The sequence below is a fragment of the Barbus barbus genome (genome assembly GCF_936440315.1).
Source record: "Barbus barbus genome assembly, chromosome: 40".
In the NCBI taxonomy this organism is placed as follows: Eukaryota; Metazoa; Chordata; class Actinopteri; order Cypriniformes; family Cyprinidae; genus Barbus; species Barbus barbus.
Window position 1 is genome coordinate 13183025 of NC_136718.1, and position 121789 is coordinate 13304813.

General features: G+C 36.0%; 3 protein-coding genes across 6 annotated transcripts; 2 read left to right on the forward strand and 1 right to left on the reverse strand.

Annotated features, from left to right (window-relative positions):
• Nucleotides 1-5074: 5074 nt before the first annotated feature.
• On the reverse strand, nucleotides 5075-64553 carry LOC306859548 (ephrin type-B receptor 2-like; the record flags this gene model as incomplete). Its single annotated transcript, XM_079400616.1, has 16 exons — nucleotides 5075-5183; nucleotides 5379-5534; nucleotides 7720-7913; nucleotides 8124-8273; nucleotides 8375-8590; nucleotides 10128-10375; nucleotides 10686-10808; nucleotides 11782-11846; nucleotides 11998-12106; nucleotides 13078-13240; nucleotides 13768-13892; nucleotides 18754-19089; nucleotides 21353-21508; nucleotides 44830-45514; nucleotides 45825-45889; nucleotides 64454-64553. 16 exons carry the CDS (start codon nucleotides 64551-64553, stop codon nucleotides 5075-5077), a joined length of 3000 nt encoding a protein of 999 aa, XP_079256742.1.
• Nucleotides 64554-70025: 5472 nt separating this feature from the next.
• LOC306859109 (putative beta-lactamase-like 1) lies at nucleotides 70026-76249 on the forward strand. Its single transcript, XM_079399954.1, has 8 exons — nucleotides 70026-70053; nucleotides 70146-70231; nucleotides 70521-70648; nucleotides 71137-71246; nucleotides 71356-71513; nucleotides 72159-72394; nucleotides 73542-73647; nucleotides 73804-76249. Exons 3-8 carry the CDS (start codon nucleotides 70543-70545, stop codon nucleotides 74780-74782), a joined length of 1695 nt encoding a protein of 564 aa, XP_079256080.1. The 5' UTR covers nucleotides 70026-70053; nucleotides 70146-70231; nucleotides 70521-70542; the 3' UTR covers nucleotides 74783-76249.
• Nucleotides 76250-78381: 2132 nt separating this feature from the next.
• Nucleotides 78382-120071, forward strand: LOC306859110 (eukaryotic translation initiation factor 4 gamma 3-like). 4 transcript variants are annotated; one of them, XM_079399956.1, is made up of 34 exons: nucleotides 78382-79025; nucleotides 85914-85974; nucleotides 87467-87625; nucleotides 92685-92777; nucleotides 93068-93100; nucleotides 98262-98441; nucleotides 98635-98746; nucleotides 99674-99777; nucleotides 99914-100039; nucleotides 102813-102903; nucleotides 104206-104964; nucleotides 105047-105126; nucleotides 105784-106003; nucleotides 106092-106216; nucleotides 106377-106496; nucleotides 106593-106748; nucleotides 106960-107157; nucleotides 107345-107491; nucleotides 109254-109490; nucleotides 110040-110144; nucleotides 110956-111094; nucleotides 111228-111316; nucleotides 112198-112294; nucleotides 112451-112568; nucleotides 112986-113200; nucleotides 113303-113421; nucleotides 113517-113689; nucleotides 115165-115290; nucleotides 115376-115457; nucleotides 115559-115657; nucleotides 115759-115905; nucleotides 115989-116070; nucleotides 118684-118830; nucleotides 118965-120071. In XM_079399956.1, the coding sequence occupies exons 1-34, from the start codon at nucleotides 78883-78885 to the stop codon at nucleotides 119144-119146; spliced, it is 5064 nt and encodes a 1687-aa protein (XP_079256082.1). In that variant the 5' UTR covers nucleotides 78382-78882; the 3' UTR covers nucleotides 119147-120071. The 4 variants fall into 4 exon arrangements, with proteins under 4 accessions (XP_079256082.1, XP_079256081.1, XP_079256083.1 ...); XM_079399955.1 differs by having other exon boundaries at nucleotides 78437-79025; nucleotides 85890-85974; XM_079399957.1 differs by having other exon boundaries at nucleotides 78437-79025; nucleotides 87467-87556.
• Nucleotides 120072-121789: the final 1718 nt, after the last annotated feature.

Sequence of the window (121789 nt, forward strand, 5' to 3'; positions counted from 1 at the left end):
AAGTTTTAGAGCACTTCATGCTTCCTGCTGCTGACCAACTTTATGGAGATGCAGATTTCATTTTCCAACAGGACTTGGCACCTGCACAGACTGCCAAAGCTACCAATACCTGGTTTAAGGACCATGGTATCCCTGTTCTTGATTGGCCAGCAAACTCGCCTGACCTTAACCCCATAGAAAACCTATGGGGTATTGTGAAGAGGAAGATGCAATACGCCAGACCCAACAATTCAGAAGAGCTGAAGGCCACTATCAGAGCAACATGGGCTCTCATAACACCTGAGCAGTGCCACAGACTGATCGACTCCATGCCACGCCGCATTGCTGCAGTAATCCAGGCCAAAGGAGCCCCAACTAAATATTGAGTGCTGTACATGCTCATACTTGTCATGTTCATACTTTTCAGTTGGCCAACATTTCTACAAATCTTTTTTTTTGCATTGGTCTTAATTGATATTCTAATTTTCTGAGATACTGAATTTGGGACTTTCATTAGTTGTCAGTTATAATCATCAAAATGAAAGGAAATAAACATTTGAAATATATCAGTCTGTGTGTAATGAATGAATCTAATATACAAGTTTCACTTTTTGAATGGTATTACTGAAATAAATCAACTTTTTCATGATATTCTAATTTTATGACCAGCACCTGTACATGGCCACATATTCAGTACAGATTACAGGATTTATTGTACTTTTGGTGTGGTTTGTTGTGGTGGCTAATTCCACTGGAGTTAAATAAACACCAGCTAATGAAGTGATACTACAGTTATCAGATGGGCATGACACAGTTTGATCATGTTTCAAAGATTAGCAACTTTACTTGGCCCCTATTTGTCAAGACCGTGAGTGCAAAACTGGTGTCCAGCAAGCTACCTAAAACATTTAGCACCACCAAATTAGTTGAAAAGTGTTTCCAGAACACTCCCCATGTCTGCCATTGGTGGGATAGTCACAAATCACCTGCAAAATTGAATTTATGAATGACAATTTAGAAGGAACAACCACTGGCAAAGAACAGATGGTCTGAATTCAGGCTCCACACAGAAGCATCCAGATCACAGCCCAAGGTTTTCTAATCTTTTTAATACTACAGCTTGAGAAGTTTATTCCCTCTCTCTCTTTTTCTCTCACACACACACACACACACACACAGAGTATTGACTGCTCAGTAATTTGTTTGCTCTCTGGGTGACCATAGAGGATGCCATCAAACCAAGACTGGGCTGGATGACAGGAAGCGCAAGGCTTTAGTTCAACTGGCAGACCAGGTCAAATGCCAATGGCTTTTGAGGGATGAGTTTACATGCCTGCAGAAAACACTTTCCAAATGAACTACAGGAGAATAAAAGGTATAAGGGAAAAAAACTTACCAAATTAGTGGCATTTTAAAAAAAACTGAAATCTGGGAGCAGATCAAGTATGGGTAATATTTGCAAAATATTGAGAGGCCTGTGACAAACTTGTTTAAAGATAATACAGCAGCATGCCATAGCAGAAGCACATTAATCCAAGAAGAACATGGAAACATTACTTTGGACAAAAAAAAGTAATTAACAAAGTTAAGAAATAAATACAAAAACATTAATCATAGAAAGCATAAAATCAAACATTCAGAAATGATGTATTCTGTTAAAAATAAAATACTAATAACATATAACTTTTTGACATTTTGTGGTTTCTCCAGTAGTTGTGCTGCTACAGTAGATATGCTTCTAACAGCATGTTAACAGACCTCATTTTGCAGCCTACAACGCCCCCTGGTGGTCTGGAGCAATGCAACAACACAAAATAACCATTCAGACTTTAGAATCATGCTGCAAAAAATAAAATACTTATCACATGACCCATGACACTGACCCTTGCTCCATATTTTATTGAAGAAAAACATAACGGGCCACAAATGTTCTTTCATAGAAAATAAACCAATAGCAATACTACAAATTATTTAACCGTAACATCATACACAGGGTTACAGTAAATGTACATTTATACAAAATCCAGAGCCTCCTGCTTCACTCACAGTGGTCATGGTGGACAGTACAGTGTGTGTGTGTGTGTGTGTGTGTATGATGGGTCAATACCAATGAAAGTGAGTGCATACTATTGTATGCATGTGCATGGCCTAATCCACAGTCATTTTTACCACAAAGAAATGGATCTTTTATCAAATAGAGAGTAAAATGGAAAAAATTGCCACATTACAATTAAAAATGGTAAAAAAAAATTACAAAGTTATACATAAAGGTATTTTCTAATATATTAACATATGTACATTCTTTTCATACAACTTTATGTTCTGTCATTATGGTAATGACATATTAAAAAAAAAAAAAAATCACGACAGTCCACTGAGCCTTAAATTTTTTTATTCCCTTTATAAAGTTGATTCCTGGTGCTTTCGTGAATTGTTAAAATTTCAATTAAAAGGGAAAGAAGAAATGGTTTTGCAATAATAATGATGTTGCTAACACAACATTGCACTTTCAGTTTACATTTTACTATAGAAATTTGGCCAACACTCTGAAAAAATGCAGTTTAATGTAAAATGAAAGCATGGAATATATTTACCTAAATATTGCAGCACATAACTATTAGCAGTTATGAGTTTGTCAGGCAAAGCAGCCTGTCTCACATTAAAAGTCAGTACGCCTACGGAGGAAAACAAGGTCGGTAAAAAAGGTGTTAGTGCTGAGAGAGAGAGAGCGAGTGAAACAAAAATATGTGAGATTCAGACCTATTAAGAAAGTGAACAAGAGTATTTCTATACAAGTGTAAAGTGTTTAGACGTGGAAGACCAGTCAACAAGTTGATAGGAAGCACATTCACTTTAGAGAGACGGTGTCACAGTGTCAAAAGTGTCAACTCAACAACTATTTTGGGTTAAAAATGTGCTGTGCTCCAGGAAGAGCAACAGACTAGAACTGCTTATCAACCAACACTGTATATACTGAAAACAACAAACAAGCAAGCATGTATTCTGCAAAGTACTTTACAATAATGATGAATATGTCATGAAGTTTAATGTATCAAACATGTCAAAGATATATAAGAAAACATATATGGTCAGTGAAGCCTTTTCACTTAGTCCAAGCTCATACTGTCAAAATGACCTTTGCCACAGCACTATAATTCAGATAAACTGCACACATCTATACAAATAAGAGAGCATATTGATGTTAAAATTCACAAAACTGACAGACTTTTTTTATGTGTCTTTAGGTCTCCCTCTTTTGATCTCGTTCTTTAATTTCGTAAGCTGCATTTTGCGTGTGCAGTGCTTCAATTGTGGCAAGAACGTAATACTATTTCATGTGGACAGCAAAACTTCTACAAATAGGGTTCAAAACAAGGCCCAAAAATGAAGTTGGACAGGCCAAATCCAAATTTCAAGGGAGAGACAGGGACATTTAAAGTGTTCAAAACTTGCTATTTTTATGTTAATCTTATGTTAGATAATAGCTTTTCAAACATCTAATAATTCTTACAACAAAAAACATGGGATTAGCGCCTCTAATGCTTTCAAAAAAGTAACTGGGCAACAAATTGTACCCTATTTGCGAAGTGCCAGTATGCATATATACACACACATAATTATATATGTATACATATACATAAATTGTTGAAATATCGAAAGAAAAATGTGGGGGGAAAACTTTTTCAAAACATGACATTTGATGAAAAATTAACACTTAGGAACACTTACTATTGGGCTAAAAAATAAACATCAAATTAAATCCGGCATGCACCTCTATTATATTCTGTCGGCAGGCTCTGTAAAGAAATCAGCACATGAAGTGCTTTCGATATGTGACAAGAACATCTGTAGTACAACACTGGTGCATGATTATATGGTTAATTGGAAAGTATTGGTGTTAAAAAGTATAAAACAAATAAATAAAACTCATGAAGAAAATAAAACATATCACATTACTTTGTACAAAAAAAAAAAAAAAAAATACTGAACCAGTACTGGCTGCTTTGCCAACTATTCACATAGTTCTATAATAGTCCTCATATTGGCAAATTCTGCCAGCACAAGATCCATCACATGGATCATTCCTCATCATACATGAGCATCACACATGTATACTTGTTTCTTCTTTATTTCTTGCTATTAGTCCATTGTCCATTTCAGATGCACACCAAAACAAAATTTGACATTTTAAATGATCTTGTCAATACATTTCTGGTGAATATGGTTGAGAACCAAATCATTTCAAAGAGTAAAGGGGCTACAGTATATATAATCAAAATCTGATTTAATCTCATTTAATGAGACTGCAGATTTACCCAAAAAACAGCCAAAATAATGTGTAAGTGGCTACATTTACATGCATGAACAACCTTTCCAACACTTTTATTCTGCATATGGAAATGCCATGAATAAATTTATACCCAATATAACACTATCATAAAATGGTGACTGCATTTTATTCTTATTCTGTGAACTGACATCTAATATTTAAATTTTAATGGGTGCACTTTATAAATGCTTTTTTAAATGGACCCAGAAAGTGCTCAGAAATATTTTCATTTGTTGATTTTAGAACGAATGCAAGAATAGTTACTCGGCAGGTGATTTGCAGGTAATCGATAGCACATTTCATAATGTAACAATAGAGAAAGCTGCTTAGAGCAAGGAATTTACATACAAAAGGCGATTATTTTTATGCAAAGGGTATATTTAACGAGGCCGCCACCTTAAATTAGAAATGTATTTTTAAATGTCTATTAAATAATAGATATATCAACATGAGAGTCTTTTATGTGGTTTATTAGAAATACTGCAAAGTCAGAGATAATACTGGAACATAAATGTGCATGTAAATGCAGCCAGAATGACATTTATGGATAATTTTGGCCATTGCAAAGACTACAGCTTGCCTTCAGTGTGCTGGTGCTGTATCAAGACCATAGCGGTCTTACGGGGATCTGTTCTTGATCATCCCCAGAGAAAGTGACTACTGCTGGTCTCTGGACACAGGGCTCGCTGAGGGGGACGTCTTTCTGTGAGAAGATCCACAGGGGTCTGGTGTGCACAGGCTGGTCCCATCCTCCACTCTTACGAATCAAACCTCCACTGACTGGATCTGGTTCATTTGGGCTCGCATCATCTGCACACTGTTGAGAATCTTCTTCTGGTGGCCTGCTAGTATGACTCCCACCCTCAGAATGTCACTGTGAGGACAGATAGAGGGTGTCAGAGAAGCGACTGCATAATGTCACAGTCAAAGAATGATCTAAGCAGACAAGACTATCAATCAAATTTCTAGTTATAGGTTTCTGGTGGCTATAGCATCTGGTTCTGTAACTTAGTCATGAAAATGATCGATTTGAATCTGCTGAGCTGTATGGAAGATAGCGAAAACATACTCCATATTCAACTGAGACACGGCTTCAAAGGTAGTGAGGTCTTCATTGGCAAAGTTCTCTTTGTACTGGCCCATTTTGATGGCGTCCAGCCATTCATCCACTGTGCTGAAGCTGGAGAAGTCTGGTGTGCTGCGGTCCAGCAGAGGTAGATGTACGCTGTAAAACACTTACAGAATCAACATCACATATGGGACTTAAATCATGAGTATTCAAAAATGGATTCTGTTTAATTATAAGAAATATTGCTAACACCACCTGACCCAGTTGAGCAAATTAAAAATGACAAACTACATCTGTAACATGCACTCAAAACAGCAATACTGTTAAATATTAATACAATTTAAAATAACTGTTTTCTATTTTAATATATTTTACAAATTTATTCCCGTGAAGCAAAGCTGAATTTTCAGCAGTCATTACTCCAGTCCTCAGTGCCACAGAATCCTTCAGAAATCATTCTAATATTGATTTGCTAATCAAGAAACTTTAATGATTTTTTTTAAATAGAAAGTTTAAAAGAACACTTATTTGAAATGCAATTTTAACATTATACATATCTTTACTGTCACTTCTGAACAACTTAATGCATCCTTGAATAAAATATTAATTTACAAATTAAAAGAAAACTAATCTTACTGACCCCCCAAACTTGTGGATGGTAGTGTACATTAAAAAGTGTGACAAAAATAAAGCATAAAGCAAATAAAGCATAAAACATTGGTGAAATGGGAGTCTTTTATGGACAAATCATGACCTATTTTTGAAACCTGTGTATTCTTATAAAACAATATAACTTTGTTTGCCCATTAACATTAGTTGTTACTTTTCAGTCTTTATATTTGTTATACTTCTTTGTGTATTATATACTATTATGTATTATAATATTATGTAATGTATATTATGTATAATATTATATAATATTGTGTTTCTACCCGCCTTTTAAAAACTTGTGCGGTAGAACTTACTCTGGTTTGGTGCACACTTTTCCAACGTTCACTGGATTTACACAGAGTTCCTGCACTTTGGAAAAATTCTGTGATTACCCCAATCCCTAAGAAACCACACCCATCTGAGAATAAGGATTATAGACCTGTAGCAATAACTTTGATCATTATGAAATGTTTTGAGAAATACATGGTCACCTTACTGAAAAATGAAGTGACACCACAGCTAGATCCATGGCAGTTTGCCTATAAGCAGGGAAGGAGCATGGAGGATGCAGTTGGAGGTATCACTCATTTAGTTTTGAAGCATCTGGAGGACACTAAGGCATATGCACGCCTCCTTTTTATTGATTTTAGTTCAGCTTTTAATTCACTACAGCCTTATTTACTGTTGGATAAATTAAAGAAGATGCAGGTAAATCCATTAATTATTAAGTGGTACTTTTCCTTTTTAACAAATAGAACACAACAGGTAAAGGTTAATAGGACAATATCGTATTCCAACTGTATTAGTACAGGAGCCCCACAGGGATGTGTGAGCTCCCCAGTCCTCTTCACATTGTACACAAACTGTTGTGTGAGGAAAACCACCAATAATTATGTTGTAAAATTCAGTGATGACACAGCCATACTTAGTTTGTTATACAAAAACCAAGATATATCATCTTATCATGATGAAATTAAACAGTTTGTGGAGTGGTGTGATGCACACCATCTCGTTGTCAATGTGAAGAAAACCAAGGAGATGATTTTTGATCCCAAGTTAATTGGAGATCACAGTCCAGTTTTTATTCATAATGTTCCTATTATGCAGGTGTCCTCTTACAAATACCTCGGTATTCATATTGAGTGTTCATTGACATGGAATGTCCACGTTGAAAGCTTACAACCGAGACTGTATTTCTTGAGAAGGCTGAGACTCTTTGGTGTTAACAGTAAGATCATGTGGTTGTTCTATCAAGCTGAACTGGAGAATGTGATTCGTTATGGTATTCATCTTTGGTATGGTAACTTGACAGCGCAGTTAAAGACTAAGCTTACACAGCTTATTCGAATAGCCATGAAGATTGTGGTCATGAAGGAGCATTCTTATCTCAAGACCCTGTATGAAACATCAGTGCTTAGGGAGGCATACAAGATCTTAAATGACAATGCACATTTTGAATCCAGAATTTGAACCGTTACCATCAGGAAGGAGATTTAGAATGCCAAGGTGTAGACTTAATAGGTTTAAGAATTCATTCATTCCTTCGGCAACTAAGGCACTAAACAGTAGCATGTGATTTTTAATTTTTTTTTTTAATTAATGTTTTATTGAGATAGTTGTTTATTTATGTGTGTTATGTATTGTTTAAATATGGTGATGCAGTGGCTGTTTTTGGAATAAAATCTCTTACCCTGAAGAGAGAGGGGTGGTGGCCTTCAGGCTGCCAGGATTACGGATCATCTTATCCAGAGTGTTTACAGTCTGACTGAATTTCGGACGGTTGTTTCGGTCCTTCTGCCAGCAGTCCAACATTAGTTGGTGCAGTGCATTTGGACAGTCCATAGGAGGGGGTAACCTATAATCCTGTTCAATAGCATTTATTACCTGGATTGATGGGAAGATAAATTACTTATTAAGCAATACATCAATATAACAATACAATAAACATTTTAAACATGTTCTTGTATGCACTTTCATATGGTGTTTAATGACATTGCTTGTCCACTAGGGGACATCCTTATCCAGGCCTTCATGAAAAAAGCTAGATGAAAACCATCATCTATAATCATCAACATATAAGAATTGATTTCATACATCTTGATTGCTCAGGTCCCAGTAAGGTCGCTCTCCATAGGACATGACCTCCCACATTACGATCCCATAGCTCCACACATCACTCGAGGATGTGAACTTCCTGTATTGAATGGCCTCAGGAGCAGTCCATCGTATTGGAATTTTCCCTCCCTGTGTGGACATTGAATTTAGTTAGGAATATTTCATTAGCATGAAGTATTAGGTGCTGCCACATAGCATTAGGCCACATGACCCATTAAACACACACTCACCAGACCGCTTGTGTATGTAGGATCTGACGTGTCATCTTCCAAAAAGCGTGAAAGCCCAAAATCGGATACTTTGCAGACTAGATTGCTATTAACCAGGATGTTGCGGGCGGCCAGATCACGATGTACGTAGTTCATGTCACAGAGGTACTTCATGCCAGCTGCAATGCCACGCAGCATGCCAACCAACTGGATGACAGTGAACTGGCCATCGTTTTGCTGAGATGTCATACAGAGAATACAGAAATATGAAATATATTAAAATATAATCAAATTATGCGTTTAAGACAGAGGATACACGTGTTTCTTCTCTGGATTAAGTAAAAAAAAGCATTTCTAACGTTTTTAAATCAGCCTTTCTAACAAAACATCTTTGTTCTGTGAGCTTGTGTCACAATCTTGTGGCGAAACATCTGGACTTCAGTCCAGCTGTGCCTCTCGGCAGACACATCTGGGCCCTGCCCAATGGGATCATGAGTCAGTTAAAAGCAGCACAAGGACAAGTACCATCACACACTGTGAAATAAAAAGCTTAAATAAATTGGTTTTAGGACAATGTGTGGGCAAAAAAATAGTTATTTTTTAATTAGGTGCCAAAAATCTAAATTTACAAAGTTAAAACCCGATGTAGCATGAAATCACGATTAAATCGCAGGTGCAGCCTAATTAAAGGTGCACTCAATTTTTTGACCTTAAAAAAAAGAAGAAAATCACTACAGTTCAAAAGTTTGGGTTCAATTGATTTCTTGGGTTTTAGAAATAATGCTTTTTTTTCAGCAAGGATGCATTAAACTGATCAAAAGCGATAGTAAAGATATTTATAATGTAACAAAAGATTTCTCTTTCAATATCTTTTAAACTTTCCATTCAGTTTCATGTTTTTGACAGAAATTTTAAGAACAGTTTTCAACATTTATAACAATAAGAAATGTTTGTTGAGCAGCAAATTCGCATATTCGAATCATTTTCGAAGGATCATGTGACACTAAAGACAGGAGTAATAATGCTGAAAATTCAGCTTTGCCATCACATGAATAAATTAAATAGTAAAATATATCAAAATAGAAAAACAATTATTGTAAATAATAAAAATATTTCATAACGTTTCTACTGTAATTGTGATCCAATAAATGTAGCCTTGGTAAATACTGTATAAAAGTGTATTGTAGTGTTAATGAATGAATTGTGTTAATATTGCTTTAGAATAATGTTTACAATCATGTATACTTAAATAAAACAGCCATATCATAAAATTTGTTATATTCTACATAGAGCGGGTCACCTCTTGGTGGCAGGTGTGTTGAGATTACATAAACAGCCGAATTTGACTGCCACTGGACAATTTTAGTGTGAAACCAATTAAAGATGGTTAACTGTGAAAACAGCATTTGAAGAGTTTATTTGCAAAAACAGACAACTTCGTTTTAAAAAAAAATCTGAATTTTTTTTACTGTTTTATTCTGTTAGCTGTGTTTTTTTAAAGTTATTTATTCACCTAATCAAAATACCCCAATTGCAGTTTGAGTGAGATTAATTGGAATGCACAATGGAAAACCCTGATTTCTGAAAACTGTTAAAAACGGAGTAATCTGTTTTCGCAGATTAACTCTTCATTTCTAAAATGGCATCGGTAGCTGAAAACATTTTTTGCATGATACTGCTTCCACACCACTAGGTGTCAGTAAGTCCAAGACAACTTATAAAATTTAAGCGCATGTTGCTGTTGTTATTTTCTTGCAGCAACACTGAAACTTACCCGAAGGAAGGAGTCCAGTGATCCGTTTTCCATGAATTCAGTGATGATCATTACTGGAGTGCTCTTGGTCACCACTCCTTCCAGGTGGATGATGTTGGGATGGTCAAACTGCCCCATGATGCTGGCTTCGCTCAGGAAGTCCCGCCGCTGCTTCTCCGTGTAGCCTGATTTCAGAGTCTTAATGGCCACCAGAATCTCCCTCTTCCCAGGAAGCCTGAGATTACCGCTGCATACCTCTCCAAACTCACCTAAAAAGTTCAATCATTAAGACCAGTTGATTGCACCTCAGGAAAAATAATTTATAATTCAATTAGATGAAAATAATTAAATTAGCAGCCTGGTTTACTAAAACTGTGTTGCTCCTTTAACAATAATTAAAGGTATGAACACATTAAAAGCTCCAGGCTTTTGCTAGATTGCACCTGCTTTCTAATTAATGCTTGATTTGCTTATATGCACTCGACTAACTAGATGAGATGCAAAGATGTTGGTTAGACTGCAAATCAGCACTCTATGCATATTGAAGTATTCCTAATTTATGTGAAAAGTGACATTCACCTGCACCAATGACTTGCTCGATTTTCACACAGGTCACATCTATTTCTTTGGCGAACTCGCGCACTGCCTCATTGGGATCCTCATATGTGAAAGGATCAATGTAGATCTTCATTCCTGGAGACACTTGGAAAAAGAAACAGGAGCTGCAGCGTATAGAAATATATTGCCTATACTCTAAAAAATTACATATTAATTATTCTTAAAAGATGGGATGGGAAAAAAACTTGACATTTCACTTGAAAATCAGATCACAAACTTAACACAAATGTCATTTTATTGTATTATTTTAGCATAATTATATTCTTATATATATATATATATATATATATATATATATATATAATTTATCCCAAATAAAAGTTTTTGTTTACATTATGTGTGTGTGTTGTGTCTACTTATGTATATATAAATACACAGAAATGCATGTATATATTTAAGAAAAATTATGTTATGTTTTTATATTAAATATATTTATATATAATATAAATTATACGAATATAAATATATACTTGTAAATACATGTAAATATTTTCCAAATATATACTGTATGTGTGTGTCTTTACATACATAATAAATATACACAGTACACACACACATATTATGAAAACAAAAACTTTTATTTTGGATGCGATTATAATCGTGATTAATCATTTGAAAGCACTAGTTTTTTTAAGGTTTTGTCCCATATCTCAAGAATCAGTGATGTATATTTATCTAATTAAATTGTCTATCAATATTATAATACCCATCAATGATACAGAATCATATAGCAAACAAAATAAATATTAAAGTTGGAGTATTCTGAGCATGTAAGCGCTTTTGGGAGAGGAAATTAAGTAAAAACATGCTGAGTCAACTAGCACATTTTATCAATGCCATATGAACCATTTCAATACACTGCAGTTCATAGTGTGGTATTGTGTGGTGAAATCTTCAAATTGTAAGTAAAGTTGTGCCGTGGTTGAAATGTTATGTTTATATGTGCTGTGCAGCAGTCCGCTGTTTTCATTTATTGACTTGAGCCTTGTTTAAAAAGATCAAGTAAATATTATAAGCACAAATGAAATATTATAAAGTCGCTGAATGGTTTACTCACTGTGGCCGCTGGTGTAATGCTGAAGCTTGTCCGTGTATTCAGATTCTGTCCTGTCACTGCCTCTCCTGATGAGACCCCAACAGGAAAAGAAGAAAAAGTCAGAAAAAAGGGGGCTACATTGCAACACTATTTCTTAGTTTATAAGAAAAAGAGGACATGAAACATCTGTTCAGTTTTGTGTATTCTATTCCAGATCATGGTAAACAACAGACTCACCGATTACAGACGATAATGAGCACAACCACAGCGATGAGAAAAACAACACCAGCAGCGGCAGAGCCGATTATGAGGGGCAGTTTCTCCTGCAGGCTGGAGTTGTACTCCTCTTCAGATGTACACATGGTGAACACAAAATCAGATCAGTTCTTGTGCCTTTGGGATTTTTAATTATAACATTTATTTTGGGGGGACAAAAACATCCTTTTGCATACTGTCTGTACTAAAACATTTCCTGCTTTAGCCAAAGACATTTCAGGTTTTGCAATAGAACAGCACACTTTAAATATGAAAATGATCATTTCAAATTCACAGAGGCATTTTTATCTAAATGTTGGAAGAAAGACAAGATACACACACAATATATTGCCATTCAAATATTTAAAGGTCGTTCAAAAGAATCAAAAGAACACCATTTATTGGAAATATAATTTTTTTTTTTACATTATAAATGTCTTTGATCACTTTGTGATCCATGTAATGCATCCTTCCTGAATAAAATATTTTTTTCAAAAACTTTCTTACTGACCCCAAACTTCTGAATGGTAGTTTACACAGAAATTTGACTCAATTTGTCTCAAATATTATATTACAGTATTATTGAAGTCTTGGTTCTGATTGGCTGACAAACCTTCTTAAGCTGTTGATTCATCTTCAGCAATTGACTGTCAACACTTTGTACATGCGTGACACCTTAATAATAATTAGTCAACAGTCACTTTCTGGATTTTGTCAGACATGCCACAGAATATTCTAATGCCAGCTCAACACAAATAAATGTGTTTCCAAGTAGCAAAGTGCTCCTTGCTGTCAAATGTTTCCATTTTCATCAAAGTGAACGTGGCTACATGTCTCAGATTAGTATTGAGAACAAGCAGCATGCTGTGATGGCTTGGCCACTGGCTCATGTTTCTGGCTTTGCCCTTGGCACATAGATCTAAAATTGTGGTTAAAGCGATTTAAGAGACCAGAAAGCAGTTTTTGCCAGATTGTAGCACCTGAAACATTTGACTATTAATTAGGAAAGTAGAAGAGCAAAATCAATGTGTCTAGTGCTAAATGTCTGTTAAAGTCCAATACCTTCAGTCATTGTTTGGAAGTACATCTTCCCACTTAAACGTCCAAAGCCCGCCACTGTTCTGGCCCGCACCTGGAACACATAGATGGTCCCCGGCTTCAGCCCCCGGATAACTGCTGTATTAGTCTGACTCCGCAGTAGAGAGGAGTTTGACTCTGCTGAATTCTGGATTTGAACCAAAGATCACATAGAATAAAATCCATACAGAAGCAATTAAAGTCATGTTTAGAATTATAAAATGGTCCATATTTTTGAATAAATCTCAGTGATTCAGTTTCATTTGCTTTTGCTGCTTGACCCATTTAGTTAATTTAAATAAGCAAAATGGAAGTCTACTAAATGCATTTTGTTGGGACTGCATTATCAATTTCATTAGCAAAACAAGATATACAGAAGTTCACAGACACACTGGAAATTGATTTGAGTGTTGTGTGTTAAACTAATATCATCTATTCATGTAATATATTTAATTTAGTTCTTTATTAAATTAAAATCACAGGCACTTCATGTGGCCTGAGCTCTAATTCCACCCTTAATTAATCTTAATTTAAGTTTGTATAAGAACATAACTAATTTATCCCCAAAAAAGGGATTTTTTAAAGTTCACCTCAACTGAATTTCATTGAATGTTTCTATTTTTTGAGAGAACAGCTGGACATTTCTGAGTGTGTTCGTATTTGATGACTTATTACCTTCTCATAATATTGCAGCTCATAGTCCAAAATGACTCCATTGGGCTGGTCTGGTTGGGACCAGGACAATGTGATACTGTCCACAGTTCGACTGACCTGATGCATGATTGACACAGCAGATGGAGCTGTAGAGAGGGTGATAAAAAAGGAAACAATTAAATGAGAAATAAATATTGCAGGATACATTAAGTGTGGAAGTTCATCTGAGAGTCTTTTCATGAAAACTAAGTTCATAATAAGGATTGCATTAGAGAGGTTTAGATCACCAAGCCAAGGCCCCTCAGTATGAGAAAAATGGTTTTCAGTAAGAACATTAAAATTCATATTGCATAATCCTTAATAGATCAAAAGTTAAAGTTAAAAATTATTCATTAAAACTTTTATTCAGCAAAGATGCCTTTAATTGGTCAAAAGTGAGAGTAAAGACTTATATTACAAAAGATGACTATTTCAAATGAATCTAGTTCTTTTGAACTTTATTCATCAATTAGTCCTGAAAAAGTATCAGTTTTCACAAAAATATTAATCAGCACAATGGTTTTCAACAGTGGTAATAGTAAGAAAAGTTTACTGAGCATCAACTCAGCATATTACAATGATTTCTGAAGGATCATGTGACACTGAAGACTGGAGTAATAATGCTGAAAATTCTGTTTTTCCATCCCAGGAATAAACTGCATTTTAAAATATATTAAAATAGAAAAATAAAAAAAGAGTAATTTTAAACTTTAATGATATTTTATAATATTACAGTTTTTATTGTATTTTCTGATGAAGTAAATGTTGCCTTGGTGCACATACAAGGGAATTTTTTCCAAAAATATTTAAATAAAAAAAATCTTACAGACCCTAAACTTTTGAATGGTAGTGTATAGGGACCTCTGGTTGAAAACTCTTGGTTTAGATAATGACTCTGGAGAGTTCACTGTTTTTGACATTTGGAAAGTACTGAAACAGCATATAAATTTCTTCCTAAGCACAACAGCATTTCCAAAAAAGATCAGCTATAACGTCGACAGTTCTGGAGCTCCCATGCTAACTGGCCACTGCGTTGCACTCACAGTCCTCTGGCATCCGTGCAGTTTTGGATATAGAGGAGCCATTATATCAACTGCAGCTCCAGGCTGACTACTAAAAGAAAGACTCTGGAAGCCCATGTAACACTTCATTATCATTTACAAGCTTAAAGAAGCAAAAGACAAGCGTGAAAGCTGGCAAACACTATGGCTGCTGGTAAAACTGCACTTGTGGTTTAAAGATCAAACAAATGACGGTGCCTTAAAGCCAATCGATGCCTTGAACAGGGTTCAGATGTAGCAGCGGGGTGGCGGAGTATATGAGGTTTGCTCCTGGCATGCTTGCTTGGGCTTGTAGGGAGGAAAGTGATTCTGTTTATATGCCAAATACTGATTCCCTAGACATGCGTGATAAAATATAATAGGTAAGACAATATCTGAGCATTTTAAGGCCATTTTAATTTTTTTTCAAAATAAATTGGTCAAATAAACGACACTGATACTCTTTCACGTGTGCCATCTCTGTATAATTATGGCTGTTAAGCCCAAAGAAAGACGTTTTATACATTGTATTTATAGTTGGCATAATGTTGATGGTTGATCGCTCAGAGAGTTCGAGGCCTCAGGTTGTTATGCTTTCTCTGTTGCCCATCAGAGCTCAGAAATATTAAGCACACAATGTTGTGTAAAAAATATGTCTTGTGCTATTTAGTTTCTCTGTAAACTTCAATCCTGAGCTTTGATTAAGTGTTTTTCCATGTGTTAGTTTCAATAGGCAGAACAGGCTCTGTGTCTTGATTTATTGCACTGAATGATGGGATGGTGTGTGAGGAGGATGGGATTGTTGAGAAGTTGAGCGTGCCATTGTGTATGTTGGAGAGATTCATCCAAACAACAATAGGAAAGACTGATGTGATTAGACTAACACTCCAAATAGGAAGACGAACCATTTTAAACAATCACGAATTTCAATTCCTCAGGCACATGTAACTTTTTGACCCCCATAATTTGTTGTTGATGACAGGACTACACCCTGGGAAAATATTAAAGACAAGTCAATGTCACTTTCATCCATCATTTATTCACACTTGTGTCTTTTGGAACCTGTATGACTTACTTTCTTCAGCGAAACAAAAACCAGAAGTTTCATGGAATGTTGAAGCTGCTCTTTTCTCAATGCAAAATTAATGGTGACCAGCAAGATTTTCAACTTAAATTTCAGTCTTTACCTCACACAAACTATTATATGGTTTAAGAAGACTTGGCATGTAGTTCACAAGTTGTATGGACCACTTATAATTTGATCCTCCAGAAACCATTCTAATATGCTGATTTTCTGCTCAAGAAACATTTATTATTATCAATGTTTAAAAGAGTTGTGCGGCCTAATATTTTTGTGAAAACCGCAAATAAATTCTTCAAAATAACAGCATTTATTTGAAGCAGAAATCTATTGTAACAAATGTCTTTACATAACTTGATCAATTTGATGTGTCCCTGCTGAATAACAGTATTAATTTCTTACAAAAAAATTTTGAAATGGTAGTGCATATAAAACTCACTGGAATGGCAACAACAAAAATGCTATTAGCCTTTGAATCTTGTTTATTCTAAGCAGCCATGGTTCTTTAATAGACCACAACGTTTTCAAGGAAATGCAGTTTTCTAAAGTTCAAGAAACTCCAGAATGTCTGGAGAGAATGCACCACAGGTATGCGTCTATAAAATAGAGCAAGTCATTATATATGAAAATGAGTTCTCTTGGTTTGATGAGGTGATTGGTTTTCCAAAGAGTCTGCAGTAAGTGGTACTTGATCATTCCGCTGCTCTCTTTGACTGCAATTTATGAGAAATACAAGTAGTACTCCCTCAGTGAAAAACATAAATTCATATGTCCTTGTGGTATTCTGGAGGAGAATAAGAGGAACAGATTACGAGCATTTCCATCTGAAATGGATCTCAGAATCATTCTTTCCTCCACAAGAATTTCCACTGCGGCAAATGACAAAGTAATTTCCTAGTTGATCGCAGCTTAAAACAAAGTATTAAAGACTTGAAAACATTAATGGGAATACCTATAGGCCTAATGTTTTTGAAATGTTTTTTTTTTTTTTCATCCTGTATTTTATAAAAACCATTAGCTTGTAAGTTTCTTAGAGCAACATTATTAATAAATCCCTGAGTGTGGGAGGACGTTTATTGTTCCTGAGTGCTGTGTAAAGCTGTAGCTGTTGAGCTCACGCTTGGGCTCTGGCTGAGCAGCCGGTCCTGGCATTGTCCCTCTCTCTCTGTGTTTGGGGGGATGCGGGTGGTGTGAGGTGGATTTTTGTCTTTTAATGGCAGCAGTGAAGCGGTAATGTGGACTGACAGGCACACCGGTGGAGCCCCAGCCTCCAGTGATAGGGCCAGCGAGTTCACTGCAGCACAGCCGGGGGCACGGCTCTCATTAAAATGCTCTATTAAACACTATTATGTTCCTTTTGAACTGGCTCTTTTTGACTGGCATTTAAAATCTCTGTACAGAGCAATATGATGAGTGTTGTGGACTAGATTTCAGTTCTCAGATAAAAATTGAGGGAACATTAGAAATCTGATCAGGTGAAGATAAAAAGATGCAAACACATCGCTTTCATGATGGTGTCCTATAAAACTGAAGACACTGAAAGCAGCTTTCGGTCAGGGGAAAAAAAAAAAAAAAACTTGGCAATGTGAACAGTGAGACTCACAGGGATACTAGAGTGTAACTACAGTCTGGTGATGTGATATTTTCAAAACCAGGCCGGCAGGTTGCCTGAATAGACAGCTAGACATCTAATCGTTTTAAAAAGGCTCTAAATAGTTACGCTGGTTTTGGCATCAAGTGACTACAATTAGACACACTTCTTAGATGGTGCTGCTTCATAAAAATGTAAATAAATGAATAAATAAAAAAAAAAAAATGATAGTATTACCATTTTATTCTAAATACTAATTGGAAATGATTATGTAAGAATATAATTAGAATTGCATAGTTTCCATATACACATATATTATTATTATTATTATTATATAATATATAATGTATATTATTACATATATATAATTATAAAAATTAATTTGAAGTTATATATATATATATATATATATATATATGTGTGTGTGTGTGTGTGTGTGTGTGTGTGTACATATATATACACACATATATATATATACACACATACATACACACACACACACACACACACACACACACACATACATATACACACACATACATACACACACACATACATATAACTTCAAATTAATTTTAATATATATTTTTTAAATGTATAATATATGTAAAATACAGTACAATATCATAGCAATATAATATAAAATTAATTTAAATATTATATAATTACATTATACTAATATAATTAAATAATACAAAATTTAAAAAAGTTAAAAAGGTAATTGTGACTTTTTATCTCACAATTCTGACTTTTTTCTCATAATTGTGAGATATAAACTCGCAATTCTGAGAACATATCAGTCTCTAGCCCCCTCCCCCCCTTAACTCACAATCGCAAGTTTATATCACGCAATTGTGGGATTTAGTTCTCGCAATTGCGAGTTTATCTCTCAAAATTCTGACTTTATAACTTGCAATTGTGAGTTTATATCATGCAATTCTGAGAAAAAAAAAGTCAGAATTGTGAGTTTATATCTTGAAATTCTGACTTTATATCTTGTAACTCTGATTCTGTCAGAATTGTGAGATAAGTCGCAATAACCTTTTTTTTATTCAGTGGCGGAAAACGGCTTCCATACAACTAGTCTCATACTAAATATAATATATCCTTATACTAAATTCTAGAAAAGTTTCCCCGCAACACAAAAGCTTGTGTAATTCAAGGTCGAATCCAGCCCCCAGCAAGTTAAAAATATTTTGAGTATGAACATCATCTGCGATGTCTCAAACTGTTACCTGTGTTTACTGCTGTCTTACCGGCCTGGTTTGTGGTGATGTTGACAGCGGTGAACTGAGGTGAGAAGGGACTCTGGTCAGACACTCCATTCACAGCCTGGATCTCAAAGGTGTACTGCGTGTGAGCCAGCAGGTCACTGATGTGGACCCGAGGATCAGTCAGGCCCAGTTGGCGGGGCACGAACTGCACATTGTCACCGCAGCGAGTGCAGGCCCCTCGGCCCGAACCGCAGCTCTTGCAGATAATGTTATAGACCACGTCCTCCCGGCCTCCGCTCTCTTTCGCCGGATCCCACTCCAGCCGCAGGGAAGTCTCGTTCACGCTAGAAATCACTCTCTTGGGTGCAGACGGAACCGCTGTGGAAAGTCAAACCACACTGCCTCATCAGCAAGTCCACGTCTTATCGGGACAGGAGTTTAATTAAAACCAGCCTAGGAATAGATTCTTGGATTAGATGGTGTAAGGTTGCAAGAAAAAGTATGTGACCCTCTTTGAATTAGTCATAAAATTTAATCTCATCAAGTCACAACAATAGCCCACCTAAATTGTCCCTAAATTAGGCCTATGTGATGTAAAGTAACTTTACACATCCAGTCTTTTTTCCCCTCATAGTCTGCTGGGCTGCTGACTCGAGCGCATTCTAACTGCTCCCTCTTGTGTCTTTATGATCTGATTTTCACTAATTCATTAGCCTATTATCACTGCTCTTTTAAAAAAGAAACTGGCTCAAAGTAATCTCTGCTTTCTAACAAGCCACATTAAAGTAATAATTTCATAATGGGTAATGACAAGAGATGAAAAGAGAAGTGGTTCATTGTAATGTAAAACAAGAGTGAAAGGGAAGAATGTCCTCCTCCCTCTATTCTGGACACAGTGCAGCAGTTCAGATTACTGACAGCGTAGAGCACTACTCCAGCATTCACACAGGCCCAGCCTCCCCAAAAGAACAGAGCATTATGCAAATCCCGTCGGGCCAATCTCGCTGCTCACTGAGTTACAGCACTGAATGAATGTTCAGTGAGTTGCACACTCGTTTTCTTTTTGCTGCACTTAACTGAAGCTCTAAAAAGGGCAACCTAATGGAAAAATGAAAAGACAAAAGATTCAAGAATGTGTACAATTCGAGTCTCCAGTGCTGACGCAAATGAGGTTTCTAAGTAGGGATGTCAAAATTATGGGTACTTTGTGACTGAAACTGATACTAAATTACAGCTGTTTACTGCAACAGCAGTTTTTTACAGTATCAACTCAATTCTAAAACTTCTTTTAATTGTTATTCTTATATTTGAACTGGTGCATTACAGAATGTCTTGCAGTGTAAATTGTAAAATATTGTAAAATAATTGTAAATATTCACTGCTCTTACTTTTTTCATTACTACAAGTGCACCAAGTGCATCATTATTTTAATTGCTATACTATATTCAATACACCTTGGATATTTAAACTATATTATTATGTAAAAAAAAACTATTTAAATGTTACAGTGGAATCACAACAAACCATATGAAAAAAAATATCAAAACAATGCCAGAATATCTTGCAGTGTAAATTGTAGCTTATTAAACTGCTGAATTCTAATACATCATGATATATTATTATTAAAGAATTTGGCAATAGTAAAGAATAACAGCTTTAATAAAATCAAATGTTCTGCTCTTTCTTTTTTATTATTAGAAATCACCAATAATAAACTTATGTCTGATAAGTTAATGATTATTTTCATTTTGTATACTATAATCCATACATTTTGGATATAAAATTTCTGGGGGGAAGTCGTGGCCTAATGGTTAGAGAGTCGGACTCGTAATCGAAAGGTTGCGAGTTCGAGCCCCCCGGCCGGCAGGAATTGTAGGTGGGGGGAGTGAATGTCCAGCGCTCTCTCCACCCTCAATACCACGACTGAGGTGCCCTTGAGCAAGGCACCGAACCCCCAATTGCATGGCTGCCCACTGCTCCGGGTGTGTGTGTGTGTGTGTGTGTGTGTGTGTGTGTGTGTGTGTGTGTGTGTGTGTGTGTGTGTGTGTGTGTGTGTGTGTGTGTGTGGATTTGTTCACTACTCACTGCTGTGTGTGTGCACTTGGATGGGTTAAAGGCAGAGCACCAATTTCGAGTATGGGTCACCATACTTGACAATACGTCACGACTTTACTTTACTATATTATGTAAAAATTAAAATTAATCAATTTAATGCTACAGCTGAACCACAAGAAACCATATGAAAGAAAATTATAATCATTTTGAGATTTACAATTAAATTACAATTTTTTCTCTTTTTTTAAAGATTAACTTTAAATGTTAGATGATGGCAAAGGTAAACTAAATGTATAATTACAGTAAATGAACAGCACAATTAAATATTAATGGAGAAATAATAAAACTTATTATAAGTACTCAATTAAAAAAAAAAAAAAAAAAAAACTAATATCAGCCGATAACCAAAATGGAACATCATGCATCCTTATTTCTTACCATCTGTACTGAGAAAGTCCTATTTCTGAGTGCTTTGAAGATAATCAAAATTGACTAGATGTTTGTGTGGACCACATCAAAGCCTGTCTGATTTAAAAAAAAAAAAAACACCACAAATGACATAAAATAGCATAAGAGAATGACATACTGGTACAGGGCATCTGTAGAGGGTCAGAGTCCGCACGGTAGTATCCGCTGCGGCACACACAGTTGGTTGCACCCTCACTGGTGGTGCGGCTGTTGATGGGACACTGGAGACACTGCTGGTCCCCTTGAGATGCTTTGAAGGACCCAAATGGACATGCTGCATAAATAGAAACAATAGTGAATGGTAAATCAGAATCATTCATTTAGGAATTGATTTGATAAGCATGTTATAAAATGCATCACACATACATAAATGTCTGGAGCTCATTATTATCACTCTCATTAATGTCTCCCCACATTAAGCACATTTTCTTATAAAACAGCCATCTTTATATTTCTGTTTGGAATCAAAGAGAAACGCAGGAAGTGAAAGCCCTCATAATGCTTTCTGATGGGCCTCCTGTGCAGATTTGAAGCTTGGTCTTGTACTGATAATCTTTTGTTTGGCATACAAAGAGCCGAATGGCACTCAGATATATCTGTGGAATAAACTAACAAAGTCCTTGTTAAATCACAGCACAGTTTTTTCCCTTCTGCCTAGTTTTACTGAAAACAAAATGCAAATGTCCTTGTGCTATTCATAATTCTCTCTTAAATGAAGAATTTAATTACTTTTTGTAAGCTTCAGTGGTAATAAGGCCCGAACTGGATATTTAGGAATTGATTATGATTTTTCATCTGCTTCACAAAGAATCTGTCATGGCAAAAAAAAAAGATTTATAAAATCAACCAACTTTTTAACTTTCAAATCCGGAAATACAGGGCGAGGAAAAACACCCACCCCTTGAAATGAAAAAAAAAGCAGCAGTAGAGGAATGACAGCAGTTTTAAAAGATGTTCTCAAAATGTGAGTAAATGCCTTAAATGTATTATATATTAGATTAGTTCATGCCTAGAGTTTTAGACATCTTCTGGAGCCGGTCACATTTTTTTCAGTTTCCCACTTTCTGAACAGAATCAAAATATAATTATTATATTCTATATATTATATTCTGTAATTTCTATATTTTTCTGATTTTAATGTTCACAACAACTCATAGCAACAACTTAACAAATTTCATTGAATATTTGATTTTTACAAATATTTGAATAATACAAATTAATAAAAAGTCATAAAATGTTATTCCATTGGGCATTACTCCAGCTTGCTAGCTAACATGACAATCTGCCTGCATTGAGAGTATGATTGGGAGAAGCAGCCAGCAACCGTTCTGATTTGCTGAAAGTATTAAAATAGGAAACACTGTCAATTATTTTTAAAGCAACTTTGAATAAAACGATGAAAAGCGATTTTAAATAAAACATAATAGCAAAAAACAACAACAAAAAACCCCCCCAGCTCTTTCTCCCTTCAGTGTCATCTGGTAGAGAACCATAACCAGTCACAGCTGAAACGTGATCCAATCATTTGGATCACGTTTCAGCTGTTTTTGTCCATATTTAGAAAGTGAATAGAGTCCCATACTTTCAAGCTCTAAAAAGGACATCAAGGATTTATGAAATAAATCCATATAACTGACATATCAAAAAGCATCTAATGTCTGGCCTCATTGGTTCTCACGTGTTACATGCCCAAGAACATGATACTATCATCACCATATTTAATGGTCTATGACACTATACCATTCAAAGTCAGTAAGATTTAAAAATGTAATGCATCCCTGTGCTAGCATTAATCCAGTCTTCATATCAACGTCATATGATCCTTCAGAAATAATTTGAATATGCCGATTTGCTGCTCAAGAAACATTTATTATTAATGTTCAACAGTTGTGCTGCTTAATATTTTTTTAAAACTGTGATACCTGTACAGTTTTTTCAGCGTAATAATGTAAATGACAGACGTTACAATTTTGGGTGAACTATCCCTGTAATTTTAAGTTATTGATTCTAAAAATGTGACATATTTACATTTTAGTAAATAGTCAGGACATACGTCATGAAACCGGGACTCTCTCTGGTAAACCGGGACGTTACCATATTTATAATTTAGAATATACTTCAAAATGAAGACTACACCTTCCAGTCATGCGGCTGCAGAATGATGTTAAATTCAAGCAACATTTTAACAAAACCCAAACTCGCATCATTTCCCAGCCATCCTTTATTTGCTCACACCAAATCGGTCAACAGCTGCCATGTCTGCCCGTCGGCCAAAATAACCTCAGCGCTCATAATAATACAAACGTTTGTACCACACAGAAATAGCCCACTGACTCCGACTGGGAATAAATCAAAGATTGAGGGTAAATGTAATACATGTCACATATCATCTGCAGGTGCAAAGCAATCAACACTTACCAAGAGCAAAGTGTGTTCTAGGAAGTACAATGAAACTCATTCTATTAGCCTAATACCCCAAATGGCTTTGACAGTAAAACATTACTCTTGGCTGGCGCTCTCAGCCTATGATTGATGACAGAACATTCTCTTTCTGCCAGAAGGAATATAAGGCTTTCACGCTCATGCATCAGAGTTAGAGCAGTGGACGCGGTGAATGAGGTGTTGGTTACAGTTGAATGAGGCAGAGTGGGTGTGAGTGACAGTGTACAGGAGTGGAATTAAATCTGTGGTACCACAGGGCTCCACAATAGAGACCGTGCCGTGTGAGAGGGAGAACGACAGCAGAACAATATCCCGCCGACATATTAGATGTGTGCGCCATGTACTGTACATAACTGGAGTATTTAAGTAGGTGCTAATGGAATTCTGGGAGAAATTGATTAAAGACCTTTGTGGCACCGCACATTTTTTATAATCTTTCAGATCTGTTTATCTTCATTCCTGTGAGCAGCTGTGCTTTTTTATGAGGCACATTTTACAACAGGGAAATCACAGTAAACACTTTATTGCCTCAGTATAACAGTTTATCCTTTGGTGAAAGACAATTTCTTGCCTCTTAAACACCAACTCACTAATTTAAAGGTGTGTCATTTACTCAATGTTAAAGTAATATCTTCCTTATCGTCTTAAAATGCGGAGACAATTTTAAGTAAGACATTTGTAGGCTGATTCTCACAAAAAGTGTAAAAACTGTGGCTCTGTTTGTTTGAGAATCTAGACCAGCCCAATATACCTCATCCAATGGCATGAGTTTGGGGCGGGGCTATCTATTTGGCTAACCAATGGAAGATGAGGAGAGTGTTTGGGAAACCTGTTCGAAAACCAGTCATTTTTGCAATTCCGTCTGGAGATGTCATGACTCAGTGGTTGTGATTTTGATTCACTGAACAAATCGTTGTAATATAATGAACCAAACAATTAAATGAATCAAAAGAATCATTTCACTTGTGCGTTTAGTGAGTCTTAAGGTGCATTCACATTTTTAGCAGCTTGGTGAAATCGTTTTCAATAGGTACCTGCAAAATCACGAAAGTGATTTCTGGGTGAAAAGTGCTTCATACATTTATTGACAGTGGGAATTTTATGCAGAAATTTGTGACCGCTCCTTTCCATTACATTATTACCAGTGGGTGGTGACTTATTGAGTCTTACTGACTCATTAAATAACTGACTCAACAGAATCGTTCAAAAACAGAATCATTCACACAAGAGTGTCTTATCCTTTATTAAAAGGATGGTTATATGGATTTATCTATAGAAAACTACAAAAATAGCCTAAATAAATGAATTGGGTTTTAAAAACAATCGTCATGAATCATTTTTACACATTAAATAACTAGGATAATTCTTCCACCCAAGATTGATTCATATTTCGCACTGAATGAACAACATGCCCCCTTTCATTCAGCAGATTCTCATTCACGAACGACATGTCCCAAATCGATTTTTGTTTAAACTCGAAAACGCCAACTCATTCACGAACAACAAGTCCTAATTTGTTCGTTCCGCTTACTAATAAGATGTCCCAGTTTCTTCAGTGTTTCCGCTCAAGAATCTCGTTCAGACTCGAAACACGGACTCATTTAGTGCATTCGTTCAGTAGGTCCAACCAATGAAATGGTCCTTCACAGTCCACACTCGAATGCTACTCGCTCATGCTACAGTCAGTCTTTTAGGGCAGGAAAATCCACCAAAGTGGTCACAAGTTTAAAAAGGAGAGCCTTATGAGTCAGAGCATGGTGACTAAATGAGAAAGATTCGTTTACTTAAAATGATTCATTCAAAACACACAGAAGCATCAATAGTTCTGTAACTCAATACATGTCTTCAAAACATGACAGCTAAGCCACAGCACAGTTGCAATGACTAAACTGAAAATAAGATGTATTTTGAAGCTTTCATGGTAAAAGCTTTTTGCATCTCCATCAATCAGTATTAAGCGTACACCATACGACTCCATCTTCACATACTTTGTCGCTTCATAAACAAGCTGCTCAGCTCAAAAACCACAGTGGTTGACAGTGAGGAAATTAAATCCGCAGGAAAGAAAAAGGCCCATTCTTCCTCAGACAAGGCAGAGACTGACATCACAGGCCTTTTTCATTGACATACATAATTTCATGCAGTATAAGATATGGATGCAGTCTTTTGTAAGCCCTCTCCAACAATTTTCTTGGCCAACTTGAGGCCACAGATGTGTCTGTAACCCTCCTTGGCAAAGCAGGTGGTTGGAGAGACATTAATATCCATTAGAGGTGCCGCGTCAACCTGCTGAACTCATCTCAGGATTCACACAGGGGAGTTCACTTGTTTAATGGGGGTGAAGGACTGAACTCATCTGTGCTATACTGCCCATCATCTCAATATCAAGGTGAATGAAGAATTTGAGGAGTTACTAAGATTATGAGCTTTTTCCTTGAGCATCAATGTTTCATGAAGCCTTCAGAGAAGTAGCATAATTTGTGTTTGAGGAGTTTACTCTCCAATGAAACACAAATTTTGCTATTATATACAATAAACAGACAAATCAGTCCTGTACTTTAATTTGTTTAGGATTTCAAACTTGCTAAGGACCCACAAATATGATCTACCCCTTGCATGGGACCCTCTTTCTGCACTGTAAAAAAAAAAAGAAAGAAAGTTGTTTCAACTTAAAGTAATTTGTTACCCCGCTGACTTAAAATTTTTAGTTTAGTCAACTAAAATATTCCAGTTGTCCCTTAAATTAACATTGGTTAAATTAACCTCCCACAGCAACCTCCAAACTACAGGAACCTGAAATATCAGCCCAGCGAAGGTACAGTCACGAGCAGTCAGACAGCACGTGATGCGCCGGAACAGAACAGCCACCCAGAGCAAAACCGTCAGTAAACACAACTAAGAGCTCATCTCAAGAATGTATAAACAATCTCCACAGTGAGCCTCCACTAATGCTTCTAGAAGCTTGTTAACACTTAGCATAGCAGGAAGTCTACCAAAAATCAATTACACCCACTAAAATAATCTTTTATTTGCACATGCTGTTTGTGTTGTTGCACCCTATACAGTAAATGAATTATGAAAAAATAACATGGCAAACATGCCCCAAAACGATGTTTTCTATGTCAAAATACCACATTTTGCAGACAGTCTTGAGTGCTGAGTTGCAGAAATACCTCAGCTGGCTCTTAAAACATCAAAATGTGCTAGGTCTACACTTCACACCTGGATATATGCCCAGTTATGATGCTCTTCTAATGATCATCATTTGATCAATTAATGCTGTCGAGATGAATAGGAGCTGCACAAACATGTATTTTAAACTAAATTCTGTGGGCAGCAATATTGAAGCACTAATTTAGCCAGGCAAATTATTTTCTGTTTGTGGATTACTGTGATGTTTTTATCAGCTGTTTGGACTCTCATTCTGACGGCACCTATTCACTGTAGAGGATACACTGGTGATCAAGTGATGCAATGCTAAATTTTCCAAATTCTCCAATGAAGAAACACCCTCAGGTCTTCCAAGATGTAGATGAGTTTGAGTAAAATTTCAGCACATTTTTGGTGGACTGATCCTTTAAAGTTAAGATGCTTTTTTAATCTTATTTTTTCACTAAAAATATCAAAGCCACTTTAAAACAAAATATTTATAATGTTAAATACATCTTTTTTTTTGTCACATCATTGCAAAGGGGTCTTAATATTTTGTTCTCTTTGTTTTAAAGACGTTTAAATATTTCACAAAAAAAAACACGGATCAAGAAAATGTTTTCATAGCGTGATCTGCGATGTTTGGTCTAGAAATTGGCAAATGCATATGTCAAACATATGTTCAACAGCATATGTCTTCATAAAATGTCAAGACACAACAGCTTGAGCAAGTTGAACACTAATGCACTTAGAGCTCCTTATTACACTGAAGTCAATGAAGTCTAGTACAGTACATTCTTACAGAACAATGACAACAGCTGTAGCATGTATTAGCTCACACCAACATCTTGTTTTCATCCTCAGTCAAGGTCATTAATTCCCACCAACATGTGAGGGAACTCTCCCAGACTTTCATCACCATGGCTGAGTGCAACAGAAGATTCAGATTAATCTTGAATTCTTATGAGATGGCCGGGATTACCCAGAAGGACAGGACGGAGCCTGGGAGGCACTAAAACAGGAATCCAGCCCCGCCGTACCCAGAGAGCCAACATGGCCAAGCAGCGCCCAAACTAGTCGTGTAATCCGAAGGGCGACTGGCCAAGACACATGCTTGAGAGATCTGAACATAAACCACAAGAATAAAGCAGCGGAAGCTCTAGAGAGTAAAGTCATTAACAGTCTCTTTCATGCCTTTATTATCACTAATGTCTGGAATCTGAATAATTATGGGCCACAGCCAGACTGAGTTGAAGGACATTTAGGGTGTACAGTCCAGAGGGAAGAAAACAAATCCTTAAAATACTGACAGGCTCATTTAAATAACAAAAACTCATCTTTTTTGTTGTGTCTATGGAAAATGTGTTCTGGCCACAACATTAAACACTCACTAGTCTCTGTTGGATTTAAATGAGAAGGGGCCTTACTCTTTATTTTTTTTTTTTAGGAGTGACAAATATCAAAATAGTCATATTAGTAATCATAAGTATCTGCTGTTTTAGAACATTTACATTTTTGGACTTTTGTATAAACACTGAAATGAACATTAAGAATGTACCGATCTAAAATGTAACAAGTTTACGTATATAAATTAATGTAATATGTTTACAGGTAAATACATAAAAAGATAAACAGCTTTGAAAGTCTCTTATACTCACCAATGATGTTTATTTGATCAAAAATACAGTACAGCTGTAATATTGTTGAATTTAAAATGACCGTTTTAAATGTAATTTATGATGACAAAGCTGAATTACAGCAGAATTCAGTGTCACAAGATCCTTTAGAAATCTTTAATATGCTGACTTGCTGCTCAAGAAACATTTCTTATTCTTATGAATGTTGAAAACACTACCATTGAAAAGTTTGGGGTAAATTAAAATAAGAAAGAAAGAAATTACTGCAAAGATGCATCAAATTGAATTGAAGGTAACAGTGTAGACTTTTTTATGATGTTTTTATAAGATTGTGATTTCATATAAATGCAGTTGTTTTGAACTTTCTACTTGTGTAATTGAGCATCAAATCAGCATTAGAGTGATTTCTAACATGCTAAAAATTCAGCTGTCTCACAGGAATAATTTACAATAAACAGAAAAAAGTCATTTTAAACCTTAATATTATTATTATAACCCTAACCTTACAGTTTTACTGTATTTTTAATCAAATAAATGCAACCTTGGTGAGCATAAGCCTTTTTTTAAAAATACACACATGCAAACCAAAAATTATTCCAAATTATAAATGACTATTGATCAGGTATATTTAATATAAATGATACTTTAGATGCGGTCAGTACTCTTTAGTGTCGATACATTCATATTGCACATTTTCACCTTCAAACATATAATTTTAGCTATATGAACACCATGCTGGAAATCTTCAAATATGGCAGCAAATGTATGACAGCAAAAAGCAAACAACCATATTCTCTTAAATAAAGCATTTTCTGTCAGTGCTTTTCTAAGCATCATGACAGGACTCTCCCAACTAGCACCTGATACCCACAGACAAAAACACCTCAAATTGCTTCATTTTGACTGCAATATAGAAGCAGTCAGAAGTGCCAGCGTGGACTGATTTTGAGCTTTATTTTTTGATCCAATTTACGCAATTTTGTGCACATCAGCTCTTTGCATGTGTCACTGATAAATGCAGGAAGTAGAGAGACACAAAAAGGCTCCAAGGTTTGTTACCTCCCCGAATATTGATTTTAGTCACACTATTCATGTACAGAGCTCTACTATACTACAAATGCAAAAACATATTTACATTTTCAAGGCTCAGTGCGTTAACACTACCGAAAAGGGCAAAAAAATTTTTACCTGAAAATCTATTTCCCTCAGAGAGTGATTTTATTTTATTCATTCATAGTATTTGGTGTTAATATTTCAGTGCTCACAGACGCCTCAGCCTCGGCTCTCCAGGGAGCTTTTTTCTGGTGACTGCCTTCATTGTGCCGTGACTGACAGTTCAAATGTATTCATTTCATTTAGAGTTGTAAATATTAATGGTGTCAACTCCATCTGCTAACCTCTACCTGAGACAAAGACCCCCATATTCATAGAACAAGCTCTTTTATGTGACGTTATGACACCCGGACCAGATCTTACTGTGTGGTGTCAACATCATGCATCTAAGATGCTCTATGTTCCTTTTGTGAGGTTGTCAACCGTATCTGAATGTGTCACTCAGCGGCACTGCTGGGGACAGAGCTAGCAGAAATCGCACGGCAGCAGCGAACAATGACGCTGATCCGACAGTGATGAGTGTTTCAGATGGGCATTTCAATCGCAGATCGTCAGTATGGATTGGGTAAGCATTCTGATGATGATCCAGAGGCTTCATAAATAACTCACTCGAATGACAAAGGTAAATATGCCTCACAAGTAAACAGCTTTATCTAAACAAAGGTTCAGAGTAATAAATCAAATCAGGGTGGCTGCTCGCTAAACCTCTTAATTGTTTGCAACAAGTCAATAATGCTAATCTTGTCTTTGTCTATACAAAAAGACATAAGCAGTTAAATATACATTAATCAAAGCACTGTTTCTCCCCTTGGGTCAGAATGCAAAGTCAAAGCTGATGCGTCTTGTGTCAAACTAGGTAATAGGAAATTGATCAAATGCTAACTTAATACACTGATGGAGAGCTAATGCTATTATGGAGATGGCAAAGAGAGAAGATTAGCAGTATTGTGTAGAAAAATGCATTTAAAATGGCTGCTAATGAAACATGTGTTTTGTGTTAGCCTTACCAGCACACTAAATTAAAGAGATAGTTCACCCAAAAATTAAAGGTCTCCAAACATGATATTTTTCTTTATACTTCATAGCAGAAAAAGGGGTCCAAATAACACTAACCCCCCCGACTTTTATTATTTAGACAATAAATAAATAAATAGTTATTATTGTTTATCATATTTTGCAATTAAATTATGTAATTTAAATATAATATCATAATATTTTAAACATTTAATTCTAAATAATAATAATAATAAATACCAAATATTTAATTCTAAAACAAAAACAATTAATAATAATAATAATAATAATAATAATTATTATTATTATTATTATAAATATTACTATTACTATTATTATTATTGTTGTTGTTGTTGGTGTTAATAATATTTAACAATTAAATACGGAGCAACTTAAATTTAATAATTCTAATAATAAAAATAATATTTTAATTACAAAATATTTAAATACAATATTTTAATTTTTTTAATCAATTAAAATAAATAAATTACAAATGATTAATAATAATAATAATAATAATAATGAATTAATTTATGTATAGAAACATACCATGAATAACCATACTATGAATAAAATGACTGATTTCGACTGAATGTATACCTTGAATGCAATGCAAATTGCTTTGGATAAAATCATTTGTAAAGGCATAGAAATATTTAGGATTATGCATAGTATGTGTTAGGTTAAAATGATTTAACCCAAAAAATACCAAATAAAATGTGGTGACACCATATTTTTGTAATCAGTGTAGATTTCTTTTTATGTGGAAGCCGTCCTTGCTCAGCCAGGAAGAACAGATAACATCTCTGAAGGACGCTGGAAGCGAGGAGGAGACTTTTGCCTTGTAACTTTTTCATGACATGGTCTATTTTTAGAGCTACAGATCTATGGTCAGTCTTCACGCACGAACATGCATTAATGTTTTTGGTCAACGTTATATTAAAAGCGCTGCTGCTGTGTGTCATTGAGTATGCTACATGTACTGTATGCTAGGTATGTTAACTGTAGGTATGCTAACACCTGTAGCAATATGTCTTCTGGTGTATGTCAATTATTAGGGCCATAACCACCACAGACACTTAGGATACTGAGATTGATGGAAAACTAATATGGGTTTTAAATAGTTGCTTCCTACATTTTGTAAGTCATTATGATCTTAAAGCAGACTTTAGAACACGGACATTAAAACAGATCCCAACAATAGGCTTTATTAGTGGTTTCTTTCTGTATGTCCTTCAAAAAGTTAGTTGCTACTAATGTCCTGCTGTTAAAACAAGCTATGTTAGTTTAAAAAATGAAAAAGTCCAATTATCACACTTTTCTAAGTAGCCGCGGGTATGTTCAAACTATATAATTTTCTTGTCTTGTTCTCTACATTCTCTCCCTAAATAATCATCCCTAAATGTCAACCACCCACATACAAATGACAACTACATAAGGCTCATTTGCTAACGTTTTTACTAAATAGGTTCAGTAAGCTGATGTTTGAATTTACAATAAATCCTTTTTTTGGAATTTGCTGCTTGAGAAGACATACGAAAAAGAAAGAAGAAAAATGGATAAAATCCCATTTCAACAGCAGCCCTTTCCAATCAGACGGCCGTTGGCTGAGTTTGGGATTCAGCCCCATTTCACAGCTGCACAACAGAGACCTCACATGCCCTATTTCTCTGTGCCCCCCGCATGGGCCTTTTGTCACTCATTTAAGCAGGTGTGCCAATGTGTGAACAGAAACGATGAAGGCCAGCCTGCTTTAAGCACCATTTATGTCCCCATGTAGGTCAATTAGCTGTGGTTTGATACGCTGGAGGCCTTTGACTTTTCCAAATTACGTCTCCTACACCGTGCAGCACGTCCTAATCCTGCCCACATGTATAATCACTGTTCTTAGAGCACAATTTAGAGCAAAACTGACAGTGTGTTATTTTGATTTTCTTTAATATACCGCAATATGAAAAATACAGGAATTTTCACCATATGACTTGAATAACTTTGTCTGGAAATAGTGGGATAGTTTTGGTGGGGAGTGTATGTGAATTTTTTTTTTTTTTATTAAAAATAAAAATAATGAGGAAAAACTTAAATTTGGGTTTTCATATGACACAAACCTATTTCAGAATTTTAAAAAAGCCACATTTTATAAGCCACATTCCACTGGTTTTTACCAATTCAATATGACTTTCAATGAAATAGAAATGTTAGTTGGCGCTGATAGCCTTGTGGGCAGCGTACCAACATACAGCATCATGGTGCTACAGACGTCACGAGATCAAATCCCGGCTCGTGGACCTTTCCCCAATCCCGTCCACTCTCTCTCTCCCACTTCGTTTCCTGTCATTACACTGTCCCATCTAAAAAAAAAAGTAACTAAATAAATAAGGAAACTGAAATACTAAAATCATAAATATATTGTAATGATACTATAAGAAAAAAGTTAAAAAAAATCTAAAGTTATTTTACTATAAAATGATACTAATATTCACATCTTAATTTCTACATTTTCAATCAGTAAACTGTCAAGCATTTATTTTTGTAGGTTGCAAGCAAATCAAAATATGTGCTTCTGGTTTTAGAGTGAAGCTCGACACTGTTCATTTACACGCATGCAACATACGATATTTGTGTCTCAGAATGGCTTGATTCACAGTAAATTACACTGAAAATGCTGGAATATGGAATTTATTTCATATATCGTGCAACCCTAACTATACGAGTTGCATACTGTGCTAAAAGAAATGAGATCTGTGTATGGCCCTACGTAAAAAGAAAACAAAAAAAGCCCTCCTAGTTTACTTTTTTGCCTGGCCAGTGAAGCGTTTTCTTTCATGGTGATGTGCGAGGAGGAGAGGCACTGACAGTCCTCGTTTCCGTGACATTGCATGGCTGCTGGAGTCTGATGGATGAGCACTGGACTCCTGAAGGGCCTTTGATCAATGAGCCCCTCATCGATGACAACAGGACACCTGCTTCCCATCAAAGAGACGAGGGCCAGGCAGCTCCGGTGTGGACATCCACCTCTCAGCATTGATTAACCCCGTGCTCCACTGAAGCCTCATCTTTTATCTCCATGCAGGTTTTCATGTCTCTCAGAAGGAACAGGAACGGATTGTGGACAATTTGTACTTGCTTTTAATGGTAAGTTTAGTATTTGTACCGAATGGTACACACCATAAAAAAAGCTGCTGTCAAAAAATTACATTTTTTATGACAACGTTTTGACTTTAATTCAACAAGTAACACACTCGGAAAGCTAAAACTCTGACTTGCCCTTATCATAAGCCTAACATCTTTAGACACAAAGGTCAGCTGAAAAACAGTGGGCTTCAAAGCACAGTCCAATACATGCAAAGCACTGCCTTGAAAGCCTTTAAACAAACCACGCTGAAAGCTGACATAAGCTAATGACGAACAATCAATGTTCGTCATTAGCTGGCAAGACAAAGCATTTTCAGTCTGTTGCATCATAAAAATCATACAACATTTATAAACCCAATAAGCCCAGATATATTTGGAATGATTGTGTTATAAATTATGATACATTATTCAAGACAACGCTGTTGATTTCCACATGTCTGGGCAAAGGTTTAACAATAAATAATAATAAATGAACATAATAAATATGTACACTGCAATGTCCCATGATATAAAAAAAATAAATAAATAAATATGGATACAAATACATGGATTTGATTTTTGTGACCTATTAGATGTTTGAAAAACTACTATCCAATTTAATTTACCTTAAAATTAAGCATTAAAAATATTAAACATCTCCACTTGAAATCATGACTTTGGCTTGCTCCATCTTAGTGCAACAGATTCAATTTTTGTACTAATTTCAAATCCCTGTTACTATTATTATTGTTATTAGTATTATTTTTGTTGTTGTTGCTTATAAAAAAAATAAAAATAATACTTATAATTTTTATCATTATAATGCATGGACATAATATTAGTATTATTACTATTATTTAAACAATATTAATCCCCACAAATAAGGGTTTTAAACAGAATTTAGACAAGTTTTTTTGGTACCAGGATAGATTTTTTTTTTTTGCAAAAATTACAAATACAATTAAAAACACAATCAGCTCCTATGTTACTCAATTTGACCTCCTGAGGTTGATTTAACTTCCATTTGCTGAAATAAAAGAAGAAAATGTTTTGTTTAACCATTTCGTACTATATTTTATGGTAAGTGCCATATACTAGGTAGGAGGCCTTCCCACAGGTTGTGAAGTCATGGAAATTACACTTCAGTATTACCTGCAAGCACAGATAATTGTAGCACTTTCAGAGCGAACATAACAGTGTAAGCATTACTTATACATAGTCAGAATGCATGTGTCAAGCCTTGAAATCCATGGTTTACATACATTTGACAAACCTGGAACCTGAAAGTTGTAAGGTGTGCAATTATGTTCAGGGAAATGCACAGCTAAAGTAGTTCTAGGCAGGTCTTCACCTTATTACATGTCCATATCACTTCGCCAAATGATTTCAGTTATTTCAAAGGTCATTACAGCTTACAACAGTAAAAGAACCAAAACCAACAATGACCAAGCAAATAAATATAGTAAACAATATGATAAAAATTACAAAATATTTCCATGTTTTCACAACAAAATTAAGTTTTACTATGTACGGAAAGCACATACTCTCTTTCTCCCTCTCTCTCTCCCATACAAACACACATAGTTCAAACTCACAAGCTCAGAAATGTGTTGTCAGTGCTGCTCTGATGATTTTATCAGGAAATATTTTATGCTACATGTCATTTCTCACTAGCTAGGTAATAAATGGCACTGTTCTTGAAGCATATGAACTTAAAATTTCGCTATTAGTAGAAATGCTGCTGCCGAACTCTGTTGAGAAACAAACAGATTCAGGTGATTCACACATGCTTAATCTCTCTCTCTCTCTCTCTCATAACTCCATTAATAACGGCATTAGCCTGCTATCAATGGTTCAAGCTTCCGTTACTATGTCTAAAATGTTGTTTTGGAATTAGCAACGGAAGCATGGGATGAGATGTGTAAGAAATTAATCCTACACAAGAACATTTAAGGACAGAAACTGCCAAATGTCTTGAAATACAACATCTGAACAATGTCTTAAGGTGTGGTGATGGTAGTATAAGTGGAATAATTGACTCCGGTCCATTGAATTATTAGAATATAATGCGCACCTGAGGTGTGCTGGTCACGACACCTCAGGTGTGCATTATATTCTAATAATTCAATGGCCCGTCGGCAACCATTGCTTACATACACTGTAAAAAATAAATCTGTAAAATAACAGAAAAAGTACTGGCAGCTCATTACACACGACATTATCCATTAATTTTATGGACATTTCTGTTAACCCTAAAACACAATGCAATGAAGCGTTAAATTAAAAATACTGGTAAAACACCTGTAACAAATAAATATGGAAAAAATTCAAATTATACAGTATGTTATGCTCTATTTTTACAGATTTTGTTTTAGAGTGAGTGTATAAACACTGTATAATGAATTGAATATTAGAGTGGATCGTGACACATGGAGGTTTTTCCACAGTAAGGAGAAAGATCAAAGAGCTGCTACAAGTCTGGCCTAGTACAACAATCAATAACAATCATCATAATTTGAATAACTATTCATCCAACTCTAGTTACAACTCAGTTGCTAGTGAAACTTCTGCATCTCAGCAGCTGCACTGTCTATCACAGCAAGCCAAAATGGCATGAAAATATCTCACCACACAATAAAAACTTATTAATAACCTATTATCATCATCTGCATTCACAGCTAAACAAAAAATGTCAGTGAAGAAATGGTCAGTCAACTCAGTAATATCCATGTTTTGTGAGATACAGAATGAGGAAGCAATCCAAAGAAATCTTCAATAATCCACTACTGTACATGACAGAAAACAAAAGATGTGGATTAATGGCCTGGCCTTGCATGATCACTTACCCTTCTTCAGAAGTATGACATATATTTTCTTAAGGCTAAGGCTTTTGATTTAATATCTAGGGACTGTAACATAACCCTGCAACCCAAGGGCAAGAGACACATCTGTAGCATCTGTCAGTGTGCATATAAAATATGCAGATATTGTATGCGTGTGGTTTTCCTCTGCATGGACAATTACCAATCTGATTTGGTTTCCTTACAGCTCGACTGCAGTCTCTTTACGTCCAGTGCTGCGGTGAAACAAATTGAAATACATCCTGTGTCACAGGAACAAATAAGGTAGCAGACGACCTCCCTGCAGCAATGTGCTGCTGAGATTGGATTAGAGAGCTGTACCTGATAAAGTCAGTTCAGGAGACAAGCTCCAGCACCCTTCTTTACTGCCATGCCAAATAACACGGTTCATCTTGGGACTTTCCAGACCCCACATCCACAGTGCACTCTCACTGCCATATCTAATTACATCCAGACATATACAATACCCTGTGCCACGGTGAATGTGTCATAAGCCTGATATTCTAGAACCATTTCCAATGTGATGACATCGAGGAAGCCCAAGTTATCTACATACAGGGCTGAGTATCCATAATGATATCCTTATTTCGATTCACTCTTGCTAAAACATTTAAATATATTTTTAAGTGAAAATAATAATTGAAATAAAACAAAAATATTAGATGAAAAAAATTTAACGCAAATTAGAAATGTTGCCTTGGCAACTAACTAAAATAAAATATGTTTAAGTTGTTAAAGTACTAAAATTATTAGGGGAGGGAATCAAAGGGTACCTCATGTTACAATACACGGCTCATGATACCGATAATATCACAGTACAGCAATCCTGCGATAGTTGATATGTGGGCTAGACAATCCTATAATGATTGATACATCGCGATATCTAACTATGAAAACAAAATGACCATGAAAAGTCCCCAAGTGACTTCCATAGTAATATTTTTCCCCTTCTATCAAAGTTAATGGGGAATTCTAATTTTTGGGTGAACCACAAAAATAAGATTACATTTCCTCATATATTTAATTATTTACATTATCAAAGAACATCACTGACCTCACTGACTCTAGTATAAGTTTATGCACTTTAAAAAAGGCTCCCATTATAATCAGTGAAGCTATCTCTTATACTTACTTTGCAAGTGCATTTGCACTTTGTTGTAGGGCTGTGCAATTAATCGAATCCAAACTAGTTTCTTGATTAGCAGTAAATCGCCATTACCTGCTTTCAGATGGAACAGTAATTAGCCTAGTACACAGAACTGTAGTTCAGTGCTGGGGTTAATGCATTACAAGTAACGCGAGTTACGTAATAATATTACTTTTTTCAATTAACTAGTAAAGTAACGCATTACTTTTTAATTTACAAGAAGATATCTGAGTTACTTTTTCAAAAACGTAATGCCAGTTAGGGATGGGCGATATCTTATTGGTTGCGATATACCGGTAAAAATTCTCCCCACGATAAGAATTATTCTTCCCACGATAATAACGATAAAGTCTAGTTGTTGAAATATTTCTGTGCACGACAGTGCGGAGCGACGGGTGGACGTGAAATTGAGGAGGAGTAAATCGCTAAATGAGGAGCTCGAGCTCCTTTTACAATCTGTAACTGTTTGGTTAGGGCTGTACAGTGCACAAAAATTGTTCTGAATAAATGTAGTACAGTAGCACGTGTGTTGCATGTGTATGAGCCTGTTTACAAACCTATTGTCCAACAAAGATATAATTTATCGATGTGCTTTTTCTCCAAATTAACTTAACATAGTCGAGTGTTTGAAATTGTCGAGTTTTATTCAGCGATAACTGGATGCCTTCATGGAGCGTTGTCAGTAGTATTACTTCTACTATGGATGTGTGGAGTTTCTGCGCAAGGGCGCCCTCTGGCTTCCAGTATGAATTAAACAGTGTGTACTCAGCAATGCTCCCAACAACCTATTTTGGGTAAAAATAGGAAAGATAATACTTTTCTCTAACGAAACAGGATTCCCTGAATTATCGTCATTGATATCGTTATTGCAATAAATACCAGAAATATTGTGATATATTTTTAAGCCCATATCGCCCATCCCTAACGCCAGTTACTTTTTTCCCATTTATTGACTGACAGTGCGCTGTGTAAACATGCTGTTACTGTACTCCTATACTAAATGTGAATGTTAATTCATCCCACTCGCAAAAAACAGATTTAGTATTTATCAAAATTAAAAAAACCTGCAATAATTAAATATGTTAAACAACACAAATGCATCTAATCCCATTTTATTAACCAATGTCTTTGCTGCTGACCTTTGATGATCCAATTCAACCATACTAATAAGCCAAAATGACTTTAGATAAACTAACAATTGTGCTTCATTGTTTTTTTTATTGCCGAAGAGTGTTGAACCTTCTTCTCCTGCGTTCTACTTCACAGACGTGAATTTACTTTTCCTTCAGCCTGAGGTGTATTTATTACACTTTTTGGTGTGAAAGGGCTTTTACATTTGCTATAATTAGAACTTCTTGTATTAAAAACAATCAAGCCCTGCTCATATTTAAAAAGTAACGCAAAAGTAACGCAACGCATTACTTTCCATAAAAAGAAGCTAAGTAACGTAATTAGTTACTTTTTAGGGAGTAACGCAATACTGTAATGCATTACTTTTAAAAGTAACTTTCCCCAACACTGCTGTAGTTCACTGACACGCTAGGCAATATTGTGTTCATAATCGCAGACGAATTGCCTTTGATTATGAACGAGATATTGCCTAGCTTGTCAGTGAACAACAGCTCTGTGTAGTAATTGCCGATCCATCTGAAAGTAGATGATGGCGATTTATTGCTAATCAAGAAACCGTTTTACTGACGAGATGCGCATGATAATCGAATTCGATTAATTGCACAGCCCTACTTTGTTGTTTATCATGACAGAATTCGCAAGAGAGCAGAAATTCAGTCACCAAGACGCACTCAACAACAAAACTCATGCGTTTCATCGATGAATTATCTGAACGCCTCTGATTGGTCATTGCATTCAGAAAGTCAATGGTATCATGTGTGATTGGTTAGAATGCGCAACACTATAAAAACATGTTAAAAGGAATGGAACAAATAAGCCCTAATATTAATAAGATGGTTATCTCTGACAATCGTCGATACACAATATTGTCTATCGGCACAACCCTAACTTATTCCAGTAATCAGGCAATGTTTGACAGGCTTCCTAATGAATCAGATCACACCAGTAATGCAGATCATTGCTCAAATAAAGATTACTCGATGTACACTGCTGATTCTCTACAAAGAACCTGATTCTTTACCCCGAACTGTCACATGAGAGCCAACACTGCTCCCAGTATGTTTTTAATTCATTAGAAAGAACTAGCTCATTTGTGTCCAAGTCAGAATACTCATGAAGATCACAATAAGTAAAAAAATATATGTTTATACCCTATGTCAGGAAAAATATCTACAGTCATGAAGGTTGAAGTAAAATTGAGGAACAGACAGACATTGTGACCCCACCGTGCTGAAAACAGAGAGTGTTGGTACATTATGATCTATAGTGCCCATCTGAACACATTATCCAGCGTAAATGCATCAAACTTGAGCTTTTAAACAGCAGGAGCATAGCACAAAGGTCACTGAGTGGCCCTCAGCAGTGACTGTGAAAGATTAAAAGATAGATACAACATTCCAGCGGACACTTATTACTGGAGTTAGCAAATGCAACACAGATACATTGCATTTACATAATTAGGAATACACAGCCTTGATTTACTGTAAGCTTTTAGCTTTGAGCTTACTCTAACAAATCAAAAACTGAGGTTTAGGCCTAAGGTACTCCCTAGATAATAAAATATCATATTCAAAGATAACAAGATAACAAAACCATTACTTCTAATTGAAAGGTCAACACACTAAAACAAATGCACATTGCAGCTGTCCGTGGAGGAATGTATTGATTGGCCATAACACAATATAAGCAAAATCAGCTAACATTCATCTTGTTTGGAGACCCAGGCGGGCTTGGCTTGAGGGATTGGCCACAGTCCAGCTCTATACAGTAGAGGTAATTCATCTGCGGCCAACACCGTCCGGCTGAATTTAGCTATTTATAATCATTAAACGTTAAAACAAGCAGAGACTGTACTTTAAGGTCTATGTAATTACTTATGAAATGCAATCTAGAAGGCCAGTCAATAATATCCAGCACAAACCACATCTGAATGATGGCAAGAGGACTGAAGAAGATCTCCAGAGAAGAACAGATAGGGTCAGAATGTCAGCTGGATTAACTGAATTAGTGCTACGACTATAATTACTTTAGGTGTGGGTGAGTTTCAGCTCTTCGCTATGGAGAGGAGAGGCGTTCCTGGCACAAGACATATAAATGCTATTTCACAAGCTGTTCCCATACTTCCTTTCATAAGGATGGTTAGTCACGTTTCAGTAGGCTAAATATTTGACAAGGTTCAACAATAGGAACGGCCTGATGGCCAGGGGCCAGTATGAGAGTTTTGGATCAGTATAATTTATAGATTCCTGCATGAAAACCTAATAAACTATCAAATGATGTTGCTTTTATAGTTAGAGAAAACTTCATTTATTAATTTTTATGTGTCAAAATATATTTATTTAAATAAATACATTAAACAAGAATGTAATAAAATTATGTAAAAAATTATAATTATACTTTAAGAAATGTCATTTAAATATATTTTTAAAAATTATATTTCATACAAATTTACTTCATTTATTTAAATAGAATGTGTTAATTTATTTTATTTTAATGTGCACATTAAATAAAACAAAAAAAACATAAAACAAAATAAAATAAATAATTTTAGCATTACCCAGCATTAGATACAAGTCATTTTATATATTGGGACCAGTATTAGATGACAAAAGAAAACAAACAAAACCAAATTTACTATTGCAAATTTATTTTCTAATAAAAAAAAAAAATGAATTGCAAATAAAAGTCCTTATTTTTCAGCAAATTTAATAAAAAAAAATATTTATTTATTTATTTAGGAATAAAACAAAGCCAATTTTTAAAAAATATAAGTACAATTTGTGAGGTGGAGCCATTAAAAATATTGGCAAGGCAAGTACAAAAATACTAGCCTGAGTCTAACTAAGCCAGCTGACAAAATCCTTATTGTTGAGCACTGGAAGGCTTAAAAAAACACAGCCTTGAGATGAAACCACTCATGTAGGGCTTTTAAAGTTGCATTGACCTGAAGCATGCAGTGCTGTGCCATTGTTCCAATAACATTACAGTATAAGAGAATTACACTATCAATTAGACCATTATGTCTCTACTTGGCTTTAATGAGTACTGCTACTGCATATTTCTTTTAGAGACAGAAAATGGAACTCATAAATCCATTTGTCTACATGCAGCCCTTGGTTAACAACCACAGGGGGATTCATTAGTTGTGCTTGATTTCTGAATGGACTCGCCAGGGAGAGCAGCGTCAAAGCGTCCACCCAGCTCCCCCTGTTCACTCCAAATTAGTCAATTAGGAGTGTCATTAAAGTGGTGGCAGCGAGGAGGATTAACACCAGGGGAAATAAAAGAGACGGTCTGCCTTGTGCTCGCCCAGGATATTGCCGATTTCCATCCATCAGCTGCTCCAGATGGGGGGATATTAGTAATTTAGATTCTGTCAACAGTACCCAGGAGAACCCTGCCAAAATCGTTCCCTCATCGCCGCCCTGCTCTCCTTGAATGTAATCATATCTGCCGAGTGCTGAGCGAGGGCGAAAAAAAAAAAACACCTTTTTCTACCCAAATCCCTCTATTCATTCCAACCTATCAATGCAGCGTTACAACTGACTGGAGGATTTCTATTCATTACGGCTCCCTTGTTCTCAGACACAGAGAGCTACTTCCTTGTTGAGTAATGCAAGAATAACAGCAAAATCTCATGTTATAAAAACAGTATTAAGGGTCAGTGCTTGTGTGCATGCGCGTGTGCACATTTAATTTGAAATAACACTGTAAGAAAACCGCTGCACATGGACAGACGCAGGTTATAGGACACAATGGCCCGATGTCTTTCAACTGGCTTTCATAAGGATAAGAACGGTGAAGGTTTTGTGCCTGCAGGGCAGCTCTCAATAGTAAGACTCTATAACGTACATGTGTGTGCATTCAGGGAGGACATTAAGTCTGACTGTAAATCTGCATGCAGGCTTTTTCTTAATTTGGCAATGTGTCTCTTTTTCGTTGTGCAGAAATCTGAGGCTGAAGCTGAGGTTATTCATTATTTATTTATCATTGCTGGCATCCAGCACTGTAAAAAAATGTTTTGTCAGGCAACCTAAAAAAGTGCTTTGTGTGGTAACGTCTAAATCAATCTGACAACATCCAGTTACACCTATGAATGTCCTTTCGTAGGGTCAGATCTGCTGGAAATTGCTCCCTAAGTAACAACAACAGTTTCATTTTTTAGTGTGTCATTAAAACCAGACCAGACAAGGATGAGATTGGCAGACTTTAAAGAAGCTCATCCAAAAATGAAATTGATATTCAATTATTACTTACTCGCCTTAATGTGGTTTCAGACTCTCATTTTGATACTATCTTCATTAGACATAAAAATAGCTTTTAAAGTTAGAGATCATGTGCTGCTGTCTAGCTCCAAAAAGGATGTAAAAGTACTATAGAGCACTATAAAGTCTATGACTCAATATTTCATATCTTCTGAGAAGGATTAACAGATCTACTAACCGAATCAACTTTTTCATTTTCTGGTAAGAATGAGTTAGCAGAAATTAAAACTAAGTTAGGAACATTATATTTTTAAAAGAATGTTTTCTTTTTCCTTATTATCTTTATTAAAACTTATTAAAACTTAAAGGGATAGTTCACCCAAAATTGAAACTTCTGTCATTAATTACTCAACCTCATGTCTTTCCAAAGCTGTAAGACCTTTGTTCATCTTCAGAACAGAAATTCATATATTTTTGATGAAATCCAAGAGCTTTCTGACCCTCCACAGACAGCAAGGGTACTACCACGGTCAAGGCACAGAAATGTAGTGAGGACATTAGGCCCTTTCGCACCGCAGGAACCTTTTCATAGTACCCAAACTTATTGAGGAACTACCCACTTTTTTTTGCACTGCTGGAACTAGGAACTGTTTTAGTTCCCGGAACTCCGTTTGGAGGAACTAAATTAGCTCCTACTTCAGAGTAGGGTCTAAAACAGTTCCATAGGAACTATCGTGACGTAAGTGTATGTGTGTATATGTAAACATATACTGTGTAAACATTCCATGTCCATTATTGTGAAACCCGCGAGACACAACAAAAATACAGCTCCGATCACAGCATCCACCATACTCCTGTTGTTAACGTTGTTCTTATTTGTTTGTAATTTGTTGAACGCCACGTGCAAATGACGTCACTGTCGACCAGCTTACGTTACTTCTTAGTACCCACTGTCGGTGTGAATGCAACCCTTTAAATGGTACTGGGAAATAGTTTGCGCAAAATCGTCCCAGTACTTTAGTACTGTACTTTCAGTTCTAGAACTAAAGCGGTGCGAAAGAGGCTATTGTTTCGCTTGAACAAGGCCTTATGGGTTAGGAATGGCAAGAGGGTGAGTAATTAATGACAGAATTTTCATTTTTGGGTGAACTATCCCTTTTAGTTTTAATAAGAATTCCTGAAAATAAGATAAAAAATGCAAAACCAAGTGCTGAACTTCCATCATGCCAGTTAATCAGAATTATAACAATATTTTCTGTCATCAAGAATTTTGTTTTTATTTTAGTGACATTCTTATGAACTTATTTGAATTTAAGACATTTCTTAACTATTTCTTTCAGAAGATTTTTGTGCACTCTGCCCCTGAAGCCACACAATACAAACTTTATACATTGTCTTTATATACACTTTTGATCTTTAACCGCAGCTCTCAAATAGGACGCCTATGGTACAGGTTTGAAGTCACAATGAATTCTGATGTTATTGACATCCAAAATGCATCATAGGGGCCATATTTGCTTTGAGAAGGAAAAAGAATGACTAAATAATGATTCATACTGTGGTCTACCAGAAATCATACAGCTTCAGAAGACATGGAATACAGTGCATAAGTATATGAAGTACTTTCATGATACGTTTTGTCCTTTTTGGAGTTTGACAGCCTGTTGATCTTAAAAAAAAAAAAACCTAAAAAATAATGGAATATGGGTTTGGAATATCATGAGGGCGAACAAATAAGACAAATACTCAGGAAGCAGCGTTGAATAAGAAACAAAACTCACCTCTACACACAGTCCCGTTGTCCACAGACTCATACCCGGCCTTGCACACACAGCGTCCGATGGGTACCAACCACTCCCCATCTCCATTACAGTACAGTTTAATGGGAACATCCACTTCCTCTCCATTAGGTACACAACTGCCCCGGGCCGACACCAGAGAGGTGCTCTCCGCACCTGACAAGGTCTCCTCAAAGATGGCCCCATTCCGAATAACTCGGGAGCATTTGCGATAGAAAACCTTCACAGCGATGAGCGACATGCATGCTCCATAATCCTGAAAGGCCAAGTAGAAGCCTTTATGGGACACCGGGCCAAAGCTGCGCACTTCCGTGTTGATCTTCATTACACGGCCGCCCAGGTCCACCTGGGAGAAACTCTCATCGGCCGCAATGGTGTCCACCTTGATCCAAGGGTTCTCCATCCAGGCGGGATACACCTTGGAGGCTACGTCCTTGTCAGACTCAAAGTAGTACAGATTAAAAGTTTCCTTGCAAGAGCCGGTGACGTTCGGGATGCTGCTGCAGTCTCGCACGGAGAACTTCATCTCCACGTGGATCCGTTGAGCTCCTCGCCGCTGGATATATTTGGTGCGTACCCAGTTGTTCTGGTTGGCGTTGAAGACGTTGCACACCTGGTAGGTGCGGATGGTGTTCATCTTCTCGTCGTAGCCACTCACCTCTTCCCACTGGGACCGAAGCACAGATAATAACATTTGAATAAGCAATGTGTGCTTCTAATAGTAAAAGCATGTTTTTCATGCTATTTGCATATTTATGGAACATTCGTTCCTGGTTTCGCACCATTACAGACACATTATGACATCTAAGGTAAAAATGTGCAGAAATGAGACAAACGGCATGGATTGCATTAAAAATAATCTAATTTGGAATTCATTCAAATTTTATTTCTGCACCACATGAGTCACGCTGAATTTTTGCCTTGAATTATTCATTTATGCTAGGTCTGATCATCTAAATTATTTCAATGAGGCTCACCCCCAGTGATGGATATATCGTCCAGCCCAGCTCTGCCGTTGCCGTTGTGGAGTCCATCAACACATCTGAAAAGAAATGCATGTCAAAAACCTGTAAGTTTAAAATGCTGCCGCTAAGAGCCTTTTACTGCACGTTTGAGCATTTGTGAGGTCATTGTTCTTCAAGTCTCTTAACAGTAATTATGATGCATAATGGATAGCTTTTCTGAATGTTAAATGAAGGATGACTCACACCGAGATGCAGAATAACAGTTGCCCATTTCACAGCGGTAATAGCTCGCTATTTTTGACTCTTATTGTTAATCAAATGTTACAAATGGCCATTACTAGATTGGAAGTGTTATCCATCACAGATGATAGATCACACCATGTTCTAACATCTGCTTCCCTTCACATCTAGTTCGTAATTGCCCCAGATGACAGAGGGTGCCTTTCTATTCAATATAGCAAATTGGACAAAATAGTTCAGAAGCATGACTCTGATCTGACATTTTCAATTATTTAGCCAGGTACAACTGGTTCTTGCATACAGCCAAAATCAGCATAATGAGACTCTAGAGAGGTTTTAAGTGCAAAAGATTTGTTGCTTTGAAGCTGGCCTAAGGAAGCAAAATACAAATGAACAAATTAGGAATGCATTGATATTAAAAGTCTGTCTGAAATCACAAAGCAGATGATTTTTTTTTCACCTTGCGGCCAAAACACAATTCTAAAATAGTTTGTCAAAATAAATAAATATGAAAAACTAGGTGAATTTAGGCATCTTAACATTATAATGTACAGTTTGAAATCTAATATTAATTTTAAAATTGGCAGAATACTCCATTTAAGTGTTATTTAATTATGAGTGTTTTTAAAGATTAACTTTATCTTCTTATCTTAGTCTAAACATAAAAATAAGGGATATGAAAATACACAATTAAATATCCAATATCCACCAATATATACCCAATATTAAAGGAAAAATAATACCATCTTCTTGAAAAGCAAAGTTTTCTCAATGTTGGTGCATTTTATCCCAAAGATTTAAAATGATAGTTCTCCCAAAAAATTTAAATGACCCCATTATTTACCACACTCAAGCCATCCTAGGTGTATACGACTTTATTCTTTCAGATGAATCCAATCAGAGTTATATTTAAAAAGGTCCTGTCTCTTCCAGACTTTATAATGGCAGTGGGTGGGTGTTATTTTTTAACAGTCCAATAAATAAGTCCAATAAAAAAAAAAAAGTCAAATAAAGCACATCCATCTATAATAAAAAGTGCCTCACACGGCTCCAGGGGGTGAATAAAGGCATCCTGTAGCGAATCAATGCGTTTTTGTAAGAAAAATATCCATATTTAAAATTTTATAAACAGTAATCTGAGCTAATCTCTAATTTTCACTAACTGTCATACGTATGTTCACAAGAGAACACCGTTCTGGGCGGATGATGTAGGATGTGGGGGTAGTCACAAAATAACACCCACCCATTGCCTTTATAAAGCTTGGACGAGCCAGGACGTTTTAAAATATAACTCTGATTGGATTTGTCTTAAAAAAGAAAGTCATATACACCTAAGATGGCTTGAGGGAAAGTAATTTATGGGCTATTTTTAATTTTGGGTGAACTATCCCTTTAATGAATTTACAAAAAAAAATCTCATTACAAATTTGGAAAGATGGTTGATGTGCGTTGCGTTTTTATATGCACATTATATGTGTCCCAAACTCACAGCACTTACAGAGACGGAGTTCATGTTGAGAGGCATTTACTCTGAACTGAGCCATTCTGAGACACTGAAAACAGTGAATCATGAGCTGCTTGAGTGAAAAAGAACACTGTGCCACACTGAGCTATGCAACTCGCAGCGAATCAGATATTTATCATATCACAGGCATCAGACATACATCAGACATCATATCCTGTGTGATTTGATAAGCCATAATGGGTTTTCACAACCATGACTTGTTAAAATTCATAAAAAGTAAATGCCCAACTGGCGTATTAACACTGTTTCACATAGGCACTTGCCAATGACTGTGATTTTTAATCAGATTTGGCACTTGATGAATGAAAATCCTGGACCGTGACTGAGCAGCTAAGGGTGTCCGGTATTTGTTTAATAATTGTTTAAGGCCATTTCAAAAATCCCGCCACGTAAATGACATACTATAAATAAATGCATACTATATGCTAGTTGGAGGCAGGTTGTGGGACAAAAAAAATAAAAAAATCGATGCAGTGCAGGATGATTCTTCCGTATTTATGGTCTGTTTACACAGAAACTTTAAATCTGTAGTTATGTCTGCCAATTTGTTTTTTTTCCAGTGTTAAGGAGTACACGTATAGACAGTCTCAAAGTGAACAAACTTAAAAAGTCACAAAACCTCCCAAATTTAGATTTTTATATGGTCTTAATCTGAAAATCCCATAAGCCAATAGCGTGAAACATTCAGAATGGACACGGGAAACTTTTTTCCCAAATATTTAGAAAAATTAGAGTACTACCATCTGTCCAAAGCTGTAGTACGGTGTATAGCTGTTTATTTTCATGTATATAAGAAACGTGACTGAGCATTTTTCATGTCTTGAGGGATGATCTCATATGGAGTCCTGCCAGGGCATACGGGCCTCAGTCAAGGCAACATAAACACATCCAGTGTGACACACAGACTCCCCATGGCATTTATGAATCGGGATTTGGCAAGTGGCAAGAGGACTTCCTGAGATCGAAGCCAGAAGCCCGTGACACACAATCCCGGGATCCCTGTAAACACTGGCTCGATACAGCCTCAGCCATTAAGTGTCTCATTTATATTTCAGCAGCTTCTGCAGCTCAGGGGCAACCAAATATATTTCTCTCAGGAACAGCACCATCGCTGTGTATTTAGTGCTGTAAATGTGAGAATATGATGAGGCCGGGAGGAAAATACAAGAGGAAACAAACAATCCTCTTAGACTTTATAAGCCCACGGGTCAAACAAAAAAGCACAAAACACGATTACTATTACTAGATAAAACATCCATGCAACAATATAATGAAAACCAGTACATTTACAACTGTCTGTGCGTTGAAAGAGAAAGTTGTAGCATTTCCCAGTACTTGGTGCACTGTTTAATCAAACCCCCACTCCATCTGTCCAAGCATTCATGCAATCCCTCTCTCCCTCTCTCTCTCTATATTTTAATGAAAAGTAGGGCAGCGGGAGCCCAAGTCCAGTACATATAATCCTTACAGCCTGCGCTACACTCTGTATGCCACACTGGATTAATCCCACGGGAAACATGGCGAGTCTTCACTGGATTTTAGGTCAGCGTGCCAAGGCACAACTTTCAGTCCCACATTTTTTATTTATTAATTTCATTGCCCAGTTTGCACAAGCTGAGCCGTACCAGTGCGATGAACACAGGCACACACCCTGAATCCACAGAGCCTCATCATCCTCATACCAAATCACTCTGGTTGGGACATATCTATGCTTTGTGTAATTTTATATGTACCATAGCATGGCATTTAAATGCAGATGAATAAATCTCAAAATACCCATACATAATGGCACAACATCATAGCAAGCAGGGAGGATTAAGGAATGTTGACTTTTCTGTCAAATGCACTAACATGATAAACATAGAATCCTCCCTCTAGACATGACTACGAGAGAAAATATCAACAGTGAAAGTGGAAAAACTGGTAAACACTATTGGTAACAAATCTAAACTGGCTCAGTAAACACCACTTTGTGGATGAGAAGCTGAATACTTGAAGTCTAATTTGCTCTTGTGATGGTGCTCTTAAGAATCTACTGTATGAGCTACACTTAATGTTTTTTTATGGCCGCACTGCTCCTTTCCAGGCTACGGGACATATGAGATTGGACAAAAAGACCTGGATGAGACACATCTAGAACTTAATTATATGCAGGGCTTGAGATTGCAACTAAAAAAAAAAGACAACTAAAAAAAGACTTGGAAATAATAATTTAAAAAAATAGCCTAATAATAAAAAACTACATAAAATTTTAAGGCAACACACTTCAGTAGATTTTTGAGTTCTCAACTTATTGTTTTAAGTTTATACAACAAAAATTTGAGAATCTCCTACAAAAATAAGTTGAGAGAACTCAAAACTCTGCAAAAAGCTGGTTGCTTTAATATTTTAAGTTGGCTCAACTTTCTTTTCTTTTTTTTTACAGTGTAGGCAGGAAGGCTTTGTGTGCATCAGTATGTGGTTTCGTGAAATATATAATCTGGTTATACTAGTATGCACCAAAGTTTTCTGCTATGTAACGGCGAACAAAGAATGAGCAATTATGTCTGATTCAATCCAGTTAAAGTCAAAAGGTTTCACAAAGATTCACAGTTAAGCTGCAACCACATTATTGTCATTTTGGCAATTTTATGGTCCACTGTCCATTGTCAATAAAGTCATGATGGATGAAGCAGCATTCACACAGAAGTCACTTCCAAAAACAAGCAAAGTGTCCTCACCTTTAGCAATTTGAATCAGACTCACTCAGCCAGCGAATCAAACAAATCTCTCACTGAATCAAGAATAATCTTTTGTTTATCTCCAATTTAAAATAAACCAGGAACTGAATGTGATGTAGACTATATTTAAGATAGATGGAGACATCAGTGTATTTACTAAAGTCTAAATAAACACATTGGGCCTCATTCATGAAACATTCGTAAATATATACGAGTAAAATCTGCGTAAAACGGACCTTTCTGAAAACTCTCCTCCGAATTCACAAGCACTTCGTACAGATCAGATTTGATAGTTAAGCATGTGTATGTTAATGAAATCCAATCATTCGTAAATAGGGCGCTTGTGCACGCTCAGCATAATCCCCCCCTATGAATTGTCCAGGAACACAGTGGAATATTCTGGTCTACCTTATTTTAGCCAGCTGAAAAAATGTCAGGTGCTCTTCTTAAAACGACCAGTTGGTGGCACTTGAGAATGCTTTGATGGCACAACGTTTTTCCAGCTGAGACGCTTTGGTTTCTATGATTTGAAATATCAACGGCAGTAAAGTATTACTACTATCACCTCATTTTGAAGAATATTACTGAATTTAAAAATGCAGTAACCAGCAATATTAACTTCTCTATTGTTGTTCAGTTGTTTAACAATAACGTTAGGATGATTGGTCGGTGTAGTATTTGTCCTGCCCCTCCTCCATTGATTGGACGGCTGGATAAAAAGTGAAAGTGACGAGCGCTGCATTTGACCCTTTACCCAAAGCTAAACAGTTCATCAACTCTCAGCTACAAAAAAAAAAAAAAAAAAAAAAGAGCAAATGAACTTGTAAAATATTATAATGGCAGTGCATCAAATTCAGTATCATGAGTTTGCCAAAATGAACACAGAACATTTTACGCACCATTTACACGTGTAGGGAGCAGGTGTAAATTTCTTTCGTACCAACTAAAATTTTGAAAATACGAACATTTTCATGAATTCAAATGTTTACGTTAGAATGGCTTTGCGAACAATTTACACAAAAATTCATTCTGCTCGTGTTTCATAAATGAGGCCCATTTAACATAAATGCTATGAATCTGAATTTATCCATGAATCGTGATATTCTAATACAACAAAGACACAATTGGTTATTATTTGCAATATGTAACCCTGGACCACAAAACCATAAGTAAATATTTAAATAAATAAGCTTTCCATTGATGCATTGTTTGTTAGGATAGGACAATATTTGGCTGAGATACAACTGTTTGAAAATCTGGAATCTGAGAGTGCAAAAGAAATCTAAAATATTGAGAAAATCACTTTTCAAGTTGTCCAAATGAAGTTCTTAGCAATGCATATTACTAATCAAAAAATATTTTTATATATTTACAGTAGGAAATTTACAAATTATCTTCATGGAACATGATCTTTACTTCTTATCCAAATGATTTTTGGCATAAAAGAAAAATCGATAATTTTGACCCATACAATGTATTTTTGGCTATTGCTACAAATATACCCGTGCGACTTGCGAATGGTTTTGTGGTCCAGAGTCACATATGAGGTCCATTTATAAAGATGAATCAACTGTGATTTATTTTGGTTACTTTCTTAACACAATCAACAGAACATTTCAATCTTTTCCCCTCAAACAGGCAGAAAAATATTCTTAAACTTCTTTTCTTATTCTTATTCTTGAGCCTTGGTATACAGTACATTGTCATTTCATAATGCTTTTTATTATCCTGATCTCCAATGCTGGTCTTCTTGTCTGTTTAATTCAGATGGAAGAAGCACAAACATTGCCCTTGAAACATACTGAAAAATTAATGTGGAGTTAATTAAATCAAGCTTTGATCATACACGACACACAAACCCTCACAAACTATGCAGATCCTTACAGTCTTACATTCCATTATATCAAATATTGCCAACACACACACACACACATAAACACATGCAAAACATATATTATATACTCCTTATGTTACTGACATACATTAGGATCCAAAAGTCTGATAATCTGGGATTCAAAATCATATTTTATCCCGGAGATAAAAGAAATGAATACACTTCTAGCTTGATCACTAATCAAATAAATGTGATATTGATCATGTGAATCCTTTGCACAAATGGTATCTCATTAAACCAAGAACTTCTGACCAAACTCATCTAGTTCATGTTCATAGCTTGAGTGCTGTTGCTGTAATGTAAAAAGGGAATGTAACCGTAAACATGATTATGCAACTGAAACAGCATCTCTCCAGTACATGATGGATTCAAACAGCGCTGATTGTAATAGATATTCTAAACTGATCAATAGCTTCCATGTCCAACAGTGAGCAGCTATGACACATCATGAACGTGTGAACTAGTGTGAGGACATGCTCAGAATTCCGCATCCAAAACCAGGACAGAGTGCATTGATCCTCTGTGCTCCAGATCTGTCAGTCAACCTGTGGGTGGGATGCTAAAACATTCACTAGACCACGGGGACTGCCGCAGTGTGTAAATTCACAATCCATCTTCAAAAGAACAATAGCACCAGTCTGCAACCGATGACAAGTCTGACATATAGAAAGAAGGAAATTGTTTTGTAGTTTCACGGTAAACTTAAAGCGACAGTTCAGCCAAAAATAAACTCTCTGTCATCATACACTCACCCTCATGTGGTTTCTTCTGTGGAATATAAAGCAATATTTTCTGACAGTTATTTTAGCATTTTTTTATTCTTTACATTTTCAGTTTTTATTTAAATTTATGTTTTACTAATATTGTTTGTGTATATGTGCTTTTGTGATTTCTTTTTCGTTTTTAAAAAATATTTCTATATAGCTTATTGTTATTCATTTTTATTTCAGTTATAATTTTAGAAATTATAGTACTTATAATTGGTTGATAATACAACAATTCAGAGTTTTTAATCTAATATTTACATTCTATTCTTTATGTTCTATTTACGAGCCATTTTTTACTTTTTATTAGTGCTGTCAAACGATTAATCGCGAACTGCAAATGATCCCAAGCATACAGCCTCATCTATAAAGCATGGTGGAGGTGGGAAGTGCTTCATATTGCATCAGGACAATGACCCAAAACACCCTGCCAGTTCAGTCAAGGAGTTTATAAGGGCAAAGAAATGGAAAGTCTTAGATTGCCCAAGTCAATCTCCAGATTTAAATCTGATTGAACATGAATTTGACCAGCTGAAGAGGAGAGTAAAAGCAGAAACTCCCCAAAACAAGCAACAATTGGAATTGGCTGCATTAAAGGCTGGGAAAAGTATTTCAAAGGATGAGACCAAGAGTCTGGTGATGTCTATGGGTCACAGACTATATGTATATATATATATATATATATATATATATATATACACACACACACACACACACACACACACGTGTATTTATATATATATATATATATATATATATATATATGTGTGTGTAGAGCACTGCTTTTTATATTTTATTAATTAGATTTCATTACAAAAAAAAATATTTTAGTAGTTTAAGTCACTGAAACAATAATAATACTGTATTTTGAAGAACTTTCCAATAGTTTATATGGGGACCAAAGCAACATTTGACACCAGTGACTTTAATTTTATGGACAAAATAAAAACATTTAGACTTTTTGACTTCTGTGTTGCACATAGGGCTGGGCGGTATATCAAGTTTGTACGATATAATCGATATATTCTTTATAAGCGATACGATATAAGTCAATACAGTTTATATCGATATACAGTAGTTTGAAAGAGCGCATTTGAAAATTTAGCGGAGGACACAGACTCAGCCGCTGCGGAGAAAGTGCATAATATAATTTGTTCTAAACATGTGACAAACTTTATATGAAGGGCTTAAAAAAAAAAAACTGTAAGATATAGAAGCCTATAGTTTAGTTTCAGTTTCAAACGGCTCTGACAGAAAGGCTGTGTGTGCTGCTGACAGAGACGCGCTGTTTAATATATTTGAGATGTGCTGCTTTCCTAAATGCCTAACTTACATTTCACAGGTATATTCTCCATCTGTAAATGTTAGAAAGCCATGGAAATACTTCCATTTTGCTATCAGAAGTTCATGAGCCTTCTGCTTTCAGATTCTCCACTAAACTTCACAGACTTCATTTAGAACGAGCGCACCAAACAGACAGAGTGCAATGAAATAGGAGCGCATTGACTGACTAAATATACATTTTGCTGAAATATTTGTAGTTAATAAACAATAAATGTGGCATGTAGAATTTTAAACCTACAAGTAGCCTAAGGGTGTATTTGTATGATAGCACTAACTGTGACTGTAATGGGGTAATCAAAACAGCCTTATTACTCGATTAATCTGTGCTTTTTTATTATTTTTATTTTTAGATTAGTAAATTTAACTTCTGCTTTAAAAGCATTATTTTTGTTTTTAGATTGCAATGTTATGTTAGAATGTAATGTGATTTTAACCCTTTTGAGCGTAATATATGACTATGGTTACATTCACTTTGTTTGTTTGTTTGTTTAATCCAAAACAAACAAACAAAAGCGTAGAAAATACCGAGATATATACCCTATACTGCAAATCAGCCAAAAAATACCGGGATATGAATTTCTTCTCATATGGCCCAGCCCTAGTTGCACACAGAAAATAATTTAGAACAAAATGACATGAGTAAACAATGGCAAAATATTAATTTTGGTGGGATGAAGGATCCCTTTAAAAAAAAAAAAAACGCATTTTCCTCATAAATCCTTTGTTGGATAAAGAATTGGGATTTACTGACCTACAAAAGCTATCGACGAAACATGTCTGTGGTATAGTGGCAGTAAAGCATTCACTGCAGTCCAACAGGAGATTTGTCTCACTCTGTTATGTCAGGATTCTGAGCAGACGTCAGGGGGACGTTTTGCATATAAACCCCTGCATATCTCTGCTATGTGACTGTCTAACATTTGCAGACAGGAGCCAAATGTGATGGCGCTGAAAGAGCAGTGGGTCAGTGGAGCAGCCTGCTCACAGTTTACAGACCCAACACTAATCCCCTGCTTTCCCAATTTACAACTCTCATCTCTATGGCAATGTGGGCCAAGAGCCGAAAAAGCGCCCTGAAGCAGACAAATCAGTCACATTCAGAGGACAAAATTAACCACACCTGGCAATGGTGGGTGTATTGGGAAAATTTATAGGCCATTGAAACTATTTTGCATTATTGATTTTTATCCCTGCTGCAACAATGCGATTATTTGTGACAAACAGCAGGTCATTGTGTCATTCGAGATGAGTCCGTCTCCGTCATTCTGAGGTTTTGGTCTGGATGTTCTCTTTTTGGAGACTTATTAATTCACTGAATATTACACCCATTTGTTGACACACAGTTCTGGAAAAATAAAAACCTCCTAGATTCCCACTAAAGGAAGAGTTCACAGAGGTTGTGACAGATGTTTTAGTAGACATTTAGTCTTTCAATTGAATCGCTTGCGTCACTTACATCAGTGAGGGTCAGATTATCATTCATTCAATCCGGCCCATGAAATTTTGCTGTTACAGGCCAACTGGCGAGTTTTATTTACAGGCCAAACCCAATTTTCTCATGCTATAAGAAATCTCTTATGCTCACCAAGCATTAAAAATAGAGTAAAAAAATATTATTCTAATTTAAAATAAATGTTTTAAATTTTAATATATTTTAAAAATGCATTTGTTTTTTCTGTGACACAAAGCTGAATTTTCAGCCTCATTACTTTCTTCACTGTCACGTGATCCTTCAGTAATCACTGTAATATAGTAATCTGATGCTCAAGAAACATTTATTATCAATATAATTTTTGAAAACAGTTGTGCTGCTTAATATTTTTGTGGAATACATTATACACTTTTCAGGAATCTTTGATGAGTAGAAAGTTCAAAAGAACAGAATTTCTAACTTCATAAATATCTTTACTGTCACTTTGATCAATTTGATGCATCCTTGCAGAATGAAAGTATTAATTTCTTTAAAGAATCATTCTTACTGACCCCAAATGTTTGAACAGTAGTGTATATTCACTTCAGACATTCATTGATTAAGTCAAAGGTGCAGAAATGAGCTTAAATGGAGATGCAGAAAAAGTACATTCATGAATTACTAATGGATAATACATTAACTTAAAAAATTATCTACTGAATGCACTGAATGCACTGAATACACTGAATGCGAATCTAGTCTGCATGACTAATGTATGAGGAGGTGGACGTTATAAGAAGCATCCCAAGACTATGATTATGCATAAATGTTTTCCACTGAGGTGACGATCATCAAAAAGACTAACTACCGGGTAATCAAATGATATTAAACCAAAACATGTACCCTTGTGTTTTCAGATAATCATAGTTTGAAAATCGAGAATAGTGGAGAAGTAGGTCATGAGCTTTTTGAAGTTCAATATTTTATGTCAGCTCTCTGTGGAATAAGAGCGCTTCTGTTCTGACGGCAAAACCGCTGTGTATTAGCTGTGCCTGCGTCTGTTACTATTGAGGATATTAGGATTATGCAATATCAGCTCATTATCTGGGATGTCCATTCATAATCACTTTTGCTTGCTTTGAGACATTCAATACCTGAAAATCAGGGAGAACACAATGAAGCTTACACAAAACAGAATTGTACATGTAACACAGAAGCCACATCCTGAGGCAAATTCTCCCCATTTAAAAAGATTACTGATGAATATCTATAATCTTAAAATCTAATACCAACAAATACAGAACATGGTTCCAAATGGTTCCAGTTGAGAAGGTTTTGACTGAAGACGATCACTCAACAACAATCCATTTGCAAATCAGATCCTTGGTGGATATCAGAGTAAATTAGCAGCTTCAGGCTATGGGAGCAAATTAACTTTTCATCTGATTTTTAATCACTCTGAAGAGAGATTTTTTAGCTCAGGGATCTCTCTTCTCTTTTCATTAAGTTCGTTTCGGAATGTAAGGCTTCTGGGTCAATGACTACAATTTATATCTAGATTCCTTTTCAAGAAAGAAAATATCAATTTAGCACGCAGTCCATTAGACACCTGTGAGTATAGTGACTGAGCCAGGTTTCAGATACATTAGAATTACATTGCACTTATACATCCATGCTGTGTATGGACTGGCATAAAAACATTTTCTTTTTTTGTAGCAGCAATATAAACATCTTTCCAGCTTGGGTGGCATGCAGATTTGACTGGTGTGAAATGCTTAATGTACCATATGATCCAATATATCTTAATCAAACAAGCACAAACACAATAATGCCATGTGCTCAAATAAATCTTCATCAAATAAACAACACAATAATGCAGAATAAAGCCACATGCTCAAATAAATCTTCATCAGACAAGCACAAGAAACAACTGGACTCAATTTATCAGTGTTAGCCTAATGTCAAATTAAAAAGTCCACATCAAAGAAGAGGAAAAACTTAATGTGATTTATGTGCATTTTTAAAACTTTTGCCATATCCTTAGTTAATTAGGCATTTTTCTTCATTATGATATCAGGACAGTTGTATCACCCTGACATTTATTTTTGCCATAGGGATTTTAAAAACAACTTTGTTAAACCGCTAGAGGTCATGAACAAGCCAACCAGCTATGATATACAGTACGCTCTTTGATTTGAAGCAAAAAAAGACAAAGGTACAAGACTGTATACTGGCTTTAATGAGGGATAGAATTACAATCTCAAGAACCACTGCGAATGTAGGGCCTTATGATTTCAGCGATGCGGAAAATGTGGATGGAGTCGTGGAATCCAGTCATAAAACCGAATTTACTGTATAACGTGGAATGTCACGGAATGTACCAAATTTTGTGGATAAATCAAAAGTAGGTCAGTACACTTAAATCAAAATGTGATATGGACTGGTGTCTGTGAATATTAAGCTGCAAAAATATCCTGCATGTTCTGCGGGTCTCTGACGGCGCAGACGCACGGTTTCCTTTACTACTCACATACTGAAGCACACGTGATGCTCGTGGTGTCTTCAGCCTCTGCCGACTCAATATAATAAACACATGAACATAATCTCTAGTACTGCTCTGACAGTTACTTCATGAGCATTTAACCATTTCTTTTGAGAATACTACTATATAGTCATATCATATACAAACAGAAATCTAAAAGGTATTCACAGCAACCTGTCAAAATATAAGTTCGGCTTAACTTGAAGAAACTGTGACAGAAATATTACTTCATATAATGACAGTACTGCTACTAATAATAGAATTAGTATTAAATCATTATTTTTAAAGGAATATTTACCAAAAAATGATTTACCAGAATTTGTTTTTTCATAGCAGAACATATTTCATAGGGCCTTAAAAATGTAATTTTTGGTAAACTTTTAATAACTTACTGTTTAACATTGTACGTTTCATGATTTCATTTAATTAGACAGTTTATATTTTCCGTCTATAGAAATTACATTTCACTACTTTCACTACTAAAATTAAGAGATTAATGTTCGAACTTTTGCATATTATAACCTGGAACTTGGATGTGGGAAATAATTACATTAGATCCAAAAGCTAGTTTTAGCAACATAACGCAGACGCTACAGAACACAGTTAGCTGACGAGCTGTATACGATTGTGTGCTACGCTAACATATTACTTCACAGGCATTACTGGCTTGTACTTTTACATCCATAATATTATAAATTGACCGTTTATTGCTGTTCTGTGGTTTTGTAGTGCTGCAATTTTGAAAGATTTCATATTATTTTAAGGTGAGCTTATAGGGTGCACTGCTATGAAATGAAAATCACACAGCTTCAGCATGACATCAATAAAAAGTACAATTTTATAGATATTGTTAATAATAGTTGTTCATATTAAAATATGTATGAACTTAATACATGACCTACACTATTTATTTAGCAAAAATCCTGTCATTTTACATGAAATTTATAAAACATTGTTGCTGCTCCAAATAAGCTCAGTGTGCTCTTCCACACTGAACTCTATGCAAATACTTAATAAACAGACTTCACATATTAACTTATGGTTGCCACTTTAAGTTAAGTTAATAGATTTTCTGTGGATTCTATCAACTCAAATCTGCAGACTGGCTCTGATCTTTGGCAACTAGCATCAACGTTTCCAGACTGTAAATCTGTGGAAAATCGGGGCAGAAATTGTGTAGTGTATTCCAGCCTTAAGAGACTCTAGATAAGTTTACATCCATTTAAAAAGAGGCTTCATAATGAGGCTAGTTTCTGTGTTCATCCCCATGAATTAAATGTTTTATTGTTTTTTTGTTTTTTTTTAATGTGTTACTTAAACGTTGACTAGTCTAGATTATTCAATATGCTTAAATGACACTTCACTATAAATATATAACTGATCAAATTGAATAACTTGTTGCTTGATTTCAGTGTTCTGTTTTTTTATGTTTTTTTTTTTTTGTAATTGACTTTGTACCTTCAAAAAAATATATTTTTGCAATTATTCTTTAAATATTTTCCTTAAAATAAGCAAGAATTTTTAATAAAACATGACGTGAGCTTAATGGGAACAGGGGTGTGCTTAAAGGGTACAAAAATGTACCCATTCAGCACAGCCAGACTTTTTTAATTTAATGATGTATCTTAATTAAAGTGCTTTTGTCATTTAAAATAAAATTAAATATTTTTGCGTGAGATATTAATATTTTATTTTAACATAACGTTTTGTACTGAAACCAATATCTTGTGCACTAAAAATGTCTCAATGTAGATTTTGGTGAGCTTAATAGGTACGTTTACCCTAGTTCACCCCCCAAAAAATGAAAATTCTGTCATTACTTACTCACCCTTATGTCATTCAAACCCATAAGAAATTTGTTCATTTGTCAGAAAACTCTCGGATTTTGTCAAAAATATCTTAATTTGTATTCTGAAGATGAACGAAGGTCGTGCAGGTTTGGAACGATATGAGGGTGCGTAATTAGTGACAATTTTCATTTCTGGGTGAACTAACCTTTTAAGATGTGATTGTGGGGAGACCAACCCAATTACCATTTGCAGTGCTTCATGGGATTGGATGGAGCTCAGCGCTGTGGTATATTATTATATACCATCAATAAACAACCTCAGAGCTCACAGCTGGTCTGACTTTAAACGTTTATAAGTTATTGTTAAAAATCAATTTCCCCATGGAGAAAATTAATGGCATTTTTACTTCCAGAACCCGACTGTTGCACTCCACAACTCTCTGAAATGCTTGATTCTGATTGGTCAGTGTCGATGTTCCGAGGTGTATTCTTTCCCTGATAATGACCGCCATCGGGTATCAGAAGTTGGCGCTTCTTTTGTGTCCCTTGAATCACAATGTGGACTAGCTCTCATTTCATAAAAATGCAACGCGTACCATCTTACTATCACAATTATTGACTACCAAAAATTAAATTGGAGGACTTCAGTATTAATAGTAGTGCAATATTGTACTATTCACTTCAACTTTGGAGAGAAGCTATAGAGTATCATCCTGTCCTGTGTGCTGCTTATTTCCTTGTTCTAAACAACATTAAACATTCATAAAACGGATGGATTGCTACTTTAAACTCTTCACACTGACCACTATACCCTGCTTATGGTCTCCACTTAAAAAAACGTCTGCCCACGCATGTGTGGTAGTTAGAGAGATATTGCTCCTCGATAACAGCTGACACTTTGACATTTTATTAAATGAGATTCTGAGTGTTTACAAACCAAATTTGTTTTGTATCCTCATCTCTGCACTCAAAAATAGTATGAATTTAAATCAATATGATGGCGCTCATCAAACTGGCTAATAATTAACATTAAGAGGACAATCCATTTCACCTTGTTTTATTCAAAATGATCACTCAACAAGACAGAGAGACAGATGGATAATTAAATTGTCAAGCAGATGGCAAGTCCCTCTTGGATACCTGATAATTTCACCATTTTGACCCCCTCACAAGCCTGTGGACAAAATCTTGTCATTTCATCAGAGGCCATATGGAAACTCCCAGTTTCCCCATCACCCATAAATTCATTGATTCAGAGACAGTTTGTTCTGTCTGTCGCTCTGCAAAGCTGACAGGCCACAGAGCCGCCACTGTCTGACGTGACTGAAAATGGTCAGGCTTGCCATGCTTATATAAAGGCTCGGAAAGATGCCGCAGATGCCAGAGGCAGGTCTTGGTCCTAATAAAGAGGGATGGGGGAGAGCAGCTAGGACTGAGGTCTGCATGACATGCATCACACAGACCCTGTGCTCATACATGTCATACGATCGAACGATCAAACCCAGGTGCTTTCTGGGATAAATGGCTGCTCTTCTGGTATGGGGGAAAAAAAAGTTGGTGGTTCAGGTCAGAAACAACTGCTTAAGTTAAAAATCTCCCACGTTTATTGTCATAGCATACAAGAGGGTCCACAATAAAAAAAAAAGGAAAAATATTATAAAAATCCTGGTCATATCATTAGTGTATTTATAATGGTCTCAAATTGCTTTGAAAACTGAAAAAGACAATACCAGACTAAAAATGTGATATAACCATCATATAAAAAGTAACATTTCCACTATACCATGAATGCAGGTGAGTATATTCTTAAAATGCATTTATTTATTTTAAACAGTTGTGTTCCCCAAGGTAATAATAATCATTTTTAATTAGCAAATAAATTTGTAGGGTCTCGGGAGCCTAAAGTAATATTAAGATACTATTATAGTTTTTATTAATATTTTTTATTTAATTTGATTTAATTAAATGTATTTATGCACGTGTATATAATTTTTAGTTTATTTTAGTACAGCAAGGTAAATCAAAATGAGAAATAATTCCTTAGTATCAAGCTAAAATAAAATATTATATATTTTATTTCAGGTATAGCACATTTATTTTACTTCAGTTAACATTTATTATTTCATTTCAAATAATTTTTATGGTTTAAGTTCCTTTTAATTATATATTATATAGTTATAATCTGGCAGGGGAGTCATATCAAATGACATTTAACAACCTAAACTAAACTTGAAGATGTGTATTCAAGTCATTGTATGCATGAATTGCATTTTTAATTTTGAATAAATTAATAGCACCTAAAAAAAACTTTACCCATCACCTGCAGTGATATACAGTATGGGTCATATTCACTAGTAAATCCTGTGAAAACTTTAAATAGTGTATTTCTAACAGAACAAACAGCCACTATAATTTATGCATATACTACTTTCCCTACATAAGCTGAGGGAGTCTGCTTTTCCTGCACAGTCCTGTCATTATAGCTTGCAACAGGATTGACAGAACAAAACAGAACGGGAGCTTAAGTGGCAGTCCAGCCATGTATTTTCTTCACATTACAGCAAATCATTTACTCACTGCCCTTGGGCAAATGAAGAACCCAGCCAACAAAATTGAAACAGGATAGATTCATTAGATTAGTCAAAGCGGGGTCTAATTCACACAGACATCCTCACTCACTTGAGGAAATATCTATGTCCTTAGTCGCAGCCTAAGTCATGCATTTCTCAATGCTGTAAAGAATTATTTCTCTCCCAAGAAGATCTGTATCTGCTCTGAGGTGTGATAAATGAGCTTTTACTCCTCACATTCATCAGACAGAATCAAACAAACAGGAATGGATGGTGTGTTTTCAGGGTATGGCTAAGCGTCATGTAAGCACTGTTTAGTGAACTAACTATAAACTGATGGTTTATCATCAGAATAGCATAATCAACAAAGCAAAACTCTCATCTGACATTCCACAGAGAAATTTCCATACAACAGGTAACAAATATAAATTAATCACTAGTACTACACTCTTAAAAAAAAAAAAAAAAAAAAAAAAAAAAAGGTTTCTGCTGGCATCTATAGTTCAATGAAGAACCTTTAACATCCTCCGTGGATGGCTTTCCATTGCACATTATTTATAGTGGTCAGTGGAAAAAGGTTCTTATTCAGATGTTCTTCACATTAAAGAAAAAAATGGAACTGTTCACTGAATGGTTCTTTGGGGAATCATCACAAACCCCCTTTATGGAACATTTATTTTTAAGAGTGAATAACGAGAGTGATTAAGAACAAAATGATAAAATCATAGATGAAATCATGCTCAAAGGAAATGTGTAACAATTGTAATGTTTCTCCTCCCATGTCTTGCTGCAACAGGTCCATCATACCAACAAGAAGCTACTCCAAGATATAATGAGTATAGGAAGAACTTCTAGAAGCACATCGACTGAGAATCTAATGACTTCTAATGAGAATCGAAATTATGTCAACACACATCTACTGTCTTAATTATGCCACTGTTTTTGTTCATATATTAAGGTCAGACTTTACTGTGGAGTTTAGAAAAAGATGGTCCTTGCAGCTCTCCTGAAGCTCTCAGGTGGTGATGAGGTGCTGATGCAGATCTCCAGGCAGAGATTTGAGATTATGGTCCACTTGTATTAACAGAAAGACTGGAGCTTGACAGAGAAAATGTACCATGGAAAGGACTGGATATTTTCAGTTTCAATACTACTCTATGGATTTCAAACCTAGACAGCTTTCTGGGCACCTATTTGCATTCTTATAACACCAAAAAATGCCGTCTAGTTACTGGACAGCTCACTAGGTTTGAGTCTATATGTTCTCTAATGCTACTAAAGATCATTCTGTGAGAGAGACTGAGGGACCTGATAATGAGACATCATTTATACCATTGTGCTGTTCCAAATCTGTATGCCTTTCTTCTGTGAAACACAAAAGGAGATGTAAGGCAGAATGAGCCTCAGTCACCATTTACTTTGATGAAAGTGAATGGAATAGGCTGCCTAACATCATCTTTTGTGTTACACAGATATAAAGGAACAACATGAGGGTGAATAAACGATGAAAGAATTTCATTTTTGGTGAACAATTCCTTTAACTTTTGCTCTGATTGAAGGGTTTATATTGTGTTGATGAAAATGGAGAATAAGAGTTGACCAAAGGAGAGCCATTGTAACTCATTTATACCCACAGACTGTTGCAGTGCACCTGTTTTCGGTGCACTTAAATGGAAACGAAAGCCTTTAACTTGAGATAATGTGACATGACTGTAAAACATTAGTATCGGCGGCTTTATTTAAAAAGTATCATCTTAATTTAATCAATATCATCAGCATCATGTAGCGTAAAAAGTAACAGACATTTCAAAGCACGCACGCTTGACAGACACATGCTCTTACCTTCAACAGCCCACACAATACGTATTATCCATAACAAACGAATTATATCCATAATTGCCGTGAATTTGGGCATTTGACTGTAAAGACCTAGAATATTCATTGAAAACTTGTCCGGCAGGCCATCTATGAACACACTATGATCACAAGCACTCGATTAAACCCCATCGGACTGGAAGAACTAAAGCAAGTTTGGACGAAACCAATGAAACGCAGACGAGGGGGCGGGAATGACTAGTGTCTGCAAGATATTATATTATATTATATTATATTATATTATATTATATTATATTATATTATATTATATTATATTATATTATATTATATTATATTATATTATATTAGTTAATTATTTTCTAAATTAAATTTTAAATATATTAATTTGCTTTCATTAAAAAATAATTAACATTAAGTTAAATACCATTATATTATATAATATTATATTAGTTAATTATTTTCTAAATTCAATTTTAAATGTATTAATTTGCATTCATTTAAAATTATTAATATTAAGTTAAATATAATATTATATTACATTTATGATATTATTACTATATATTATATTAATGATAATACATTACATTATATTTTAAATGTATTAATTTACTTTCATTTAAAATAATTAATATTAATATATTAAATAATAATCCTTTTAATAATAATAAGAATACTTATAAATAAATTGTTAAAAAAATAAAAATAAGAAAATGTCAAACTGGAATAATAATCTGAATTTAATGGGGGGGGGGGCTGTTAGCATACTAAGATTTAAACCGTATTTTATTTATTTATTTATTTATTCTGGATTTTTTTCTATATATGTTAGCAACTGATAAACTAATAATTATAATGTTGGTCATTAAATGATGATTAAACGTCTAGTCTAATAACTAATAAATAACTTCGGAAGTCACATAAAAAGACACATGCGGCATTTAAATCAAATAAATAATTATTCATTTCGAAATTTGAAATTAGTAGCATGCTTCTACTGGATACACAAGCCAAATAATTTGCACGGAATTCACTTTGGTTGATCAATGACACTATAAATTCATATTATACCAACAGTGCCCCCTGGAGTTTGGGTGAAAAATGTGCGGTCTAGGCGCAGGGGGGTTGAGGGGGTGAACTGATAGAGTAATGTATGTGGTCGTCTATCAAATAGTTCTCTAATCCCTTGAGCCACTTGCAATTTTATGGTTTTGAAGATTACAAAGCTGACAGATCACACAAGGGGCTGGTGTGAAGAAGACAAATGGCCTCGTTTCTCAACACCGCCGCTCGTGATCTTTGACTCCCATGTGAGAACCTCCATTAGTACTTCAGCCCTCATACATGGATTATTGTACTTCCACCTAGTGTATCACTGCATTTAAGATATCATTTCAGATCCTGAAGAGTGGAGCTGTTAGCATAGTTACAAATAAAAATGTAAATTTCTCTTTTAGTACACTCAGTCAAAAACATATTTGCAGGAAGAGCGGATAAAAAGAATAAATACAGATTGTAGTCATAAGACAGCACTGCACTACACATTTGCTTGTGCCTAAAAACACACAACTGAAGAGGAAAATCAAGATGACTCATTAAAAATAGAGCATGATTATACACATTTCTGTGAAATTCCAAATGGCATACAACAGAGCTCTTAGCAAGAGCAAGAGAGGGAAAGACCACAGGAAAGAGAGAGACAGAGAATTAGGGAAAGAGAGAGAGGGCGAGAGAGGGAGGAAATAGAGCAGAAGAATATGGAACTGACATAAAGGAATCTAGGATAATTCAGCCTCAAGATGAGTGAGGACTGCAAAACGGCAGACTAGAGAATCCAGGGGTCGTTTCCATGGAAACCTTTGCCCAGGGAGATTGGCGACCCTCCTGTCTACTAATGCTAGCAGAGCGCAGATTGTAGGTCACATATGGCACCAACAACCCAATCAGGTCTAATCTGTCTTGACTTGTGGGTCATGAATTGAACCATGAAACTGGTTTTTACTCTGGCTCATATCACTGACTGTTATATATATATATATATATATGTATCCTGTTTTTAATACAAGACCGTGAAGCACTGTTAAACCAATTGATTATATTACAATTTTAAACTGCATGTGGGTGTGTTTTAATAAGAGAACAAAAGGTCCTCATTTAAGCTCACAAAGATATACAAGAGAGCAGTGACATCATACAGTTGCACTCTATAATTACAGTCATAATACAGAAAAATAGCTTATTTTTGTCCTGAATGGTGACTAAAATGCTTCATTCTGCTTAATAATTTGAATTAATTACATTTCACAGGGCTTTATGGAAATGTTCGGTTCATTAGTATTTTTTTGTCACTTGGAAACATGCCTACAGTATTTTCTCTTTACTTCCACTCATCTGTGTAAGTGATTACTGGGTTATTTTGGAAAGTGACCATGTGTCTGTCAAGCTCCAGTGTTCAGTCATAACGTGACAGGGATGGAGATGAGCCAGTTTACTACAAGCTAAACACTCCCATAATAACTATATATTTATAGTTTTATGACACAAAATGAATGTAAACACAGCCAGTTTTATATATATATATATATTTATATGTGTGTGTGTGTGTGTGTGTGTGTGTGTGTGTGAGCGTGTGTGTGTGCTAAGACGGCTTGCCATAAAGAACTAGTTCTATTTGGTCTTAACAAGAAGAGTATAAGTAAATACTAGTCACTATTGGAATAAGTACTAGTATCTAATGAATAAGAACTAGTATCTAATGAATAAGTACTAGTAACTTTACAAAAGACACTAGTAGCTAAAGAATAAGCACTAGTAGCTAATGAATAAGTACTAGTACCTAATGAATAAGTACTAGTAGCTAATGAATAAGACTAGTACTTAATGGAAAAGATACTAGTATCTAAAAAATAAGTACTAGCATGAAAATAGATACTAGTACGGCTTATAGATTAAATGCTAAGACGGCTTGCCATAGTATGTGTGTGTGTGTGTGTGTGTGTGTGAGAGTGAGTGCGTGTGTGTGTATATATAACTGGCTGTGTTTACATTAATTTTGCGTCATAAAACCATTTTGAGACGCAGATACATTAAACCACACACAGAGTCGCGCACAGCCGCATGCGCGAGCAGTCTACACAAACAAAGCGCTCGTCAGCATTTGAAATTGAAAGCAGCCTTCTGTTAGTGAGGTTCTTATTTTAAATATATAAGTCAAATATATAAGTCCACTGCATTCCAAACCACATAAATGATGACTTCGTAGAGCATTTGTAAGGAAAATACCGACGGGCGAGACCGCACACTTCAAGTGTAACATCAAACAAAGCGCGCGTCTCTCACAGCGCATCCTGTGCAATGAAGCCCGTGAATGTCGTTGTAATTCGCTTCAACCTATCCGAACTTTCTGAAAGATTATTTTACGGAAGGTTCGAGTGGTGTATGTGTGTGAGCAATTGGAAGCAAGCAGAATACGGGTGTTTCTAAAGCAAACTCAGCGTCATCCGGTTAAAAACTAAGCTCAGAATCGATTCTGAATCGTTGGAGAGAGAATCGTGATGCATCGATGGATCGATTTTTTCTCCCACCCCTAATTCATATTCATACATATTCATTTTTTTAGATTTTATACATAAAATACATATGCAAATTTAGAATACAAATACAGAATAAAAATGTTCAACATATTTAATCAAATTTAAAATGTTAATATAAATACAACATTTAATAAGATGTTTAAATATTAAATAAAAAAGTTTAATAACCTGTACAAATGTAAAGTTCTGTATGATCAATACAATCACATTATGGTTTGTATCAATGATTCAGCACTAAAGTCTGAAACTAACCAAGCTCAAAGGTCAGCGATCCTTAAAGAAGGTCAGTGCGTCTTGCTCCAAACTCTCCCATGAGAGCACAGACCCACAATATACTCTCTTTTGTGAGTGTATAAAGCAAACATGACACCCCGCCGTGCCATTTTGATGGCTTCTGATAGTAACACGCACTGATATGGGTCTGTCTGTCTAATCCTGCTGCTCTAAATTGGAAAAATGGACCTTGCTCACAGAGGTGACTCAGATTTGCTCTTTTTGACATTTCCAGGACTTCTGTAAAGATGAACAAGGCCTGGAGGACGAGCGAATATTTCATAAGTAATTTCATATCTGGAGCACGCACATAGTCTTCTGTGAATTAGGCTCTGAAAATAGTAAGACGATATCAGCTGACAGCACCCCAAGTCTTCAGTTTTGGGGAAAGTCATCAAGGTATGGGCTTAAAGAATATGTGAAAGAAAGAAAAAGAATAATTAAATGTAAAAATGAAAACAATATAATGGTCTGGGTCGATAAACTCTTCCCTATCTCACGCTACTACATTTAGGTGACACACAATTGATTTTGTCAGGTATAATTAGCAGATTGACATATGTTTATGTTATTAGATATGGGATTGTGTGGGCACAATAAAACCACCATCAACAGGCTGATGGTATTGATCTCACTATCAGTTTAGACATGGAGCCCGAGGGCAGGGGTCTGGGGAGCAGCTCTCTGCCATGCTTCAAAACCAGGAGGACAAGCTCAAATAAGTAGTTCAGTCAAGCAAATGGCTACCAGTCAATAATTCTCTTTTTATGGCACTGATAATCACTTTGTGCCTGATTCATTATTGAACTGGCTCCCAGGCACGTAAGCCATGCAATGCAACTGATATGTGTCAATGCTAGTTTTTTTATTTATTTGCAAATTCTTATTTAAAATTGTCATTCTGACTGTTGCGGGTTGCTCTCTGATGGAGATTTAGAGAAAAACAAAACAGATATAAAATAATCTGTTAACAAAATAATACAATAGAATGTGCTGCCCTCTTGTGACAACTGTTGAAAAAATGCAAGATTATCTGCATGTTCAGCCTTTAAAATTAATTTTGTTTCATGAAACACAGTGTGGTACATTTGTAACAATTGCTTTTGTAAGAAATAATATATGAAATATATAAACCTACTTTTTCCATATGAGATAAATAACAGTCTTTTATACTAATCTATTAAGACAAATAGCGTATTGTGCAAATGGTGCTCTGCATAATCGACTAACAGCATTTTGTTAAATATTATAATATCTAATATTAATAATTAAAGAATGTAAGCTTAAATTATTATATTATATTAATTACTGTATATTATTTTAATTATATTATATTATTGAATTAATTATATTACATTTTATGATTTAACAAAAATGAATATATTTTATTTCTCTTTGCTTTTTTAAATCAATAATCTGTATATTATTGAATTAATATAACTGAATTGATATAACTGAGAATAATTTAAAAAGTTTAAATTCCAATTATTTATATATATATATATATATATATATATATATATATAATTATATATATTATGTGTGTGTGTGTGTGTGTGTGTTCTATATATATATATATATATATATATATATATAAATACATAAACTGAATGAACAGAATGGATGTGTAAAGATCAGGAGTGAGGTTTTAAAGAAGGATATCTTCAGATTATGACGTGCAGGCCTGCAGCTGGACGAGAGGATGCTGAGAAGTCAGTGCTTGTTAAGATTAAAGCATGGCTGGTGAGTGGCTAGTAAGCTCTGGTTATGTCTCTATGTTATCAGCTTTAATGGAATTCAACTTTGAATGTTTTTTTTTGTTTGTTGGTTTTTAGAAAACAAGCCTCTGCATGGATAGACCTAACAGTTGTGGCAGGATCATACGGAACTCTGAATTTGTCTTAAAGGAGTAAACCCTGTGGTAAGACATCTTTTCATTTATCCTGTGAATATTATACCTTACAGTAGAAAATACAGTGGAAATAATATCATGAGCAGTACACAATGTTTATTTTTTTTATCATGCTTATATAAAATATTACAGTAATCAGTGTAACTTTTTTTATTCTTGTCAAAGATTAAATATACATTATTTATGTGCAATATGTGATGTGACTAGCCTAGTCTATATATATATATATATATATATATATATATAAAAATCAGAAGTTTGCGTCTGTAAAACTGTTCTTTCTCATTAAACCTGCCAGAGAAGACCACCAGACTGCAAAGATGAAAGTGAAATGGACAAAATTAGGAATGGTCTTCTTTCTGCTTCTCTCCTTTGTAATGACGGTCTGTTTCATTTGGCAGTACAGGCTTCCCAAAGCAAAACCAGGTAAATTAAAATCCAAATTAAAGAGCTACTGTACAATAGAAAGATTGGGGAAGTGGCCATCAGATCTCAGTGAATGAATGGCAAATGATTATTTTGAATAAAAGAAATCGTTCTTGTTCTTTTTTGAACTTAATGATTAGAAATGCCTAAACAGCACTTACAGCATCGGAGAACATCCTTACATTTGGCTTCTCGATCTGCTTGTGCTTAATTAATGGTTTGCAGGAATTGCCTATGGATTACCCAGAGCTCGACATAGTGGCTTGTAGATTACTGTGTTCTGTAAAGCCTGATTATCACTGGGGGAAGGGAAAAACAACTTTGTGTAAAATACATGATAATGGACTGAACACCCGCCCCACATGCTCCATTTCATGTCAAATGCATTATATATTATGATAAATGACATATGAGGGATTCAGGCATTAACATGTTATTTTATATTCAGCTCCAATGTTTTGTGTACATATAATCTTGTTACTTTGCAGAGGATAAAAGTTATGCAAAAGAAGTGAAAGAGGAGAAGATGTGCCCACGTTTCCCTGAGCCTGTGCCATTGAAGCACCCGATACCAGTCCTCATGGAAGCTTTGGATAAGGTCAGACCGCCAAGTCATTTACAAGTTCTTTCTGTCTGGATTCCTGATTAGAACTGTCTGATGCTGAAAAATAAGTTTGATAACGATTACAAATATGATTTTACTCCAGGTGGATGCTCTTTTGAGGACCAACATTGACGCCACAAAACTGCCAGCCATCTCTGCCATTGTAATATTTAATGATTCTGTATTGTGGAATGGTAATTTTGGCAGAAGGAATGGAAGTGACCCCACGTCTCCCCCTGTAAATGAGTACACAATTTATAGGTGGGTTATAATGGCTTTGCACGCTAATGATTTTATGATTATGCTCCACCTTCTCTTGCTTTAGGGCTTACAGGTGTTTCACGATTAATTAAAATTTAAATAACAGAGCAAAAGTCAACTATGTATTCTTTTTGCATATACAGTATGTTCAGTTTATATCAGTGTTGCCAAGTCCACAGTTTTCTTGCAAACTTGTGCTGCTTTCATACTGTTGCAATTGGGCTGGTTTTGTTACACAGACCTGGCAACCCTAGTACACACATAAAATGTAAATACAAAAGTTAGATTTAATAGTAAGGTCACATTTACAGTTATTCTGTAAATTTTCATTTCAATGGGAATCTAAGTAATCGCGCAGGGGCAAAAGTTCCCCCAAGCATCAGTTACACCAACAAAACATAGGTAACAAAAACTGTTGTTTAAATATCTTTCCCGCTAATCGAGAACATTCTTAGTAGGCAACTGGCAACGTTCTGGCAAGGTTATGTAAAACATATATTTAGTGACAATAAATTTAATCAAAAAGTTGATGCCACCACCTTGAAATTTAAATATAGATATACATATTTATATAAACATTTAGTATTATACATTTATAGTTATGGCTCATTTTGTAATGCGCTTCTTTGTTGTTTGTTACCAAAGAATTGCAAGCCTGTCTAAAATCTTCCCCACCTTGATGCTGTACAAACTTTGGGAGAATGGAAAAGTGGGTTCCTTGGATGACCCTCTGGGGAAGTATGTTAAGAACTTCACCATAAAAAACCCTCTAGGGAAAAGAAGGGATCATGACCTCAAATCCACCTCTGACGGCTTGAGCAAAGAGGCTGAAGTCCACATGTCCTCAGTTACCCTGAGAAGGATGGCCAGTCAGCTGTCAGGTGAGCACCACGTTATCTGTAACTGACCTCAACGTGGTGTTTAGATCAGTAATAGATTATGATTAGCATGTATACAATTAGTGCTGTAAAAATAAAGAAGGTGAAACCTGTAATTAGATCAACTGTTTTTAGACTAAGAATTTCCACGGCTACCCTAAACAGCTCTGTTGCCTAACATGACTAAGTGGGTTCGCCTCTAGTGTAGGATTAGACCTGAAAGAATGGCCTAACATACTGTACTCAGTTTACCCCAAACTGATGTTTATATAATGTGCCAGAAATATACTGATTATACTGGTACACTTAATTGCAGTCAGAAATAGCTATTTTAAGACAGGAAATTTACAAAGGAATTGTTTTCTTCCATTACAGCAGTGTGTAATGAAAAACTATCTGCCTTGGAGTAAAAAAAAAAATAGAAGAAATAAAAGATAATCATGCTTTTATATCTTTATTTCCCAATTATGATTTCATATTTCACAATGTGACCTTGTGTCTTATTTTAATTGAACATACCAATTTCCTCCTTTTGCATTACTTTTGCTGTTCATTTAAAAGGTAATCTTTAAAAACATTAAGATGTTACTGACGCTATTAAAAAAATCTTTATCAAATATATAATTTTTTATAAATCAGAATCAGAATCAGAATGAGCTTTATTGGCCAGGTCTGTTTACACATACAAGGAATTTGTTGTAGTGACAGAAGCTCCGCAGTGCAACAGAAAGACAGCAACAGGACAGGACACAGATAATAAAAGAATAACAACAAATAACCAAATAGGCAATGTACAAAGCAGCAAAAACACAATATATAATATAGACAACTATGTATGTACAGGTCAAGTATGTGCAAATTAGAAATGAGAAAATAAACGTAATAGTACGTAACGTAATAGTGTAGCATTCGAAATGACTGATTTATAGTTTTATTGTTTTAATTTATTATTTAATTGAGACAAAATAGCATGTATTTTAAGTATCTGCCAAAGGCATAACATGAAAATAATCAGCTTGAAAATTAATATTGATGCATCCCCAATAATTTTACTTTTAAATTGCAAACTTCAGAATATTAAAATATCTTTGATAATGAATCTTTAATAAATGAAAAACTGTGTGTATTTTGGATTCATCATTGATTATAGGTTTACCCAGGCGGCTCCGGGCGACTACTTTACTGTGGAAAGGCAACACTCAGGCTGCTGTGGATTTATTACAAGATGATGTTCTCGTGGCTGACCCTGGAACAAAGTAAGCTAGTACAAAGATAGTATATTTCCCTCTTCAAACTTGTATTGAGAGGATGTTTAATGAATGAGAGGAGGTGTAAATAATTGATGACAGCACAATGAATGCACTTGTGGATTCTCCCTAGAGGAAGTAATTCTAGTCCTCTGCTGTCCTCAGATGCCAATACAGCAACCTGGCCTTCTCCCTGCTGGCCCACGTGATGGCAGAGAAGGTAGCGGGGGTGGATTATCAGCGATGGGTGTCTGAAAATATCCTGCAGCCGCTGGGAATGGAGGACACTGGATTCGAAATCACCTCTCAAACAGAAAACCGGATGGTGATAGGTGTTTACTCAAGCGGGCGTCCCGCACCCCTCTATGACCTTGGTTGGTATAGACCATCAGGGCAAATGTACTCCACACCTGCAGACATGGCCAAACTGGTGATGATGCTCCTAGGCGCATACTACCGCCCGGTTCTCCAACCTGACACCCTAAAAACCATGCTAACTCCTCTGTTTCGCTGTGAAAATAGCTACTTTGCTGAACAAACTGGCACACCGTGGGAGGTCAATGAACAGTTGGACTATGACGTAATCCGCAAAGATGGAGATCTGGATGGTTATTCGGCCTCAATCTCCCTCGTTCCTCGCTTGAAGCTGGGGTTGGTCATCCTAATGGCTGGAAGCAAACCTGAAGATGAGGATCTTACGGCTAAAGTCTACAGTTCACTCATTCCTGCCATGGAAAGTGCCTTCAGAGATGCACCTCGTGTTCTCATTCCTACTCCAGACCCTGTTCCCTACATAGGTTACTTTACTTATAGCAGCATAACGTTCTATGAGATCAAAACAGATGCAGATGGAGTGCTGTCTCTGGAGCAGTTTGGACCTCAAGTAGACACAATGGTTCCCATGAAGTACAGAAGTTTGAAACTCAGTTATCTGCAGGATAGGGTGTTCAGGGTGGTGTTTGAGAAGGAGTACCCATGTCAGCTTAAAGTTAACGCTGCTTCGGTGTCTCTTGCATCTCAGGATGGGCAGCTTTTTAACTTTTACATCTTTAACAAAAAGGGGCTCTCACCAGGTTTTGATGTCCCGGGGTTAAACACTTATAAAGTCACACGGATACTTCGCAAACCGATTTTCAGTGGTTGAAGAAATCATTTGATCATGCTTTTGGAGTTAACAAGCTAAAAGGTGCTCTTTAGGATGAAAGTGTCAAATTCGGAGGAACTTCAACCTATGATTGTGTACATTTTAATCAACTTTTGTCTCAAGATGCTGAATGTATATTTAGAATACTTTTCTTATTCTTATTTTGACCATTTTCAAAATGGTAATTTTTATGTACAGCATCTCCAGCTGTTGTTTTCCCTTTCTTCAGAGGAATATCTATTCACAATTGGCAACCCTCCATTCATTTGTGTGTTTACAAGAAGCTTGAACTGCATGTCTTAATTAAAAGTAAAGTGTGTGCCTTTCCTAAGCATTTGCACCTGTGCATCAGTTTCCAAAGTACCCAATTTTGTGTAACCTTGATCAGCACATTGCTGAGTTCAGCTAGAGATAGCAAAAAGCAAATTTCAGCTCTAATACTAATATCTTGGTTTTACACATTTTATTTGTCTTTGAATGCAAACCACTGTAAATGCCCATTCACATCAAGGATAACTATAATGATAACTATAAAGTTTTAAGCAATCTGAATGTATGAGAAAAGGGAAATCCATAACACAAATAAAATGATATTGACACAGAAAAACAATAGCATTTAAAGCATTTAAAGGTACAGATAACAAAACAGCAGCGTGTGATTAATATAATGTTATTGTGAGTTGATGTGGATGCTAATACAGTCACTGTTATATTTTTTTATAGTTATCCTACTTGGCGTGAACAGGCCTCATTTTTGCGTCTTGATTTTTATCCATAATGTAAATGTTGTTTTTCTAAATCTATATACTTTTATACAGTACTGTATATGCACTAACTTAAACAAATAGAATACATATAGCCCTACTTAAAAATCTATGGTATATGGATGTGTATATATATACCGTATATTATATACATATAATGTGGGATGCTACATGTGTTTTGATTATTTACCAGTAAATTTGTATTCTCCAAGATTTGAGATGTTAATGTAATAATAACCAAACTTTTTTGAACTGTGCATTTTAAACAAGAACATTTCATAATGTTTCTTAACTTAATGGGAACATTAGCAAAACATATTAGAATATAGAATAATTGTTGCACTGTACAATGTAGAAAAACAGGATATACTTAAGAAATGAATTGTGACTTACTGATTAAAAATACATTTATTTGTGCACACAAAGTCCATCAAAGGCCTGAACATTTGAGCTTAACATATGGTCTAACACTAGCTGTAATCCGCTGTCATGGCCCTGTTGTTTCTTGGGAATCAAGTCTTGAGAATACTGACAACTGGGAAAATCAAGCTGTACATCACTGTTGACCTACAAATCTTCAAAAATCAATATGTTAGAGGACAGTTCACAAGTAACCATAAACTGTGCAACCGAAAAATAAGTGACCTAGAATATTGTACTGTATCTTTCTGTTATCCTGCACAATAAAAGTGTATAACACAGTAAATCATCTTACAATTTATGATATCTTCCAAATCAGGGAGAAAAGAAAAGACACAAACACTAGACTGAGAAAAAAAATGTTACCAGTCATCCACTTCATGTTTAAGGCGTTCATCTCTTAGCGGGTTCAAGTGAATGTTTTGCATCTTGATTCTGGAATCCTCCAGCAATTACATTTACCATGTAAGATTTGACAAAAGTAAAGAATATTGTTAACATTAATATATTTATACTAATATAGGCTACCAATTGATTGTGATTGAGCTCACTTTCTCTATGGAGTCAATCAGGCTTTTCCTTTTATGGATACTAATGTGTTGAAAGTATGTGCTTGGTTACAAGAGAGAATTATTCATTTATAAATTATTACTACATTATGATAATTATACTGTATATATAGAGACTAGGCTATACAGTGCCCTCCAAAAGTATTGGAAAAATAAAGACAAAATTGCTCTGTTGGCTGTGGAGTCAAGACATTTACAAATATGATTAAAAGATGAATATGAGACAAAACTACAGAATGTGATTTTATTATTGGGTGATTCAACACATAGATGTTTTACCAGCTAAGAAGATCAGCACTTTTAGAGTTTCATCCCTCTATCTGATGTGAGCATAAGTATTGGAACAGTTGCCTCACAGGTCTTTCTAAGTGATCAGCTGTGTCCTGTTGCATTAATTCTTCAGATATTAAAAGCAGGGAATGTGTTGTATCAGTTATATCCATTACTTCTGCATTCTGAATCCTGCATTCGATGATGACACACAAAAGCAAGCAATTTGGATGCTAAAAGAAAAGAGGAAGTCAGTTAGAGCTAGAGCAAAAACAAAGGACATGGAGAAATCAAGAGTTTGGAAACCACCAGCAGCCAACAACGACCTGAGAAAACAACAGTAGTTGATGACAGACAAATCATAAAAGCTGTGAAAATGAACCCTAAAAGACATGTCTGTAAAATCACCAACAACTTCCAGAAAGCTGGAGTGATGCTCTGACAATCTACTGTCCTCAGGAGACTTTGACACAGAATTACAGATGCTACACAGCAAGATGCAAACCTCTGACCAGCACCAAAAATAGAAAGGCAAGATTAGAGTTTCCAAAAAAGCACAAAGGTGAGCCAGAAGAGTTTTGGAACTGTGTTTATGCACCGATGAGACAAAGATGATCCCAAGCATACAGCCTCATCTGTAAAGCATGGTGGAGGTGGTGTCATGGCATGGGCATGCATGGCTGTCTCTGGAACAGGCCCTCTCAACTTAACTGATGACAATGTATGATGACAGTAGCAGAATGAATTTGGAAGGGTACAAAACCATCTTGCCTACCAATATTCAAGAAAATGCCACCAGATTCATTGGGAAGTGCTTCATATTGCATCAGGACAATGACCCAAAACACCCTGCCAGTACAGTCAATGAATTTATAAGGGCAAAGAAATGTAAAGTCTTAGATTGCCCAAGTCAATCTCCAGATTTAAATCTGATTGAACATGAATTTCACCAGATGGAGAGGAGAGTAAGGCCAGAAACTCCCCAAAACAAGCAACAATTGGAATTGGCTGCATTAAAGGCTGGGAAAAGTATTTCAAAGGATGAGAGTCTGGTGATGTCTGCGGGTCACAGACTCACTGCTGTGATTGTGTGCAAGGAATCTGCAACTAAATAATAGCTTTTAATCTTTTATATCTGCCTTATGTTCAACTGTCCCAATACTTATGCTCACATCAATGAGTGGTATGAACTCTAAAAGTGCTGTTCTCTTTATTTGGAAAAACAGGTATGTGTTGAAACGGCTAATAATAAAATGTGACATTCTGTAGTTTTGTCTCATATTCATCTTTTAATCATATCTGCTAATGTCTTGACTCCACAGCCAGCAGAGCAATTTTGTCTTTACTGTGTGGACGCAAGATGTCACTGTAACATCACAAATCGGGGCCGAACTGCTCCATAAACACGAAAAGGTTTGCATATTTTATATGTACACACACAGCGATGGCGTTTAAACCGCTTTTTTTTTTTTTTATCTAAAGCTATTCTTTTTGGCTGTTACAGCGTTTATTATTATTTCCTTGGCTGACATCCAAGTAGGTTATGAGTTCCGTGCTTCCACTCGTTGCACATTTCACTCTCCGAAATGTCACGGAAACACCCGAAGTAAAACGAAAGGTCGGTCCTGTAGGACTGCTGGAGGCGGCCACAGCGCCATGTTCAACGGAATCATCACACTCCGTGGAGATACTCTCGTCAAAGAGCAGTTGTAAACAAAGTGTTATTCATTTTCTAAAGAGGGCTCACCTGTCAAGATCGCCCTGGCAAGAAGAGGCCAACTAGATCCTCGGAAACCCCGGCCGGGGAGGGGGAAAAGCCCCCCCAACCTTCAGCAATGAAGATAAACCACAATAAGCGCTAGCTGGCTAACTTTAGCCTGCTATTCTATCAATAAGCTAGCTAGCCTGTTAGCTCAAGCTTTTCTATCCGCTCAGACACCGGCAACCTGCTCCTAAAAGGCCCGGTGTTGACGTAACTCGCCAGCAATATTTTTTCTTACGTGCACAGTTTAGCCGCTAGCTAAATTATTATTGTAAATACCTGTAAAGCCGTGCGTTTGTTTGTTTTTTATTTGCGATGAGTTTGCCGCCGAAAGCGGTGCCGAAACCAGCCGCTGCTGCCGCCGCTGGACCTGGAACCGGGCCGTTACCCTCGAGTCAGCTGCGGACCACCCTGACCCCAGTGCCGCTACCGCCGGTGGCTCAACAGCCGCAGACACAGTATCCTTCTCTGCAAGCATCTTGGTCCATCACAAATCTGTATCTGTGGTTGTGTTTCAAAACCTAGTGAGCCGTCTACCTGGACAGCTTTTTTTAAACATCATAGGCATTCGATGGAATGTGTTTAATATGATGCCCAAAAGTGCTGTCTAGGCAGGCGGGCCACTAGGTTTTGACAGCGCTATAGCGTGTTGTACTGTGTACCGGCTAACAGAGTGTCAGCACCGCAAAACAATATGTTTGATTTGGTTTGTTTGTGGCATAAGTCAGGTTTTGTTTCTTGAACATGGAGGTGCCCGTAGTGTAGTAACAGTGTTTATGTGGCTTTGAGCTGTCATCCCGCAGCCGGTTTGGGCTGATCCAGCCGGTCCGGCGTGACAGTGCTTAAGCTAATTTAGCTCTCTTTTTTTGTTTCGCTTAAAAAATAAGAGAGCGCATTTAAATGATATTTATATATTTGTGTAATATATTTATATTTTACCAGTGACTGAATTTGCTCAGCGAAACACGTCAAACAGTTTCATTTAATTAAAGCCAGGATAAAAATTATTTTTCATTTTGTTGACACATTAGAGGGTGTTTGGGGTATCTCTTATCACTCAGAAAATAAATTCTATCAATACTGCCAAAAGTTAGAAAATAATAAATGTTTCCCTTTTTTAATGTTATATAAATCAGGCGATTGATATATGAACTCTCTATAAAAACTCTCAGATTATAGATAAGAATAAAACTGTAAAGTTCAATGTAAATAATTGCTACTGAGATTTCTGGTTCAGTGCATGACCTTTTAAGTATTATGTATTTTAATGCATAATGTTATGCGTATAGTGCAATTTGGATAAAATGTATAGTGTATACTTAAATGTTTACTTTGTTTTTCTTGACTAGTGCATTAAAAAACAACTTTAAAGGATTTTCACCACAAAAATGTTAATTCTGTCATTCTGAAGTTGTTGAAATACTATGGAAGTCAATGGCTGTCAACAACTGTTTGGTTACCAACAGTCCTCAAAATATAGTCTTTTGTGTTCAGCAGAAGAAAGAAACTCTTACAGGTTTGGAACAATTTGAAGGTGAGTAAATGATGGCAGAATTTTCATTTTTGGGTGAACTATTCCTTTAAGATTGTTTCACATCTTGGTAAGCTATATTCTGCCCACATATACCGCTTATATCTCTTCCTTACAGTAAGGTAGGGCGGACTAAACAGTGTTCAGGTTATATGTTTTCCCACAGAGATAAACTGTCATACTTTTGCTTTCCCTCAATGTCTTGTTGATATTTCTTTATGGCTCCAAAGCTTAACACCCTTCTGTTGTAACTGTCCGTGTACCTCTGTCAGCATCTTGGTTTCTGGACAAACAAGCTGCTGTTTGACTGTGTGGGTTTACAGGGCAGTTTTTGTATATCTGACTTCTACTGTAACTTCCGCTAGTCATCATAAGCAAGTAAATATCTTGACATGTTGGTTTGGCAGTTGCAATGAGTCACTTAAATCTATCTTAATTGTTTTTGGGAGTTACAATAGCAGGGCTAAAGACTAAATTAGACTATGTACATTGGAAAATAGTGCTAACAATGTGTAATAATACAGTCAGAGACAATGATGGCTTTCTCTAGGGTTTAATTTTTAACTGTGGGAGATTCCCCAAAGGCATTTACAGTTGATGCTTTCTGTTTCCTTTTTTGTCTATGTAAAATGTATCCCCATGGACTGGTTTCATGTACTTGTTCATTGACAGGAAATCTACTTGCAAACATTTCCTTGTTGAGAATTATCTGCTATATACTCTGTATAAGAGATCAACCTTATGAACAACATGTCGGTTTATATTTGCATTTATTGTTCTTCATATAGCACTCTGATTTAAGCAAGAGGTGTGTTTAGACCATGATGCACTTCATAGCAGAGGAAACTTTGAGAGTGTTTAAAGCAATTGAGGAGAATTGAAACAGAGAAAACAAGACACTGGGACTGCTGTGTCATTGCAAATGTATATCTTAGTAAATCAGACTGTAGAACTAGAAATAAATCTGTTACAAACTAGTTGAAACTGTGGCTGTGAAAGGGTGATGTGGTTTTGGAGCTTGAGATTACTGTGAAAGTTTCATGGCAGGGTGCCAAGGGAAAGTTAAAATGAGTAACTAACAGCTGTTGTTTTACCCTGGTTACAGTAAACTGTGCATTATCTCTGTTTGATCTCTCTCAGTGTGTATGTGCCTGTGGTGCAGTGGAGGAGTAAGGGTTTCCCCGCCCTCTGAACAATAGCCTGGTTGTACAGACTGAACTGAGGCTCTGCTGCTGGCTCTGCTGCTGGGCTGGAGATGGAAGACGCATCTCCATCCTCTGTACTCCAGCGGCATGTTAATACACAATCAGCTTCTTGTGTATGACAACCTTGTTGCAACGGATGATGATTTTCACTTGTGCGTGAATCTGTTTTCTTTGAGGAATCGCACAGTATGGCCCCATCATTCAAAAGCCACTGTTTGTTCAGTGATGTGAAGTGTGGTTGAAACATGGAGAAATTTTGAGGACAGTTGTTATGGAAAGTTTGCATCTTTTTTCTGGTGTGGCTGGAGGTTGTTAATGCTGATGGGAGCCGGCATGTCTTGACAGCAAAATCCTGTGTCGGACCTCATGTTAGCTTATAGAGGAACAGAAATAACACTGCAACATGAGTAATACAAGTTTCTTTCAGAATGTTTGCTTCTTTTTAAAGACACTTGTGGAAAGGAGAGCAGGGCTTGACAGTGAGGGGTTCACAGGGCAAGTGTGATGGATAGATTTTGGGCCCAGAATTGCATTGTCATTACGTTTGCTGATTTAAGCCGTGCAAACCTAAACATTTGTATTCCTGTGATGTACTGAATGTTGTTTAACAAGGTACATATTTTGTTAGTTCATACTTTCATTAGTAATCAAACCCATGACCTTGGTGTTGCTAGTACCGTCATTTACTGTTTAAGCAACAGGAATGTGTAAATTTTACTAATTTAAAAATCAAAAGTTTAAATCATAAAAACAAAAATCAGAGTAAAAATTATATTACGTGCTAATTAAAATAATATATTTATCATATTGAAGCATATTTTAATTAATAAATCAGCATATTTAAATAAACATTCCTAGGTGTAGTTATCTATCTGTATAGATGATTTGTGATAGATATCATTTAGAATGTGTTGAAAGTGATAAACACATTTAATATGGTTCAAAATTTTGTAAGATTTTTTTTTTCTTTGGAAAGTTAATACTTTTATTTGGCAAGGATGCATTAAATTCATTGTTGTTTGAACATTGTTACAAAAAAAGTTACATTCTTTAAAAACTTCCTTTGAGCTTTCTATTCATCAAAGTGTCTTGAAAATCAGTGCTTTATGGTTTTCACAAATTTATTAAGCAGCAAAACTTTTTCAAAATTGATAATAATATGTAATGTTTTTTTAAGCACCAAATCATATTAGAATGATTTCTGTAGGATTATTAGACTTTAACAGCTGGAGTAACGACAAAAATCATAATCACGATTATTTTGGTCAGTATTGTAATCACGATTATTTATTTAACCCAGTTATGAGTGGACTAAATAAAAATAAAGTCCTCAGAATTATTGAAAATAATTAAACTGTCAGTAAAAAAAACAAATGACAAATACAACACAATAAAATATGCAAATAAATAAAATGTGCTTTAAGGGGGTTTTAATGCAAGTCTAAAGTTTTGAGAGAACAGCCTACAGAAATGAATAATCAAATGTAAAAAAACAGCATAGTCTTCACTGTAAGAATGAAACTTTCTTTGTTTCTTATTGAAGCCACTGAAGTCCTTCAGTCAAGAGCAGTGAGTGATTTTCTTTGTATTTTTTTATTAATATTAAGCATATAGTGGGTAGCAGGAATATAGCCCACTGTCTTTTTAAGAGTCGCACGGTTCCAATTTACTGTTACGCATGTATTTTAATTCTCAACTCTTTAAGTGCATTTATTACATAAACGACAAGGGTTTACGTGAATAATAACTAAGCTCCACATTTTGACAAAATTTTGCATGTATTTGACCGTTTAGTCGCGCACTTTGAGCTAAAAGTTGACTTCTCATGTCCATGTTCTGTTCAGTCTCCACAGAACTCCTCCTGAGGAATAGCGCAAGTTCTCTTTTGCGCTTTTAAAAACATGAATAAATCTAATCAACTTAAATCAAGCACGTCCCATTTTGCTAGTCACGTTACTTGATTTTACTGATTTGCACATGAAATTGGGCTTTTATGGAGGAACGAAAGCACACCGATGGAATGGGGCGCAATATTTGTTTTATCTCGATTACTGCATTTTCATAATCGTTGGAGACCGAAACCATATTTAGAATAACTGCACAACTCTACCTCCATAGACAGCAAAGGCACAATCAAGGCACAGAAACACAGGAAGGACATTTTTAAAATAGTCCATGTGACAGCAGTGGTTCAACCATAATTTTAGAATACTTTTTGTGTGCAAAGAAAACAAAAATAACGACTTCATTCAACAATTATTCTCCTCCACGTCACCCTAGCGCCATTTTGGAGAGTATCACGATGCATGCGCATGCTTTCCTCTGAATGTAAACAAGGCACAGTGCATGCGTTGTAGCTTCGCAAAGCTCTGTTTGAACCACTGCTGTCGCATTTACCATTTTAATAATGTCATTACTTTTCTGTGCCTTGATTGTGGTAGTACCCTTGCTGTCTGTGGAGGGTCAGAGAGCTCTCAGATTTCATCAAAAAATATCTTAATGTGTGTTCTGAAGATGAAGAAAGGTCTTACGGGTTTGGAACGACATGAGGGTGAGTAATTAATGACAGAATTTTCATTTTTGCGTGAATTATCCCTTAAAGGGTTACTCCACCCCAAAATGAAAATGTTGTCATTAATCACTTACCGCCATGTCGTTCCAAACCTGTTAAAGCTGTGTTTGTCTTCGAAACACAATTTAATATATTTTGGATGAAAACTGGGAGGCGTGTGACTGTCCCATTGACTGCCAAGTAAATAACAATGACTATGTTTACATGGACATCAGTAATCTAATTGTTTACCACAATCTGAATAAGATAATATTATGATTAAGGTGTTTACATGAGTTGCTTTTAGAATAATCCTTTCATGTTCCCGTTTTACATGTTATAGTACATAGATCGATTAATGGCATGCGTCATTACGTAACCACGTGACGCCATCTGACGTCCCCTCCAGAATTTCACATATAAACATATAGTTAGTCTTCGTGATGATGCCATATACAGTTTTGGGTGTTTCATTTTTTATTTTATGAAAGCTTCAAGTGCAGTTAATTATTTGTTCGTGCATATAGACGACGGCGGTGTTGAAGCTCTTTTATTTTTATTTTATATTTAGTGGTCAAACGGTTGACCACTGCCGTGTGTGGATCCTGTTGCAAAATGTGGCGAAAAGTCCAACACGATGGTTATAGTTTGATTAAGGTGTTTACATGTCTATACTGCACTTCAATAATGCGACTAAAACAGGAATACTCCACGTCTTAATTCGATTTGTCTTTACTTCGATTATGACTTAAGCTGGATTAAGGTAATCAAAAATCTCTGTTTACATGGTAGACTCTTAATCAGAGTATTGTCTTAATCGTATTAAAATCAGAGTATTGATGTCCATGTAAATGTACTGACTGTCAAGGTATGAAACGCATCGTCAAAATAGTCTATCTGCCATCAGTGGTTCAATGTGAACTTTATGAAGTGACGAGAATACTTTTTGTACGCCAAAAAAATTTAAATAACGACTTTATTCAACAATTCGTCTCATCTGCATCAACGTAGCGCCATTTGACGAATTGTTCAATAAAGTCTTTTTTTTTTTTTTATATATATATATATGTATAAATTATTATGCTAAATTAATATAAACGCTAAATTCTGACTCTACCATCTGAATGTAGCAGCAGAAATTGAGACTCATAAGACCAGGCAACGTTTTTCCAATCTTCTATTGTCCAATTTTGGTGAGCCTGTGCAAATTGTAGCCTCCGTTTCCTGTTCTTAGCTGACAGGAGCGGCACCCGGTGTGGTCTTCTGCTGCTGTAGCCCATCTGCTTCAGGGTTCGACGTGTTGTGTGTTCAGAGATGCTATTCTGAATACCTTGGTTGTAACGAGTGGTTATTTGAGTTACTGTTGCCTTTCTATCATCTCTAACCAGTCTGCCCATTCTCCTCTGACATCAACAAGGCATTTTCGTCCACACAACTGCCGCTCACTGGATATTTTCTCTTTTTCGGACCATTCTCTGTAAACCCTAGAGATGGTTATGCGTGAAAATCCCAGTAGATCAGCAGTTTTTTTAAATACTCAGGCCAGCCTGTCTGGCACCAACAAACATTCCACGTTCAAAGTCACTTAAATACCCTTTCTTCCCAATTCTGATGCTCGGTTTGAACTTCAGCAAGTTGTCTTCTCCACATCTAGATACCTAAATGCATTGAGTTGCAGCCATGTGATTGGCTGAGTAGCAATTTGTGTTACCAAACAATTGAACAGGTGTACCTTATAAAGTGGCCGATGAGTGTGTATATATAATCATCTTAATCGGACCAGTGAAAATATTGGCAGGACACATAGAAATCTGACCATCTGGCCCAGCAGAAAAAAGAGGATGATTTGTATGTATCTGTCAAGCAGAACAGGTAAAACAAGCTAATTAGCTAATTTGCATGTGGATAAATGTGATCTGTTTCATTCTGTCAGCTTTTCTCTCTGATATCACTGTGCTTGAACAGTTTCCTTCATGCATCATGTGTATTTTCCCACCTTGTTGCTGTGTTTGGCCTTAAGTACTTTCTGCCCCAGCGTTTTCCTTAATATCCCCTCAAGGATCACAAGAGGGCCCCACGAAGAGCGAATCATCCCTCAGCCCGTCACTGCTGTCTACGGTGTGAGTTGAATGCTTCATTTCCTTTCTTTGCTGACTTTCAAATTTAGACAATTGATTTCTGACTGCTGTCTGGACTGACGTGAGGTTGGGCGAGCAGGACTGATGATGTTTGAACAGTACCATAGTGAGGAAAGTGGACGGGTGGGGTGTTTTTTTTTTCTGCTGAGCTGGTCTTTCTACTGTTCCTGCATCCTGTGTTGGGTCAGAAAGCCCCTTGTTCTGGGAGCCAAAGGGCTGTGTGATCTCACCCGCCCCTTCTCAGCACAGCAGCACCCCACCCTGGAAAAGCCCAGGCTGCTGGGTAAGATGCGTAATCTCTGCAAATAAGTGGGTCATTCTCCACCTGCTGATGTTGCTGACAGCAAGCTATTCATGTGAAATTTCAGGAGTTAAGTTTAGACTGACTGATTGTCATTCAATACATACGGCGTATGACCAAGGTGATGTTTATTTTTCTGCAAGCTTCCAGATGAACATGTCTGGCTCGCAGATGGCTGTTCCTCAGCCCTCACAGTAGGTAAAAACTGGCTGCTTTCTGTTTGAAGCCTTTGATCTGTGAGGAAGACGACAGGACTGAAGGTTTCTTGTTTTCTTTAATGAGTTATGGAGTAGCTCGGGCTGCAGTTTCTTGCCGTGCAACCACCAAGTTAATCTCATTATCAGTTTCTGGCCCGCATTTACAATTTATAATTACAGCAGCAACTTTGAAAATCCAGGGAGAACTGACAATGACACTGCACTCTCTCATATGCCTGTGTATGCGACGATAACGGACCGTAACCGCTGTTGCTGCTGCTGTAATGAGTATTCACAGAGGAGTTTCATGTGGTGGCTTATTGCTATCTACAGGTAAACAGAGCTTGCTTGTTGTAATAGAAACAACTGGACCTGTAGTATAGTTGTATAGAGTACACAGGAAGAACGCCTATTTTCTATTGTTTAACACCGTTTAGGCTTTGTTCACAGTTAATTCCACTCTGAGGAAAGCTGCCTCAAACTATGGCGTTTCAGTTTAACGTATTTGAAAGTTTGGGATCTAAGATTTCTCTAAATTAATACTTTTATTTAGCAAAGGACAGATTTAAAAGTGTAAATATGGATATTTATTATGTTAAAGGGTTAGTTCACCCAAAAATTTAAAGTTTTACCTAACCCTTTAATGACATTTATAATGTTCTGAAAGATCATGTGGGACTGAAGACTGGAGTAATGGCTGGTGAAAATTCAGCTTTGATCTCATAGGAATAAATTACATTTTAAAATGTTAGAAAACAGTAATTTTTCAGCTTTACTATTTTTGCTGTATTTGTTTTTTATCTCGATAAAAGCAACCTTCGTGGGTATAAAGAGACTTTTTTTTTCAGTATTCAACATCTCCTGTTACAAAAGTAAAGAGGGTTTGCGAATGTTGTTTCATGTTGACTTAAAAAACAGTAATGGTTGTTTTGTCTGACTCTTCAGTGTTGGCACAGTTTTCCCTTTGTTTTCTCAGGTACAGAGACCCCCTGGCCCCCCATATACAGCACATGAAATCAACAAGGGACACCCGCCAGGTCACGCCTCCTCCCCTGGACTCTCTCAGGTATCAGTTTCAACATTATCCACTGCGCATCTGTATGGTCACCCTAAAGGCTGGGAGGCAGGAGGAGGGGTGAGTCCACCCACACAACTGCCTGAGTCTTTCTGTCTGTCTGAGTGTGCCTTTATGTGTTTGTATGCTTGGTAGGGCTGGGCAATATATTGAGTATTTGTAATACTATTACAATATAAATACAAGTAAGCAACATTCTGACCACTGCAGAGATCTTACTGCAATTTTAATTTGAGTTAATTTTTCAAAAGCATAGTTCAATCAAAAATCAAAATTCTGTCATCATTTACTCACCCTCATGACAACCCATAAGACTTCCATTCATCTTCGAAAGACAAAGTTTTTAATCAAACCTGAGAGTATTTCTGTACTTCCAATGAAAGTCCATTCCAGCAAAACTTTGACACTTCAAAAAGTTCATGAAGACATCATAAAAGAGATTTATATGAATCAAGCAGTTTAATCCAAGTCTTCCGACAAGACATGATTGCTTTATATGATGAACAGATTTAATGCAGTTTAGTACATGTTGATCTTCCACACTTGATGTGCTTTATGTATTTGCATTGATCAGTGTTTATATGTGAATAAAAGCCTAAAAAATATTTGATCCTCTTATAAAACTTATCAATGACAGAATTTTTATTTTTAGATGAACTAACACTAAGTCATAATACTCTGGACTACTTGTGTTTGTTGATTTTCATCTAATTTTAAACATTATTTGCAAAAAGGATCTGGTAAGTTTGATTCATTTCTATGATTCAGTTCAAACTGTTTCTGAGTCACTGAATGACTCTGAGCTCTGATTAAGCTATTCATTTCATATTAATTAAAATGTGTCTGTATATTGCAGCACTTAAATAGTTATATGTAATTTTTTTTCTTGTTCATTTAGTGTTTCAACAGTCTGAAAAACATTTTTATTAACTTTCATTTTGGATTAAAAAATATGTAATCCCTTTTAAAGCAAATATATAATACCGTGATATATAATGAATATTGTCAAAAACCTCAAAATGCTGAAGGAAAAAAAATAAATTTTTAGCTATATTTCCCAGCCCTAATTAATGCCTGCCACAATTAATCAGCACATGCACATCACTGTTTGGTTGTCTTGTTTCTCACAGATACATTACACACAGGTCTTTAGAGGTCAGATGGAAGGTATTTCACATAACTAGACGCAGATGTCAAAGATTTCCTATGACACACATGATATAAGTAATTGATTTCTGTGGTAAATAATGTCTGATCTGTAATAACACTGATTTCTTAGACTGGGTGTAAAGCCTAGCATGTTCGCTTGAGTTAAGACTGATTTGATCGCTTTTTTGTACTCAGCGAAAATCTGTTTGAGATCTGAGCAGATAGGATTGTAAGTTTACATAATCTTTGGGAACCTGCTGTGCTGGCTGTCAAAACAGAAAGCAGTGCGACTTCCTGTGATGATTAAATAAAGCTGAAGATGCTTGACATCCCAGTTCGCTTGACTTCTCTCTCTGCTGTGGTGTGCTTTGAAATGGTCTGTATTGTTAATATTCGGCATACCCAGAATATACATATCTGGGTATGCCGGATGTTCTCTATCATAATTAGCCTGCAGGGAAGATTGTGTGTGTCATTGTGTAAGTATGCTCATTACTAGTGTCCGTGGGTGTGTAGAGATCGTGCTTTGTCACTCAAATTCACACACAGCCACTCGCGCACATGCACTCTGTGCCCATCTGACTCTGCCACAGGAATAGAAAGTCTGTCAGGGTGACTCAGCTGTTCTCAAGCTTGTTATCTGTCTGAGACCAGCACTCACATTCCCACTCCAGTGCGACTGCCTATTAATAGGCTAAGTGCTCCAGAGGCTAAACCTTAATTACGCATCTACCCTTTCCTCTATAAAAACCTGTGCATGTGAATGCAGAGGAAGAATCGCTGAGGTTTGTGGATGTCAGAGGTGGATGGAGATTTGGGCTGTTCGATTATGACAAATTATAATCGCGATTATTTTAGTCAATATTGTAATCACGATATTATTCTACAATATGACAAACTGTATATGAATGATTTAAAGATAGCGATATCAAATATATATTTTCTGTAAATAAGTTTGCTATGACATCTACATTTTAGAGACCAGCGAAATGTCACAATTCTCAATAGCAAGGCAGAATACTATAGGGTAACTACTATGAGTAGGCTAAAAAACAAAAACAAAAAAAGTCTTCAAAATTAATCGTTTTTTTTTTATTTTTTAATATCGATTCTCAAAAGCCGCAAATCGATCTTTTCCAGTATTTATTTCAGCAAACATTTAACACACAATCTGATTAACGTGAATCTTATCATTAGGCTTCTCCACTAGATGCCACCCTCTTATTGACCTTGCGCGATGTTACAATGGAAACCCTGTCATTCATTCAGTGCTTATCATGGCAGAGATACTGTTGACAAGAACCAAGAACAAAGCAATATGCGTGATTTGCAATGCTCTTGTGAAATGCTAGAGTAATGCTACAAATCTGCAGAAGCATTTGATTTCCACAGTGAATGAATGGCGGATGGCACAGACATACTGTTTTGTTTACTACACCCATACTAAAGCGCGGTCCATGCTCACGGTGTTTACAGGCTCTGCCGTCTCAATATATGAAATCCAGCTGCTCTGAAAGTCACTTTGTTAGCATTTTACTGTTTTATTTGAGAAAACTACCATCATATCACATACACAGCAGCTGCAATTTCTTCACGGCAACCCGTCAAAATAAAAGCTTGGTTTAACGTGAAGAAACTGTGACAGAAATATATTAGCTTATTGTGCAGTCTTAAGACTCAATGTAACAACAATACTACTACTAATAAATGTTTATAAAATTATCTTTAAAGGAATAATCACGTTTTATTTTTCATTTTAGCAGATGAAACTGACTGTGCTTTTATATATATATATTTTTTTAATGTAAGTCTAAAGTATTCTGTTAACAGCTTGCTACAGAAATTGAATGATCTAATGTAAAACAACACTGCATAGTCTTATAACAATTAAACTTACATTGTTTCTTATTAAAGCTAAAAAATCCTTCAGTCAAAAGCAGTGACTGATTTTGTCTTTTGTTGTTTGATTAATATTAAGCACACAGTTGACAATAAGGAATGTAGCCCACTGTTACTTTAAGAGCTGCACGGATCCAGTTTACTGTTTCACACGTACTTTCATTCTCAGCGGTTTAGGTTTATCAAATACATTTATGTAATAAATATTACATATGATACATTACAAACTGAAGACGTTTTAGGAAAATGATCCCACATTTTTGTGTGTATTTGACCGTTTAGGCACGCACCTTGAGCTCAAAGATGACTTTACATGTCCATGTTCCGCGCATGCACAGAAATCCTCCCAAGAAACAGGGCAGGTTCTCTTTTGCGCTTTTAAAAACATGAATAAATCTAATCAACTGTAATACATCAAGCACGTCCCATTTTGCAAAAATCACGTTACATGGTTTTACTGATTTGCACGTGAAATTGGCATTTTATAAAGGATAAGGGGGAAAGGGGGTGGAATGGGGCGCAATAATCGTTTTATCTTGATTTTTGTATTTTCATGATCGTTGGAGGCCGAAATGGAAATTGAAACTATATTTTGATTAATTGCACAGCGCTAATGGAGATATCAGCTGTTTAGTGGTTTGAGGTCTGATTATTGGTAACAGGTTTTATAACTAGATGGTATTGAAAAATCAACACAGATGAGTTTTTTTTTTTTTTTTTTTTTCATGTTTGTGGCACTGATTCTAGAGAATAAGCATCCAACACTCAAAGATGCTAAGCATTAAATCTTGTTATGATACAATCAATGAATCATTAAATATAATCAAAATTGTTCTGGCTGCATGCAAAAACAAACATACAGCTTAAAACCCAGTGACACATATATTGTTTTATATGGTATTTATTAAATGTTGAATATAAATTACACTACACTACTGTTCAAAAGATTGGGATTGGAATTTTTATATATTTTTGAATGAAGTACGCTTAACAAGGCTTCATTAATTTGACCAAAAATATGCTGAAATATTATTTTAATTTTTTTTTTTTTTTCTGTTTTTCAAATGGTAATATATTGTAAAATGTAAATTTATTTTTTTCAGCAGCCATTTCTCCAATCTTCAGTGTCACATTATCACATAAACCAATATAGCATTGGTCAAAAACCGTGTCCCAATGGCCAGACATAGTTTTGATGTTGTGTTTTCAAATTTTACAAAAATATTGTGCAAAATAAGATTTTTTTTTTCTTTTACTTTTTAAATATTGAGTAAGATTTGCTAAATAAATATTTGCAGTCGGCGCCAATAGCCTCGTGGGCATTGTGCCGGTATGTAGTGCCATTGCGCTTCAGGCATCCTGAATTCAAGTCCAAGCTCACAGACCTTTCCGGATCCCAACCCCACTTCACTTATTGTCTACATACGGTCATAATAAAATCATATAAAAAAATCTATCATCATAAAAGGCAAAAATGCCAAAAATAAATCTGTGAAAAATAAAGAATTAAATATTTGCAGCTGCATCAGTCATTAAAAAACTTGTAGTGGTTGACCACTGTATAAAAAACCCCTCTATATATTGCTTTTGCCAAATCCTTTTTTTAATCCTCTAAGGAAAACCGAAAGGTTTTAGGTTCAAAGCCAACGCTGGGCACCCCACAAGCCATCACCATTCTTCCCCTTGAGCAATGTAGACTAACGGCAAAATAAATGTACTTTAAGTTGCTTTGAATGAAAGCAACTGTTCTGCCATCCTGTATAGTTCAATATCCCAAACCCAGTGGCACACAAACACTCACGTCTGCACAGGACTACGCCTCTATTTCTCGCTCCCTTTCTCTGCCTTGAAGGCAGCGTTGAGAGATGGCAGATTTGTCAGTGTCAGCAGACCGCAGTGTTTGCAGCGGCAGGGAGTGGACACACTCACTCTGTCACCCACACTCATGCAGTACACACTCACTCAGCTGTAGGGATTTTATCAGAGAGGGTAGAATTCACATCCGTCCTAACTGCTTTCTCTTTCTCTGCCGGTCTCTACCCGACCTCACTTGGACCCTGTGACTCTGCAGTCTCCATACACTCCGGGGCAGAATGCCGGCACGACCCCTCTGGTCTACTCTCCGCCAACCCAGCCAATGAACGCACAGCCTCAGAGCCGCCCGGTGAGTGCCTGTGATTCCCTGTCATCTTCTCAAATCAGACTTCTGTTAGAAATGCTTCCTTTCTGCTGAATGCTATGCTGTTGTTTATGGTGTGGTTTGTTTGTCATTAGTTGCTGCTGTGTATATGGTACATATAACATACCTTGCGTCATTACTTCCTCTCGGGAAGTGCGCTGCATATGCCATGCGCAGCTTGTGGTTTGTGTTTGTGGATGATCATTCTTACCTCTCACTTCTTTCTTTCTCTCTGATTCTCCCCCTCTGCCATGCTGCTCTTTGTGTTCAATCAGTTTGCCCCTGGGCCTCGTCCTACCCATCACCAGGTAATGTACGCAAATGCATGGCCTCCTTTCTCACACCTCATAAGCTTAGACTAATGTACCGCATTGATCCTGTTCATTGCGATCATTTGGAGAGATTGTTTACAACTCCAATGTACTCAGGAATGAGAGCTGGAAATGTTGTCATGGGCCGCAAAACTGTCCACTATGGCGGTGGTTCATATCAGCCTGTGGCCTTGAAGTAAAAAAAAGTTGGGAACCACTGCCATAGTGGAGAGTTTTGAGGCCCGTGACAACATTTCCAGTTCTTGTTACTGAATTGAAGCCATTTTTTAAGGATTCATGTCATGAGAAATCAGCTATATTGCAAACACTAAATGTAAAATTGCATAATAATTTCTTTAAATAAGGATTTTATATTAATAATATTTTAAATATTTAAATTTATATTGCTTAAATGTGATCATTGAACTTTAAGCGGCTATGATAATTTGACGCGAACACGACATGTTTCAAAATAAAAACGCAATTAACTATCACCAAATAGCCAACATGCCAAGTGTTGTTTCAATATACTGATGATGAATAATTAATATTTTGTGTGATTTTTATGGTGTTTAAATCATACCTGTACATTCACATTTCGGCCAGAAAAGTTTTGGTGGCATTTTCTCTTCATATTACCTCCATAATGCCTGTAATAACTTGGTGTTTACTTTATGTAACGGCTAAAATTCTCGTGTTCCACAAGCGCCACCTTAAAATAAAATAAAAACTAAAAAAGCGATACTTCTATCCCTTGCCGGTGTCCCTGCCCGGTGGAGTCGCACGGTAGAGTTGATGGTCTTTACACTCTTCGGTCTTCACACTAAGAGGGCTTCACACGACGACTGCCGCGACCGCTGCTGCGGTATAATAACCTTTTTTATACCAATCCAACAAATCACCATTTCAATTCAGCTGGACCCACTTTCCTGTTTATCAACTAAAAATGGCCAAGCAAGTGCACACACTGACAAGATACGCGATACAGTACGAGACCAAACGCGATTTCAGCACCCCTCTCAACACAGTAAACAAAATAAGTGTTTCCTAGCAATTTACTCAGACAGCATTTTGTCTGAGGCAGAAAAAACAGAGAGACAAATGTGATTAATCTATCAAAGAGGTTTAGAATGACATTGATCTGTAAAAAAGAGTGAACTGTACCTTTAAAACATCAAATAGCAACACACTTAAGTCTTGTAATGTGTATAGTTTATTAGACTGTTTGTTTGCTATTGTGAGCTTAAACTGTTGCTGAAACTAAATAAATCCTTTTGTTCAGAATTAATAGCCAGGTGTGGGTAGTAGTTCTTGTCTGTATTAGTCCATTGTAAGCTTGACTAGCTACATGATCTGCTACATTCAGGGATCACCCTGTCTGGCTCTTTAAGCAGTTTTGACACAGACAGAAGCGCACACATTCAAAAATACACGTGAAGGAACACACTGTTCAGCAACGTATGCAGTTCCGATTTGTGTAATTTCATTGATCTTTGTAGATTGCTGGGATGTGTAATTCTGCCTGAGTCCACAGTAATGACATCTGAATCTTAAGGTCATGTAAACATCATTAAGTTAAGGTCAGAATTTAGGCTAAAGGTTCTTTCTCAGTGTCAAGTGAGCATTCACTGTGTAATGCAAGGAATCTCAGCCCTTTTTTATTAGAATTTTCCTTTTAAGTAATTGAACCTTTACATGAACAATGAATTGAATAATTAAAAAAAAAATTACATGGCTTATTTAATTCTGTATTGACATTTCTTGAACCCCCTGTGCATTTAACACTATCACTGTGTCTTCATCTCGGTGTGTTGTTTTTTGTCTGAATTATTATCCTGTGATTCATCCCACTTACAGTGAGCTTTGAACTTCTGTCTCTTTAAATATTGTCACAGGAACTTGTTTCTGTTCAAGCCTATTTATCTTCCATCTCGTTTTATCAGTTTATTGTGAGCGTCTGTGAGGGTTAGCGGATTTCAGGTCCCGTTTCTTGTGTGTTTCCACATAACGATGATGTCACTTGGCTACCTAAAAAGCAGAGCATAGTTCCCTCTTGTTTTGTAAATGGCTTTCCCTGAAGGAAAGGCTCTTTGCATGCTCTGTACTGCAGATCTCTCCTTAAGAGTGTGTGTTAGTCTCTCTCTCTCTATCCTTCCATACCAATTAGTGCATTATCCCATTAGCTTCTCTCTCTTTCCTGCTTCAATATTCAAGGGAGGATTCAGACCCATTCAGGTAATTTGCAGTCTTGAGGAAATTGCATGGCATGAAGTCCTCTGTTTCTCTTTCCATATCATCTTCCTGCTTCCCAGCCCAGTCAACTGCACTGCAGCTACCCACCCCAAAGAAGGCAGAATCCTCCATTTCAGTTTACCTCTCCTCTGTATATGTTCATGTTGGTCTGATTGATTTTAAAGTGCTTGCTGTATTTTTATTTTGTTAGGGTTGCATGTCGACTGGTTTGGACTGTTGGAACTGGTTGTCGATGGGTGGATTCACTGCTCTGCAATGTTGTAATGCTCTAGGAAACATGACTGCTAAAATGCAGACATTGAGACTCTGTGTGACTGTTATAGGAGGATTTTCATGCTGCTTTTCAGCTGTTAGACGTTGATTTCTAACAGCATTAATGTCTTCAGTGAAATTAGTGGCATGTTAATGTTTTTTTTTATTGCACCAGTGGTAATAAATACTATTAAAAAAAGATGCAATTAAATTGTTTTAATTAAAACATATGGTTGAGTACGATGAGAAAAAGCACTGCAAGACATTATGCACCGAAAAAAAAGAAGAGAAAATTCAAAAAACCTAGTATGTTGAGGATTGATCTGCTTGTGCTGGAAGAGCAAAAACCTGGTGAGCTGAATCGCTTGCTTTGCCAGCAGGTTAATTTGCAACACATACTATCATTCAAATGTTTGAAGAATGATGTGTTTGTGTTTTTTGAAGAAAGTCTCTTATGCTCACCAATGCTGCATTTATTTAGTCTAAAATGCATTAATATTCTGCAATAGTATTGCAGTTTAACAAAAAAGTGTTTTCTTATTAAATATATTTCAAAATGTCAAAGCTGAAATTTCAGCTGCCATTACTCTAATCCTCAGTGTCAGAAGATCCTTCAGAAATAATTCTAATATACAATATTAATAATAGTTAAAAAGTAAAAAAAATATTGTTGTGCTGCTTAATATTTTGTAGTCCAGAATCTTTACTGCCATTTTACTTTTGACTCCTGGCTCTAGATCCTGAAGTTGACATTTTTGGGCATGTTTAAGTATTATTTGTGAACCATAAACTGCTTTTACAAGCTGTCACTCATGACCCAAGAACCAAAGTTTCATTAACCATATTTTAACATAAAAAGAATAAATTGTGAAATAATTTAATGATGTGATGAAAGAGTATTAGAGAGATAATATGCTGATTGTTGTCTAAAACTGGACAGTATCATTTGATTAAAACAGCTTTTAGTCTTTTCATTAAAAGCATCATTGTCTCTGTGTATGATAGAATGGTCAGAAGCAGATCTGTCCCACTTTGTCCTTACAATTTATGTTTAAAAAAAAAAATAAGCTGCTTAGTGGAGTGATATTAAAATAATCTCTAAGCTTGTAATGTTAACTCAATATGATGTGGCATTGAGACTGTCAAGAACTCTGAATAAAATGGACCACAGAACTATAATGTAGTTTCAGGCCAGGGATGGAAATTTAGTTCAAAACCAGTCAAAGCATTTAAGAGGCAAATTATTACATTCAGACTTAAAGAAGTTCTTAAATTACAACTAGTTTTGTCAGTTTTAGTTTGGTTTCATTTATTGCAGTGCATCACAAATTTTTCATTGAATAGATTGGATATGTGTATTTTACATTTCCCTTGGTTCATCTACTGTACCATCTTTGAAGGATACCTGTGATGCTTGGCCTAAAGAAGTTATCTTAAAATGCATCGTCATGTCGCCTACCTATTTGGTATGGCTGCTGGTTCCCGATCATCTGTGGCAGTTAGAGTAATGATGCATCTGCAGATAGTACAGCCACTGTTCAAAGAGCAGCATGCTGACTGTCCTTAAGGGAACTCTGCTCTTTTGGCCACACCCACAGTCTCCAATTACTGTGTGTTTTGGTGCACTGTCAGCATCAGAGAGTTCAAGAAAGATTGTTTACCTGTGACGAGCTTCTTCCATCCGCTTAATAATGAAAATCCTTTTCACATCACCGTAACTCACTGCAATTTAGGGTATGCTGGTTCAGACATTGTAAATGTTTGGGATCTTTTTAATTAAAGGTTTCTGACTGATCATTCAGTCTCAAGTGAAACGTGCTTCATATGATCTATACTTGTTTGTTTACATTTATTAATTTAAGAATTTAGCTCACGGCTGTAAATATATTATTTTTTTTAAACAGAAATCTTTACTGTCACTTTTGTTAAATTAAATGTGTATTTCCTGAATACTTGTGTTTTTTTTCTTTCATACTGACCCCAAGCATTTGAACAGTATATTTAAAAAAAACAAATCAAAAATAGCTAAACCTAAAATTTACAATATGGAGCCAACAAGCTTTTCTGAACAGACTTCTGTTTTCCATACACACACACACACACACACACACACAATGATAATTGTTTAAATGTGGTTGTCACTCCTAAAATGTAACAATGTGACCTTTTGTATATAAAACATAACTCACACATTTCCACAAATGTTAATACACTTATTTAGTGGGAAACCAGTTGTCAGTTTGTTTGGATGAAAAATAACGATTCACTGTTGTTGTTTGGCATTGGTACATAGTCACAAGTGTGAGAGCTTGTGTCAACAGGTCTATTTGAGGGATTTATTAATAGGAAGTTCTCTTCATAGTAGCAAATAAGCTGCTTTAGTTAGCTAGTTCTCTGAAAAGAAAAAGCACCCTAATGTGAAACCATTGTAACTGAAGTCTTTATACTTTTCTATTGTTTTAAGTGCATGTTAGGATGATGTGTTTTGTCTTTGTTTCTTGCATGCTTTTAGTTAAATAGTTTTACAAATATGTTTACTACTTCAGTGGACTTCGTCTTAGATACACAACATGGCTGAAATGTTACACTTATCGGTTTGCCAGGGTTTCCAAAGGTGAGCCACATAACTGATCTCTCCTCTCTCTCCTCACAGTTTTTCCATAGGACGCAGATGCAAACGGCGCGGTCCACCATTCCAGGCAACAACCCTCCCATTCGGCCCACGTCTCAGACCCCCACAGCAGCGGTCTACCCCCCTAATCAGCCCATCATGATGACCATGGCTCCCATGCCCTTTCCTTCCCCACAGACAGCGCAGTACTACATCCCTCAGGTCAGACGGCACAAGACTGCAGACAGGAATCATATTACACTTATCATATCTGGAGTGTGTGTTTTACATCAGGATGTTTTAATGTGCTAGACTTTGTTTGTTGTGTTGTTTATGTACAAATTTATGTTTATGTTTGTTTTTTCTGGTTAATGTATTGTTTGCAATTATATTTCACTCATTTGTAATTCTACAGTACCGTCAAAGTGCTCCTCCATATGTGGGCCCTCCTCAGCAGTACCCAGTCCAGCCCACTGGACCCAGTACCTTCTATGCTGGACCCAGTCAGGACTTCCCTACACCTTATCGTGAGTTTAGCACCCTCATTTCCTCCTTGTCGGTCATCTGTGGATTGCTGTTGACTTTCTCATGTAGTCTGCTGACTTGCATTGATTTGCTGTTTACTGTGTTAATGTTGTACAGTAAATCAATTTTTAGAATGAAAAACAGTATTTTAAGATTGATCATGCTGATGTGAAAGTTGGTCATATTCATGTGTTTTGGTTCTTTTTTTTTTTTCTTTTGTAAAGGTTTTCACAATTTCACTAGCTGACATGTTTTCAGAAAATTACGAAAAATGTGGCATACGATTGCAAGGAGTTTACTTTTATATGATAGTTTTAAAATAAAACTTGTAAAAATCGATGGTGATAATAGGCAACACATTTCATTATCGAAGTTCAAAATTGTTTTTGGTTTTATAAATTTTTTATGTAAAGTTATGTAATTGTTATAAAAGCGAAAAAAGTTATTATATTTTACACTTTGTGCATAAAATGTATAGCAGAGCTTACATTCATGTGTTTATATTTGTTTTTAGATCCTTTAATTTTTTATAACCTTTAATGTCATTATCGAATTTAAAACAGTGTTTTGTTTTATACATTTATATACTATAAAGGGTTTTTTATTTTTCATTATTGCATTCTAAACCATTTTAGCTTTTTTGTTTTTTTTTTATATACGTTTATACAATTGTTATAATTTTCTTTTTTGATTAATTGTTTATATTTTAAACTTTTTTGCACATAGCATAGCCTGCATTCATGCATTTATATTTGTAGTATGGCCTTTAATTTGCATACATATTGAACATTGAAATAGTTTTTCAGCATATATAGAAATTAAAATTAGGCTTTGTTAATTGATTAATCAGAAATAATCAACAAAATTATTTATTTTGGTGTGAGTTATTGTTAATATGGAACTTGTTGTCTTGTGTGGTTTGTGAGCAGCAGGACCTCCCTACTATTCTGGGCAGCCCATGTACACACCATCTCCATCCATTATAGTGCCTACACCACCACAACCTCCACCTGCTAAGAGGGAAAAGAAAACAGTGAGTGTCATCATTGCGTACATCGAGTATCTTTATAGCAGTATGTAACTGGACTGGACTGTACTGGAATCCATAATGCCTTCAGGAAATTTGTAAAAATGATCATTTAATTTCTGTCTCTTTATTGTCCTCCAAGATCCGCATCCGAGACCCCAACCAGGGCGGCAAGGATGTGACAGACGAGATATTATCAGGGGTGGGTGGAAGTCGGAACACAACCCCACCTGTGGGACGGCCCTCCTCCACTCCTACACCTCCACAGGTAAGACGGCCAATCACAGAGATCAAACCAAACACAAAAACCCATATGCACACATACAGATTTAGCTTCATATTGCTCCCTTTTTAATTTCTGTACCTTAGGAATCAGCTCTTATGCCTTGAGGCAGTAAGCGACCATCCAGAACAGTAAAATCCAGTCTGAACACCATAACAACCCCACTGACTGACTTTGTAGCCACACTGCTGAAGTTTCCATTCCTTTATAATCAGGAGTTTATCTTCTTACCTAAAACCACAGCTTATGTCTGTGGGTCAGCACCTTTACTTAAGAGTTTGATCTTTTACCCAGAAGCCACCAATTTTATGCTATGCACTTTTAATGAAGAACTCTAATGAATACTCTTAACTTTTTTCCTGTGGAAGTAAAAGACTATAAATGTTTATTTTTTTAGAATGAAAGAAGTTTCAATCTTGCATATTCTGTCACACGTGTTGTAGTTCTGCCTCATGATTGTTTGTCATCCTGATCCCTGTGTGTTCCCTTTACAGTGACTCCTCGTCTACACACTCTAGAATATCCCTCGTCCTCTCTGTGCCTAATCTAAAACAGGGTCCACAGACTGCAAGGGGGTGCAGGGTGTCCATGTCAAAAGTGATATAACAATATTTTATGAAATGTATTTTAACAGGAATAAAAAAAAAAATCCAGTCTTTTAGATCGATAATCTAAAAAACATCCTTCAAAAGTTTGAAATCAGTAAATATTATTATTATTATTTTTATTTTTTTAAGAAATTAGTACTTTTATTCAGTAAGGACACATTAAACTGATCAAAATACTTATTAAAGACATTTATATTATACCAAAAAACTAAAATCCTGAAAAGATGTATCATGGTTTCCACAAAAGATATTAAGCAGCACAAGTGTTTTCAACATAAGAATAAGAAATGTTTCTTGAGCACCAAATCAGCATATTAGAATGGTTTCTGAAGGATCATGTGACACTGAAGACTGAAGTTATGAAGTAATATACTAAGGATTTTCATAGTCGAATCTGAATTTTCGAATGTTGACTGATAGCCGAATCATATGTTTGGGGGCGGGGCAAAACACATTACCAAGAGTCAAGTCAGACATTCGACAGTCATAATTACTGACGTTAATACACAGGGAAAATGTGTAACGGACGCCTTGCAGATACAAAATAATGTTTTATGTTTTGATGAAAATATAGTTAACATTAAACGTCAGCGAAACCCTAAGAATCACAGCTTTTTTTTTTACAGTAGTGCTCTCATTAAAACATTATGTATGTGACAGTAGTTATTAATGTTCTGCATTTCTGTTTTGAGCTGCGCATGCTGAAGATAAGTAGAACGAAGCATTTGATAGCAGGTTCTCAGTCAATGGGATGTAACTCATCATTTATCTCATATAGAATACACTTCGTGATTTATAACATAACGTTAATATTTACGACTTATAGGCTATCTGCACAAAATCCCCTGAATGCAGATAGTGAACGTGTCTGTGCAGCTCTGCATGAACTCCTTTTGTGGACGTGTTCTTCATGCAACAACGTGCAGAAACACGGCAACTAAACTCTAAAAATTCATAGCGTTTTATTATAATAGTGTTCTCATAATGTTATGTATATGACCGTCCCAGTCCCATAGTTATTAATATTCTGCATTGTTGTTCTATGTGAGACAATGAGCACCCCCATATAGCCAAAATAGCATGATCATAACACCTCTGCGAATATTCGACTGTGAGAATGGCTTGTCCCATCAAAGCATCGAATATTCAACTACTCGGGGTCACCCCTAAAAAATGTTAAAATAGAAAACAGATCATTTAAATTGTAGCAGTATTTTAGAATATTACTTTTTACTGTATATTTGATTAAATAAATGCAGCCTTGGTGAGCAAAAAATATATTTTTTCAAAAACATTTTAAGAAATCCTACCAACCCCAACTTTTGAATTTGTTAATAATAATATATATGTTAAGAATTATTTTATTTGTGTTGTATCTTTATAGGGATTTTTTTTCTTATTAGATTGCTCACTACTTAATTTGTAACAATATTATTATATATAATATAATATTTATTATTATAAGTGCTACATACACATATAAATATGAATTAAATAATTAAAAATGTTTCACTTCTATTCTAACAGAATAATGAAGGATGCTGTTAATTTAATACATTAAGTTAATAGTTAATAAAGAGCTAACAGATAAAACCGAGTCATTTCTTTTAACTTTAGTCAAAGTAAAATTGTGTGTGTGTATGAATGTTTATATATATATATATATATATATATATATATATATATATATATATATATATATATATATATATATATATATATATATATATATATTTATTTTTATTTTTTATCAAAAAAAAAATTGCATTCAATTTTAATTTTAACTTTTCACATGCAGTATAAATTAGTCTATGTACAAGAGGGATCATTTTTGGAAGATTTTGCCAGAAAATGGGTTAAATCCCCCTAATCTAAGGCACTGTCCCTGTAGATGGAGCACTCTCTATGTTTTGACACTTCCTCTGTCTTCTCTCCCTTAACGTTAACAGTGTTCGTCTCTCCTCTGCTCTCTTTCCCCTTTTTCGCCCCATGTTTCGTTCATTTGTGCCCCTCTTTCTCTTCTCCATTCTCTTTATTATTCTGTTTTTCCCGCTCTGTCTGTGCTGCATATGTGCTTGTGCCTTGTGTCTCTCTGTTGCTAGTTTTTATGTCACCCTCATTATCCTCACATTATCTACCTCAAATCCCAGCAGCTGAACAGCCAGGTAGCGGATCACGGGCATGCCATGTATAACGTGGACAGCGCCCAGCACCTTCCTGCACCCATCGACTTGAAAGCAGGTCAGGCTTTGCAATAATTGCCACCTTCTTCCCACAGGTTCAGAGCAGTGGTCCTCAACTGGTGGGTCCTGACCCAAAAATTGGTCACAGGTCTGAGAGTTATAGACAGCAGGGAAAAAAACTATCCTAAATTAAAATAATAAAATGCAAGTAAATACTGTAGGCTTATTAGGACAAAATAATTCTCATATCTTGTTGTTGTTGATGTCAAAGCCTTTATTGTATCTCTAATGTGTTTTTGCATCTATTAATTGGAGGAAACTCACTCAATTTGGTAGATGTCAGCCTGCACTGGTTCGCATGTCATGCACTTGTTTTTAAAACCGTGAAGGTATAGTTTTTGCATTTCATGTCCAATGTAAAACCTGGGTCCTGAAGCTAAAACAGTTGAGAACCACTGATCTGTTCTTAAACCTTTCAATGTTTTTGAGGTTATGTAAAAGGTCACATAAAAGCAAACACTGTATGCTGCACAAATAAAAATACATGCCTTTTTATTTATTTATTTTAGAGATATTAAAAAGCACAATTTTCATGATTGAGTAATTTTATATAACCCCAACAAAATTACTGCAAATTATGTTTTTTATTCATTTATTCAAGTATTTTATTATTTACATAATATAAAATATAATTGAATTTATATTTTAGTTTTATTATATTTTATAAATTTATATTGTATTTTATTTAATTAATGAAAAGAATCTACGCAAATACACGGTGGTGTTTAATTATTAATTCATTCATTTATATTTTAGTATTTAATTTAAGCACATTAAAAAGTTTAAGATCAGCACTTTCATGGTGTTGCTTAATTTTATATTGCCAACAAAATCACTGCAAATACATTGTGTTATTTATTCATTTATGTGTCTTTAGTGTATATTCTATTTAATTTTTAATAATTCTTTATCCCCAAAAAATTGATAAATTTTCATGATGTTGCTTACTTTTTATTGCCAACAAAATCTGTGCAAATATATTGTTATTTATCCATTCATTTTTTATATATTTAGTGTATATTTTAGTATTTAATATTCACTTAGAAATTCTTAACATCACTTTAAAGCCGTTGCTTTCTGTTACATTGCCAACAAAATCACTGCAATACATTGTACATTTTTAATATATCACTTTGAAATTCTTTGTGATAATATATGATTCTCACCAAAACCATGAGGAAACTGTGAAGTGAATTTCTGTATTTTCAGGATTGTATCATAGTATTTATTCTATCAGTTTATATAATTCTATCAGTTTATATAGCTCTAATGCATTTCCTTGTTTACTTTATGGCTCTAGATGACAAGCCAAAACTAGAGTTTGCCTCACAAAGATCTGCATCTCCTGGATTGCAGCAGCCAGAGACTCCATTGGAGAGAAGAGATCCCAGCAGCCCAGTCCAGACGCCCTCTCCCCCACAGAAAACTGAGCTTCCTCCCTCCGGTCCAGAGATGGCCTCAAGTGTAGCTACAGCCCCCACTCCTTCCATACCTGCCTCAACAGTGGAGTCAGCTGAGCCCGTCCCATCAGCTGAGCCTGCCCCCACTAAAGCTATCACACCAGAACCTGAAAGCTCAGAGCCAGAGAAATCCTCCTCCGAGCAGCCCTCACCTCAGAGCCTGTCAACGTCCCTTGCCCAGCCTGAAAAGGCCATCAATGGTGCTCCCGATGCTGCTCCCTTGAGTGAAGACTTGGAATCCCAACCCAGGGAAGTCTCTCCATTGCTGCCTACTTCCCAGTCTCCCAGCCCGGAGCCCAGGCCCATCACACCGGCCCTGGAGGCTGAGTCTGTGGCGGGAAAGGCGGATAGCCCCTCGCCCCCTGCTGAGAACAGCACTGGTTGTCCCGTCACCCTTTCCCTCTCCACCTCCACTACTGCTGCTATCTCCACCACACCTGCTCCTCCTCCAGGCCTCGCGCACACAAGTCAGGTTTCTGCAGGGTCAGCCAAGAGACCGTCTACAGGAGCAGAGCTCAAGGAAACAGGGAAGGAGACAGAGGCCTTGCCGGACAAGAGAGGCGAGCCCTTCTTGCAGTCCAGAAAAAGCTCAAGTCAAGGTGAGCAGTCAGAATATATGCCTAAGATGAATTGCCATGATGTGGGGGTCAGTCGAATAACACAAGTCTTTTCTTTGTGCAGCTACATCTAGTGCACCAAAGTCTTGGAAGAAGCCAAAAGAGGATATACCTGTAGGGCAAGATCAGTGTCCAGAAAAAGAGGTAAAATAATTTTGCATGTGCTTTTTGGGTCCATCATAATGCATCTAGCTTTTATCATATTAATCTATTATAAATAAAGTAATTCATTATAATTTAATCACAACAAACAAGCATTTTTCATTGAATGAGACGCATTATTTTTTATAATTTATTTTTATGTAGTGTGTATATAGACAAAGATAGAATTGCACTTTGAATATAAATCAAATTTATTATTTTATTTAATTATACAAATGTTAGCACTAACATTATTATAGTGAAATTTTAATATTGGTTGGTCAGGCTGCATATATAAAAAGCATATATATATATATATATATATATATATATATATGTGTGTATATATATATATATATATATATATATATGTGTATATATATATATATATGTATATGTGAGTTCCCTCTCTAAATGTGTCATAGTAAAATACTATTTCAATTTTTATTTATTTGAATTTAATGAATAAATGGTTACTGATGATTATTATTATTATTATGCAAAAATTCATAATCATGACAGACCTTTTGTTTGTATTCGTCTCCACATGCTACTTATATGTGCAGCAGTGTTTCAAGAATTTGAATGTGATTTGACAAATCCAGTTGCTTATATTCAAATTAGTTTAAGATGGGCTTAAAATGTGTGTGTGTTTGGTAGGAGGACATGGATCAGTCCTCTATGGAACCTTCTGCAGAGAGCCCCAGTCCTCTTCCTGTGGAGGTGGAGAGGAGACCGTCAGCAGGAGCTGTGCTTGAGGAGAATGGAGAACAGGAAGTAGAGCCTCTGAGAAACGGGGCCGAACATGCCTCTGAAACCGAAAGCAGTGACAGCATGCACCCGCCTGCAGTCAAAGAGCCACTGATCAAAGCAGTGCCACGTAAGGACATCTCCCTACAACCCTCTCTAGTTTCCTGCATGTGTATCTGCCAGGTTTTACCACTGAAAGTGTTGCTGCTCTTCTGCAGAGCCTGCAGAGAAGAATGGAAAGAAGCAGTATGACAGAGACTTCCTGTTGGGCTTCCAATTCATGCCTGCATGTGTGCAGAAACCAGAGGGGCTTCCTCCCATTTCTGATGTTGTTCTAGATAAGGTCAGACAATATTATACTGACAGTTCATTAAAAAGGTTAAAACAATAGTTCTACTATACGAACACATTAAACTGACAGCCCTAGTTTGAACATATATCTTGTACAGAGCAACAAGTTGTTCTTTAAGAGATGACTAATGTGTTTCTGCTTCACTGAACAGATTAACCAAAATAAACTATCCATGCGGCCAGTAGACCCACGTGTGATTTCCAGAGGCCCAGATTTCACGCCAGCGTTTGCAGATTTTGGCCGACAGATTCCAGGAGGCAGGGGAGCACCGGTTCGTCCCAACTTCCTTATTCTCACACTCATGCAAAAAATTTCTTAAACGCCTATTATTTCTGTCTGTACTACATGATTATTTCTGTTCCCTCAGCTGCTGAATGTTGGCCTGCGTCGCCCACCTGGACGCAAGATCATCACAAACGTGTCGGTGAATAATGAGGTGCAGCTGAAGACAACAGAGAATGCCTGGAAACCTGGCATGAAGCGGGACAATGTCATTGACGATTCAGAGACCCTGAAATCCCAGGTCTTCCTGCACTTTCACTCCGTCTGGAACCATATACATATTTCAGATGGCCTTATTTTGCAGTACAAAGAAGCATGTTGTGGTATCCAGATGTTCAGTTATGATTGAATAATTTATTACATCATTACTTTCTCTAATATGGAGAGGAAATGGAGCGATTGATTGTTGCCTTGGAGGACATTCAGTAATGTGTTCATTAATATTTTTACAGGAGCTTTTCCGAAAAGTGCGTAGTATTCTCAACAAATTGACACCACAGATGTTCAACCAGCTGATGAAGCAGGTGACTGACCTCACCATCGACACGGAGGAGCGGCTCAAAGGTGTCATAGACCTGGTTTTTGAGAAAGCCATCGATGAACCCAGCTTCTCTGTGGCCTATGGCAATATGTGCAGCTGTCTGGCCATGGTGAGTCAGACCTTCCATTAAAACTGGGGTCTGTTCGAAATTATCAATGATATACAAGTTTAGTAGATCACTGATTAATTATTTAAGTGCTTATTTGTGATTTTAAATTTGTGAAATTGTAATTGGAAACTGAGCGTGTTTGGTTTGGAGAGTGCACGTCTAAATTAGTCACATGCTGTGTTTGTAGTTAAAAGTGCCCATGACGGATAAGCCCAGCACCTTTGTGAATTTCCGGAAGCTTCTTCTGAATCGCTGTCAGAAGGAGTTTGAAAAGGACAAAGTGGATGACGATGCCTTCGAGAAGAAACACAGGGAGCTGGAGGCAGCTACCTCAGTAAGCCCTTCAGCACCAAAAGTATCACTAAAACTGTTCTTAAATGGATCACAGGCCATTCAAATTGCCTATAAATAACATGCGATATGAGAAGGTTTCCCAGAATTATTTGTGGATTTAAATGGCCTGCAAAACGTTTTCAGCAATTATATTCCATACATTATCTTTTTCTTTCTTTTTTTTACTAATGATACAGTATACCTAAAAAAAACCCTGTTTTGCTAATATTTATTGTACTTGAATCCTAATCCAAAATTGTGCATGAGTACAGATACAAAAATGAATGGTACATGATAGGGGTGTAACGGTTCACACAATTCTCTCAGGGACGACGAGAGACGAATCTACTTCAGCATATGCTGATAACGATATATAGCTGTTTTCATTTATTCCCTTAATATTTCTCTTGTGGCCCGTACATGGTGGGGAAAAAAAATATGTGATGAAATGTATTTAGTGTTAAACAGGTTGTTTTTGAAAGTCGGTGCTTGAAATATAAGCTTTTTATTTCAGTGATTTTATTGATGACTGCAGTGTTAATATTTTGATTATAGGCCTATAATTCATTGTATAATAGACCTGTTTTAAAAGACCTTTTTTTTTTTTTTTTTTTTTTAACATTTTAACTGAGTAATTAACCTAATCTTTTATTATTCTCACAGCACGTCAGTTATGTGGTAATTACTGCTGAGCAAATTAATTGTAATTTTAATTTAATAAAAGTAACTTCTTAATCATAATAATAATAATAATAACAGGCCAAATAAAAATAAGAATGTAACAGGTATACATTAAGAGGAAATGCCAAATCCTCTTAATAGTGCCAATAATTGATGTTTTTGACAATATCTCTGGCTATCGGCGATACAAGATCATCGTCTTTCGAGGCACCCCAGCAAGGGGAGGTTATCACCGGGCAGACGGCATGTTGCCTGTTACGTCGTTTGGGCTGGCTTGTTGAGCGCAGCGGCACTAAGTACATTATATTTCACACACTTTTATTTTCCGAACATTATAGGATTAGTGCAACAAATCGTTCCGTTTGTAATGCGTACCGAACGGTTCAGTACGAATACGTGTATCATTACACCCCTAGTACATGATCCTTAATCCAAATATAAAATTAGTATTTCAAATTATTTGTGTACTGTACATTATTTTTAATAATTGTGCATATGAATAGTTACAGTTACTATCATCAACCCTCATTTTACTAATCCTGGCTTAGGATCATGTGTTTTAACTGCTTTAGCGCTTTTTTTTAATACATACAATATGGATACGTTACAACAGGTAAACGTCAAAAAAAAAAAAAAATGCTTGAGTCGCAATACGTAAAATTTGAGATTTTGAGAGGCGAATTGTTGCCAACCTTACTGACTGATTTGATTGATCGCCTGAGGACATGACACTATTAACAGTGTACCGGGTTGAGTTGCGCAAATTTAATTGCTTTTCGATAATCTGTTTCTTTCGGAAGGAGGTCACAATACAGAAGAAAAGATCTGTCATTTCCGTTAAATCACAAATATAAAACTAATTCCAAATTACAGTTACATTTTTTGCAATTAAATTGTATTGATTTAATCAAAGAAATAAAGACTGAAAACTCAATATTAAAAGTTACTGTAAGGGCTTCTGAAAATGATCTCCATTTGTAGTCTGTGTGCTTCTATTCTTAAGCAAAAAGATGCAGATTTTACTGCAGTAGACACAGCGATCATTTCTGTCTTGTCTTCCTCTCTCTCATTCTCACTTTCAGGCTAGTGAGCGGGAAAGGCTGCAGGAGGAGCTGGAAGAGGCAAAAGATAAGGCCCGCAGACGCTCCATTGGCAACATCAAGTTCATCGGTGAGCTCTTCAAGCTGAAGATGCTGACAGAGGCCATCATGCACGACTGCGTGGTGAAGTTGCTGAAAAACCACGATGAGGAGTCGCTGGAGTGCCTGTGCAGGCTGCTCACAACTATTGGCAGGGACCTGGACTTTGAGAAAGCTAAGGTCAGCGCTTTATCCTAATCGGGAGGATGTCCTATATAATGGCCATTAAGAATAACTGTCCTTCTAATCTGTTAATTGCTACGGCAGCCCATGTAAATGCATAGAGACTCTTTCTTATTTCAATGCAAACATGCAAAGAAATCTATGTGTTGGCCATTCTTTGCACTGCAGTGGTGGAGTTCTGCAAACTAGTATTATTTGGCCTCTCACATCCACAGAACCTCGTTTATGTCATCTGCTGTTTGGAAACAAATCTCAAATGAGTCATTTTAATGTGCTCTGCTTCCAAAACTGACTTTGGATTCAGCTGAGAACTGTGAGGGTGGTGCCTAATGCACTTGAATGGGTAGTTCATCCAAAAATGTGAATTCTGATATTATTTACTCACCCTCGTCTCATTAGTTGAACTTTTTTTACTTTTATTAAAGGCAAATGTCAATTCATGTCAGCAGAGAAGCATTATATAGTATATGGGGGTCTATTTATGTTGTCAAGTCTTTTTTGAAGCTTGTGAATCTTATTCACAGTATTAATCTCATTCCTTTTTAGCCACGAATGGATCAGTATTTTAACCAGATGGAGAAGATAGTAAAGGAGAGAAAAACTTCATCACGCATTCGGTTCATGCTGCAGGACGTGATTGACCTGCGATTGGTGAGTTCTGTTATGATTTATTTTGAAACTCATAAAATAGACAAATGTACAAGATTGCGTCATTAAGATCTATTTGTAAGAGGGAATGAAATATATGCTTGAGTTTAAGCTTTTTGAGAAGTAGTTATTTAGTTTGTCAGTTTTATCTGTGAAATAATACTTATGTAGACGCTATTGTTCAAAAGTTTGAAGTCAGTAAGATTTGCATCAAGGCTGCATTTATTTGATGAAAAATATAGTCAAAATAGTAATGTTGTGGAATATTGTTTTATCTGTTTTCTATTTTAATTTATTTTAAAATGTAATTTATTCCTCTAATGGCAAAGCTGAATTTTCATCAGACATTACTCCAGTCTCAGTGTCACATGATCCTTTATTATCAATGTTGAAAATAGTTCTGCTTAATATTTTGTGCAAACCATAATAAATTTTTTCAGGATGCTGGAACGGAATGTTCAAAAGAGCAGCATTTATTTAAAATAGAAATCTTTTTAAAATGACTTTACTGTCACTTTTTCTGAATAAAATTATTATTATTTTTTTTTTTTTAACTCTTGATGAAGTTTAATACATAATACAATTTAATAATGGTAGATAGGACATAGGCAAAGTTTATACAAAGAAAATACAAAGAAATTGAGAAATAATTGTTTAGCCATTGACAAATTTGTAGGTGGGGATGTGATCCTTCTGTTAATCGGCCAAGTAGACACTCAAAATAGTTAATATTTTTTAATAATACTTATTAACGCTGTTGTTGAACTTTATAAAGGGTGAGTACTTTGAATATTTTTTTCTTCCCTCGTTTCAGCACAATTGGGTGTCTCGGAGAGCTGACCTTGGCCCCAAGACTATTGAGCAGATCCATAAAGAGGCAAAGTTGGAGGAGCAGGAAGAACAGAGGAAGGTCCACCAGCAACTGCTGTCCAAGGACAACAAGAGGAGACCAGGTCAGAAAGAGACTTCTGCTGTAGCCTAATCCTCTTTACAGCTTACTCAGTCCTGTGAGCCTCCTTTCCTTTTTTCACTCTCTGATGAAGCAGCTGTACTCTGTTCCAACCGTTCTTTCTCTTCATGTTGCAGTGGTGCAGAGAGAGGAGACCTGGAGCACTGTGCCTATGACTAAGAACAGCAGAACAATAGACCCCGCTAAGATTCCCAAGATCTCAAAGGTGAAGTCCAGATGTCAAACTAAAAACACATTTTCTTTCTAGTCACGTCTTGAGATAGCTAGCATAATGGTGTTTTAGAAAAAGAGATTCTATATCTGCCGTTCTGCTTTTTTTTTCATACTCCCCCATGATCTGTTTGGAAGTAAGGAAGCTGCGTCTTATGTAAATAATTGATCTTATCAGCTGAATCACACTTATGAAGGTTGTGCAAACTACACCTTGGTACCTGTCATTGATTTTGCTTTGCAGAGTGCTGCATTTCACCTAAAAATATATATTTATGAAGAAAAATGTGTGTATATATATATATATATATATATATATTGGAGGCCCTGTATAACTGCGCTTGATTTTACCATGCAAACTGTCTGACAGTTAAGGCACAGCATAAGCACAATTAAAACCTCAAAACGCATCGAAACTAAAACAAAAAATATCTGGATGAACTTTCTAGATCTATTGGCAAATCTCTTCTTGTAAGCATAAATATAACAATATTAATGGTGTTAAAAGAAGCTTTTAACAGGAAACAAGTCAAAAATATTAAGAAACATTTTTTTGCTTAGTATGTTTGTAAGTATGCTAATTAACTGTTTGACTCAACAGCCCCACCTGATGGTTCTTCTGTTTCCTTGTGTAGTAGTATCTTACTATCTCATTGATTTTTAATTGTGATTCTGGGGATCTGCAGTGCTGCTCATTTTGTGCTTTTTCTTACAGGCCAAGTGCAGTTCATAAAGCTCACTGCTAATGAGCTGCTAATTTGAATCATGTCTGTAGATCCCCAGGACGAAGATTAAGAAACACTCATCTATATGAATGCATGAGTAAATATAATATGATCTTACTAAAAACTGGTTGTGGGTGGGGGTTTTCTTCAGCCAACGATGGATGAGAAGATTCAGCTGGGACCGAGAGCTCAGCTGAACTGGATGAAGGGCAGCAGTGGAGGGGCTGGAGCCAAGGCCAGTGAGTCAGGTAAAGAAGACCCTTTTAGTCAGACGTGGGCTGCTGGCTGTGTCAGTTCTGGCTATTTTATAGTTTATGCAGGATTTTCTGGCTCTATACTTTGTTTACTAATGTAAAATTGATCTACTTCTTTTTTTCCCCTATATCGCACCCTTTTTCTTTTAGATGTCTCTCGTCCCAGTGCCAGTTTAAATCGTTTCTCACCACTGCAACCCTCAGCACCCCCGGCCTCCTCTTTACCCTCTACATCCCCAGATTGTGATGCCAGGAGAGTTCTCAGCAGGTATTGTACTCATGTAAAATATAGTCATTGAGGAGAAGACACCTTTTCATTAATACATTTCGTCTGTGTTAATCAAAATGTTATATATCTAAATATGTATCGGACATACTTCTGAATGCAAGAACACATCCCTCACCTCATATCACTCATTTGGAGCTGCCCTATTATTAATATTAGAAGCTTTATATCTATTATTAGTATACCTTACTATACCCTTATAAATAATATTTGAATAATTATTCAATTATATAATACATTCAAATGAACAATACATTACATAAATTAAATAATAATTAAACATTAAAATTTTAGCAAATTTTAAATAAAAATATTATTTCGTTTGTAATGAATTGAAGGAAAACGCTTGCATTTGGAGATTCATGAATGTCTGTTTTTGTGTGTTTGTGAATTTCTCAGTCGAGGAAGCTCAGGACGAGAACGCAATGACAAGCCTTTGAGTTCGGGTCCTGCTCGGACAGGGCCCATCTCATTGGGTAGCAGCAATAAGGAGGCTCCTGATGAGTCGGTTCAGGAAGTGTCCCGCAGAGACTCGAATGCCTCAGACACGCCCAAGCTGCCCGCCAGCACTGCAGACAAAAGCAGATTGGAGCGTAGCCAATCCAGGGAGTCTGGTGAGCCGCATGGATACCCTCGCGCACATTATAATGATGCGCAAGAAATGATGGTGAAATACATAAAGAGAATCTAACATTAAAGGCTGTCTCTCATTGCAGCTGTTAAACTTGAAGTACTGTCAGGACCCTCTCCAGATAAGCCTACATTAACAGAAGAGGACATGGAGAGGCGGTCCAAGTCCATTATTGATGAGTTTTTGCACATTAATGATTACAAGGTTTGTGCCAATTTTTTTTAATCATCAAAAATGCCACTTATAATACCATATCTCCCAGTAGAGGGTTTTCTAAGCATAGTACACTTGTGATGCAGGAGGCAGTGCAGTGTGTGGAGGAACTAGAGCAACCTGCCATGCTCTATGTGTTTGTGCGGGTGGGTGTGGAGTCCACGCTGGAGAGGAGTCAGATCACGCGAGGCCATATGGGTCAGCTGCTCTACCAGCTCCTGCAGGCTGGAATCCTCCACAAACTTCAGTTCTTTAAAGGGTGAGATTGCAGTACTAGCAGAAGAAAACAGATTCTTGTAGTCTTTGCATTGGTTATGTGTGCTAGGGCTGTGCAATTAATCGAAATTCACTTTCAATTTTGATTTCGGCCTCCGACAATTATGAAAATACAATAATCGTGATGAAACTATTATTGTGCCCCATTCCACCCCCTTTCCAGCGCTGCTCTTTCACTCATCCATAAAAGGCCATTTTCACATGCAAATCAGTAAAATCATGTAACGTGACTTTTGCAAAATGGGATGTGCTTGAGTTATTAAAGTTGATTAGATTTAGTAATGTTTTTAAAAGTGCGAAAGAGAACTTGCACTGTTGCTCGAATAACCTTAAGTTCCAGGATTAATTTTCTTATATGCACAAAAACTTACAAAAAAACACACACATTAAGGCCTGGTTTCACAGACAGGTCTTAGACTAAGCCAGGATTAGGCTATAGTTCAATTAGGACATTTGAGTAATTTTTTATAAACATGCCTTATTAAAAAACATTACTGGTGTGCATCTTGAGACAAAACAAAGGCACTGATATATTTAAAGAATCGGTCAATGCAAGTTTATTTCAGTTGAAACCGCTCAGATTTACATTTTAGTCTGGGACTAGGCTTAAGCCTTGTCTGTGAAACTGTGGGCCAATGTAATACCCCTTTCCCAGCATGTTAATATACAAAACAGTGACATTCAAAACAAATTTTAAGTTCTAATACATTGCATTAAGGAATAGAATTGCTCTTGCAGTAACAGAAGAAAGGGTCCAAAATCTTGTGAAATTGTCCAGTGGTGCCTTTTAAAAGATATCTGGTTCGTTGCAAGTTCAGAGTAGATATCAGTTCCTCAAGCCATAGTTTGGCAGCAGGAGGATTAACCTTTTTCTAGAACACTAATAACAGTTTCTTGGCTGTTATCAAACAATACGTAAGAAATGTATGTTGAGCACTGTTCAATGAACATGTATAATTAGAATGTCTTAATATAATAGGCACAGGGTCTGGATTCAAGTTTACATTAAGGACATCATTATTCAATTTCTATAGTAGGCTGTTAACTGAATACTTCAGACTTGCATTAAAAAAAATGTGGTTATTTGGCCCACTAATAATCGTGTTAAATATTCGTGATACAATACTGACCAAAATAATCGTGATTATGATTTTTCTCATAATCGAACAGCCCTAATGTGTGCTTTTGAATTTTGTTCCAAAATGTAGTGAGTAGCCTCGCTGTCCTTTATCTACTAAGGTAGCATGAGGCGATAACCCTTTTTAATTTCAGTGTGTTACTGATGCTGACATTTTTTTTGTTACAATTTTAATGGTACCATTGTCAATACTGATTGTTTCATACATGGGTATGTGATTTTTCAAAACAGTCTAATCTTTCAAAATCAACTCCAGCCAGCTTTTAAAAAAAAACTGTTGTATCACCTTCTGGGATTTTAATATGTGTTTCTTCCCCCAGGTTCTCTGAAACTCTTGAATTAGCAGATGATATGGCCATTGATATTCCCCATATATGGCTGTACCTTGCGGAGCTGGTGACCCCTGTGCTTCGAGAGGGGGGAATCTCTATGAGAGAATTATTTAGGTGAGGTTTTACCCAGCAGGCACTTCCCACAGAGTTATTGAACTCACCAGTGCACACGTTTTATTTGCTTATTTTGTTTCTGCAGTGAATTTAGCAAACCATTACTCCCTGTGGGAAGAGCTGGGATATTATTTTCTGAAATATTGCACCTTCTATGCAAACAAATGGTAAGCTGAATGATTCTAATCAAACATTTTGTTTGTATTGCCACATGTGTAACATTTGTTAGTGTGTGGATAGTGGGAATGAATGGATTGTGTGTTTGCAGAGCCATAGGAAAGTGGGATCATTATGGAGGGACTCTGGATTGAGCTGGGCAGATTTTATACCTGAAACGGAGGATGTGCACAGCTTCATCACAGAACATGTGAGCCTTCATTAGATATCTAATATATGCTAACCATCGAAACTCGCCTGTTAATCAGCTGTTCCATAGCAAACGAGTGATGATAATTTACCTTCCAACAGAAACTAGACTTTACACTTTCTGACGGCTCAAACCTGACCGAGGCTGTCTCTAAGAGAACACTCTCGTCTGAGGAACTGAACAAGCAACTTGAAAAACTACTACTGGAGGACATGGCTGGTGATGAACGAATCTTTGACTGGGTTGAGGTAGATTTAAGTCCAGCTCTTTAGGCTTGTTTTATTATTGGATGCGAATGATCTTGTCATTGATGTGTGGTGATGTATTACAGGCCAATCTAGATGAATCAGAAATGAGTTCACCTCCTTTCATCAGAGCTTTAATGACTGCTGTGTGCAAGGCGGCAGTGAAAAGTAAGTGGCTTAGTATTTTTATTTATTTTTTTACACAATAACAACAGAAAGCTGTTTTGGGTAGTGGAGTGTAATTTAGAAATGGCTAAACCATATTTGTGACCCTGGACCAAAAAACAGTTATAAGGGTCAATTTTTTTACTATACATCTGAAAGCTGAGTAAATAAGCTTTCCATTGATTTATGTTTGTTAGGATAGGACGATATTTGGCCGAGATGCATCTATTTGAAAATCTGGAATCTGAGGGTGCAAAAAAATCTAAATATTGAGAAAATCACCTTTAAAGATGTCCAAATGAAGTTCTTAGCAATGCAATTTACTAATCAAAAATTAAGCTTTGTTATATTTACAATAGGAAATTTAAAAAATATCTTTATGAATGTGATCTTTACTTTTTTGGCATAAAAGAAAAGTCAATCATTTTGACACACACAATGTATTTTTGGCTATTGCTACAAAATATTCCCGTACTACTTAAGACTGCTTTTGTAGTCCAGGCTCACATTTAATCCCAAAATTATATAATTTAAGGACTACTTAACTTAAATTACTAAAATTACTGCCATTTACGTTGTAATGAGGCAGGTTTTGGGATTTTCAACAGCTTATGATGTACAAATAATATTTGTGAAAAACATAACATTGTATTTATTTTTCATTTTCTTTTCCACATTAAGCATAATGTAAATAAATAAATACAGACAAATAAAGACAAAATTGCTCTGTTGGGTGTGGAGTAAAGATATTTGCAAATATGATTAAAAGATTAATGAGACAAAACTACAGAATGTCACATTTTATTATTAGCCGTTTCAACACATACATGTTTTACCAAATAAAGAGAATAACACTTTTAGAGTTCATCCCACTCATTGATGTGAGCATAAGTATTGGGACAGTTGAACATAAGGCAGATATAAAAGATTAAAAGCTATTATTTAGTTGCAGATTCCTTGCACACAATCACAGCAGTGAGTCTGTGACCCATATAAATCACCAGACTCTTGGTCTCATCCTTTGAAATACTTTTCCCAGCCTTTAATGCAGCCAATTCCAATTGTTGCTTGTTTTGGGGAGTTTCTGCCTTTACTCTCCTCTTCAGCTGGAGAAATTCATGTTCAATCGGATTTAAATCTGGAGATTGACTTGGGCAATCCAAGACTCTCCATTTCTTTGCTCTTATAAATTCCTTGACTGAACTGGCAGGGTGTTTTGGGTCATTGTCCTGATGCAATATGAAGCACTTCCCAATGAATCTGGTGGCATTTTCTTGAATATTGGTAGGCAAGATGGTTTTGTACCCTTCCAAATTCATTCTGCTACTGTCATCATACATTAAGTCATCAGTAAAATTGAGAGGGCCTGTTCCAGAGGCAGCCATGCATGCCCATGCCATGACACCACCTCCACCATGCTTTATAGATGAGGCTGTATGCTTGTATCATTGCAGTTTTTCTCCACATTTTTGCTTTCCCATCACTTAGATAAAGGTTCATCTTTGTCTCATCGGTCCATAAACACAGTTCCAAAACTCTTCTGGCTCAGCTTTGTGCTTTTTTGCAAACTCTAATCTTGCCTTTCTATTTTTGGTGCTGGTCAGAGGTTTGCATCTTGCTGTGTAGCATCTGTAATTCTGTGTCAAAGTCTCCTGAGGACAGTAGATTGTCAGAGCATCACCCCAGCTTTCTGGAAGTTGTTGGTGATTTTACAGACACGTCTTTTAGAGTTCATTTTCACAGCTTTTATGATTTGTCTGTCATCAACTACTGTTGTTTTCTCAGGTCGTTGTTGGTTGCTGGTGTCACTGGTGGTTTCCAAACTCTTTCTTTCCTTTGTTTTTGCTAGAGCTCTAATTGACTTCCTCTTTTCTTTTAGCATCCAAATTGCTTGCTTTTCTCTCAAAGTCAGCTCCCTCATCTTCATCCTGGTTTGTGTGTGTCATCATCGAATGCAAGATTCAGAATACAGAAGTAATGGATATAACTGATACGACATTCCCTGCTTTTAATATCTGAAGAATTAATGCAACAGGACACAGCTGATCACTTAGAAAGACCTGTGAGGCAACTGTTCCAATACTTATGCTCACATCAGATAGAGGGATGAAACTCTAAAAGTGCTGAATTTCTTAGCTGGTAAAACATCTATGTGTTGAATCACCCAATAATAAAATGAGACATTCTGTAGTTTTGTCTCATATTCATCTTTTAATCATATTTGTTACTGTCTTGACTCCACAGCCAACAGAGCAATTTTGTCTTTACTGTTCCAATACTTTTGGAGGGCCCTGTATATTAAAAGTTTGAAATGAAATAAATTGATAAATGCAATGAATAAATCCAAAATGTATTATTACTTTATGCACATCAAATTATGTATATTTATATAATAAAAAAATATTTTTATACTATAAAATGAATACTATGGAAACTATTTTGTGAGATTATTCAACCAATAACAGTTGTTAGTAATTGGATAGTAGTGGACATACAGTTGAGCCAATTTTAGCACTTTAATTTGCCATTGCACAGGCATCTTGTGTTTGCCTTCTATGTGGTATAGTTCAATTGCTAAAATGTCAAAGACTCCAATCTTGTGTTTTCTGTCTTCAGCTGAGGGCTCCTCATACAAAGTGGACTTGTCCATAATCCAGAGGAGATTGCCTGTATTACACAAGTACCTTAACTCAGACACAGAGAGACAGTTGCAAGCACTTTACTCACTTCAAGCATTGATAGTAAAACTGGACCAGCCTGCTAGTGAGTAAAACCTTTCACATTCCCATTTAGACACACAACCCATGGAATCTCTCGCTATTCTACAATGGATGCCATGTTGATATTTGAGTGATCACCACAAGATTAAAACCATTTTATTTTCTTAATTTTTGCAGATTTGCTTCGGATGTTCTTTGACTGTTTGTATGATGAGGATGTGATATCTGAAGATGCTTTTTATAAGTGGGAGGTCAGTAAAGACCCCGCTGAACAGCAAGGTAAAGGTGTGGCCCTGAAGTCAGTCACTGCCTTCTTCACGTGGCTGCGTGAGGCAGAGGAGGAGTCCGAGGACAATTGACGAGGGGACAAATGGACACATTTGCCAACTAGTTCTGAAGAGACAATAGTCACTGAAACAATAACTGCATCAAATTAAAATATAACATAAGCAACACATTATGCATCAGGATGGATGGAGTGCAGCAAGATTGGGAATGGTACGGTTCACTGACACACAGCGACCCTATGACGACTTACAATTGCTGGAGCACTAAAAAAAATTATTTATAGAAATGTTGCATTTAAGTTTTTATTTTTTGCTTTTGTTACTTTTTAAGAGGACTTTAATAATACAAACATGCAACAATGAAATGAAACCAGTTCAGACTCGTTAATTTATTGTTTTTCTAAGAACAGCATAAACAAAAGGGTATTTAACATTTGCGGACAGACACGACGAGCAGTTATCGGTGCATAGAGAAATAACTGTGATAATTTTATTATTAATGTAATGACAATAACAATGATTAAACGACTTCCATGATTTTCAAATGATTGAAAAATGTTTTTGTTGGATGAGCACAGAGAAGACCCGGTCTGCGTTTAGTACATCAGTATTGAAGTGTTTAGTACGTTTAAGGTTATTATCTCAATAACCATACCAAATGTTCCTCTGCTTTAGCTTGCTTTTTGTGAAACATTTAATCCGGCAGAAACTTGCAGGAACTATGCATTCAGGGGACTGCTGGGATCACTTGACGAGAGCTCCGAATGGACATCAACAAGCAGATGGTGACGTGTACAAAACCACTAAAGAGATGTTGCTGAACCTAAAGTGCTTGTTATTCTTCATACTGATAGAGCACATTTAAAGCTTGTAAATAAATTCAAGACAAAAAAGATTCATAAAAGTACAAAACTGTGGTGATGGTGTGCATTTTCTACAGTGTTGTCAGTGAAGCCTCGCTGGTTTTGTGTGACAATACACTAATGTTCAAAAGTTTAAGAATTTTATTTGAGTGTTTCTGAAAGAAGTCTCTTATTCGCATTTATTTGATCATACATAAAGTAACAACAGTAATATTGTTATATAATACAATTATTTAAATATATTTTCTGTTAATACTTTTTTAAATGTAATTTATTCCTGTGAATTCCGGTTATTGTCACATAATCCTTCAGAAATGCTGATTTGCTACTCCAGAATGATCAAAGATCAATGTTGAAAATGGTTGTGCTGATTAATATTTTAGCAGAAACCGAAATACATTTTTTCAGGATTCTTTAATTAATAGACATATCAAAAGATATTTAGATTTTTAATGAATCCTTGCTGAATATAAGTACTTATTTTAATACAAAAAAATAAAGGTAGTGTATATGGAAGTAAATAATTGCAAAAAGGGGAACAAATGATAATGCTTTACAATAAGATTCAATTTAACAATGCACTAGGAATCGTGAACTAAAACACTTTTACAGCATTTATTAGATAATTTATAAATGTACTATTGTTCATTAATTCATATTTAAAGTGTTATGATCAATGTTAATTCTTAAGTCAACATGAAGTGTTGTTTATTGTTCATGATAATGCATCGAATTAATGCACAAGGCAACTATATGGCAGATGTTTGATTCCAGCTGATTTCAACTTGTAAAAGGAAAAGAATTTACTTTTTTGTGAGTCCAAAATTGTTGCGGCACTTCAAGAAACTTATTTCGATAAATAGGACTCCTGTCAGGTAGTTTGGACATTTTATGATTGATATGCCACAGCATCTTTTAAAGGTACATTTATTAGTTTTGTGTTAATTTCGTTTTTTTACATTGAGAGAAAAAAAAAAGTTTTTGTTTAGACTCGTCTGAATGTCCATTCATATGATACGACTGTATTCAAACAGTTTTCTTTAATGAATAGTGTATGGTGCAGGTTGTATTTCGCTATGTTGAAATAACTGTAACGCGGTAAATCCGCAAGCTCATTGGCTGCTCATCCGTATTAGATAGTCTAGTAGCACAGCATAGTTGGTGATGCCAAGAGCCAAAATTAAACAATGGAACAAACTTATTTACCTTTTTCAAAATTTCGGGTTTCTCGGCAGCGGAAGTCGTGATTAGTCGTGAAAAATTATTTTCAAATGTTTTTCAAACTTGAGAAGCTCGTGCCTAGGAGACGTACGATATCCTCGACTAGAGAGTCTGAAACTGAAAAATCGGAGTCTTTGACCATCATACTCTACACGATTTTCTATGAAATCTGTCAACTCAAATCCGCGGACTGGCCCTAACTTTCCCCAAGAGGTCCTCGCTGCAGCCTGTAGCACGATGACGTACTGGATCAGATTCAATACGTAGTGGATGTTTTACGCGCATGCACTGTATAGGTCTCGAATAAATTCATATTTTTATTTACATTTAATCATTTTGCAGACACTTTTATCCAAAGCAACATCGTCTAAGTGAAGTCTAAAGCAGTACATGTAGCAATTAAGGGTGGGTTTTTGATCTACATTACATTACAATGTTAAAACTTTAATGTCTAAATTCATCCACGATGCTTTTCTTTACTGGCAACTTCAAAGTTTATCATATGTTATCGCCAGGATGCTCAAATCAGTGCTGTATCCATTATATAAGGATACAATAAGCACTGTAACATGATACAGTGAAGATTTTATTAAAATTAAAGATTTTATTTGCAAAAACAGATAGCCTACCT

Coding starts and splice junctions, on each gene's coding strand:
- LOC306859109 (XM_079399954.1), top strand. CDS start 70,543: ATGAAAGTGAAATGGACAAAATTAGGAATGGTCTTCTTTCTGCTTCTC. Junction 71,247..71,355: donor TCATGGAAGCTTTGGATAAG/GTCAGACCGCCA, acceptor ATTTTACTCCAG/GTGGATGCTCTTTTGAGGAC. Junction 71,514..72,158: donor AATGAGTACACAATTTATAG/GTGGGTTATAAT, acceptor TTGTTACCAAAG/AATTGCAAGCCTGTCTAAAA.
- LOC306859110 (XM_079399955.1), top strand. CDS start 78,883: ATGAGTTTGCCGCCGAAAGCGGTGCCGAAACCAGCCGCTGCTGCCGCC. Junction 106,749..106,959: donor CAGAGACCCTGAAATCCCAG/GTCTTCCTGCAC, acceptor ATATTTTTACAG/GAGCTTTTCCGAAAAGTGCG. Junction 110,145..110,955: donor ACGTGATTGACCTGCGATTG/GTGAGTTCTGTT, acceptor CCCTCGTTTCAG/CACAATTGGGTGTCTCGGAG.